Source organism: Phacochoerus africanus, chromosome 15 (genome assembly GCF_016906955.1).
Source record: "Phacochoerus africanus isolate WHEZ1 chromosome 15, ROS_Pafr_v1, whole genome shotgun sequence".
Classification (NCBI taxonomy): domain Eukaryota; kingdom Metazoa; phylum Chordata; class Mammalia; order Artiodactyla; family Suidae; genus Phacochoerus; species Phacochoerus africanus.
In genome coordinates this window covers 21,258,705-21,402,883 of record NC_062558.1, presented here as the reverse complement: position 1 = coordinate 21,402,883, position 144,179 = coordinate 21,258,705, and the positions used below count along the sequence as shown (strand labels likewise).

General features: G+C 40.6%; 1 protein-coding gene across 1 annotated transcript; it reads left to right on the top strand.

Annotated features, from left to right (window-relative positions):
• The first annotated feature begins 29,473 nt into the window (after positions 1-29,473).
• ANXA10 (annexin A10) lies at positions 29,474-95,413 on the top strand. Its single transcript, XM_047762162.1, has 12 exons — positions 29,474-29,653; positions 56,613-56,694; positions 61,076-61,170; positions 78,992-79,105; positions 80,541-80,631; positions 80,747-80,826; positions 87,581-87,634; positions 87,723-87,816; positions 88,487-88,582; positions 90,885-90,943; positions 93,277-93,399; positions 95,343-95,413. The coding sequence occupies exons 1-12, from the start codon at positions 29,636-29,638 to the stop codon at positions 95,409-95,411; spliced, it is 975 nt and encodes a 324-aa protein (XP_047618118.1). The 5' UTR covers positions 29,474-29,635; the 3' UTR covers positions 95,412-95,413.
• Positions 95,414-144,179: the final 48,766 nt, after the last annotated feature.

The window sequence follows — 144,179 nt, the reverse complement described above, 5'->3', positions numbered from 1 at the left end:
CATAGTAACTTTTGCTTAAGTAGCTTAAGCCTTAAGTCGAAACCAACTCATACTTGGGTAAGACATCAGAAAATCCTCTAACTTGCAAAAATTATTACTCATTAGAAGAAACTATACAACATGGGCATATTTTCTTCATGCAGAACAAGGCAATGCTGGGTACAGTGCTATGTAAAAATAAAAATAAGCTATGATTCACTCAATAGTGCTAATTAATTTACCATATTAATATGACAGATTTACCTAAAACCAAAGCATACTCAAAGGCTTGACTTTTTACTGAGGGGAACTCAGAGATATACTACAAAAAATCAAAAATCAGTTGGACAAATTTCACAATCTAGGTGCTTTATTGTTCTATGTGGGTTTCATTTTGCTGGTTCCCGTTCCATATCCCCATTAAAGGGAGACCAGTGATGAAATCCAACACCTGAGATGTATCCTTTCCTGACATCACTCATCTGCTCCTTTGTGAGAGTGGACTGAGTGGAAGGATTTTTGGAATATTTCCTTCACAACAATTCCTCTCCCACTGACCCAAGAAATTCTGTAAAGAGCAGATTATTCATTATGTATTAATCACGGCATTTCCCAGATACTCCATTAAAAATTCAGTGTTTCCTGGATCTTCAGTTATCCCTAGTAAAACAGTAAATAGTACATAACATAGTAAAAGTGCTCTTAACCATTTATCTTTCCTTCTCCGACATAAGAGAAGCAGTACAGGGATGTTGTGTGTGAAAGAGGGAAGACACATCGTTTGCTCCAATGTGGTGGTCCAGGGCTCACCTCTGCAACACCTTCCTGGTTTGCATGGTGTTTGCTACCAGCACCCAACCTATTGGTATAAATCGCTGAAATCAGGCTTTGCCTTCTCAACTCACAGCCGATACTTTCACCGATGTCATCAACTCTCTCCACCTAAAACCAATGACTAGACTTTGTGCCTCTTCATAGATGGATCCATGGCATTTCAGAAAAAGGAACACCTGGTCATTTATTTAAACATTGCTTCACTTGACTTCCAGGATACCCCACTCTCCTAATTCCACCCATGGACTGTTCTTCTCTCAGGCCCGGCCCTTAGAGTTACTTGTTTCAAGTCTCAATCCAGGATGTCTGTGCTGTATGTGTGCTCTGAGCAAACTCGTCAAGTCTTAGGGCTTCACATGAGATCTTTAGGCTGAGGATCCAGAAATTCCTACCTCAGGTCCTGACCTCATACCAGACATGGTCTGGTAAATACGACTACCTGTCCTTCACCTCTCCATCAAGGTCTCCCTTCAACACATCAAAAAACCAATTCCCTTGGCTTTTCTCTATCAGTTTTTTCAAGTCACTTACTTTCAGGCTCCTCAACCCAAACACTGGGAAGCTGTCTTTGACTCATCTTTTTTTTCCCACAGCTACATTTAATTTAGCAGGAAATCAAGCTGGCTCTACCTTAATATCTGAGTCTCTCTCACCAAATTTACTGCTATTTCCTTGGTTTACATCGGGATTGTTTTTATTTTTAGCATCCTGAGTAGCCTACTTGTTTGCTCCCCAAACCCTTGGCCTCATCAACCCAGGAGTCAGCATCATTCAGTTACAACACAAGAAGATCTTGTCACAGGTCTTGTGTATGGCACATAGGAGGTAGTTAGTAAACATTTTTGAATTAATTACTGAATAAAATCACCACTATATTTTTGTCATAGAATCTTCTTCAGGCAATTCGGGATGACCCTGCACAGCTGGACTCATGGGCTTAGACGCCATAGTCCTAACTGTTCTGGCATTGATGAGATGCTCAATTAACACCATCATAATTCCTTACAATGCCAAGTTCATCTGACATCCTATCCAGGCATTCACCTCTCACACAGGAACATCATTTTAGTCTGTTTCCAGTAAGTGTCGGCCAGTGACGAGGTGTCCACTGCTTGCTTGAATGTGCTACATATGATCTACATTCATCACTGTGTCTGCCTGTCTCTCTCTCACCCTCCCTCCCTCTTTTTTTCTCTTTCTCTTCCCTTCTTCCTCTCTTCCTTGCTCACATGCACTTGTGACACTGTGATGGTCTAGACACACAAAGTCATCTTTCTTTTCAATGGTAACAACCTGACTAGGATCCATGAGGATGCAGGTTCAATCCCTGGCCTCACTCAGTGATTAAGGGTCCGGCATTGCCATGAGCTGTGGTGTAGGTTGCAGATGTGGCTCGGATCCCACATTGCTGTGGCTGTGGTGTAGGCCATCATATACAGCTCTGATTCGACCCCTAGCCTGGGAACTTCCCTGGGCTGCAGGTGTGGCCCTAAAAAGACACGAACCCAAAAAAGATACTCAGAATGGACCACAGCCAGCAGATGTCATGATTAAGAGCTTTACGTTGCACTTATTTTTCAATCGAATGTTCATGGACTGGTCTTGGATGCACAGTGAACAGCTTCTTATAGAGTTTGCACAAAGATCCTTACATTATTAGTTTGCTCAACAAAACACCTCTGACAGGGTCACTTAAACAGCAGGAATTAATTTTCTCACAGTCTGGAAACCAGAAGCCAAGACAAAGGCCCAGACAGGTGTCATTCCTTCTGAAGCCTCAGGGGACGGCTTCCTCACCCTGTCCTCACGTGGTCCTTCCTCGTGCATACCCTGTGGTGCCTCTGTGGGACAGAATCTCCTCTCAGAAGGACACCAGTCCTATGCAGTGAGGGCCATCCAGCAGCCCCAGGGTCACTCAGTCATCTCTGTGAGCCCCCATCTCCAAATACAGTCACAGTCACAGAGCTTTGAGGATACTCTTCAGTCCATCACATGCTTAAGGAAGATGTGCCTGTCATTTTCACACATTTTTCCTTAAAATGATAGGCAAGCTTATAGCAGCCCAAGAGACCCTCAGCCTTCATGCGCAAAGTGCACAAGTCACGTGAGGGGCCCTGCAATCCCCTCTTGTTCGCAGGTCACTAAAAGCCCCCAATTAGGACCCTTAGACATCCCCCTGCTCTTCTCAGCATGGAGGCCTTGCACCAGGACCAGAGCTCAGTCTGGGAAATAAGGGTTTTTTTTTTTTAAAGGATCTTCGGATAGTGTGTCCTTGGCCTGAACTGATCTTTCAGCCCAATTCTGCTCAGTTCATGTGCATAAAGAGCCATGAGCTTTGCTCCAAATGAGCACTATGTCAATCCTCCAACATAAGCATATATCATTTGAGGTCACTACTTAGATTTTTGATTTATTGCTCTTGCTCCTTTACCCTAAAATCTGACCACATATGCTGAGAAAACAGGAATCACACACTGAAAACTAACGCACATCATGTTAAAATATTCATTTGAAAATATTTACTCATTAAGAGTTCCTGTTGTGGCTCAGTGGAAACAAACCTTACTAGTAAACATGAAGATGTGGGTTCGATCCCTGGCCCTGCTCAGTGCATTAAGGATCCAGCGTTGCCATGAGCTGTGGTGTAGGCTCAGATCCGGTGTTGCTGTGGCTGTGGTGTAGGCTGGCAGCTTCTGCTCTTATTCCACCCCTAGCTTGGGAACTTTCATATGCTGCAGGTACAGCCCTAAAAAGAAAACAAAAAAAAGAAAATATCTACTCATTAACATGAAATGGAATGCCTATTTTTGTTCAGCCCTGTGCTAGGAATTGTAAAACCTGTGAAAATTTGGGGAGCAAAAATCATAACAAAGAAGTAAACTCACCCACAGGTAGGTCTGGGCCTTGCCCAGCAGCTGGGGGCGTCTCCCTGCCCTGGGACAGTCCATAATGAGGAGAGGGCGGGAAGCACTCTTGTGCACTTGGAGAGGCCACGGAGCAGTTTGTTCAGGTGATTTATGTCCGGAGCTCAGGGTCCCTCAGTATCTGTCCCACCGCACAAAGGCTAGAGGCCATGGATCAGTTATGCAGTCAACGCACTCCAAGTTTCTAGACACCAAGGTCTGGGCGAGCATCTCCGCTGGCAATATCCTATGCGTGTATCTGACAGCCTACACCAGAGGGGAGAGGGGGTGTCCTGACCCCACAGAAGCCACAGGGGGACGCCCCAGGAGTGGGGCACCCTGCCTTCCCCTCGGCTGGTTTTAACATGTGCCCTTTCACTAGAATCAAACTTCACTGGGAGTGAGACAGTTTTCAGCAAATTCTGCTCCCAGTAAACTATCCCATCAGATACTATCCAGTGGAGTCCACAGTAATTTGTTACATCCATAGAAAACTAAAGAGAGCCCAAGAAATGTATCTAGGCTTCCCCACAAGTCCTTATCTGAAGACTAATCTGCACAAACATAGGACGGAAATGCATAAGGGCAGGCAAAGCAGAAATGCCAGCAAGCTGTAAACTTAGAAATTCCTGGAGGTCAGAAAGCGACAGTGGGGGGTCAGTTTCCAACTTGTGGGCAAGTAGAGAGAAGATCTAGACCATTTAGGAGAGATTCCAAAATGACTATGCCTAGGAATGCCAAATTGAGCAAATTAAAATACAGGACAGTCAACTTGAATTTTAGATAAATTTTAGATAAACAATATTTTCATACTAGTATGTCTCAAATATTGCAATTGAAGGTTCAGTTTCATGTCCCAGTTTTCTACTTAGAGTATTGCATGTGACATTCTTATCTGGAAAAAAGAAATGATATGTTGTTTATATGAATTACAAATTTAATTGGATTTTCTAAATTTTAATCTGGCATCTTTTCATATCCATCCTAGGAATGCTTAAGAACAAGCCAGAAACAGGCAGTTTAAATGCCTGCCAAATAAAAGCCCAACATTCTATAGAGAAAAACCAAAAATACAGATAGGCAACAATATAATAAATGAAATACAAGCATCTAATGAAAAATAGTGCTGTAACCCTCCCCCCCAAAAATACAAAGAGAAAGTGTGACTCACAAACTGAATAAAAATTAGTTAATAAAGACAGATCAAGAATGGTAGAAATCTTGAAATCAGCAGGTAAGCTCCTTAAAACAAGTATTGAAAAAATAATCAGGAAATTGAAAGCAATAATAAAAATAAAGAGGGAAAGGATAGGACAACTATACACGCATATATTCGCTAATATGCAGACAAATGAACTTATGAATGTTATTATAGGAATATGAAAGTAATATTACAATATGAAGATTATAATATGAAATGAAAAATTTACTGGTTGATATTAAAGGCAAATCAAATTAAACCCTGCAGAAAGAAAGATCAGTGAACTTGAGGACAAAGTGACATCAAGTATATAAATTGAAGAACAGGAAGAAAATGCAGCTGCTAACAAATAGTGTCTGAGTAATTTATGGGATTATATCAACCTGTCTAGCAGATATGAGGTTGGATTTCCAGAAAGGAGAAGAGAAAAGTCAAGAACTAGAAAAAATATTGACGAGAAATGGTCAAAAATTTGCAAATAGAAATTATAGACCTACGGGTTCAAAGAGCTCAACAAATCCCAAGCAAAATAAATACAAAGAAAACATCAAGGCATCATAATCAAATTGTTATGCCAGTAATATGTGTATTATGTAAAAACATACTAAAATATGTAATATATATATTTAAACACTTCAGACTTATAGCAGTTTAGAAAAAAAGTGAAAAAAATCTAGCAGTCTACATATCTACAAGAAAAAATTAAATACAAATTACATTTGGGAGTTCCTATCATGGATCAGCAGAAATGAATCTGACTACCATACATGAGGACCCAGGTTCGATTCCTGGCCTTGCTCAGTTGGTTAAGGATCCTGTTTTGCTGTGAGCTGTGATGTAGGTCACAGACGTGGCTCGACTCTGGCATTGCTGTAGCCATGGTGTAGGCCAGCAGCTACAGCTCCAATTCGACCCCTAACCTGGAACCTCCACATGACGCGGGTGCAGCCCTAAAAAACCAAAAAACAGAAAAACCCCAAAAATTACATATGAAGAAAATTTCTCCCTTCGTTATTTGCCTCCTCTCTATTTATGTTAGAATAATCTATGATCAACAGAAGAGCAATAATATCACTTTTAGTTTGCAAAGTATAGCAATTTCATATCATTAACTTGTAATCGCAAATATTTTATTGTGACCAAAGGACAGAGTTACAACCACAAATATAAGTTTGCAGAATATTCAAGATTCAGAGTAATTCAGAAACAACAAAAGAGGTTTTCACACAGTGTATTCCACGTATTGCATTTTATCAAGACTGGTTTCTTCTTTTATTGATATGGCCATTTAAGTTCAGTTAAATCACTAAACAATAAATATTCGGTATGTTTTTCACATTTCCTCTGAGGTTCTGAGTTCAACGTGATTAGAAGGACCATCTCCACATTTTAACTCCGTATTTCAATAGATGTGATGGTGAGGGGGAAGATTAAATGGATACTTTAATGGAAATTCGTGTGCCTGTGGATTTCTTAGAGGGAAGGGTAAACCAAAATGCAAATTAATCAGCAAAAAGGCAGTGAAGGCTGCTTAGAGCTCGGAATGGCAGCCCGATTATTCTCATGCAGAGAAAGACTGTTATTGTATTTCTTCTCTAAATCAAGCAAAACTGAATTCAAATTATGCAAAAAGCCTTTCATTTTCCCCAAAGCAGCTACCCTGTATTTCATAGAAATGGTAATTTTGAAACCTCTGGTGGCCTTCAGCACAACCACCCCAAGTAACCGAGCCTCAGACTTTATTCATCTTGTACCCTTTCAGCAACCTCTCCCTATTTCTTCACAGCCCCCAGTCCTTGGCAACCACTGTCTCCATTGCTATGAGTCTGACTTTATATTATTATTGGTTCCACATATAAGTGATATTGTGCAGTATTTGTCTCTGTCTGGCTAACCTCACTCAGAGTAATGCCCCCAAGGTCCATCCGGGTTGGCCCAAGGAGAGGACCTCCTGCTTTCTCATGGCTGAGTGAGAGTCCACTGTTTATAGATCACCTGTCTTCTCTGTCCATTCACCTACTGACAGGTATTGGGTTGTTTCCATATCTCGGCTATTGTGAATAATGCCGTAGTGAACATGGGGTGCAGGTACCTCTTCAGGATTCTGTTTTCAGGATTTCCTTCAGATAGATGCTCAAGAGCGGGAAGACTGGATCATGCGGTAGCTCTTTTTTTAATGTGTTGCCGTACCTCCATAGCATCCTCCACAGTGGCTGCACATTTCTAGCAGCAGCACAGAGTCTGTGTCTCTGCATCCACACAACACCTGTTACACATCACCTTGAGTTCCTCACACTGCCTCTGCTCCTCTTTACTCACCCCACAGGACCTGTCCTTGGATTGACCCTAGTTCTCAGGGCTTTGGCACCACCCTGCTGTGGCCACAAGAAGAGTTAAGCCTGGAGTCAAGGGGCCATCCCAGATCACACACTCTACTCCTGACAAGTTGTGATTCACACAATATACCCTCACAGTGGGTATTCTCAAAGTGTGTATCAGAATGACTTGAAGATCTGGTTAAAACAAAGAGGGTTAGGCTCTCCCCCAGAACTTTGGGCTCCCCCAGGTCTGGGTTAGGACTAGAAAATCTGCATTTCTAACAGTTTCCCAAGTTGACATTCCCCTGCTGTTCTAATGACCATTTGGGGGGAATCATTGTTTAAGGTGATATTTACCTGTTAGTAATCTGTGTGCCTGTGATACATCTTATTGCAGAATTTAAATGTACCCTGGTCTAGACAGAAATGCATTATTATTATTATTTTTGTTTGGTTGCTATACACTTTCTATATTCTCTTATGAAATTAGTTTCCAATAGAGCAAGAAATTACTGGGAAAATAGACTGGACTACCTATTCAGATAATAAATCTCCTAACATTGTGCCTTCTACCCACTTTAAGTTGCTTAATGTCTTCACATCACGGGCTTTGCTGTAACATAAAAGAAGAGTGTGCTAAGATAAACTTGCATTATAACAGATACGGTCTCAAAAATTAATCAAATTATGGTGCCTAATATTCAGCGCTATGATCATCCATTTGTATCATATCATATTAAAATAAACATATGAGAAAGGGACCATTTTATTGAGGGCTAGAACATAAAATCACACCAAATCTGTTTTAACAATTGACATAAGCTAGAGGTTAGTTACAGGCCTGTACCTCCATACAAGCTAAAGTAGAAAATTAAGAAGTTAATAGGAAAGCTTTGCTTAAATATGTGCCTGAAGTGAAAAATAACTGAGGTCTGGCTTAACAGGAGATCTGAATCGTCTCAGCCACTTTTCTTGCAAATCCCTTTGGAGCACAGAGAGCTTTTTTGCTGCATCTGATGTATGAACCCCCACAGGCAGCTGCAGGTGTGAATTCTGAGTGATGTACTTCAAGGAGCAGGTTGCTTTGCTGTGCTCTGTGCCGGGACTTACCCACAGATCTGCTGCAAGTTCAACAACAGCACAAGTCATCTCCCTGACTCCCCTCTTGTGCAGTGATTGCAAGTTGAAGTTGCCATTCAGTGCTTTAGCATCTGTATAAAATACTAAACCTCATCAGTACACTTGTAATGATTCAATAACCATGAAATTTGATATTTATCAATGTTCAATATAGTGGTTTATAAATTGCCCAGGCATAGTCTAGTACCATCATTAATAAACCTCTTGGCTTTGATCAATTTCTTGGTGTCTTAGTTTCCGCCTCTGTGAAATGGAAGAAACAATAATATTCATCTCATTGGGTTGCATGATGGTTAGCGGGATATTTAAATCTCTGTCTGTACAGAACTTAAAACACAAGCAATCATGATTCTTACCTGTGGATGTCAGTCAACCATACATGACATGTCCACTGTGACTTAAAAAGTAGGAATCAAGAACACATCTGCAAGCTACAATGGGACTTGGCTCCCTCTGTCCCTGGGCTGGTCAGGATAGTTAGTCTTTAACCTCTTCCACTCAGCAACATCATACTTTAATCATGGCTTTGGGAGTTCCCTTCGTGGCTCAGAGGTTAATGAGCCCAATTAGGATTCACGAGAATGTGGGTTCAATCCCTAGCCTCACTCGGTGGGTTAAGGATCCAGCGTTGCCGTGAGCTGTGGTGTAGGTCACAGACCCAGCCTGGATCCCACTTACTGTGGTTGTAGCATAGGCTAGAGGCCATAGCTCCGATTTGACCCCTAGCTGGGAACTTCCATATACTGTGGGTTCAGCCCTAAAAAGAAAAAAAAAAAAATCGTGGCTTAACACACCTTTTCACCAGCTCCAATCCATGTGGATCAATGGAAACCCCTTAGCCCCGAGATGTTGAATTTGTTGTCTAAAGGGCAAGAGAGGATTCCTTGCCACCTGATAGGGTTAAATGTGGTGATTATAAACATTCTAAACATGGCTCCCTGCCCAGGTCACAATCCCAAACCCATATCAGCAGAATGGAAGGGCAAGAAAGCTCGCTGGATGGCCTAATGGCAAAAACGAACATCTTATTCACTAGCAACTCTCTCTTGCAACAGAATTTATTTAGTACCAAGGCATAAATTACAGCATTGGTGTGTGTTGCACAAAGAACCCCTTCAGATTTGCAAGAACAATGTTAAGAAAAATGGGCTAAGCATATGAACTATTCATACAAGGGTAAAAATCAATTAATGTAAAAGTGGAAAATTGCCATGCACAACATAATTTCCAAATGCAATCGAAAAGTGTGATGATATACAGTTCAACACATATTTAATTAGAAAAAAAAAACCTCATCCATACTAGCAAGAGTGTCTGGAAAGAAGATAGATCACTTCATTAATTATAAGGCAGCAAAAACTTCAAAAATAATATAACGACATTATCTTATATGAAAAAAATGTACTCTTTGACTTAGCATCATATTTCTAAGAATTTAACCTAAGGAAGTAATGTGAAAGGAAATAAAGTTTAGTGAAACAGTATCTATAGTGGAAAGCTGTTTGCAGGACTTTATTACTGCAGGGATGAGATGGGGTGTGGGAAACAGGAGAGGGGGAATGTCTTCATCCAGTTACTGCCACTGGGGAGTTAATTATGGAGAAAAGACTGGGATTATTCAAAAGAAAGGAAAACAAAATAAACATATCTCAGAAAAATTAAACTGAATCTTTTTTTTTCTTATCATAGCCATACCTGTGGCATATGGAGGTTCCCAGGCTAGGGGTTGAATTGGAGCTGAAGCCACCGGCCCACGTCACAGCCAGAGCAATGCCAGATCCAAGCTGCATCTGCAACCTACACCACAGTTCACAGCAACGCTGGATCCTTAACCCACTAAGCGAGGCCAGGGATCCAATCCTCATCTTTACAGAGACAACGTCAGTCCTTAACCCACTGAGCCACAACAGGAACTCCAAACTGACTCTTAAGCATTTAGAAGGTAGATTTAAAATGGCATTAAAAGGACACGACAGATGCTGTAAGTCTAAAAGTTCTGGATTCACTACAGGAAGATGAGGCGATCGGGCTTCCGCCTCCCCGGCCCAACTCTTCAGGCTCCGAAAGGACTAGGACAGATTTGCTGGAGTCACCGTGGCCTTAATGAATTTTTAAAAATCTGATTATGATACAAAAAGGGATGTGTATTCCCTGAGCCAAGGCCACTTAGAATTGTGCAGAACAAAGGTGCAGAAAGACTCTGGATGAGGAGAGGGCCAAGGTCACTTGGCGGTGATGTAGGTAGAATAGCCTGAGGATGGGAGAGGATATATTTGGATAGCTGGACACCAGTGCAGGACACAACATCACTCTAGGGCCTAGTGAAGAGTTAGCAGGTTACTGTAATTAAATCAGGGGACACGGTGAGCCTTGGTAGAGGGTGCAGTCAGAGTGTGGCTTGAAACGTGGGGACTTAACTAACAGGCATTTGCTATCACCTCGCCAGTGTGTGTCACTGGGGTAGATATGATGCCCACGTGTAAGGTCGTAGCTCATCCAGACACCTGGGGAAAAGGCCGTCCTACAAATCCTCTTTTAATGGAGCATAGCAGAGGGGAACTTTGAAAATTATCTAAGCCCACTCAAGTGGCTAATTTAAAACAATTAGCATAGACCAAGTTTGCACACCTGAGGTACATAAAGAAAGTTTGATTTTAATTAAAGTTCTTTCAGAGGCAGGTATATCAGTGCCCACAGATTCCTTGCTTAATGGCCTGTGAGAAAAGCTGCACTGCAGATCATGCAAATCTTCATAAATAACGGCCCCTGGGCTGCAAGGCATGCACAACGTGTTCAAACCCTGCCATAGGCTAAAGCAGACTACAATTCTGTGATCAATTTAACTAATACTTTATCTCCATTTCTACTCAAGAAGAAATACAAAGCCAGTTTGCATTTATGAGAGGTGGATGGAAAAATACACTCTTACTGTGCTCAAAGATATTTAAATTCTTCTGTTATTGTTAGAACTTCCTCATCTTACAGCTGGAAGCTTTATTCTTTGACCAACCTCTCCCCATTTCCCAGCCCGCAGCCTGGTCACCAACATTCCACTCTCTGTTTCAGTGAGTTCGGCTCTTTTGGATTCCATGTATGAGATCATGCAGTATTTCTCTTTCTCTGACTTCTTCCACTTTGTGTCATGCCCTCAAGGTCCTTCGGTGTTGCCACAAATGGCAGGATTGCCTGATTTCTCATGAATGATTAATACTGCATTACAACATCCCATGTCACATCTTCTTTGTTCATTCATCCACTGACACTTAGCTATTTCCGTATTTTGACTGTTGTGAATGTTGCTGCCGTGAACATAACAAGGCAGGTATCTCTTCAACATCCATTTTCATTCCCTTTGTTATACACCCAGAAGAGAAACTGCTCTCCTGTCTTGGTTCTATGGTGGTCCTAGTTTTAGTTTTTTGAGGAACCTCTATACCCTACTGTTCCCCATAGTGGCTTCACAAATTTACATCCTGCCAACCCTGTACGAGGATTCCCTTTTCTCCACGCCAACACTGACATTTGCTATTTGTGGTCTTTTTGATGATGACCATTCTGACAGGTGAGGTGATAGCTCTCTGTGGTTTTAGTCTGCATTTCCCTGATGGTTAGTAATGTCGAACACCTTTTCATGTACCTTTGTCCGTTTGCACAATAAAGTCTTTGGGAAAATGTCTATGCAGTTCCTCTTTCCATTTTTCAATCCAATTGTTTGCTCTTTTCCTACTGACTTGCGTGAGTTCTTCACATATTTTTGGATATTAGAGATAAACTTATTCAACTGACAAGTACAGTTACTTATTATATCACTGATATGTGTATTTCTCGATCTGAAGCCCAAGCTAAAACTGAACTACAAATACCTGTTAGCTGTAGGATACGAGAGGATGCTGATTTTTTTTCTTTTGTCTTTTGTCTTTTTAGGGCCACATCTGTGGCATATGGAGATTCCTGGGTGAGGAGTCCAATAAGAGCTGTATCCAGCGGCCTATCCCACAGCCACAGCAATGTGGGATCCAAGCCACGTCTTTGACCTACACCACAGCTCATAGCAACCCTGGATCCTTAACCCACTGAGTGAGGCCAGGGATTGAACCTGAGTCCTCATTGCCAGGTTTGTTAACCACTGAGCCACAATGGGAACTCCAGGATGCTGATTAAATAAACTGAAGTACAGGTCTCAGCAAAAGCTATGCAATGCCCAGACAGCTCTTGTGACTATGACGTTGCTCATAAAACCAAAAATGAGTTACTGTTCCTGCAGTCTCCAAAATCAAAGAAAGTGCTCCTAAATGTGATTAGGTTGTTTGTTTGGTTTCTAGGGAAACCATATACAACAGCTGAGAAATTTATTATCTCCTATTCATAAAATTATCAAGGGAAAACCCCCTAAATTTGAGTTGGGCTTTGAGAAACACTAATTTCATTCTATTTTAGGACTTCAAAGAACCAGAGCACAATCAAATCAAGCCCTTTATAACCATCCTATCCCAGTTACAAAGTAGGAACTCCATTGACCTGTTGATGGTGTGATGTTAACTATTGGAGCTCAAAGAAAAACCTGCTCGGTGGGCAGAATTGAGCAGTGTTCCTCGAAACATCAGAGGAAACAGAAAATGGAAAAGTGACTTTTGCCAATTCTTGGGGAGTAGTCAAAGGGGCAGCAATGTTTACTATAAAATGGGCCTGAGGTCACTGCAAGGTAAAGGACTCCCACCTGGAGAGCGTGTATTATGAAACTCCTCACAGAATCAGAGGTAGGTCTCAAAATGCAGCATTTCCATAAACACATCCCCCCAAATCTCCCACAATAACACCACTAGCTGCTGGTACTGGTTGGTCAGCCTGGCTTGGGTGTATTACCAGAGAGACAAAAAGATTCCACCAGAAACATTTAGTAAAATCTCCCAAAGCAAGAACATTGCACAAATGATGGTTCCATCTGGAGGTGTCACTTCCTTACAAATGGAGGACCTCGATGAGCGGACTCTGCTGTTTGCCCAATTCCTTATCCTGCCCCTCTGTGTCTTCTCTTCATTAAAGGCTTGAATGAGGATGCTCTGTGCCTTCTCTTCATTAAAGGCTTAAACAAGGATGCTCTGTGCATTCTCTTCATTAAAGTCTTGAATGAGGATGCTCTGTGCCTTCTCTTCATTAAAGGCTTAAACAAGGATGCTCTGTGCCTTCTCTTCATTAAAAGCTTGAATGAGGATGCTCTGTGTACCCTTGTGAGTATTTTTGATGATCTGAATCTATTTTTCCATCTATTCATTCCCAACTATATCATGGAGTAATAATAATGCCTACTTCATAAATTGTTTTAAGGAATAAATTAAATCACTTAAAACATTTAGAACAAAGCTGGCACATCAGGTACTCAAATTTATTCTCTTTTATCTCTGAAACAATGCCCTCACTGCCATAACATGTAATTTCCCAAGATAAAGGACCATGAATACCTGGATTGATCAATTCTAATATGTTTGTTTTTTAATTATCTTATAATCACACATCAAAATGAAATCTCTTATTTTACCAAAAATATATTTCTTATTTCAACAGGTAAGATTAGCATAGATGTATATGTTGAAAATAGAATATTTTTATATTATGATATGAGCTTTATTTATTGATTTCAAGAAAAGTTAAATTAAGTTCCTGGCTCTACTTTGGCTACACCAGCTCAGTGAAAACACACACTCCTCCTTACAACCAGGTTACACATGTCAAACATGAATAAGACACACCATGTGTTTTAATTCAAAACCAAAGGAAAGGTATTTATAAACCAAAGGTTTATATGGTCCAGAAACATATGATACTGCTTTACAATATGCTTTGCTTTTAATATTAATTTCAGAGGAGATCAAGTTAGCATCACAAATATTTCTTCCTCTGTAATTATAATGATTCTCTGACTTCTAATCTCTGTGAAATACATGAAAATTGTTACTGGAGGAATGTGAACCTTGTTTCAAATTAATATACATAACTAATGTACTAGAATCTAATTTTCAAAGTGATGAAAATAATTTTATAGTATGTTACTTTTTTCTTTGACTTTTAATTAAATTTCTTCTTACAAGGATTTAGAGATCTGATTTGAAAAATAATTTAAAATGGGGTTTTTTTCATGAATTCCATTGCTGCAAAATGGAAAGGGTCATTGTAAATTTGTAGTTAGAATGAGCCTCAAAATGGATTGCAAAATATCAGTCTATGTCAAAGTGCAGAGGTAACTATACATATATGTATATATGTATATACATGGTAATTATATACACATATAAACAAGGTAATGATATATATATATAATTTTTCTTTTTTTTTGCTTTTTAGGACCATGCCTATGGCATATGGAAGTCCCTGGGCTAGGGGTCAACTCAGAGCTACAGCTGTCAGCCTACACCACAGCAACCTCAGATCAAAGCTGTATCTGTGACCCACACCACAACTCACAGCAATGTTGGATCCTTAAGCCACTGAGAGGGGCCAGGGATCGAACCTGCATTCCCATGGATCCTAGTTGGGTTCGTCACCACTGAGCCAAAGTGGGAACTCCTGATAATTTTAAAAATTACATTTTGTTCATTTATACATGACATGGATATCTACTGCACATTTTATGTGAATTTATTTGAAAAAATGCTTTAGATTTCAATACCCATTCTCCTTGTCGATCTATAAAACTGACAGTGGCATTTTGAGTGAGACATGTGATATATGCAATAAAAATCTATTGTTATAATTGATAAGCAACACATCCAGGAAAGGTAGTCTTTCCTCTTTTGCTTCAGAAAGAATCTCGAGGTTTACAAAGAGTGAGGTTATAAGGATTTCTAGCTAGGATGACCAATAATAAAATTTCCAAAATTCTGGAAAAGAGTATCTTAAAAAGTTCATGAATTCAGTTGACACATAACTTTGGCCTTTAAGCTAATAGATAAACTGTGTTATGTTGCAGGGTCAGAAGAAAGGCAGAGAGGAGAGGTGTAATGACTACACAAACATGATCGACAGCCTTGCCCTCAGCTCCACCTGATTCTTAGAAAATCAAATGCATCATTTGAAAAACACTTTGGATGCTGTATCTATTTTATATACTATTTTATGTACTGTGGGTATGGCACTGAATGATAGGTCTTACAGAGCTTATTTTAGTGGTAGAGATACATGTTTTAAAAATGAATAAAAGGAAGGATCAAGATGGTGGAGGAGTAAGATGTTGCACTCACCTTCTCCCACAAACACATCAAAAAAACACATCTACATGTAGAACATTTCACACAGAACATCTACTGAATGCTGGCAGAAGAATTTAAAACTCCAAAAAGGGCAAGAAACCCTTGACATAACTATGTAGAAGAAAAAAGAAAAAAAGAAAGAGAGAGAAAAGGAATCAGGATGGGACTAGAATTCCTGAGGGAGCTGTGAAAAAGAAAAGGAACCCACATCCTGGGAAGCCACCTAACTGACCAGGAGATCAGCCAAGATGGAGGAACCTCAAAGTCACTGAAAAAAAGCACAGCAGCTGGATTGAGGAGGGCAAAGCAGAGTGAGAGCCACACAGATCATCTGCACCACAGATCCAGACAACATGGCCTGAGATGCTCGGGCAGGGGCAGGGTGCTGAGACTCAAGCTCCAGAGGTCAGTTCCTGGGAGAGGACTAGGATTGGCTGTGTGGAGACAGCCTGAGAGGCTATGGAGCGGTATGCCTCAAGCTGGGGAGTGGAATGCCACAGCAGAGGGAACCCAGGAGGAGGTCTGGGCCTGCAGGAGAAACAAGGTGCCATTGTTGGGGAGGGCAAGAGGAGGAGGGGTGGACAGCCAGAGGAATCTCCCTGAGCATGCTCAGGTTTTCAGAGGGCAGGGCACCTCTGGGGCAGGCTATGGGTGGCAAGAGGCCAGTTGTTCGGGCTACAGGAGACCAGGTGCTTCTTGTGTGGACTATGCATGGCCTGGCACCTCTTGTGTGGGCTAAGGGCAGAGGGGGATAAGCACAACACAGTGCCTCTTGTGTGATCTATAGGAGCTGGGGTCAAGCCACAGCAGTCATCTCAGAAACCAGAGGGAGGTGTGGCCAGCCACCACTAGGGGTCTGTGAACAGGCTCCACCTGCGGGCCCAGTCAACTCGCAGGTTGGCAAAAAAGAGGGCACTGCAACCAATCACCACCCACTGCTGCTCTCACTCCCCTGGGAACACACATGCCCTGCTGCTCCCACTGCCAAGTGCTCTGGGCAGCACCAACATGCTTGATCACTGCCACTTCCTGGGACCCTACAACTAGGAGCAGCCTGTGCAGAACCTCCTGCATGGCCTAAACAGGATGGGGTGCTTCTTGCATGGTCTACACGTGGTGGGGGCAAACCACCATAATTATCTTTGACTTCAGAGGTAGGTGTGGCTTCTAGGGGGTCCATGAACAGGTACCACCTGTGGACCCAATAATCACAGAGGGCACCACAGAGGAGGATATTGCAACTGAACACCACCTGTTGTTGCTCTCACCCCCCTGGGAACTCACATACCCTGCCACTGCCACTGCCAAATGCTCTGGGCACTTCCTAAATCTACCTAAGGCTCATTACCACTTCCCAAGGCCCTGCAACTAGGAGTAGCCTGCACCACCTTCTGTCAGGCCCTTACTACTGTCAAGAACCCAGCAACCAGGAACTGACAACTAGCCCTGCCCATTGCCTCCTTCTCCCTGGAAACACATTCATTAGCCTGGGGATAGCAGCCTGCTCACACCGAAGAAAGAGACAGCAAAGATTCAAACTCCCATGCCAAAAATAAATAGTAACCCCCTCCAAAATACAAAGGGGTGCTCTTGCATAGATGTAGCCCTCCAAGACTACAGTTTGGCTTCCCTAAACTCACAGAAAAAGAAATATATAAGCAAGATGAAGAAGCTCAGGAACCATTCTCAGTTAAAAGAACAGGAGAATTAACCTGAAGCAGCAAACAATGAAACAGACCTCTGTAGTCTAAGAGACACTGAGTTCAAAATTAACCCTGAAGGAATTAAGGGTGAATATGAAGGAATTAAGAGTGGATAAGACAGTAATGCAGATTACTTTAGAAAGGAACTAGAAAGTATAAAGAGGAACATAGAAAATTAGAAAATTCATTTGCAGAGATGTAAACTGAACTAAAGACCCCAAAGAGCAGAATGAATAATGCAGAGGAACAAATTAGTGACTTGAAAGATAGAATAATGCAAATCACCCAATCAGGACAGCAGAGAGAAAATCAAATGAAAAAACATGTAAACAATAATAAGAGATCTATGGGACAATATAAAGCAGGCCAATATACACATAATAGGAATTCCAGAAGGAGAAGAAAAAGAAAAGGGGATTGAAAATATATTTGAAGAAATTATGTCTGAAAACTTTCCAAATCTAAAGAAAAGATATCAAGATACAGGAAGCACAGAAGGCCCCAAACAAGTTGAATCCAAACACGCCCCCACCAAGACATATTATAATAAAAATGGCAAAAGTTAAAGATAAAGAGAGGATTCTAAAGGCAACAAGAGAAACACAAAGCATTAATTATAAGGGAACCCCCATAAGGCTATCAACTGATTTCTCTACAGAAACAATAGAGGCCATAAGAGAGTGGCAAGATATATTCAAAGTTCTAATTGCAGCCTCGCATACTCTACCCAGCAAGAATATCATTTAAAATAGGAGAAGTAAAGAATTTCTCTGACAAACAAAAGCTAAAAGAGTATAGCAATACTAAACCCATTCTAAAAGAAATACTGAAAGGGCTTCTCTATATTAAAATAAAAGGAAGTAAGAAGAAATGGGATGGAGGAAATCACAATTGGAAAGCAATCACTTAAATAACCCAGTATACAGATCTAAAAGAAAAAAAAAAACTACTGTAAAACTGATGATAAACATACAGAACAGCAAAAGGATAAACATGAAGATGTTAAAAAAGGACTTCAAAATCATAGAATGGGGGGAAGGAAATAAGAAAATCTAGACTTTTTTTTTAATAATGTGTTTGAGCCTATACAACTATCAGGCTAAAGCAAGCAGATATAGGAAGGGGTTAACATACTTAAAAAACAGGGCAACCACAAATCAAAACCAAATATTACTTTCACAAAAACTAAAAAGAAAAGTAAATGAGTATAAAATAAGTGGAAATCATCCAACCAAAAAAAGAAAGGAACAAAGCAGAAGCATAGAATCAACTGGAAAACAAGGTTTAAAATGGCAATAAATACATATTTATCAATAATACCTTAAATGTCAATGGACTGAATGCTCCAATCAAAAGACATAGAGTGGCTAGTTGGATAAAAAAGCCAATGCCTACAATATGCTGTCTACAAGAGACTCACCTTAGGGCTAAGGACACATATAAATTGAAAGTGAGGGGATGGGAAAAGATATTTCATGCCAATGGACAAGACAGGTAAGCAGGAGTTACAATAGTCATATCAGACAAAATAGACTTTAAAGTGAAGGCCATAAAGAAAGACAAAGAAGAACACTATTTAATAGTAAACGGATCCAGAGGATATTACAATCTTCAATATATATGCCCCTAATATAGGAGCACCCAGATACCTACAACAAATACTAACAGACATAGAAGGAGAAATTGATGGGAATATAATAATAGTAGGAGACTTTAGCACACCACTCACATCAAAGGACAGATCCTTTAGATAGAAAATCAATAAGGCAACAGAGATCCTAAATGACACAATAGAAAAGTTAGACTTAATTGACATTTTCAGGACATTACATCCAAAAAAATCAGAATATGCATTCTTCTCAAGTGCACAAGGAATATTCTCAAGGATCATGTGGGGCACAAAACTGACCTCAACAAATTTAAGAGTAGAGAAATTATTTCAAGTATATTCTCTTACCACAATGGCATGAAACTAGAAATCGACCACAGGAAAGAGATTAGGAAAAAACTAACTACATGGAGACTAAACAACATGTTCCTAAAAAACCAATGTGTCAATGAGGAAATCAAAAAAGGAAATTAAAAAATACCTCAAGACAAATGATAATGAAGATACAACCATTCAAAATCTATGGTATGTCACAAAAAGCAGTGCTTAGAGGGAAATTCATAGTGATACAGACTTTCCTCAAAAAAGAAGAAAAATCTCAAATTGATAATTTAACCCACCACCTAAATGAATTAGAAAAAGAAGAACAAACAAAACCTAAAGTCAGCAGAAGGAAGGAAATAATAAAGATCAGAGAGGAAATCAATAAAATAGATATTAAAAAAATAGAAAAAAATCAATAAAACCAAGAGCTGGTTCTTTGATAAGGTAAACAAAATTGAAAAACCTCTGGCCAGACTCACCAAAAAGAAGACAGGAAAAAACCCAAATAAACAAAATAACAAATGAAAAGGGAGAAATCTCAATGGACACTGTAGAAATACAAAAACCATGAGAATACTATGAACAATAATATGCCAACAAATTTGACAATCTAGAAGAAATTCACAACTTTCTAGAGACTTAGAGCTCGCCAAAATTGAATCAAGAAGAAACAGATCAACTGAACAGATCGATCACTAGAAATGAAATTGAACATGTAATAAAAACACTTCCTATAAACAAGTCCAGGACCAGATGGCTTCACAGGTGAATTCTTCCAAACATAAAAAGAGGAACTTATACCCATGCTTCCTAAACTTTTCCAAAAAGCTGAAAATCCAGACAAAGATACTACCAAAAAAGAAAATTATGTCTTTGATGAATATATACACAAAAATTCTCAAAAAAATTTTAGCCAACCAAATCCAACAAGATATAAAAAAGATCATACACCATGACCAAGTGGGATTCATCCCAGGTTCACAAGGATGGTTCAAACATACACACATCAATCAATACCATATAGCATGTTAACAAATGAAAAGTCAAAACCCACATGATCCCCTCAATAGATGCGGAAAAAGCATTTGACGAAATCCAATATCCATCCATGATAAAAACTCCTTCCAAGGTGGGCATAGAGGGCACATACCTTAACATAATGAAAGCCATTTATGACAAACCCAACAGCAAATATAATACTCAATGGAGAAAAGCTGAAAGCCTTCCCATGAAAATCTGGATCAAGACAAGGACGCTCATTCTTACCATTTTATTCAACATGGTATTGGAAGTCCTAGCCACAGTAATCAAACAATCCAAAGAAAGAAAAGGTATCCAAACTTGGAAGAGAAGAAGTAAAATTGTCACTCTATGCAGATGACATGAAACTATATATGGAACACCCTAAGAACTCCACAAAAACTACATGAACTTATCAACAAATTCAGCAAAGTAGCAGGATACAAGATTAACATTCAGAAATCGGTTGCATTTCTGTATATTAGCAATGAAACTTTAGACAAGAAATACAAAAATACAATACCTTTTAAAATTGCACCCCCAAGAATCAAATACTTGGGAATGAACCTGACCAAGGAGGTGAAAGATTTATATGCTGAGAAGTATAAAACATTAATCAAGGAAATTAAAGAGGATGCAAAGAAATGGAAAGATATGCCATGCTCCTGGGTTGGAAGAATTAACATCATTAAAATGGCCATACTACTCAAAGCAATCTACAGATTCAATGCAATCCCTATCAAATTACCCATGACATTTTTCACAGAGCTAAAACAAACAATCCAAAAATTTATATGGAACCACAAAAGACTCACGATTGCCAAAGCAATCCTGAGGAACAAAAACCAAGCGGGAGGCATAACTCTCCCAGACTTCAGGCAATATTACAAAGCCACAGTCATCAAGACAGTGTGGTACTGGTACAAAAACAGACATACAGACCAATGGATCAGAATAGAGAACCCAGAAATAAACCCAGACACCTATGGCTGATTAATCTTTGACAAAGGGGCAAGAACATAAAATGGGGAAAAGACAGTCTTTTCAGTAGGTATTGCTGGGAAACCTGGACAGCTGCATGTAAATTATTGAAACTGGAACACACCCTCACACCGTGCACAGCAATAAACTCAAAATGGCTTAAAGACTTAAATTTAAGACAAAATACCATCAAACTCCTAGATGAGAACTTGGGCAAAACATTCTCTGATATCAACTTTACAAATGTTTTCTCAGGTCAGTCTCTCAAGGCAACAGAAATAAAAGCAAAAATAAACCAATGGGACCTAATCAAACTGACAAACTTTTGCACAGCAAAGGAAACCATTACAAACAAAACCAAAAAGACAACCTATGGAATAGGAAAAAAAAAAAAAAAGCTTATACAACTCAAAAGCAAAAAACCCAACAACCCAACTGAAAAATGGGCAAAAGACCTGAATAGACATTTCTCCAAAGATATACCAATGGCCAACAAGTACATGAAAAAATGCTCAACATCACCAATTATTAGAGGAATGCAAATCAAAACTACTATGAACTACCACCTCACACCAGTCAGAATGGCCATCAATAATAAGTCTACAAATTACAAATGCTGGAGAGGTATGGAGAAAAGGGAAACCTCCTACACTGTTGATGGGAATGTAAATTGGTATAGCCACTCTGGAAAACAGTATGGATGTGCCTCAGAAAATTAAATATAGAACTACCATATGACCCAGCAATCCCACTCCTGGGAATAAATCCAAACAAAACTTTCCTTGAAAAAGACACATGCACCTATATGTTCACTGCAGCCCTATTCACAAAAGCCAAGACATGGAAACAACCTACGTGTCCATTGACAGACGAATGGATTAAGAAGATGTGGTTTAAGAAGATATACACAATGGAATACTATTCAGTCATAAAAGGACAAAATAATGCCATTTGCAGCAACACGGATTGAACTAGAGACTCTCATACTAAGTAAAGCAAATCAGAAAGAGACAGACAAATACCATATGATAAAACCTATATCTGGAATCTAATATAAGGCACAGATAAACCTTTCCAAAGAAAAGAAACTCATGGACTTGGAGAACAGACTTGTGGCTGACAAGAGGGAGGGGGAGTGAGTAGGGGTGGGCTGGGAATCTGGAGTTAATAGATGCAAACTATTGCATTTGGAGTGTATAAGCAATGAGATCCTGTTGTATAGTGCTAGGAACCATATCTAGTCACTTGTGATGGAGCAGGATGGAGGAAAATGTGAACAAAAAAGAATGTATATATATATGTGTGACTGGGACACTTTTGCTGTACAGTGGAAAATTGACACAACACTGTAAACCAACTATAATGAAAAAAATCATTTTAAAAATGAAGGAAAAATTATCATTTCCATTATGAGGAGTTGAAGGAGAAGATAGAATAAAGGAAGAAGTGATGATGCAGGTTGGCCAGGTAAGCTATCTCTAGGAAAGCAGTATTTTTTTGTTTGTTTGTCTTTTTGCTTTTTCTAGGGCCACTCCTGTGACATATGGAGGTTCCCAGGCTAGGGGTCTAATCAGAGCTACAGCTGCCAGCCTACACCACAGTCACAGCAACACGGGATCCGAGCCACATCTGCAAGCTACACCACAGCTCATGGCAATGCCGGATCCTTAATCCACTGAGCAAGGCCAAGGTACGAACCCGCAACATCATGGTTCTAGTCAGATTCGTTAACCACTGAGGCACGACAGAAACTCTGGAAAGCAGTGTTTAAGCGGAGGTCCAGATGAGAAGAAAGAGTCACCCTTGCCCAACAGAGGTAGAGCAGTCTGCAAAAATGAAGCACAAGTTTATTATTTATTTATTTATTTGTCTTTTTAGGGCCACACCCATGGCATATGGAGGTTCCCAGGCTAGGAATCTAAGGGGAGCTTCAGCTGCCAGCCTATACCACAGCGACAGCAATGCCAGATCCGAGCTGTGTCTGCAGCCTACATCACAGCTCATGGCAACGTCAATCCTTAACTGAGTGAGGCCAGGGATCAAACCCGCATCCTCATGGTTACTAGTCAGATTCATTTCCACTGAGCCATGACAGGAACTCCAAAGGGCAAGTTTAAATATCACATGCTGAAGTTCTGAGTAAGAGATAAGCTTGGTGTCTGCAAGCCCTCAGGAAGATGGCATTTATTCTGGGAAGAATGAGCCAGGGGAGACCGAAAGGCTGTCAGGGCGAGGTCACATATGGCCTGGCAGGACGTGGGAAGAGGTCCAAGCTTATCTGAAATGTTAGAAGTCGGTGATGGATTTTAAGGGGATGAGTGACAGTGATGTGTCTGACTTACCCTGGGACATGTGGAGAGAAGACCCTGCACAGTAAAGCACGATATCAAAACAGGTCTGCAAGGAAGACTATGTAGAAATCTCAGGTGGACAGGGAGAAGGTGAGCCTCTTCAGCACATATCACAAAGACAGTGTCACCAGGTCCTGCTGGTGTCTCGGGGTGGACAAAGAAGTGAGGGGGAGACCCCACTGTTTGGCTTGAGCAGCTCAGTGGATTGTGGGTGGCTCTGACTCACGTGGAAGAACAGGTGTGAAGTGATGTGAAGAAAATGTGCAGTTCTTCCGGACACAGATTTAGGCTTTCAAATGAGGGTGTTGAATAAATATTCTGGAGCTCAGCAACCAGATATAAAATGGGGACTCATAAGTATACAGATGGTTTTAAAGCTCAGGGATTAAATTTGGTAATTTAGGGCAGTGTTCACCTAGAAACAGAAAATGACCAAAGACTATCCCCTGGAACATGTGCAAAGATGGAAGCTGAGAAGAGGAGGAATTTACAAAACAGGAGACTGAGAAAGTGCAACCAGTGCTATTGGAGAGAAGACAAGAAAGGTGGTCTTCCAAGAGCCAAGTGAAGAAAACACATCCAAAGGAGTGAAGACAACCATTCCCAGCAGATGAGCACGGAGAGCAGACCAGGAAATCTGCAAAGACACCACTGTTCAGGACAAGAACAGCTTGGCAGCGGGTAGGGTGCAGTGTGGCGCTTGACTGAAATGATAGGAAACAAGAGCGCTTGGGGGTGGAGGGCTTCAAAGGAGCTTCCCAGCTTCAGGAAGGCAAAGGGGTTGGAGCTGGGAGCGAGCGTGGTGTCAACGCAACCTGTTTTATGGTTTGATCTCTAAAATGAAAGCTGCTATAACATGCTTGGGGGCTGGCAGAAATATTAAGAGAAAAAAAATGGGGGCGTTGAGCAGAAATGGGATAACTTCCAGATTAAAGACTTTGTGTTAGAGGCCACAAGCAGGTGCTTGGACTCAGGTGTGGAGAGGACCTAAGTTTGGAGCAGTGGCCACCACCACAGGGGCTGAGGAAAAACATGGCATACAGGTGAACAAGTTCTTACCCACCTGTACTAATGGGAGCTTCCTCAAGGAAACACTAAGAGCAGTGTCAGCTTATAAGGGTGGAGGGTGTGGGGGTTGGGGTCTGATGAAAGGAAGATGTGATACAGGCCTTAAAGAATGGATTTTCAGAGCTGGTCATCACTCCCCTATGTTCACAGTTGCTTGCTTTATTTATTTATTTATTTCACAGTCACATATTTAACTCGTCCCTCACCAATCTAGTGTTTCTATTCTGTGTGTGTTTCCCTCATCCATTGTCCTTCCTCACGTGTGAGGCTGAACCACATACTGGGTTCAGATCAACGTAACAGAAACATGAATCTTACAGCAAACAATTCACTTAACAAGAATCATGAGTGGGATGTGTAAGCCCTGCACCTTTTAATGACTCACTTCCTTATTATCAATGTCTATAAATTATCCAAGCATGCATCTTAAGAACACAAACTTACGTCCAGATAGAGGGCAAAATATCTCTCGCTCTAATCTGGAATCAAAGCCTAGGACTTTAAGAAGCCACTTTCTTTGGATTGAGATTAATTCCTTGCTCTCAGATGTTCATTGCTGTTCTGATTCTGTGAGAGTAAAAATTATAAGTTAAATTATTTTCGGGAGTTCCGGTCATGGTGCAGTGGTTAACGAATCCAACTAGGAACCATGAGGTTGCAGGTTTGATCCCTGGCCTTGCTCAGTGGGTTAAGGATCTGGTGTTGCCATGAGCTGTGGTGTAGGTTGCAGATGCGGCTTGGATCCTGCATTAGACCTCTAGCCTGGGAACCTCCATATGCTGCAGAAAGCGGCCCTAGAAAAGGCAAAAAGACAAAAAGTAAATAAATAAATAAATAAATAAATAAATAATTTTCGAACATGATATTTAATTACTAACATAGCTATATAATGGTTCTACATTGTCCGACTCCTTTCCATTTTGCAAGTCTTGTCAAAGGATAACCAAGATAACCAAGAAAGTTAAACATTGGTATAAATATATAGGTCTTGCTAACTAGGTGACAGAAACAGTTTGACTGAAAATGTTCCTATTTATTCAGTTCCTTTTCCCTAGTAGTGTTTAATTTTAAGTCTGAAAACAAGACATAACAAGAAAATAATAAGAGCAAAGTTAACAGCCATTAGAGAGGTCCTGCTTCCTGGTGTATTTACTAGAAATTGAGATGAATGATTATAACAATTGAACAGTAAATCCCTGTGAACCAAATTCATTTGTCAACTAATAAACTGATAAATATTTTGACAATGCATTACAATGTTCATATTACTCAGAATTTTACAGAATTGAGTTACATTCTCGTAAAAAAAAATTCTCCTGTTCTTACCAACATATCTAACTGAATATGCTTCTCAAAGCTTGCACCTATTAAAAAGGAAAAACCAGAATGTATGCTACTACTTACTCCCTCATTCCAGCCACAATAACATTCATCCACGGTGAGTGGAAAAGAAAATTTATCTATCTCATATTAAAATATACTTGAAAGATATTTCTGTTTTTGGCAGATTGTGTACTGTTACTCTAAGGAAACAGAAAAAGCATCTAGAAAAAACAATTTTAATTCTTAGAGGATGATGTTCATAGGATTTTTAATAAAGAAATTTCAATGCATAAAGGGAGAACTTCCAGTACAGATGTCCAAGTAGAATGTTGGTATAGACTCAACTACTTTAGAAAGATGGAAATTATAATAATTTTATCTTATTATATAAGATAAAAAAAATCAATCATTCGAAGGCAGTGGAAGGTATCCAAAATCAGACAGAGGGTGTAGGAAATTTTACTCTTAAAAAAAAAACAAAAAAACAAAAAAACAAAAAACAAAAAAAACCCAGTCCTTAAAAGCATAAGAAATGTGAGTTTGAGACTTTCAGGACTGAATTTGTGGCTTTTGGATTACAGGTCTTCTCAATCCCCACAGCTACAAAGACACAAATCAGCAAAAGAAAACCATAGCCTTACGAGGGCAAATGACCAGAAGTGAGAATTTAGGATTAGAGCAGCAGCTGGAAATTTAAAACCAAAATTAATAACCATTCCAAGAAATAGCAAAGCAAAGTGTGACATGTATACAGGAAGAAAGTTAATAGAAACTAACTCTAAGTGAGTTCACACATGATGTTAGGAAGAAAAGACTTGAAATCCCCTAAGAGAAATAGTTAACATAAGAAGAAATATAAATTTGAATAGCTATTAATATTAGATCCATTAAAAATAAAACTTACAAGAAGAATTCCAGACAAGTTTGGCTTCATTGGTGAAATCAATCAAATATTGAAGAAATAAATAATATATTACACAAATGATATTAACATTACACAAATTCCGTTGCAAATAGATGAAAAAGAAATCCCTCCCAACACATTCTCTGAGACCAGTTCTTACTCTGAGAACAAAGTGAATCAAAGCCATCATAAAAAATACCAATATCATATCCTTTATTAGATGCATTTTTTTAAAGAAACTATTAGGAAATGAAATTCAACAACATATTAAAAATATTACATACAATAGCCAAGCAAAGCTTTTCCAGAAATAAATTGATATCTCACCATATTAATAAAATGAAAACATCCATTGCATTATCTTAATAGTTTCAGAAAAAAAATTTCAAAAATCCACTAATTACTCAGGACAAGAGAGAGAACCTGTTAGTAAACCATGAGTGAAAGGCGACTTCCTCAAGTTAACAAGGTATCTATTGAAGACCAGCAGCTAACACACTTAGTGGGGAAAACCAGGGTGCTCCCTCCAGGGGTCATGAAAGGCCAGGATGCCAGACCGCCCGTTTATTCCACATGATGCAAAATTCCTAGCCAATAAGATAAGAAAAACAAACTTGTTTAAAAACATACAGACTGGGAAGGAAGGGTGAGCCTATTTTTTCAACTGAATGTATTTGAAAAATACCCTTAGAAATTTACAGAAGAGCTGCAAAACTGACAAGTCAGCTTAGCAAGGTCACAGAATTAAGGGTATATATATACTAAATAATTGTAAAATGAAATAACAAATACAATATGATTTCCATGGAAATAGAAAATGAGTTATTTCAGATAAAATGAAACAAATGTACAGAAAACAAAAAATATTCATGAAAGTAACCTTTAGCAAATTCCAGACATCTGTTTCAAACTCAGAACTTTTAAAAAAGCTAAATAATAAAATATTTATTATTACTTGGAATTCCCGTCGTGGCGCAGTGGTTAACGAATCCAACTAGGAACCATGAGGTTGCGGGTTCGGTCCCTGCCCTTGCTCAGTGTGTTAACGATCTGGCGTTGCTGTGAGCTGTGGTGTAGGTCACAGACATGGCTCGGATCCCGCATTGCTGTGGCTGTGGTGTAGGCCGGTGGCTACCGCTCCAATTCGACCCCCAGCCCGGGAACCTCCATATGCCGCAGGAGCGGCCCAAGAAATAAATAGCAAAAAGACAAATATATATATATATATATTTATTATTATTTGTTAATAAAATAAAATAATAAAATATTTAATGAATAAAAATAAGCAATCTGTAATAATTATCTGGTGGGAAATTAGGGAATATTTATCAAATTTCTTTTCTCTCATTTATCTGATACTTAAGGAAAATATGTTTCAATTTTTTGAACAATTTTTAATTCATTCTGTCACATTTAGTCTGTAATTAAAGCTATAACTCACACAACACTGGAAAATAAAAAATCATAAAAAAGGAAATAAAGAATTTTAATTGACAAACTCATTTTCCTTTGTTTTTAAATTTTGAATCCTATACATATAACTATTACTTAGTAATTACTATATGCTCTCTAAATCTACAGAGAAAACACAGGACTCAAAGTCAGACACTTACATGTACATTGTGTAATTTATAACTTCCTCAAAAGCAGGCGTGCTTCTTTATAGCTTTCATGGTACCAAGTATATTATTAAGTTAATCAGACTCATAAATTGAACTCTGCAGAAATCAGACATTTTCTGCTTATAACATATATGAAAACACCCTGCTTAATGACTTTTATTCCCATTCTGATGTCAGGTTTATTGGGGCGGAGAAATAGTCACAGGTAACAGATGCTGATTAGTTAATATTTATTATTTTCTATTCTTTCAACCAAGATTTATCCCTAATTTGTCTTCAAAATCTTTTAAGCATTTTATAGACTGAATGAACACTGTATTGTTCACTAAAGGGCAGGCGGCAGTAAAATGATATAATACACGTTGGTTTTGTGATTTTGGAATAATGTATGAAATTTGTGAGTACAGATATTTCCTAACCATATATTGGACACTGAAGGTATTTTTAAAATTTGTTTCCTTAAAATGTAAGAAAGTTAAATATTAAAATAAAATATATATGAAAGTGTGAAAATACTGGTGAATACATTTCTCCAAAGAATATTTTCCTGCTGGGTAATCAATTCTGTCCTAAATATACTATTTTTTAATGTAAGATGAGATATATGTAATAGTTTAAAATATTTAGAGAATGGTAAAGATACACATAAAACCTAGCAACTGGAAGTATGAAGCTAGGGGCTTGAATACATGAGTCTGGTGTTAAAAGGTCCATTAGCAGAAAATAAATCATTAACTTCGTGGTTAATCAACTTACTTTCCATAAGTCACCAGCTTTCTCAAAAGATTACCCTTCTTTCATTGGTTCGCTAATTTGTTGCCTAAATCAACATGGGCGCAGGGATTAGGCTACTGGCTTTGTTTGTCTTGTGCAGTAATTCTGCCTACTCACTAGGACTGATAGCTCAGGATAAATACTGGACCTTGAGACTTGCTGGGTCCAGAACCAACTCTGGTTTTCTTACCTGAGCAACTGAGGTGAACAGTAGACAGCCTTCAATTTGATTGAACAGTCAACTTCAATTCTTTCTAGCTACACAGCAAAAGAAGTCTATTCAACTGATCACATACTAAAAACCTGCTCTGCCCTGAAGTTAATCACTATCATCAAAATGTTTTGTGGAGACTATGTAAGTATAATGGCTATTTCAGTAAAACTTTCCAGTCTTTGAAGATTTGAATCTTGCGTATAAAATTTCACTTGCAGTACTTGACATTTTCAACAGGAAACACTGGTGTTTTCCTTAATCTGAAGTTTTATTTATAATTGAAGTTTTAATTAGTAGGTGTTCAATGTAACTATTAAAGTTAATACTATTAAATGTCAAATGCATGCTAATTTTAAAACAATGTGTTATTCTATAGAGGCAATTTAATGACCCCTTCCTTTTATAAGTAAGCTGACTCAGAATTCTAACTGAAGTTATAACAAGATTTGTTTGCCTCCATGTTTATTTCTCTTTATAAGAAACTACAAATAAACTTGATTAAGTTTTATTTTAAGTCTATAATATCTTCAGAAAATACAGTTTATTTTTGAATAATTACCTGTTGAATTTAGGCAAATATAAAACTCAGTTTAGTCATGTTAGTTTTTCCCCTTGTCTGCATCTCTTTGATCCAGTGGTTCCAATGGTCCATGAACTTTGGAAGAGCCTACAGAGGCGAGCTATATAAATATATATTATATTATTTTATTTTATTTATTGCCTTTTTCTAGGGCCGCTCCCGCAGCATATGGAGGTTCCCAGGCTAGGGGTCAAATCGGAGCTGTAGCCGCTGGCCTACACCACAGCCACAGCAACAGCAACGCGGGATCCGAGTCGCGTCTGCGACCCACACCACAGCTCACAGCAACGCCAGATCCTTAACCCACTGAGCAAGGCCAGGGACCAAACCTGCAACCTCATGGTTCTTAGTCGGATTCGTTAACCACTGCGCCACGACGGGAACTCCTAAACATGTATTATTTTAAAAGATATCCATTTCACCTGGCCTTGGGAATTATACACGTGTTATGTGTTGATGAATTTTTAAAATCCGCATTATAAAAATGCTTTCAGGAAGTCTTTTATTTTTAATGCAAAGTTGTTATGCAGAAAACCACTATTTGGTTAAACTCTGCCACAATAACAATGTTATTTACTCATTTAAAAAGTATGTATTTCTAGAAAATTTTATTTACTTTATATTGTTTTTCAAATACTGAGTGACAACCTAAAATGTGATAACTTTCCATCACTGTTGGCTCAAGAATCTTAATTGTATCTTAAGATCTCAGAATCTCATTTGCAATTGGAACTTTATTGTCTTATTAACTGTGAGGCAGTTCTATTTTCACTATAGAAATAAAAGTTGTTAGGTGATTTTAGGCCAGTACAGTAAACAATTTAATTTGTAAAAAGTTGTTGCTTTCTCCCAATATAGTATTAATTGCTTCAAAAAACTGTACTTGAATGAATAGGAATTTTCTCCCTTTCTCTTCACTCAAGTACAATTATTTGAAAGTAACTGATACTATATTCTGTGTGGTATGTATGGTTTCATATTAACATTTATAGGTCAATTTATCAAAATAAACATTTATAGAATATTTAAATTATATTTGAGAGATTATTAAAAGTTACCAATGATAAGCTTTTAAAGAAATGTAATGGTTTACTATGCCTCTGGAGCAGATAGCGAATATCAGAGATTAAAGAGTTGGATTTGAGCAAACTAAACAATCATTTAAAGTATTTTGATCATCTTTTTCAGAAATAAACATTAATTTTTCTGTATTATCAGCAAATTTTGATGATGAAATGGTTTTATTAATGTTATTATATTTTAGAGCAATTATTTATATTGTTAAATCATATGGCCCAATTGGTAAGAACTTGGTATTCAAGAGACCAGTATTTGAGGTCAAGTTCATCTGTTTATTCTCCATTTTGGGTTTGGTGTCCTTAAGCTAAAGATAAATTCTTCCACTGGCAAGAAAGCAGAAGTTCTCATCTCATAGTGTAGATAATTATTGACTGGATTGCTTGTTAAAAATAGACTCTCAGGACCTCTGCTCAGCAGTTCTGATTCAGTATATATGACGTCTGAATTCACCCACTGGGTATCAATGCATGACGATTTTTGAAAGCCACTAAAGTAAGTCATTACTGTCGGTTACAAAATATAGAAAAGTTAAATATAAATCAAGCAAGAGGCAAGAACCAGAGAGAGGTAGTTACATTTCTATAAGAAATAAGCATATACAAACAGTTAAAACTACTTCCTAGAAATATGGCACTAAATGACCCTCAGTGATTAGGGTGATTTAAGTGGGACAGTTACATTAAGAAGGTAAATTCACCTTTGATGCACATCAACAATTTACTTATGTGCTTAACTGTAAAATTGTCTGTTGAGAGTGAGATTTAATTAAATCTGATTTTGGCAAGCTTGGAATTATGTTGATTTATTAATTAGCAGATAGAAATCCCCTTTCAGGAAGATGTTATTATATGCCTCTTAGAATGGAGGGAATTTCACTTGTAGAGTATTTAAAAAACTTGCTCAAGCCAAGATCCAAATCAGGTTATCTCTGTCATTACAACTCCAGCTCTTATCCACTAAAATATGCCACCTCATTTGAATACATTGCCCTGATTCTTCTAGTGAAACTGTTGGCTGTTTTTGTCCCATTTTGTTATCAACTGATTCCTCCCTTTGTTGTACAGCAGCATTTTATTCACTACAGCTTCCTTTACTTGGTTATATCCTTCCTTTTTGCCTTAAGGAAAATTTAGTCCTTTTCCTTTTAACTTTCCCATTTCTCTCATACCTACTGACTAACAGAGAAAAGTTAATCATAGGAATATTACAAGAATATAATATATTGAATGCATATTCCATACTTGAATTGACATTTTTGCATTACATAGAGGGAAATTATTACTGTTAAAATTTCCTGAGTCTCTACTAAATATCCAGAGGTTTTGCATGCCTTGTCTAATTTAATAGTCCGAGCAAATCTTTTTATAAGACTGCCATTTAACATGCAAGGGTTGTGCTATTCTTGGAGGCGGCAGACGTTCTGCACAGTGGTTTTACGTGTATTATTTTTAGTCTTCATAGCCTTCAAGGAAAATACAATCATCCCCATTTTCCACATGAAGGTACTGAGGCTTAGAGAAGTTAATGCTTGTTCCAGGAGTGAAAAGCCAAGGAGTTGGTGATATAGGATCCTAAGTCCATTTCTACCCCAACAGAGAGCTTTAAACATGCCAAAGTAGGGTTGTGCTACCTCATTAGCAAAGAGGTTAAACGTCTGCATTAGGAGAGAATGAGCAGCAACATCCCCACAAAGCTGCCCTTACTCACAAACATGCCCCCAGAAAAGCAGCAAAGCCCAACCACAGTGATGGAGGCATGCCTGGCGTGGGCGACGAGACTTTCTGCCTTTCAGCCCAGCTGCCAGAAGTAAGTGCCAGCTGCAAGGCAGTGGATTGCAGGTAATGAAGGAGATGCTGGCTTTCAGTCTGGAGTGGCTGCAGGCTGGCCTGGCTGCCCTTGGTAGCAGAAGCTGTGGCGAGGCAAGATCATTCTGAAAACAGGCCTTTCCTACTGAAAAGGATTCCGGAGAGAAAAATCCTAACCCAGAAATCTGATTTTGACTGTTTATCTACAATATGACTTACTGAACAAATATTAATAAATGTTGTTCATACTTTAGATTGTGTTTCACTATCACAAGACTGCATTGTCTGAACTTCACACAAAGTTATCAATCATGCTGGTACGGCCTCCACTTTTACTGGAGCCTCTATTGAACTAATACGGATTGGACTAGAAAATTAAATGCAGTAACTCTTTCCTTGCAGTGATATGTAAGCATGTTGTTAATTTTTTAAAACTCCTTTTAACAGCGATAGATTGCTTTTGGTGTAGAGCAGGCAAGCCTGCCTGTAGAATAATAGCTGAACCAACAGGGGCCAGGTTTGCCCCAGAGGATCCATGACTGAGAATCATGACTTAATCCTTCTGCACCTTTATTTTCCTACCTGTAAACTGGGTGTTATAACAGCACCTGTGCTATAACAATCCCTTGAGAAGTAAGAGGCAGGGAATGCACTGAAAAGACCTGGAGCATAAAGACCACCTGAAAAGGTGAGCCAGCCGTACCAGTTTCATGACACAACAGTGCCAAAGTTTGACCCCAAGTAACACAGAGTCCCCAGCTTTCCCCAGCTGGGTGCCCTGTTGCTGGAGAGGAGGTGAAGTTTATACCCATTACTACAGCTGCTCTTACACAAATACACACACACTCCTATATGTGTGTATAATTATTCATCACATTTACAAATAAATTTGAGCAACATCCAAAGTTTCATGGTTGGAAATATCATCGCTTAAACTCAGCTTAGCTTTATCTGTAAAAAGCTTCTACTATGCTAAGAAACTTCACAATCCCACTTCCTTCACCAGTTATTGTCAAATCTCAATTTTTCCTGCAAAAGTTCTCCCAAGTGTATTGAACTCATTATGTCCAATCCCCATCTGAAAATCCCTCTGGATCTATCCTAGCTTGTCTTTCACCCAAACCCACCCCACACCAGGCTCATCCTCACACCTCATCTTATCTTCCTCCATGCAGGAATGTGGTTCCACATGGTCTCCTGGGCCAGGAACAATGCCCCAGGGCTAAAGTTTGGCAAGTTTCCTCTTTTTAATGCCACGCCTTTGGTCCTTGCATCCAAGATGATTGTTTTAATTACAATGTGTACACAGAGTCTTCTCTGAATGTACATCTCAACCCAGCGCCTATGCCTGAACCCCAGATTCATACAAGCAAGTGTCTACTCAGGCAGTGAAGACTCTGTCCTCTTTTTAGGTCAGAGGGAAAAAAAGCAAAAACTGAAGTATCAGAGTTACCCCTCATCTTCCCTTTGTCACACCTGACAAATGATGACCCATTTATATAACTTTGGGCCGGACATTCACCACATACTCATTTGATGCCCAGCCCTCATCATCATTTTCCAGCTTCATGCAATAGCCTCTTACTGGTCCCCCACTTCTGTCTTTGCTCTAACTTCTGGGTAACGGGGGCACAGCAGTGGTTACCATTGTCAAAGTCGTGCATCCCACTGAAACTGATGTAGAGACCACCATCATTCTGGACTTAGTTTCAGAGCAGGAGGTTAAAACAGCAAATAGTTTGCAAGCAAGCTTTTGGTCCTGGTTGGCAAGTTCATGTATTTACAATGACAGCAAGAACAATAATACAAAGCTTAAAGTTGTTGGATGGTTTCCATTTTCCAAAGTGCTTGCAGGATACAGATCACAGCCTGGGGATGACAGGACAGCTTTCTGAGAGGCCTGTCTGGATATATTGACTTCTTTTAAATCTAGAGGTTTCTGGATGATTATAAAATTACCCTGGAAAGGTGTTTTGACACTATACTTCTACTAATGTTAATACGCTGCGCTCATTTAAATAAGCAAGGGTAAAGCCAGAACCCACTGCAAATTTAAACAGCACTGAGAGTTGTAAAACCCAAGTTGACAGAAAAAGTATGGTTAACGAGATTTTAATTTTATTTTTTGTTATTAATCAACCCACTTAACAAACAGTACAAGAAGAACCTCATCAGTTTATCACAAATCACTTTCAAAAACTATATTTCTTTTGTTAAATCACAGGATTAAAGACTGAAGAAATCAGCAGTGAGCCTGAGTTATTTTAGTGAGTCATGAGCTTGTGGGATCAGGGGAAAGGGACAAAGCAGATAGAGAGACTTGTTAAAGGGCTTTGCCTCCAGACCCACACCCAGCCGTTTATCTACCACAGATTCCCGCTATCAGCAGCAATTCCTTTTTATCAGAAGTACTCAACCTGATTCACCAGAAAGAACTGATTACTGGAACTTTAAGTATTTCAGAGTTCATTCCGTCAATATCCCTACCTCAGCCTCTTTCAAATTGTCTCCAAGAATTCACAAAGCTGCTTAGAGTTGTGGACATGACTTTCTCATTCAAGGAGGAGAAAAGACTGCTTTTTAAGACTCATCCTCTTGGCCAGCATCGCATCTTATCACAGTACTTTGTGAATATATTCCTTCTCAATTACACATGTACACATATCCTTCAGACATCCTGGTAATTATGCTAGAAGGAATCAGGAAAATACATGTATCATGAACAAAACACAGATGTACTTTAGGCTACCTGTAATAAGACAATGTGTTACATACAGTCCTAATATGGATCAAGTGGAAATCATGGCTACTTTGGATTTCTTTTCCACTTTATTTTGTGGCACTTTGTAATAAGGCAACAGGATATCAATGTATTTTCCCATCCTCTCGCTCAATTGCAACACCTGTGCTATTTTTTTTTTAAAGTGAAAACTAAAAGCATTGCAGAAATATTTCAAGTTATTTAAAAAAAAAACAAAACAAAACTTTAACCCCAGAAGACACATTGCTTTAAAAAAATGTCTATTAGTAGTGGTTTAGAAAATATATGATTCATATTATATTTTATAGTTGAGTGACTCATGTTTTTGTTATCACAACTGTCATCTTCTTGAGTATTGCTCAATTCTTTAGCGATACTAAATGTATGTACACATTCTTCTAAGCTTTCGTTTACCTGCCAGTTTCAAATGGCATTGTTTTAAAGGGTAAATGAAAAGGCAGACAAGGTGCAGAAAGACAGAGGCATTAGTACCTTGGCCACATATCGTCTGTGTACCTTTCATCACCTGTTGTGCCAACTGCTGTGTGTTTAATCAAGCATGTAGCTCGTATATAAAAAAGCAAATATTCATAGTGAGTACAGTAGTCCTTTCAAAGCAAAAAAGGGTCACAAGTGTGAACCCTCAGTGACACATGAATTACTGGTTTTGAAATGGGAATTTTTGATGCAACCAAGGTCACAAGTGAATCTATTGCAAATTACCAGCCAATAGAAGCTCTTGGAGAGCTCGGCCCCCTGTGGTCCTTATTTCCTATCATTCCAGACACTTCATGTAGTGGGACTGCTCCAGACACTACACATAGTGGGATTGCTCCTTACACTGTGCACAGGGGGATTATTCCAGACTGTGTATGTGGATTGGCCAAGTCTTCCTTCCAGACATTCAGTGACTTCTCATTTCCTGACTTAGTGGACCCAGTCGTTTTCTTATGTATAATACTGATTTGGAGTAATCTGAACACTTCAGAGATGGGAATAGTTTTAGAAAATGTTACTTTATTTAGCAGAGGGAAATAAGTGTTAAATAAAGGCCCTGTCAGGAGGGAATTCTCCTCTACCCTACCAGGTTCTTCTGGCTGATCAAAGAGTTAGATTGTTGTGAGACAGATGAACAGGAGAAAATCATGCAAAACTTTAATACCATGTATATAGGGGAGAGACCCAGGAAAACCAGGTCACTCACTCCCCAAATGGCTGAAATGCTCATCGTCTTCAGCTAAGGACAAAAGAGGATGTCGGGGGGTAGTGGTTTGGGACCTCAAAGGAGAGGAAGCAAATTCCCACAGGCATGGAAAAGCGAGTGTTTGGTAGTCAAAAGTTTGCTGGGCTGTGCAGAGACAGTGGGACACAAAGAGGGGTTGTTCCGAACAGACGTGGCAGGTGCCGCCCTTCTACACACCTGGTTCCTATTATAGTGCCTGTGGGATGGCTCTCTGCCTTTAGCTGTCACCTATTGTCATATTGATACCTGCAATCTATTCCAGCCCCCACACTTCAGCCTTTTCCATCATTTACTTCTGTCTCACACAGTACAAACCATGACTATTTATATCTAAAATATACACACTCACGTGTTTAGCATACATGTAGTTTAAAGTGTGCTAAGCCACAGCCCTGTGAGAACCTGCTCTGCTAAGAAGAGGACATTGTTTGGCTTCTTCTCATCCTTAGCTTTACAGTTTCCTGTCAAACAGTCCAGTCCCTTCTCCCAGTCCCAGTCCCCTTTACTGTGGTTACAAGATTCATGTGCAATTTAGACGGATCGGTTGGCTAAAATCTGTGCTTCCTATTGGAGTCCCCCACCTACATTATAGCTGATTTTGTGAAGTTTAAATTCAAACGTGGTAAAACACGCCCTTGTTGGTATAGAGTTGTATGAGTTTGCAATCACAGTCTCCTTATAGAGACTCTCGTTACCCAAAAGCCTCCACCCTCCCTATTTACAGTCCACCAAGACCCTAGTCCGCAAACCCTGGCAAACACTGATCTATTTTTTCTTCTTATAGTTCTATCTTTTCTAGACCATTACGTACATGGAATCACAGACTGTAAAACACCATGGGTATGAATTCTTTCACTTCATGGAATGCATTTAACATTTATCCAAGTTGTTACATGAATCAACCATTTTGCCTTTTTATTTCTGAATACAAGCAGTCTTGAATGGATGTACCATAGTATGTTTATCCATTTAGTTTGAAAGATTACTAGCTTGTTTCCAACTTTTAGCAATTGCAAATAAAGTTTCTGTGAACACTCAGGTTAAAGCTTTTAAGTAAAGATAAGTTTCCATTGCTTTTAGATAAATAACTAGGTGTGGGATTGCCAGGTTATATGGCAAGACTATTTTTAACTTTTTGAGACACTGCTCAACTGTTTTTCCAAAGTGGCCCTCAATTTTGCATTCCAACCAGTAATAGCTCACTGTAGTTTTACTTTGCATTTTTCATGGAAATATTGATAGTTTTTCATATGCTTATTTACTACACTTTCATTGCAAATGCATCCATTCATAATGCTTACCTAATTAAAAAAAATAGTGTTTTTTTGTTTATTTTTATTGTCCCTTATATTTTTTGGAACAAAAAAGGCCTTCATGAAAAAAGTGATTTACAAATATTTTCTATTCTGTGACCTGTCTTTTCATTTTTGACAGCATTTTTCAGAGAGCAGATATTTTTAGTTTTGACAAAGTTCAATTTATCTTCTTTTTCTTTATAGATTGCATTTTTGTCATCCTGTCTAAAAATTTTTGACTTATCGAACGTCAGGCAGATCTTCTAGATATTTCACAGACTAACATTTCTATTTAGGACATGATCAAGTTGGGTGTGATTTTTGTACAAAGTGTGAGGTGTAGGTCACCTTTATTTTTCATATGAATGTTCACCTTTTATAACACCATTTCTTGGGAAAACTATTCTTTCTCCATTGAACTGCCTTAAAAACTTTGCCAGAAATTATTAGCCTGTATTTATGTGGCTCTACTACTAGCATCTCTATTCTATCCCATTGATCTTAGTTTCTGGAATGTTAGCCAACACCACAAGCTCATTATTACTCTGATTTCATAATAATTCTTAAAATCGGTTAGCATTATTCGTCTAATTTTGTTTTTCTTTTTCAAATCTGTTTTGGCTGTTCTAGTTTCTTTGTGTTTCCAGTATGATGAAATAAATTGATTGGATTTTGAATGTCAAATCAGCCTTGCATTCTTAGAATAAACCTCACTTGCTCATGCTACCTTATTCCTTTTCTATATTGCTATACTGGATATACTTATATTAGGTTGGACTTTTTTGCATCTGTATTAATAAGGATCACTGCTTTGTAATTCTCTTTCCTTGCAATTATTATTATTATTTTTTTGGTAGTAGTACAATTCTGGCTCCATAAAATGAGCTAGAAAATGTTCTTTTCAATTTTTATAAGATATTTTGTAAAACTGGTTATTATTTATTCCTTGAATAGTTGGTAAAAATCTCCAGTGAAACTATATACCTGAAGTTCTTCTTGTTGATGTAATTACTATACACTCAATTTCCTCCATAAATATCAGGTTCTTCAAGTTAGTTGTGTTTCTTTAGTAAGTCTTGATAGTTTTTGTCTGCCAAGGAATTTAAATTGTCATATTTATGTGAACAGAATTGTTCTCAGCATTTTTGAGTAGTGATGACCTTAGCTATTTTCATGTTTATAGACTGTATCTTCTTTTTCTTTATCTGTCTGGCTGGAGGTTTACCAATTTTATTGTTCAAAAAGCAAGCTTCTGATTTCATTTATTTCTTTGTTTTTCTTTTTTTCATTTTACTGATTTCTACTCTTGCCTTTATCATCTCCTATCTTCTGCTTGCTTTGAGCATAATTTTCTATTTTTTTTTTCTAATTTCTTATGGTGAAAGCTTGAATGTTTGAGAACTTTCTTTTTTTTCTAACATATGCATTTAACGCTATAATTATCCCTTTAGGCACTGAAGGAAATTGAGTATCCTAAACACCAAACTTGCATGATGAATATAGATGATCTTGCTTTTCCTGCCTGGTTTTGATCAGAAAAAATCTATACCATCTTGAACACTGTTATGCTCAGTGATCGACTTGGTAATGTTGCATATTATAAAGAATTTTAGGTCAATAATATTTTCTTATGAATTTCTAAGATATATGAAAAATATAAAACATTATAAATATACCTGGATACCTAAAAGACTAAAAGTCTTCATTTCACAACTTAGTGAAGTTAGCATTTCTCATTTGATATAAAACTGATTCTTGCAAACGGTAGTGTCCCATGGAACTCTCAGAACAATTAAGACCTCAGTGGGGCTACAGGTTGAAGTTAATGGTGGTAATGAGGAAGAGGAAGAATGGGATTCATAACAGCTATTATTGATTGACATGGTATCTCATCATTCTTCATAAGAACTCAAGTAGACATACTGTCTATGTAACTCTAGAAAGTTTGCATCAGGTGTGTTGAAGTGAGTTGCCCCATCATCAAGCAAGGAACAAAGATGAATTGAGACCCCCACTAGGCCTGCTCCAGTGAGAAAGAAATATCCACCAACCTGGGGGGTGGTTTACTGGCTGCACTTTATTTCCCACAATGTCCAGCGAAAACAACTATCAGATGCTTCCTGGTCACGTGCCATGTGACACGTGTCCCAGCTTTTCACCAACTTGATGGATGCTTCTCTTCCCGCCCCTCCTAGTCAGGAACAGGGTAAACCATGGAGAACAAAGAAGTTTAGAAAGAGAAGTAAAAGGGTTTCCATCAGAGGCTCAGAGCACTGACACTTTCATGGAGTTCCTCTGAATTCTTAGCCATCCACGTTAGCTGGAGAACCTCTTAACTTTTCCCCAAAGGGTCCTCAAAACAACCAAATAAATGTACCATAAAATCATCACCCTATCAGATCCCTGTTACACAAACCCCACTGGTGATAGTGTAAGTCAATCAGAGAGAGGAAGTGTGGATTTACTTGATTACGGATCAAAGATGGAATAGTTTTATTTTAACATAAAAAAGACAAAGATTTATAATTTGTAGTCAAAATGGCTATTAATTAGTAGCAGTTTTCATTGTTAGTTCTTTGGGAATGAAAGAAATACAGACTGAGAAAGTTAATAAAGTCTACAAAGTACCTATAAATGAGGGAGAGAATCTACAAAGGGGGGCAAAGGAACAGAGCAAAAGAAAGACTTTCAGTGAAAAGTGACATGCAAGTTAAGTCCTTAGAGATTTTTTAAGTGACTGTCTATCTAGAACATTGTAAATTTAAACTTTTCTGATTGTATAAAATGAATAAATTGTTATTTATACTTTAACAGTCACTTTTAAAAAACACTAAATGTACATTTTCAGGTTATTAAACTTGGATCATTTATCAGACAGAAAACAATACAATGCCTTTATTTCATCCTCACACAGCTCATCTAAAAGCTACAAGGCTCCTTTCCATCAGGAGCTGCCTTAGCTCTGGTTGCCGTGAGAAAATTTCACAGATCGGGTAGAATTTATTTAATTTAATTAATTTAATTTATTTTATTTTTTGTGGTTGCTTTCTAGCGCTGCACCTGCGGCATATGGAAGTTCCCAGGCTAGGGGTCAAATAGAGCTGCAGCTGCCAGCCTACGCCACAGCCACAGCAACACAGGATCTGAGCCCCATCTGCGACCTACACCACAGCTCATGGCAATGCCGGATCCTCAACCCACTGAGTGAGGCCAGGGATCAAACCCGCATCTCCATGGTTCCTAGTCAGATTTGTTTCCTCTGAGCCACGACGATAACTCCAGGGTAGCATTTATTTAACCAGCACTTATTTCTTGAGTGCTAAGGCTGGAAGCGCAAAACCAAGGTGCCTGTGGATTCTGTGACTGGTGAGGACACCCTCCTGGCTCACAGGGCTCCTGCCCACTGTGTCCTCCCTGCACAGTGAGCCTCAGCTCTGATCTTCTTATTGGGGTATTAACCCCATCGTGTGCCTCTGGTCTTGCACAACAGGCATTTTAGTCACCGATGCTCTGTGGCCATAGAGGATATGTTTGGGGACCACGATGAAGTTTTAGGACCCCTCCTTGCCAGGAACCTTCTCCTGAAGGTTACTTCCTTGTCTGTTCTCAGAGTCCCATCACTACCCCTGAAGGAAGATTTGGAGACAGATTCTCCACAATGACTTGTGACAAATTCTTCCTACTTTGTAGTCCAAACACGTACATGTCCACCACTGTAAACCCTGGCGTGGAATAAATCCACGGAGTTTAGGCGCTCCCCCCTTACACAAAGCAGCTGGGTAGCCGTGCAGTTGTGGCTTCAGCCTTTTTTCCTATGAAAGTCACTGTGTCCCTGAACTCCACAAACTCAAGTCCTATAGCTGGTCCCCTTGTTGAAGACATCCTAACCTTTGACCCTTCACCTCAGCTTCCATGGCAGCATAGGGAGGTCTCAGAACACTGTCACCTCAACCTAAAAAATCCCATCCATAACCCCAAATAGAGCTTTTTCACGTTGTCTAGGTTGGTGAGTGGCTAAGAGTTACCAACCTGTTTTCTAGAACTTTCTTTGCACATCCCACCTCAGTGGTCCCTCCATCACCTTGCAGTATGGATTCAGGTGGCAGCCAGTTTGGACAGGGCATCAAAGTGAAAGCCCTGTTCCAGGGTTATATTAACATCTTGACAGTTTACTACTTTTCCCTCCTCCTTGTCTCTCAAAGGAATATCCATACCAATCCTCACTTTCCAGAAAGAAGATCAATATATGTCTTGTGCAGGGCAGCCCATAACTGATTCCTGTCCAACACACCATATTTATTTGGCAGAAAGTTTCCCTTTCACATAAGACACCACACGAATGTTGACGGAGTTTGGTCTCTTCACATGTGTTCTCAAGTTTTGTAAATTATCTTCATACTAGTACTGCTTTAACTCTTACTCTGCCCATTTCTGTAAGTACTACATTTTTTTTTAAAGACGAAAAATGATAGAAAAACATTCCAAATATAACTTAGAGCAGAAAATGGCACTGTACTTGAGGACACAGTACAAAAAGTTTAGGTTCATTACCAAAACTTCAAAGTGTAAAAATAACCAATTGAGTATTATTTTAAAAAATCAAATAGGATCGGATCCTCCCTCTGAGCTGGTGACTATCATTTCCTAAACCTATCCTGGTGTCCTGGTGTGGTTTGACAAATAACTGACAGACCACTTTGAAGATTACAAAAAGGGGGACCTCTGCCACATAATTAGATAACCATCAATATTTTCTAAATTATCTTTTCCTTCCTAGAATGTGATAACTTCTGAGACCTATACTTTACAGTGAGATCACTTACCGATTGCTACTTATCAGAACACAGATCAAATTTTACAAGTAAACACCCAACAAAATTTAAATCCTATGTCCTTATAAACCCAAGTACGCTTGACAAATTAAAAATTACCTTTAGGGAGTTCCTGCTGTGATGCAATGGGTTAAGGATCCAGCATTGCCGCAGCTATGGTGTAGGCCTGCAGCTGCAGCTCAGATTCGATCCCCAGCCCAGGAATTTCCATATGCAGGTGAGGTAAAAACAAACAAACAAACAAAAAACAACCTTTAAAATACTTCAAATAGTTTAAAAGCATTTTGCCTGTTAGTACAGTTAACTAGCCTATTTCTCTGATCTTGGATCCCTTACTATGATACCATCAATGTATTTCATTAAGGAAGTAGAAAGCTGTGAACCAGACGACATAAAACCAATCAAGCTATAATGCAGTCCTTCTGTCTCCTTCATCCCCAGGGCAAATTACACTCAGAGGTACAACTAATTCCTACCTAGAAAACTTCTAGTAAGGAATGCCTTCTACCGTATTGTGATTCCATACTTTGTCTTCAATATAATTTTTGTTTTGTTATTTGTTTTGTTTTGTTTTAGATTTATACATCTTCACTCACTGAATGGAACAGAAATGCCTTGCAAGACATTTATTTAAAACAGTTCAGAGCAAAAATTGTCCTAAACAAAGCGTCCATCACTCCAACTCTATAAAAGTATATTAGTCATATATCTAACAAAATTGATTCCAAAATTCTAAAACTTTTGTTTGGGTTAAATTTCCTTTAATATACAAATAGGAATGTCTTTCTTTTGTAGCTAAGTAACTTCTTTATGGATTATCCAGCTAAGGTTTTATTTGGCTGAAAATTAGCTTTTTTTAAAAAAAAATCATATTCTCTTGCTTTACTAAATATTACCTCAGACAAGGTAAAAAATGTAAAACCATCCAGAAACTAGCATTATTATAAAGGTAAAATCTGTTGGGAAGAGTATATCATGTTTTTGTTTTTGTTTTTGTTTTGTTTTCCACAGTAGGCTTTCAGTGTTAATAAAGTAACATGATAGGCCAAAGAAACCATTCTTTTTCCCTTAACGTCTCAAGAACATGCAGATAACATTATCATTGATTTCTGTTATTGAAAGCTACAGAATTTTTAATTACCAGGAGGCTGTTTCTATTTGTGAAAGAGAGCACTGTGCTTTGAGAGTGCTAATCTCTAAAAATATCAAATCAGAGGAGAGTCACTGAAATTAGCATCCAAGAGCTGCAACATCATGTTATAGAAATTCTTCTAATAAATCCTGAAATACAATTCTTCACACCTGAAATGTTAACTTAATCTCCACCTTAAGAGCAAAATTCAGGAGTGTATGTGTTCCTTGAGTTTGAGCCATAGATCCTATAATGAATTAGCTTCCTATTTAACCTTTAAAATTTGAAGTTGTTGTGTGTTTTATTTCCTCTAGATTATGTTATGTGCGTTAAGATTTTAAACGATTTCATTTTATTTTTTGTCTTTTTAGGGCCTCACCTGCAGCATATGGAAGTTCCAGGCTAAGGGTCGAATCAGAGATGTAGCCGCCTGCCTATGCCACAGCCACAGCAACACCAGATCTGAGCCACATCTGCGACCTACACCACAGCTCATGGCAACGCAGAATCCTTAACCCACTGAGCGAGGCCAGGGATTGATCCCACATTCTCATGGATACTGGTCAGGTTCACTAACCACTAAGCCATGATGGGAACTCCAATTTTAAACCATTTTATGAGAGACATAAACAAATATGAAAATAGCATTAATTTTTGAAATATAAGAATAATAACAAAGAGTAAAAAAGGAGAGGATTGAGAGGTAGGATGGATGGAAAACACTGTGTTTAAAGTCAGAACACTATTATTCTAGTCTGCCAATTATTAAGCCAGTGGTGTTACATAAATATTGAGTCAACATTTTATATGTAATGAAGAAATAAGAACACATACTTTGCCTGTTACAAACTTGTTGATAACTTCAAATTAAACAAAGAAAGTAAAGGACCTATTTAAACTGCAAAGGAGCAACACAGAGAGTAAAGCATACTGCCTCCAACTCAGAACACCATGGTTTGCAAAATACACATTATTGTATTTGGGCATGGATATATTTATCAAATTTAAATGTGATTTCGGGTCTCTTTAATTTTTTTATTTATTCATTTTTTTGGCTGTGCCCAGAGCATGCAGAAGGTCCCGGACCAGGGATTGAACCACAGCACTGACGACACTGAATCCTTAACCTGCTGAGTCACCAGGGAACTCTTCAAGTCTCTTTAAATAATATATTGTGGATGAATATTAAAAGGGTATTAGGACACCTTAATATTAATTAGAATATTCATAAGTAAGCTTGAGTAGTATTTTTAGATCTGCTGTCTGATATTTTATCTTCAAAGACAAGAAAAGAGCAAAAGAGGAGTTTCCCCTGTGGCACAGTGGGCACAAAATCCTCCTGCAGTGGCTCTGGTCCCTGTGAAGGCATGGGTTCGTTTCCCGGCCTGGAACAATTGGTTAAAGGATCCAGCACTGTTGCAGCTACAACTTGGATTAGATCCCTGGCCCAGGAACTTCCACATGCAATGGGTCTGGAAGGAAGGAAGGAGCAAAAGAGACTTTAAAAGATCCCCTGCAAAGTGGCATACTATGAAAAGACAGATTACCAAATTAATAATATATGGTTCCATTTGAAAAAACATGACTATGTGTAAACACAAGAAAAGCACAGTTAGAGGACCTGGCAGATGCCTCTTGTCATAGGCATGAAATATTGAACAATTTGCAGACAATGAGATCATAAATGATATTTTAGCTGTCTTGTCAGAGTTGTTCTTATTGGCCAATTCGATTATACTGAGTGTGAGTTAATTATTTAATGAAAAAGTTCCCACGTGCACCTCTTCCGCGCATGGGAGGGACCGTGGCTGGCAGTTAACACGGGCGCTGCAGTCAGAGCGAGCTGGGTGTGACTGGCACCATCACTCGCCACCTGTGTGACCATGGGCAGAAATTCACATCTCTAAACCTCACTTCACCTATGGCAGTCATACAGCCTGGCTTGGGTGTATCTTTGATTCTTTATCTAATTTCTGGGAGTTAAGTAAGGGGTGACATAAATTACTCTGCTTCTTGGTACACACTGGAAATTCAGCGAGTGCTCCTACTTCTGGATTGAGGCAGTGAGAATATGGAATGACTTCTGTTCTCATTTGACCTCCTTGCACTGACTCCGCTTCACTGGCCTGGAATCATGCCTATTACACTTGGAAGGAATATGCAGGTGTATTTTTCCTTTTGTCCTCTCCTTTACAGTCTGCTGGCTTTAAAACAGCCGGATGGGAGATTGTTTCCTCTGAATTCTGGAAAGTCTGATCAAATGCCTTCTAACATTTAATTTTTCGGAAGAGAATTCTGATCCCAGTTTGATTCTTTCCCTTGTGAGCAATATGCATTAACATTATCTCCTAAGTGTGGATCTTGATTTCTTCATTAATATTCCCCAGTACGAGATGGTCCCTTTTCACTTATGGATGTGATTCTGAATGTTTTCTACTTTTTCTTTATTATTAATTTTCTTCCACTTCTCTGCTCTCTCCCAGATGTATAGACATCAAATATAATGAACTAAATTATGTCTCTATATGTTATTACTTCTTCCATGATTCATAATCTCATCACTATGTCCTTTTTCCATTTATTGTGAAAGTCCCTGGACAGAATTACGAAGTAGTAATAACCTCCTTACAATCCTTATTAGTTGGCATCGGTCACATGAAATTCTTCTATAATCTTTTCCACTATTAAACCTATTCTTTCCGGTAATTTCAATGACATTCTCTACTTACTTATACAACTAAAACAGTCCTAAAGCATTGCCTTTTCTTTATCCAGACAGAATGTTACTTCAAATTTGCTCCTTATATCTTATCAAACACTAGTTTCCCAAAAATGCCGCCCACTCTGATGACAAAGCAAATCTAAGAGGAAACTCGATCTTGACAGTTTGATTGCATCTGAGGGTGAAGAGGGAAAGGCACAGTATTTATGAGGTTGGGGGGGTTAAGTGTGTCTTTTGATGAAGGGGGTGGGGCCTGATGGAGACTGAGCAAGTTTGTGACTTGAGAATTTACGATTGGAGGCAAGAATTTTGAGGCAACTCCATTAATTTTCTGTTGCTACCTACCACAACAAATGACCACAAAGTTAGAGTCTTAAAACAATACAAAATTTATTCTCTTACAATTCAGAGGTCAGGGATCTGGAACCAGTCTCACTAGGCAGGAGTGAAGCTGTCAGCAGGGCTGGATCTGCCTGGGGGCTGCGCGGAAGCATGGTTTCCTCTTCTTTTCCAGCCTCTAGAAGTTGCCTTCCTTAGACCACACATTCCCTGGACCACATTCCTTGGACCATATGCCCTTCCTTCATCTTCACAGCCAGCATCCCAGTATCCTGCTTTCAGCATCACATCAGCTTCCTCTTCTGTGGTCAGATTTCCCTCTACCTCCCTCTTATTAGGATATGGGATCTCCTATATTTATACCTCTCAGATACAGATAGTCTAGGACAATCTCTCCACCTTAAAACCCTTCACTCAATCACATCTGCAAAGCCCACTTTGCCAGGTGAGCTACACCTGCAGGTTTGGGGACTAGCCATTGAGTATCGTGCACCTTCCAGAGCAAGCAGTCACATGATGCCGTCAATTTTTCTCTATGAGGTTTAGTATCTTCGACTCCATATTATAAAGACAAAGTTTACAGCACCTGTTACTAAGATAAAGTTATCTCCAGTTACATCTTCCTTCATGATTGTTTCTTCAAGACATAAAGTCATGTTCACGAAGACAGCCCTGGATCATCATTCATCCTAAGAGGCTGTGAAGGTGAATCCAGGTTTCCTCCACCCCTTTCTTAACCTCCTTGATGGCTGTCTACTAAATGGCAAAGACTTCATGGCAACTCATTTAGTAATTGGTTCTATTCATAAATACTTTTGCATCAACTTGAGAATATAACAAAGCCTAGCTTAATATCAGTAGCTGGGGTCGTCATCAACCATAAACTGATTCTATGCTGTATACACATTTCCTTCGTAAGCATAACCCAGGTGTAAGCTGCAGTCATACTATCCTCTAAGGCTCAAGGTCCCTGCCTGGGACAACCCTGCCCTACTTCAACAAAAAGCCATCCCCACCAGCATTGTGCCTGGCCCTGCAGTCTAGCCCCAGCACTAGTCCCCCACTGGGCTTCAGAACTCTGGGGACACCCCTCTGTGTGCCCAGCCCCCACTTCAGACACTCAGAGGGGCTGATCCACATATACACACTGGGCAGTCAGCCACTGCCTGCTCAAGGACATGGTCTGAGTGGACTGGACCTAGGGCTGGGCTGGAAGTGCCAACCGCCCTGCCAGGTGCTGGGCCAGGGTGTCAGCTATGCCTAGTATTGTTTTTGTCCATTGCTGTCACCAAGAAAGACATGGAAGAGCAAAAATGGGGGTTTATGATAACAGGTGGGGTTACACTGCAGTTCTGCTAAAGTTAAATATCAGACATTCTGTTCCTAAATGCATTTTTGTGCTCCAGCCAATGGCAATGGGAATTTCTTTTTGGCTGTCTTAATCCTTCCTTTCCCTCTTCTCTCTCTCTCTCTCTCTCCCTTTCCATCTTTCTCTCTCTTTCACTCAACACACACACACATCTTCATTTTTCTCTTAGAATTGGCTTAAGAGTAAGAGCATATACTTTTAAAGTTTTGATTTTACCCACAAGATCCTTTGAAAATAGAGATTTTTTTTTTCTTACAAAGATGAAAAAAGGCCCTACTAGTACGTGCTATTTTATTTTACATTAATTTCAGCTGTAATGGAATGGGCACCAGCCATGAAGTTAAATTTGGACTTGAGCGTCAGCTTCACGACACACTACCTACATGGCTTTAAACAACTCACTCAGCCTCCACGTCTCCTCATCTGTGAAATAAGCTTAACATCATCAGTCTCACAAGACTGCGGAGGTGATTATCCAGGAAATGCTGGTGGAAACGCCCAGAGCACAGGCTGCCTGTATGAATAATGAAGTTTTTAAACTGCTGCATGGATGCAGATGTCTCTGGCTCCATGTGTGTTTATACATAGTATTTTACAAACATTCTTGGAGCCTACATTCTATCTTAGGTCCTGCCCTAAATGCTTTCAAAAGCAAGAACTGTACCTGGCCTCCAGAAATTTAAAATCTAGAGGAAAGGGCCAGTGCAAAAAGTGCAAGACTATATTAGAGAAGAAAAGGAAACCACAGGTAATACTTGATCAAGTCTGGAAAGACTCCACGGAAGAGCTGGAGTAAGAGCTAAGGTTGGAATTTGGGAGATGAGGGCACTCAGTTCACTCTCTGTTTCTGTCACTCGTCACATCTCTTCCCAAACTGCTGCTTGGAAACCCAGATGTTCTCCCGTCATTCACGCCAACCATTCAGCCTCCACATCTACACAATCACTCACATTCAGGCTCACTGTCAACAAAACAAAGGCAGTCTAGTTCCTCTTGGAGACCTGGCAGAATCAGGAATGAGTGTTTTCTGCTGCTGCTGAGGTCTCAGTGGGATTCACAGCTTGGGAACCAGGAAGAGGCTGGGCAATTCCAAGGACGTGCCAAAGTGGCCCTGGAGCTTAAAGCTCATGGTCAACCCTGATAGATGCCTCAGGATGGAGGTGGAGTCTGGGATGGCTGTGGGGATGGGAGTGAGATTCACCACACAGATGGAATCGGATGGACCTGCCAAGAAGACCTTGGGGCTGGAGCGTGGGACCCTTGAGAGAAAGACGGTGAGACAAGAGGCTCACGCAGGGGCTGGTCCTGAGGAGCCCTGTTATGCTGGTGAAGCATCTGGGTTGAACCCTAGTCACCCACACTCAGTCATAGGACTAAGCTGCCACCAGCAATGAAAACATTCCTGTCAAGGCCAATGCGCCAAAGTGTGACTGTCCTGTCCTGTACCTTCATGCGCTGTCCTGTATATGACAGTCTCACTTAGACGGGTTATTACACGCTGTCAAGGGGACAACAACAGGCTGTCCTCAGTCTAGCACCCGGGTGTGTTCACCAACCGGGGGGGTCCCCAGGACATCTCTTCCCTCTTGAAGCACCATGCTGGGTGTTGAGGGAGGACACGTGAGGAGTCTGGTCTTCTGAAGGACCTTCTGGTCTGAGAAGAGTTGGCTGCTGTGACCCAGGAAGTGGAAGAGGAGGCAGCGGAGGTTAAGATGGGGGCTGTGGAGAGCACTGTGAGGAGGGGAGGACAGGGCTGAGCCGAGGGACCCGCTCATGGATGGTCAGAGAAGGGATGGGCCAATCCCTGCTGACCCCAGCCCTCAGTGCTGGCTGTGTTCAAGCCTCCGAGGTCCACCTGGGACACTGCTGGTCAGACAGGACTCAGTGGGCTGGGATTCAGGGTATCTGCACCTGGGCCAGTATAGCCCGGGATGAGCCCCAAAAGGGAGGCTCCAACTTCGTAGGGTTTCCTCAAGCCTCCAAAATCCTAGGTTCAGTAGGGATTGAATCATCTCAACACACTGACACAAAGCTGAATTACTCAATGAAACCCTCATGTTGGCAGGCACCCCGCCAGACCAGCTGCCTACTCACATAGTGAGAGTCAGAGTCTGAAGTTAGAAGCTGTCAAGTTGTCCATGTGAGGTGACTCAAAGCCAGACAAGAAGAAGAGCTAAAACGAGGGTGTTGAATAAGAAAGATATGGGCTTATAGGCCCCTGGGTTACTATGGACAAGTGAGACAGGCATTGATCAAGGTACCCAGTCACATGAGGTGATGAAGATAATGCTGTCACCTTCATGAGCAACCTATACATGAGTTTTCCAGTCTGTATTCAGAACCAGATAATGATTTTGAAATTTTTCTGTCAGTTAAAGAAATCTATTCATCATTTACTCAGGGGGTAGATTCTGGAACCAATTTTAAATCTACAAACCACTCATGATCTTCTGCACTGTGAGTTTATGCGGGAGTTTATTCTGTCTTTTTAAAATGGAGTTATTTTTTATTCCTCTGTCAAAACCTTAATTCACAAATGACTAGAAGCAAAGATTATGTTTTGATTACCTTGTGGTGAGAATTCAAATTGAAATGACAGGCATTTTTGCCTGAGACAAGTCATACTATACCTAAATGTGTTACTTTTCAAGGCAAAAATAATTTTACCCTATACACAGTACTTTTTATGTCACACTGGAAAGTGTCCACTTGTTCAAAATTTCCCAATTTGCTCTAAGATGTGAAAAAATTGGGAATGTGTATATTAAAAAGGGCTTTTCTTTGAAAGGTACACACGCTGAGACACAGCTGACACAACAGTCTCTTACTCTTTCAAAAAGTTAAACTACCATGGCTGGGTTAATTCAAAATACACCTCAAAAATTAGTAAGTTAAATTGCTTTCAGTTAAAAACAATGTGTGTTCATTGAGAACATGCTGTTGGCTTCAGCTCAGGTGTGCATTATACCTGAGGGGGGTTCTGAATCTGGCACCCCACAACCTCCATCACCCCTTTTTGTTTCTTCTTTACCTGGCTGTGGAGTGGAACTCACATCAGAGTATTTCACGCTCTTGCTTAAGAAACACTAGATGCCCCTTGGTAATGACATAACTCCTGAGCTCTGCCTTTGCTTCTCACCTGAGTGGCTGTCCAGCCGGACCCTCACCTGCTCACACACCTGATGGGAAACTGTGCCCCATCAACAAGGACGATCTCCCGTCCCAGACCCTCTCCTCCAGGCCAATTCCCATTGTGTGATTTATCTGTCTCTCTCCAGTTTTCTGAACAGAAACAATAAATATGGTCAACATAATGATTTCAAGAATCGGCTTAATTTACATATGTTCTGTATTTGCTAAATGTTTTATCAAATGATTATGTATAAAGCCAGATCATTGGCCAAAAATCTCATTTATGAAGTTTTTAAAGAAATCACTTAAGTGACATCACTAGTAAATGAGAACATTTTATTATTTTTTTGTTGTTGTTACGGCCACACCCGTGGCATATGGACATTCCCAGGCTAGGGGTTGAATTGGAGCTGTAGCTGCCAGCCTATACCACAGCCACAGTAATGCCAGATCCAAGCCTCGTCAGCAACCACAGCTCACAGCAACATCAGATCTTTAACCCACTGAATGAGGCCAGGTATCGAAACCATGTCCTCATGGATACTAGCCGGGTTCATTACCACTGAGCCACGACGGGAACTCCAAAACATTTTCAAAAGAAGACTTATTGCCTAGAAAATTGTGTACAGTTTTGATGTACCCTTTGCAGACAAGGGACATAACATTAGAAGTATAAGAAATGAAGTCACAGAACAACTACAGTGTCCAGCACGACATTGTAAAACAACAATGTACTTGACATGGCCAAATCCCCAATTTTAAGAGCAGGTTGCAAATCGGAAAACATAAAACACGAATGATGAATGATAGATAAAAACGCATGAGTGCTAGGGAGCTGGAGAAAGAAGCTCTCAGACCAGATCAGAGACCCGTGTTGTCAGTGAGTCTCGTGTTGGGTGTAAGGAGCACAGAATGGGGTGAGTACAAAGAAGGGGAAAAATTCCAAAAGGTCAGATTATCTTAACATAGACGGACATATACTACAGGTGTGTCATAATCACTTGAAAAATGTTTTATGGCCCACAGCAATTAATTAATCAATGAAGTTTCTCAAATAATTGTTTAACTGGGGGGACAGAGCTAAAACTGAAGTGTTTGATAACTGAACTGGTCAGTTCGGGCAAAATGACCATTGACAGATTGCTGGTCATCAAGGGCTGGGGCAGCTGGGGCGTAGAATGAAACCAGGAAGTGATGGTACAAGCCCCCAGGTTCCAGGTGAACAAATCCTGGTCTGTGCCAGCCACCTGGAGACTCCACCAGCACTGGACTCATAGAAGCTGCTGTGAGCAGGTCTCCAGGTCCCCATCAAGAAAAGGGCTGTGTGAGGGGTGGTGTGAACTATCCCCACCATGGGGACCACTTCACAGCTTAGACGTACCAAATCCTCACGTCGTACTCCCTACACTTGCACAATGGCGTATGTCCGTCATTTCTCAATTACCTGGAAAAATATAAACTATGATCATTAAAGACAAAGCCAGGGAGTTCCCTTCATGGCTCAGTGGTTAACCAACCTGACTAGGATCCCATGAGGATGCAGGTTCAACCCCTGGTCTTGTTCAGTGGGTAAAGGATCTGGCATTGCAGTGAGCTACGATGTAGGTTGCAGATGCAGCTCAGATCTGGCATTGTGGTGGCTGTGGCAGAGGCCAGCGTCTATAGCTCTGATTCAACCCCTAGCCTGGGAACTTCCACATGCCACATTACCGCCCTTAAAAAAAAAAAAAAGGCGAAGTCAGCACTCCAATGAGGAAATAAGTGAAAGGAACATGAAATATGTGCCTTACATGGAATAATGTTGCTGACATGGGCATCATTAAAGCATAATTGAAATAAAACAAATATAAAGATTTAGGGGAGTTCCCGTCGCGGCCCAGTGGTTAATGAATCCGACTGGAAACCATGAGGCTTCGGGTTTGATCCCTGGCCTCACTCAGTGGGTTAAGGATCCAGTGTTGCCGTGAGCTGTGGTGTGGGTCAAAGAGGTGGCTCAGATCCTGCGTTGCTGTGGCTGTGGAGTAGGCCGGCGGCTACAGCTCCAACTGGACCCCTAGCCTGGGAACCTCCATATGCCACAGGTGCCCTAGAAAAGACAAACATAAATACATAAATAAAGATGTAATATGCTATATAAATGGGCATGAATGACAAATGCTCACTAGAAAATTACGGTTTTTGAATGACTGAACAGTCACAATTTTTCTTACTTTTCATGTTCAATTTATTTCCAAAACATTTTTAGTGTATTACTTTAAGGCTGATTGATAAGGAGATCATTTTAAGTGGCAAAGGAGACGAGAACTATAAAAGACAAAATGAATTTCTGCATTATACTATAAAAGTATATTGTTCTAGTAGTCTGCAGGAGGATTTTAAAAAACTTTGAAGAAAAACCTGTGGACACTATTTCACCTACAAATTGTGTCTGATAAATCATTACTTTCTCACTTTCCTTATGCATAACTTTCAGAGCATCCTTTTCTGTCTTTGTTTTGTTTTGCAAAAGACATATAGTTTCATTTTACAGTGTAGCCAGTGATGAAATATTCTTTTTTTTTTTTTTTTTTTTTTGCTCTTTAGGGCCACACTTGGGGCATACAGAGGTTCCCTGGCTAGGGGGTTAATCAGAGCTGTAGCTGCTGGCCTACGCCACAGCCACAGCCACATCAGATCTGACCAGTGTCTACAACCTACACCACAGCCCATGGCAACACCGGATCCTTAACCCACTGGGCGAGACCTGGGATCGAACCCGCAACCTCATGGCTCCTAGTCAGATTCATTTCTGCTGAGCCATGATGGGAACTCTTTTTTTTTTTTTCCCCCAGTGATGAAATATTCTGTTTCCTGGTGACATTTGCACACTGAGTGCTGAAAACTGCCTACTTCACTTACATGGATTTAATAATCTGTCCCATTGTTTTCAAATATATTCTCTCTTTTATATTGTAAAACAGCCCTTTGGCTGAGAGCACACAGCAAGATTAAGGTTACCAGGTGATGAAGGGTACTGCCCCAAGGCTTGTCCAAATGAGCCTTCTAACTCCTGAAATTCTGTTCCACGCCTCAAACACCTTTGATTTTCTCAGTGAGAAAAAACAGAGAAAAGGCTACAGAGAAAAACAGGACTTAGTGAAAGGCAGCGACAAACAGCAGGAAAGAAATTTTACATTGAGAGGCATGGCTCTTCCTTCAAAGGTTTAAATCTTAAATTCCTCTAGGATTGTAAGATTCAAAAGAAAATGACTGAGGTGAGGAGAACTCTGTCTGGGAAATGACTTTAGAATCTGCTCTTTGAACTTAATTTAGTAAATATTGTGTGTAGACTCTCACCCAGCAGGACTGGGAAGTGAATAAGGGAGATAAAACTCACGTTGTCCCCTAATAACTGTCTTCTGGAATTGAGGCTGGCTCAAGAGAACTTAGTTTCAGGATCATGGCCAACAAGCTCGAGATATTAGAAGCCAATTGGAAACTTGTTTATAAGCACACACACTGGCATCATAAGACGCAGAACATGCTCGTATTTGAATTGTGGATGTCTGTCTACATAAGATTAAAGAAGAATGTTTCACCAACATGGTCATATCTCCCAGTATGAAAGTATGGCCACAGCACAACTATCAGAATGGTTACTTCAAATAGACAGCTTTAAGTTTATTAGTATTTCAAGGGGAAGCCAAACTGAATTTAATTCCTGGTTAACTAAGACCAAGTGAACAGTGTTCTTAATCCCCTACAAAATCCTTTCATAAATATTTTGGCATCAATACATACAAATTTATTGATCTGGAAACTAAGCATAGTCTTTTGCGCATTAATTAATTGATTTTCAGCTGTTAGACAATGTGCTTCAGAAACCCATCACCTTCGGCTAAGACTGGTCATTGCTGCAGGAGAGCTTGGGGACACCTGCCTCCTCAAGGCAGGGGACCAGGTGCCCTGGGTGACGTTTTTCTTGGCCCAGGGAGGGCCCTCGGGGACAGCTGCCCTTCTCAACCCACTTAGGCTGTTCTCCCGTCCAAGATCCAAACATGAGCCTAGAGAGCCCAGACTCAAACAGGAGACGCAGCCTCACTTACTGTCCTGCTCTTTCATTATCCACAGGAGGGATGGGTCAGGGTTTTACCTTTTCCTCTGCAGCTGCCAGCTTCCGCCAAAAAAATCTCGGCCCCCAACTATATCATCTAGATTTTTATGAATCCCATAACCCAAATTCAAATATTTCAATCTTCTCTGATACGATTTTAGGGCTGTAAAAATAGCTGGGGTGGCAACTGCCACTTCTAATTCATTTGAATGGCATGAGTCCTACAACATAGGTCTCTTCAGCTTCTATAAAATAGTCTCCAATTCTTAAGACTCTAAGAAACTCCTTATTGTTTATAAAGAAGACATATATTTATTTGATTCTTACACTTTTCTACTATTACTTCTAGTTTCTCAGTCTCCTAGATGAATAATAGATGCCAGTATAGGAGAGGCCAGTGGATTAAAAAGAACATGGTTAATTCTCTGTGATTACAAGGGACTCACTTTGCTGCACACCTGAAACTGACACAACCTTGTTAAGTCAACTGTATTCTAATAAAATTATAAAAATTATGTACGAGAAGAAAAGAAACAAACCAAAAAAAAAAAAAAACCACCCATACAGTTAATGCATTTGTTCATTAGACCCATGTGGATGTCTTAGAGTAATTTAAACATATAGAATATACTTTTGTTTTCATTTATCACTTCATTTATTGTTGACCTCTTTGGTGTGAATTACTGAAATCCCATTGTCATTGACTCTCCCCCCCAGGTGCAGGGAACCATTGTCCCAGCTACCAATTTCAACCCCATGATGGATGCCCAAATGCTGGGGGGAGCGCTCCAGGGATTTGGTAAGCCTGGTGACTTCTAGCGCCTTTTTCACTTTTTTCCTATGCTTTACCTTACTTTAAGACTGTAACATGGATGTTATGTTCTGGTGACTAGCAGAAGACACACACAGATGAAGACAAAAAGCTGGGCAAAGAAGTAGAACAAGGAGTTCCCGCTGTGGTGCAATGGGATTGGAGGTGTATCTGCAGCACCAGGACACAGGTTTGATCTGGCCAGGCATGGTGGGTTAGATGGCAACTGTGGCTCAGATCTACCTGATCCCTGGCCTGGGAACTCCCTGTGCTGCAGGGTGGTGAAAAAAAAAAAAAGCAGAACAAGAAATATAAAAGGACAATAGTGGTGAACAGAACTGCCTCTCACATTTGCTGACATGATGCTTGACATGTTTTTGCCTTCAATACTTAAATGTTTTGGCACTAGACGAAAGTCCAAACCAAAAAAAACTGAACCTGGGATAGACATCCTTTTTGGCCTGTTTCTTTTCAAACCGGCTGCCTTTGCTACTTCCACGTCCAGCCATAGCACACTTCCTGCTGCTCTGCAGGATCTGCTTTTCCACACCCCTGCAAACAGGCCCAGTCACCCCCGCCTTCTCTCCTTTCTGTGGCATCCACATTCTCTTCCTTCAAGATCCCCTCAAGGGAGCCCTTCCCCCTGAACCCTTCTCTGTCCTCACACTCATCAGCCATGCCATCCACATCTGCACTCTTCTGTCCCCAACCCCACCTTTACTGGGCTTGTCCTTCTGGGTCACTTGCTGAGTGGCCTGTGAGCACCTGGAACGTGGAATCTGGGAGCAGGTGCTTATAAGCGGTGTACAATGAGGCATCCAGAGTTTGGGAGAGGAATGTAGAGAGAAAGAGGGAAACCGTTGGTTCTTTTAAAAAAGACTGAATCATTAAGGTATGATATGGAGCTGTTAAACATCCATATATTTTCCTCAAGTAAAAACTGCCTTAAGGAGACTTTTGGTGAGTATAAAGATAAACACTGACAGTATAAAGGGAATGTTTGCATGAAACATACAAAGCCTTTCATGAGAAAGCAAGCTCTTAGCTTTGCAGACAAGGTCGCCTTTACACAAGCTGTGTGTGTGTGTGTGTGTGTGCGCCCACTGGAGGAATCCCACGGGAAAACAATAAAGGACTTTGAATACACTCCAAAGTCGACTTGAAGAGTTTGCAATGCTTCTAAACCTTTTAAATTATCTATCATCACTGGAAAAATACAGAGGTAGGGTAGCTAAAAGTTAGGAGTTAACTTTTTCTTCAAGAGTATAATTTTTGCTTTAAAACTGGAGATCAGAGCAATCTATACACTGAAAGTTTTTCTTTGCTCCAGCTCCAATCTTCTTGCCATTACAATTTTAGGGTCAGAATATGGATTCATTTCGACCTTTGGAATTTTTTCTTGTCAATATTTTAGCTGCAATATTTCAGGAGGTTTTGGTTTTGATGGCAGTGTCTAGTCTGGCATGCCAGAGCAAGAATGCAGCTCAAAATGCTTTCAAAGGCCATCCATCCTGATGCTCCTGGCAAAGTGCAATTGAAAAAGACAAACTGCTTATGTTTTCCTTCGCTACTGTAGGTTTTTCCAGCTTTAAGACAGAGTTGACATATAACATTTTTTAAGTTTAAGGTGTACAATATGACGATCTGACACATGAATATTTTGTTAAATGATTAATAAGGTCAGTTTGTGCATCCTTCTCACAAATTTTCATTTTCGTTGTTACTTTATGGGAAGAACCACTACGTCCTCTCTTAGCAACTTTCAGGTGTGCAATGCAGAGTTGTTAACTGCAGTCACCATGACTTACACTGGGGTCCAGACCTTACTCCTCCAATACCTGGGAGCTGTACCTTTGAACCAACACTTCCCCATTCCCTCCACTCCCCAGCCCCTGGCTGCTTCTATGAATTCAGCGTTTTGGACTCCATGAATAGATGAGATGATACAGTATTTGTCCTCCACTGTCTGGCTTATCTCAGTATAATGTCTTCAAGACTCATCAGGTTGCTGCAAATGGCAGGATTTCCTTCTTCTTATGACTGGACACTATTCCATTGTGTGTGTGTTGCGTTTTCTTTATTAATGCCACTGTCGATGGACACCTCAGTGGTTTCCATATCTTGGCTGTGGTGAATAATGCTGTCATGGGCATGGGGGTGGACATAACTCATCAAGACATTGATTTCATTTCTTGCGGATAATTATCCAGAAGTGGGGGGATTGCTGGGTCATATTTTGAGGAACCTCCCTACTGTTTCCCATTGTCAGTCCACCAATTTACTCTCCCACCAACAGTGCATGAAAGTTTCCTTTTCTCCCCATTTTTGTCAATACTTATAATTTCCTGTCTTTTGGAGTTGTAAGATTATATACCTCACTGTGGCTTTGATTTGCATTTCTCTGATGATTAAGGATGTTGAATATCATTCTGTATATTTCTTGTCCATCTGTATGTCTTCTTGAGAAAGAAAATATCTATTTGGGTCCTTTGCCCATTTTTCAATGAGATTATTTGGTATTTGCTCTTGAATTGTATGATTTCCTGATCTATTTTAGATATCAACTCCTTATCGGATATATGATTTGCAAATACTTTCTCCCATTCTGTAGGCTTCTTTTTCATTTTGTTGATTGTTTCTTTTGGTGTGCAGAAGCTTTTGAGTTTGATATTGTTCCACTTACTGATTTTTGACTTGGCTACTGTTTTTTACTTTAAAAAAATAAGAAAGCGAAAATTTATTTGGGAGCAAAGGAAAATGAGTCGTTTTTACAAAAACTATCTTATGAAACCATTCACCAATCAGACTAAGAATAGCACCTCTCGGTAACACTCTAACACAGGAAAGGCATCAGCCTGAGCTTCAGAGAAGCTTCTAGTTGGAGAGGGGAGGGCTGGTGGAAGGGAGATCATGTCTTCTACCCCTGAATTGTCACGGGATCATTTTAAAGGAAAATCTGTAGATGCAGCACCGAGAGGAGAGACAGGAAGCACACAGGCATCAGGAGCCATTCTGGGATTTCCATCCTAGTTAGAACTGCTCCCTGCTGGAGGCGCCATGGGGGCCAAGCTTGTGTACCAGTCTGGATCACAGCACAATGGGTTCTTCCCTCTACAGAGCAGTGTCAATGAAAAAAGTGTCACTTGCCACATCAGTGAACAAAGGATGTTGTGGCCATCAAGCCACCACATTACAGCCACCCCAAGAGTGCCCCCTGAGGGGACTCAGGGTGGGAAAGCACAGGATGCTGGCCCTCCACAGCCGCAGTGTATGTCAAAGGAATCATGTCAGTGAGCCCAGACCCTGCAGCTTCCTACATACAAAGCCTAAATTCACTCACTCGAGGTGTCTGCTTTTAATTAAGAGTAATATTTTGATGTTCTCACTACCCGTTTTTTGTTGCAAAATCTCCCGTACATCCCCCCTAGCTCTCGCCTCTTCAGAGCTGTCCTGCGGAGCTACTGAGAGGCTGCCTCCCTGGCTTGAGGCCTCAGAGAGTTACCAAATAAAACATAATTCGCAACTTGTAGGTTGTGCATTTTATTTCAGCCAACAATAGTGTCAATTTAAAAATATATACAACCTAGGGAGTTCCCGTCGTGGTGCAGTGGTTAACGAATCCGACTAGGAACCATGAGGTTGCGGGTTCGGTCCCTGCCCTTGCTCAGTGGGTTAACGATCCGGCGTTGCCGTGAGCTGTGGTGTAGGTTGCAGACGCGGCTCGGATCCCGCGTTGCTGTGGCTCCGGTGTGGGCCGGTGGCTGCAGCTCCGATTTGACCCCTAGCCTGGAACCTCCATATGCCGCGGGAGCGGCCCAAGAAATAGCAACAAAACAACAACAACAACAACAGCAACAACAAAAAAGACCAAAAAAAAAAATATATATATATATAAACCTAGAAGTAGAGAGTTAAGTTTTACTGGGGGCAAAATGAGGACTAGAGCCTTGGAGGCAGCATTTCGGAGAGCTCTAAGATACTGCTCCAAACAGGTGGGGGGAGGGGGGAGGGCAGCATGTGAGTGATTTTGATGAAGGGGGAGATGCACACATTTTGCAGAAGGTCGCTGCTAGTCACAAGGAGCAGATGTCACCATAAGTATTTCAGTGCTTTTCTAGATACAAGGAGATGCAAGAATTGGGCTCATAATATCTTCTGAAAATATCTAAGTATCTGAAGACCTGTTCTGCCTGTTTTCCAAGGCACGGAGCACCCCCCTCCTGATCTCCACACTGAGCTCCACTCAGGAGGTGTTGGGGGTAGGCAGGTGCAGTGGCTCAGCATTCAGTCTATGTAGAGGCAGACGGCAAGTGCCCATCTCCAGTTCACAGCAACGACCTCACTGCTCTCCAAATACCATTCTTTCCAGGCTGTGACAAGGACCTGCTGATCGACATCCTGACCCAGCGCTGCAACGCCCAGAGGCTAGTGATCGCTGAGACCTACCAGGGTGCCTTCTGCCGGGTGAGCTCCCCTCCCCTGACTGTCTGCAGTACAAGCCCCTAGGAAACAGGTACCGCTCCCCTTTGCAGTCTCTGATTACAAAGGCTCCCGACTTCAATGTGCATCAGAGACGGTCCCTTTGTCTCAAACGTGTTCACAGAACGTGGGAGAGAGACATCAAGGTGTCTCATGTGTACAATGTGCTCATGCACCAGTGACCCACCAGCCCTTCCTCAGATATTGCTCAGCTTCATACACTGAAAGTCCTGATAAAGGACAACACAGGCTGCTGCAGGGAGGCTAAAAGCGGTGTCTGTGAATGCCCCTGGGTCAAACTCTAGGGAGGGCTCAAGAGGGCCCACTGATCCAAGGCCAAAATACAGGACTTTTCCCTGCAATTCTCCAAGGTTCTCCCAGCAGGTTCCGGGGAGCTGTTGCTCTCGCTGCCTTTCAAGAGACCATTAGAAAAGGAGGTGCTTAAAAATAGCTTCAGGCAATAAAACAGCCCAGAGTGCTTTAAAGTAATCACACCCTAATTTCAAAGCAAGTGCCATTCTTTCTTTTGTGATGCATTTAAACCTTTAAACCGCAGACTCTGAACAAAACTCTTCTGGCCAAAAGGACCTGAAACAGCAATCAGTCTGTGGAGCCCTATCTAGGAGACACTATTAGAAACCTTACTCTAGGAGTTCCCGTTGTGGCTCAGTGGTTAAGGAATCCGACTAGGAACCATGAGATTGCAGGTTCAATCCCTGGCCTTGCTCAGTGGGTTAAGGATCCAGCGTTGCTGGGAGCTGTGGTGTAGGTCACAGAGGCAGCTCGGATCCCGTGTTGCTGTGGCTCTGGCATAGGCTTGGCAGCTACAACTCCGATTCGACCCCTAGCCTGGGAACCTCCATATGCTACGGGTGTAGCCCTAGAAAAAGGCAAAAAAGACAAATAAATAAATAAATAAATAAATACAAGTTAAAAAAAAAAAAAGAAAAGAAACCTTTCTCCAGCTTTAGCCCAGGAGACTGACTCCATCTCCCCTCCTCCAGGCAGTCCTCTGCTTCAGAATGAATGACTAACCCCCAAAGCCACCACTACCGGTGAAATTAAATTAAGACATAGAAGGAAATGTTATGCTTTTTCTCTCCAGGTAAAACTGCGAGCTTTTCTTATGTTCCTAAGACACCAGTGCTAGTTTTCTTTTGATAGAGAATGTAAAAGCTGTAAAAGTTGCTGTGTTAGTAATCTAATATTGTTTTAATGTGCACCCTGCCATGAGAGACTCATTTTTCTGTGACCAAAGGTTTACATTCATCTGTGCTTTTTGAAGATCTGGTTAACTTAACGTTAAACCATTGCTGTATCACTCCCTACAAATTACCGCTAAACAGATGAAAGCAATTCAGAAACAAGGCTCTTTCACTGGGGATGTGAAATCCATGAAACGGTGGAGGAAAGAGCAATTTTGCAGGCCTGGAGTCTTAGAGCGGGTCAGACGCCCTGTGCAGGTGGCCGGGACCCTGGAAGTTTGGGGACCCGCACAGATATGGAGTAGGCCCCTCGGCTCCGAAACTCCCGTCAGTGTCAGCTAGCCTGTCTTGTAGCCACTCTTCCTCCCGCACGTCCCTTTCACGCTGTCCTCATCCGGCCTTGACCACCCAGTGCCCAGACAGACGCAGAAACTCCTCCCGCTGGGCACACCCAAACTGAAGCCAGAATGAATCCAGATCTAAAGCTCTGTGCTTCTGCTTTAATCCCTGAGCCTGAATCTCGATTCTCCTCACACGCCCCACATTTCCGAGAAGCAAGAGCAAGCCACGCGCCCCAGGCCCACCGAGCTCCGCCGGGCCCTGCTTCTCACCTCTAGCCTGTTGGCCTCTCCGCCTCCACCACATCACTGGGAGCCCCTGACAGTGCTGGGCGGACTCCAGGATCAGACCTGTGCACCGAGGCCGCCCGGGCCCCGCCCCCACGCGGGCCCCGCCCCCACGCGGGCCCCGCCCCCACGCGGGCCCCGCCCCCACGCGGGCCCCGCCCCCACGCGGGCCCCGCCCCCACGCGGGCCCCGCCCCCACGCGGGCCCCGCCCCCACGCGGGCCCCGCCCCCACGCGGGCCCCGCCCCCACGCGGGCCCCGCCCCCCACCATGCAGCCCCAACCTCTCGGGACTCCTCTCCCGCACCTGGCCCACCGGCGCCCTCTGCAGGTGCACGTGCAAACACTCCGCGCCCTGACCACGCCGCCCTCCTTCCCTGCCAGGTGTGCGGGTTTACCTTACCTCCCGCGCCCTGCACCAGCACTTCCTGGAAATCCAGGACTGGCTTACCTGCAGCCATCACTCCCGCCAGAGCCCAGCCCTGAAGAGGCACTGCATTTATAGAATTCCACTCGGCCTTTAAACAACAAAGGAGGAAAAGGAAAACATCCCCTCAGAATCCACTGCATAGTTAACGTGAATATTCACAAATTGCCTAAATTCCCCTTTTCCCTCACTCCCTGCTCTGGCTGCCCTCAGGTTACACTGCTGACCCTCTTGAGGGGTGAAGTCTCCCCTCCCCTCATATTCAAAGCTACTTCTTCCACCTGAGCAAGGTGTAGCTTTCCCTTTCTGTGGGAGAGATTAGGGGTTTCCTGTACTTGAATCATTGATATTTTTAGTTTTTATTAACATGGATAATCAACGTTAGAGGGCATTATTTTCCTAGCTGCTGAGTAAGGTACTTTCTAGGCTTGCTCCATAAATAATTGTTATTGCTTGATATTTTACTTTAGTGAAGAGCTGCAGAATTCTATCAACAACTTCCTTGACCTAAAGCAAACTAGTCCCTGGGCTCAGGTGAAAAGCCCTTGGAACCTATGATTGGCATACTGGTCAGCATAAGGAAGGAGGTCCCTCCAGGCTTCCTCCCAATATGGGAGCCATGCCCCCAGTTTAGCGGAGCCCAAATGTGAGGTGCCCTGGCAGGGTGGGGACCGTCCACACTGACTCTCTGGGCAATCAGAGGTCGACTCCTGAGGGGCAAATTCACATGGTCGCAACTGGGTCTCCCAGGGTTCATCTAAAACTGGCATGATCAGCTATGAAATATCCCCGCATCTGGAATTTTTTAAATGCTCGGCGCCAGTTGTGTAATTTAGTGCAGTGGCTCAAGGGCCCCCAACCCCATAGTTAGAACTTGGGCCATAGTACCTGACTCTGCATCACGCCTTCCAAGCGTCCCTCTCACACCCAGCCCACCCTCACTCATCCTTCCAGGCTTTGTTCAGGGTGGGTAGGTGCTCAAGGGGGCCATAGCCCTCCCCACTCCAGACCCCACCACTGCCCCCTAACTTATCACATGGTTCACTGATGCCTTGTACGGGATTTCCTGCCTGGCACCTCCCCTAGGACATACACCCCACCCCGGAGGGGCCTCTGCTTGTTCACCAAGGTCCCCAGCACTTAGGAGAGTGGCAGGCAGAGCTGATGTTGCAGATTGAATGGTGTCCCATCCAAGCCACAAGCCACAAGCCACACTGATGCTCTAACCTCATGGGACTGTTTGGAGGTGGACCTTCAAGGAGATGGTTAAAGGTCAATGAGATCAGGCAGGTGTGCCCTGAGCCCAGAGGACTGTGGGCTCAGAGGGAGAGGAAGAGAGACAGGGGTGTTTGGGGGAGAGGCTGCTTCCGCATGGGGCTACCTGGACCTCTGCCCACTCCCTGAGCTCAGATCCCAGGCTCCCAGTTGAAAAGACACATTTCTGCAGTTCAAACCCCAAGCCTCTGATGGTCTGCTCAGGGGGCAGAGCAAAAAGATGGAAACAGTTCACTCTTCAAACCTTTTTCTTTCCTCTCACTTCTCAGCTTCATGGTTAAAAATACTGACCTTGAAGTGCCAACAAACCTAAGCAGTGGCTGATCTGCTCAGATGCAGGATTATCATGTCACTGGGACCAGTAACCAATTCTGTATCTTCTCCTCAATCCTCACTTTTGCTTTAGAAGCTGAAATTCATTTTACTATTGATCACAGATCAATTTTATGAGCATAGATCATGTAATTTAAGATGGTACAACTATCTTATCTCTAAAATATAGAGTAACTTCAATAGACCGCTTTTGGTGAAAATGGGACCTTAACTACTGGGAAAAACAATTTATAATTCTGAAAAAAATTTTTTAAAGAATCAATCAAAGCATTATATCTTTTGAAATTCCCCAGTATATGTTTATTACAGCCTGAACAATGATTTTTCTTTGAAATAACATATAATCTCTGCCAAAGAGGGAGAGAGGAGAAAGAAAATTAATTATCTCTAAAGCCAGGCCACATCAGGCTTTAAAACACTAAGACATTCCCACCTGCAATATATAATAATTCCATTTCCTTTAAATCCTTCCAACACTTCTCAGGTTTTGACCAATATGATGAAAGTGAGTGAAATCCCATTGTGGTATTTTTTAGGTGTACTGATCTTGAAGTACAGCTAGGCAGGGGATGGCTAGAAAAGTACCGTCTTTATTTAACCGTAAAAATATGTCACTAGTACAAGTAACAGGTGATAGTAATAATGTAATGTTGAGCATCTTCTCATGTGTTGTTTTGTTTTCTGTTACATTTTGGCTGCTGCTTCTTTGAAGCTAACTCCTTATATTTGTGTATTTTTCTTTCAGTACCTTGTCATTTATTGATTTGTAGTTTTTTATATATTTTCAATTTTTTATTTTTTTGCTTTTTAGGGCCGCACCCTTGGTATATAGAGGTTCTCAGGCTAGGGGTCCAATTGGAGCTACAGCTACTGGCCTGTGCCACAGCTGCAGCAACACCAGATCTGAGCCACATCTGCGACCTACACCACGGCTCACGGCAATGCCAGATCCTTAACCCACTGAGCGAAGTTAGGGATCGAACCCACAACCTCATGGTTCCTAGTCATATTTTTTTCTGCTACACCACGACAGGAACTCTAGTAGTTTTTTTATATATATAATTTAGATACATAAGGAGTTATTTCCTTATGTAATAAGAGTGAAAATGCTTTCTCCAAACATGGGGATTAACCTCACACTGTGTTGTACTATCAGTGTCAGGAACTGGGAAGGGTGTGAGCCTGTGGTACACTCACAAGACAATGTTACCCAGCCATGATGTCCTGGGTACCAGTGAAACAGGAAACTCCTGGTCAAAGAGAGAAGATGCTCATGGCAAAAGTGGCAGCCAGAGTGGCAGCATTTGTGCACATTTCCTGAGCCTCAGGCCCACAGGTTAGTGCAGAGGTAAGCAGGTAACCTACAGGTGCAGCAGGAGGGCTGGCAGGAGGGAAACCATGAGGTTGGAGCATAAGTCACTTCCAACGAGCAGGGTGTGTGGCTATCCAGCGCTGGTGGGGTGAGGCACCACCTCTACAACCAAGATTCACTGTACGAATGTCCTGGGGAAGGACCCTCAGTGCCTCAGCTGCATAGCATCCAGAGCCCAGAGAGCCTACCTCCACACAATGTCAGCCCTCAATTCTGTGCCTCCTGAGCACAGCAATCCCCAGGCCAGTTCTGTCATTCTGGCCAGCAAATGCCAAGGCCAAGTCCATCAACTCAAATCACACTGTCTTCAATAACCCAAGGGCTCCAGGCGCAATGGGGAGGCCAGTACCCAGGGCTGACACCTCAGGGAGCTGAACAAACACCACCAACAAGGGCCAGTCCTGGAGACTGAATGGCTTTTTCTATAAGTCCATGGTCTATCCACTTGGTTGAAAGTTCTCACCAAGATACAACAGGTGTGTCTGCAGGGCACAGACTTTGCCATGGCGCCTGGGATGAGGTCCCCAGGGCCACCCCAGGGGCATCTCTCTGGAAATGTGGCTTCACTGTTTTCCCATTACTCCCAACTCACACCCAGAATGTTGCCTTGGAAAACTTGGGTACGGGAGGGGCAATCATGGAGAAGGGCATGCGCCCACCCACAGAGGGACCCCACCCGTGGCCACTGTCCTTTGACCACAGAGTCCAGAGAGGATCTGAGTGGCTGAGCCAAGCCTAAGTGAAGTTCCTCCAGCCTTTCAGGTTCCCATCCACGGGCCAGACCAGGCAGCACATCCTGAGGTTGACAACATTACAGGAAGGAAAGAATTGCTGTGGCGGGGGAGGTGAGGCTAGAACAACCACATCTCCAAAACACGGCTCCATAACCTAAAGAAAAGCCCCGCCTCTCCTACACTTACGCTGCTCAGCACTTCACTTCTGACACCTCTTCTGTGTGGGGCTCCTTCCCCCAAATTAAACAGTCTGACACCAAGTACCCAGGGTCACCACAGACTCCATAGGTCAGGGCTCAGCCTCCCCTCCAACAACAGCCAGGGTGTCCCTGATGAACCAGGTCAAAACATTACGGCCCCTAGAGCCATGACCACGTCTGCACTGATCAGCAGTCTGCCTTGTGCATTTCTTTATGCTAAAAATTAAATGTCAGAAAGAGAAAATAAAAAATCAGTCCCATTTAAAGATGCTTCAAAAAACAAAATACCTACAAATAAACCTAATGGTGGAGGTGAAAGACCTATAGGGTTAGAACAATAAAACATTGATAAAGGAAACTGAAGACACTTCAAAGAAATGGAAAGATGTCCCATACTCCTGGTTTGGAAGAATTAACATCATTAAAATGGCCATACTACCCAAAGCAATCTGCATATTCAATGCGATCCCTATCAAGTTACCCATGACATTTTTCACAGAAGTAGAACAAATAATCTTAAATGTATATAGAACCACAAAAGAACAAAGCAGGAAGCATAACCCTACCAGACTTCAGACAATGTTACAAAGCCACAGTAATCAAGACAGCGTGGTACTAGTACAAAAACAGACATACAGACCAATGGCACCGAATAGAGAACCCATAAGTAAACCCAGACACCTATGGTCAATTAATCTTCAACAAAGGAGGCAAGAATTTAAAATGGGAAAAACAGTCTCTTTAACAAGTGGTGCTGGGAAAACAGGACAGCTGCATGTAAGTCAATGAAACTAGAACACATCCTTACACTGCAAACAAAGTAAATTCAAAATGGCTTGAAGACTTATAAAAAAGACAAGACATCATAAAACTCCTAGAAGAGAACATTGGCCAAACATTCTCTGACTAAAACCTAGCAATATTTTCTTAGGTCAGTCTCCCAAGGCAAAGAAATATAAACAAAAATAAACAGATGGGACCTAATCAAACTGACAAATTTTGCACAGCAAAGGAAACCATCAACAAAATGAAAAGACAATGCACAGAATGAGAGAAAATATTTGCAAACCATGTGACCAACCAGGGCTTAAACTCTAAAAGATACAAACAGCTAAATATATATATATATATATAAATTCCAATCAAAAAAATGAGCAGAATATTTTAAGAGATATTTCTCAAAAAAAGACATACAGATGGCCAATATCTACATGAAAAGATGCTCAACATCACTAATTATTAGGGAAATGCAAATCAAAACTACAATGAGGTACCACCTCACACTAGTCAGAATGGCCATCATTAAAAAGTCCACAAACAATTTAAATGCTAGAGAAGGTGTGGAGAAAAGGGAGCCCTCTTATACTGCTGAGAATGTAAACTGGTGCAGCCACTATGGAGAACAGTATGGAGGGTCCTTTAAATTATCATATGATCCAGCAATACCACTCCTGGATATATATCCAGAAAAGGGGAAAATTCTAATTCAAAAAGATACATGCACCCCAATGTTCACAGCAGTACTACTAACAATAGCCAAGACATGGAAACAACCTAAATGTCCATCAACCGAAGAATGGATAAAGAAGATGTGGTACATATACACAATGGAATATTACTTAGCCATAAAAAGAATGAGCTATACCATTTGCAGCAACATGGATGGACCTAGAGATGATCATACTAAGTGGAGTAAGACAAAGACAAATATCATACCACTTAAATGTGAAATCTAAAAAATAATACAAATGAATTAATACAGAAAAGAGAAATAGACTCACAGAAAACAAACCAATGGGGAAGAGAAATGGGGAGGGGATAAATTAGGAGTATGGGATTAACAGATACTACTATACATAAAATAGAAAAAAACACGGATGGCACAGAGAACTATATTATCTTGTAGGAACCTATAACTGAATCACCTTGCTGTATAGTTGAAACTAACATAATATTATAAATCAACTATATTTCAATAAAAATAATCAATCATAAATTTACTTACGACTGCACAGTGACAAAGCAGCTAGCACAAGTGTTTTTATTTATTTATTTATTTATTTGTCTTTTTTGTCTCTTTAGGGCTGCTCCTGCGGCATATGGAGGTTCCCAGTCTAGGGGTCTAATCCGAGCTGTTGCTACTGGCCTACACCAGAGCTACAACAATGTGGGATCTGAACCACATCTGCAACCTACACCACAGCTCACGGCATCGCCAGATCCTTAACCCACTGAGCGAGGGCAGGGATTGAACCCACAACCTCATGGTTCCTAGTCAGATTCGCCTCTACTGCACAAAGACGGGAACTCCCAAGTGTTTTTATTATACAATATAAAATTCCCCAAGTATTTACAGAATGAATATTGGGGCAGGTAGAAGTAAGACAAATTCTAAGTTACACTTTTTAAGGGTCTACATCACTGAGTGTTTAAAAGACAAAGTATCATTTTTATGATAATAAGAAAAGGTATATAAGTTAAAAGCATATAAAGCTGTTCCCCGAGCGTTTCCAGAGGAGCACAGTGTTCATCAGCCTTCTGCGTCTCGGGCCCCTGAAGGTCACACAATTAGATGAAGGATGAGAGGAAGAAAGAAGAAGGAACCGAAGTGTGACTTTTAAAGTGCCACTGTGAGGACTGCTGCAGCCTGGCCCCCTGCACTCCCAGCAGCTGGAGCAGCTCAGCTGTAAGTGCAAGGACTCATTACCCTAATGCAAGGCCAAGCTGTGAGGCCCCCCAGCCTCCCTTCAGGTCGAATCCTTGGTAAATAAGCAAGCAGAGGCAGTCAGGCTGGGGTGGGGGTGGGGGTGTCACTTTCCAAAGGTGCATCTGCAAAGCTATTCCTATGCCCCTGGAGGGAATTCATGACTCTAATTAGAGAACCTATTTAAAGGCTTCTCTTTGAACTTATAAAGTAGAGCTATTTAAACATATTCCTCAATATTAATCTTCCCCATGAAAGTTGCATCTTCTGAAGTCTTGATAAATGCACTGCGGTCACCACCACAGCTCTCCACACATAAGGTCATTGTAACTCCCATGTTCCTGCGCCTCCTTGAAATAAAGTTGCTTGAGGACAAGGGCCTGTACTATTTGTCTTTGAACAGCCAAGAATGACTCCAAACAAATAACTGATGGATTACAAGCAAACCTCGTTTGTTCTTATTTTATACCAATGTTGTCAGTGCTACTATGAGGCAGGCACAATGCTATCAACTGGCGAAACAGTCATTGGTGAAACAGTCATGAGTAAAGCAGATAAAGCCCTGCCATGGCGGAGCTCATGTTCTACCTGTGAGACAGATACAAACTAGTGAAATGGGTCATATTAGAAGGGAATAGTGCTTCGGGCAAAAAGATGAAGGCTGGTGAGAAATCCAGGAACGCTGAGGCAGCAGGTGTAAAGAGTGTAACAACAGCAGTTTCCCTGAAGAAGGCGGAACGGCAGCCACGTGAACAGCAAGAGAACGAGGAACAGGGAGGGAAGCAAGGGCCCACGGGGGCAGGTCTGCTGTTCTGGATCTGCGGAAGCCCTCGGAGGCTGGTGTGGGGTCGGGAACAGGAGATGAGGGTAGAGACAAGACCAAGAGCACCGCGGGTGCCTTGGAAACCTCGTAAGCCCTTTGACCTCTTCGTGAAATAAAACACCTGCAGGTTTGCTTTATTCTGAGCTCACCTGCACAAAAGCAGCTGTAATTGGTTCCGGAGTTTTGAGTGGGAAAGAGGGCATCTGAAGGATCACCTGTCAGGTGTGGGTCGGGGGACCCACCTGGAGGCTATTGCACTGAATTCAGGAACACGATGGCCTGCAGGCCAGTGCTGCAGCAGGAAAAAGTGGGAGGAAATGATCAGTTTCAGGGGGTATTTGTAAGTTAGAGACCAAAGTATTTACCGACAATTGGATCTTGTAAAAATTGTGAGAAATACGGTAAAGCAGACAAACTTCTGGGGTGGGGAAAGAGAAAGAGAGACAGAAAGAGGTCAGAGAGGAGACAGTGGAGCATCAGCCATTTTAAATCTGAAGCAATGACCTAATATTCGGTTGTGGGGGCGGATAGTAAACGATATTTTGACTGCCTAGCACCTGCCAGAAAATATTTTAAGAATCTGACCTAGGCTAAATATTTTACACGTAGGAAAACCCCACGAGGCGGATGCTGTTACTCTTCTCACTGAGCAGACAGGGAAGCAGAAGCGGAGGGGAGAGCACCTACCTCGGCCAGGACCTGAGCGCTCGGCCACCTCCAGGTCTGGGTGCTGATGGCTGAGGTCGCCCCGTACCTTCTCTCCCCCAAATTCTCTAACTTCTTGCAGATACCTTACACAGTTTGTTAGAGGCGCGCACACGCGCGGGCTCACGTGAAAACACGCACACACCTAAGCTGAGAGCAAAGCTGCCCCGCGCCATCTAGCGGCCGTGCTGGTTTCTGTCCGCCCTGTAGATGCCGCAGGTGTCACAGCTGAATTAAGATGACGGAAGATGCTGTTATAAATATATCTTTGGAGGTATAGGCACCCCAAAGATATGGAAGATTTAAAAGATTTGCAGCGCCCAAACCTTACTTTTATATTTTACGTTTAATTGTTAAGTACAGGGCTTTCTTCTCCAACATTTATTCCTTCATCCTCTTACTTGTTTACACATTTATTTACACATTATATCCACTTTGTTCTCTGCACATGTGGATACTCAGCACAGTCCCGGAGCAAGGTGACATTGAGGATCATTTGTGAGAATGTCCATGTCGGGGGTGCGGGGAATAAATGCATACACATGGTCATTAAATCTAATGTAATAAATGTGAGGGTTGAGCAATGGAGCCAAGAAATAACCAACACTGGAGTTCCCGTCATGCCACAGTGGAAATGAATCTGACTAGGAACCATGAGGTTGCGTGTTCCATCCCTGGCCTCGCTCAGTGGGTTAAGGATCCAGCATTGCCATGAACTGTGGTGTAGGTTGACGAGGTGGCTTGGGTCCTGCATTGCTGTGGCTGTGGTGTAGGCCAGCAGCTACAGCTCCCATTAGACAGCTAGCTTGGGAACCTCCATATACCATGGGTGAGGCCCTAAAAAGACAAAAGACAAAAAAAAATAGATGACACTACGGAAAGTATTAAATAAAAATGTTAGTCTAAAATTAAAAAAAAAAGAAAAAAGAAAAAGAAATAACCAGCACTCTGACGCTCAGAGGAAGACTCTGAAGATGATAATTCTAACCTTTCCATCAGCTACTGAGTACCCGCTCCTCTCCTCTTGAGATGATGTCTATCCCATTAGTCCATTTGCATTTAAACCCTCGTGCCCCTCTCTGAATTTAAATGCTCATAAATGCTGCCCTCACCTTCTGTATGCCCTGACCACTGCCTCGCTGGTGGGTCACCTGAGGCTGCCTGTGGCTGCGTCGCATAAACAGGAAAGCAGAAGCCAGGGCTTGGTTTCCAATCCAGGTGCTGTCCTTGCTGTTGATTGCATGAACATTTTGCCTAAGGACAGGCCACCCTTTTTCCCTCTTTTCTCCTCTGCACTGTAGGCTGGTTACTGTTCCCATTCATGGGGTTGTTGTAAGGACAGACATCGCATTTCGACAGGTCAAAACATTCAACAAATGTTACTGGTCACCACAAGCACCCCCTTCCACCTGACCTGCTTGAATGTCCACTATTGGGACCTTTCTTTGAATGAGAAGGGACCCTGTGGTAACTGAGCATCAAAGCCTCAGCCCATCATGTCTTCAGAGCCAGCTCCTGTCTCTCTCACCTCAGTGACTCTATCCACTGAGTCTCCTGTGTCCTCAGATATATCCCTTGGTCCCCTGCACCTTAGTCCCCCCTTTGGCCTGACCAAAGCCCACCTCCTCTTTCAAGACTTAGCTCCCGCCTACACTTCCCAGGAACCTCATTTGATTGAAATTATCTCTCTTTTATGAATTTTTTTTTTTGTCTTTTTTGGGACAAACCCACAGCATATGGAAGTTCCCAGGCTAGGGGTCGAATCAGAGCTGCAGCTGCTGGCCTACACCACAGACATAGCAATATGAATCCAAGCCAAATCTGCAACCTATACCATAACTCACGGCAACACCAGATCCTTAACCCACTGAGCAAGACCCGGCATCAAACCTGCATTCTCATGGATACTAATTAGGTTCATTATCACTAAGCCACAATGAGAACTCCTCAATAGGATGTTATATTAAACTCCTCCCAGTAACTTGGCAAATGCTTCCTCTCAACCAGCACCCTCAGTGGCCCCACCCTGGGTTGGTGACAGAATCATTGCTTTATGGCACCAGTATCAATGATGAGGTGAATAACTCTCCTTGGGTATGCAAGTGTGGAAAATGCTGGAAACTACTAAATCAAATGATGACCGTAACACATACATAGATGAAAAATCTATTGGAAAGAGTTAGCTAAATTGAAGACTTAGAAAAGATGTATTGTATTGATTCCAAAGTAAGTTTTTTGTTTGTTTGTTTGTTTGTTTGTTTGTTTTGTCTTTTTGCGTTTTCTTAAGCCACTCCTGTGGCATATGGAGGTTCCCAGGCTAGGGGTCGAATCAGAGCTCTAGCCACCAGCCTATGCCAGAACCACAGCAGCATGGGATCTGAACTGCGTCTGCAACCTACACTACAGATCACAGGAACGCCAGATCCTTAACCCACTGAGCAAGGCCAGGGATCGAACCCAAAACCTCATGGTTCCTAGTCGGATTCGTTAACCGCTGCGCCACGGTGGGAACTCCCAAAGTAACTTTTTAATACACAATTTTAAATCCACAACCTTGAGGAACGATTTATATAAAATAAAATGCGCCCACTTTAGTTCAGCCTGACGAGTTTTCGCAAACGTATGGCCATGTAACTACAAGCAGTGTTGAAGACAGAGCGTTCCTGAGACCCCAATGTTGTCCCCACCCCTTGGCAGGCCATCCCCTGCTGTTCTGAGCACAGCAACTGCTGAGCTTCTTTCTTCCCGTCTTTATAGATTAACTTTGTCATTTTCTAGAATTTTGTATAAGTGAGGCCATGTAACATGTGATCCTTTGTGTCTGGATTCATTTTCTCAGCACTATGTTTTTAAGATTCCCATATATTCTCCTACGTATTAGTAGTTCTTTTTCTTATTATTGCTGAGTATTACCCAGCATAAGGATATACCACTATTGGTCTATCCATTCACCTGTTGATGGACATTTGGGTCATTTGAAGTTTAGGACTTTCATGAATTAAGCTCCTATAAACATTCACGCCCTGTGTATTCATAAATTTTCAATTTGTTAGTTAATATTTCAGAGTGGATTTGTTGGGTCTTTTTGAAGTACAAGTTTGTATTTATTAAAAAGTGCAAAAGCATTTTCTAAGGTGGTTGAAATCTGTTACACTCTCGCCAGTAGTAATCACAATTCCAAATGATCCACCTCCTTGCTAACATTTGGTATTATCAGCATTGATACTTTTAGCCACTCAAGAGGATGCATAGTGTTACCTCTTTGTGGTCTTAATTCTCATTACTCTAATGACTAATGTTGACAAGCATCATTCTGTGGGCTTATTGCCCAGATGGATATTTTCTCTGGTTAGATATAAGTTCACATCAACCTTTGCCTATATTTTTAACAGGTTGTTTGTCGACTTTTTTTTTTTGTCTTTTTGCTATTTCTTGGGCCGCTCCTGCGGCATATGGAGGTTCCCAGGGTAGGGGTCTAATCGGAGCTGTGGCCGCCAGCCTATGCCAGAGCCACAGCAATGCAGGATCCAAGCCATGTCTGCAACCTACACCACAGCTCACGGCAACGCCGGATCGTTAACCCACTGAGCAAGGGCAGGGACCGAACCCGCAACCTCATGGTTCCTAGTCGGATTTGTTAACCACTGCGCCATGACGGGAACTCCTGTCGACTTCTTAATTGAGTTTTCTTAAGAGACTGAAACCTCTGGGCATGGTCTCCTGTCAGACATGTGAAGTAACATGTGGTTTCTTCTGAAGGACTGAAGTTTTTACTTTGATAAAGTCAAATTCATCATTTTTTTTAATTTATGGTTTATATTTTGAACACCATCTAATAATTCTTTGTCTACACTAAGACTGAAAGATTTGCTCCTGTACTTTCTTCTAGAAGATTTGGAATTTAGCCTTTCTGTTTAGGTGTGTGCCCCTAGCACAACGTTATGTAAAGGGAAGACACCCTCGCCTTGCTCTCAGTCTTAGGATTGAGCCTCCATCCCAAGTATCACCTGAGCAGCAGACATTTGCTAGGCACCTCCCATCAGTTCGAGGAAAATCCCTCCTGTTTATTCTTTCCTCAGGGTGAATTTTAATTTCATTAATGTGCTAAACTTCCTCAAATACTTTTGCCTCATCATGGAGCTTCTCCCCTGAGGCTAAAATGAGGAATTATGTTGACTAATGTTCATGTGTAAACTGCATGCATTCCTGGGGTAAGTCCTACATGGTCATTAGTGCCATTCTACTTTTTTTTTTTTTTGTCTTTTTAGGGCCACACCTGCAGCATACGAAAGTTCCCAGGCTACGGGTTGAATTAGAGCTACAGCTTCTGGACTACACCACAGCCACAGCAATGCCAGATCCAAGCCGTGTCTATGACCTACACAGCAATGCCAGATCCTCAACCCACTGAACAAGGCCAGAGATCAAAACGGCATCCTCGTGGATACTCGTCAGGTTTGTTACCACTGAGCCACATCAGGAACTCCATTAGTGCCATTCTTTCTAAATATTTTACATCTTGATGGATTTAACTTATAAATATTTGATACCTATTTTTTTGCAGCTGTGTTCACAAGGGACATCAAAGTGCTATATTCTTTGCTCGAGAAGTTTTTTTGATTTTGGTGTTAGGACGCTACTAGTCGCAAAATACAGAAGACTTCTTTCATATCCTATTTTCTACAAGATTTTCTGTAGAGTCGATTTCATTTCTACCTTAAATGTTCCATCAGTTTCATCAAATGATTCCACCTGAGTATAGAGATTAAAGACTGTGGGTTAATTGCAAATTCAATTTTAAAAATTAATAAAAGGAAATTTAGATTTGATTTGAAATTCTGCTTGAGTTTATTTTGGTATTTTGTGTCTCTCGAGGAATTGATCTGTTTCAACTAAACTTCAAAATATAGTGGTTAAATGAATTCATAATATTCTTTTTCTCTTTAATAATTATGTTTGTATTATGTCTCTTACATTTCCAATATTGCTATTTTGTATTTTCTGTATTTTTTTCTTATTAGAGTAGGTATAATTTTATTATATTACTCATCTTTTTTAGAAAATCTGGTTTTGATTTCATTAACAGTTTCTAGTATTTATCAATTTTCTGTTTATTTGATTTCATTGTGTAGAGGGGCACATTGCAAGTCGTGTTGAAGGAAACATCTCAGTCACATGCTATTCCAGCTAAGCATCCTCCTCACTGGAAGGATGTCAGTAGCTCTCTAGAGAAAGATTGTGTGGCACTAGCTCATGTGATCATAGAGACTGACCAGCAAGTCCAAATCCACACCAGAGGCTGGCAGGCTAGAGACTCAGAGAAGCTAGCAGCCTGGTTCCAAAGGCTGTCTGCTGGCAGATTTCCCGAGGGCAAGTCAGTTCTTTCTACTAGAGTCTTCAACTGATGGAACACGGCTCACCCACGTGGCAGAGGGTAAACTGCTCTACTCAAAGTCCGCTGACTTAAATGTTCATCATCAGAGTTCTCATCACGGCTCAGCAGTTAACGAATCCGACTAGTGTCCATGAGGATGCAGCTTCCATCCATGGCCTTGTTCAGTGGGTTAAGGACCTGGCATTTCCATGAGCTGTGGTGTAGGTCACAGACACAGCTTGGATCCCATGTTGCTATGGCTGTGGCATAGGCTGGCGGCCTCAGCTCCAATTCGACTCCTAGCCTGGGAACCTCCATATGCCACAGGTGTAGCCCTAGAAAGACCAAAAAAAAAAAAAAAAAAAAAAACCCTTTACAGCAACATCTAGAAGAATGTCTGCCCAAATATCCAAATATGTGGCCCTAGCCAAGCTGACCTAAAGTTAGGCATCTCAAATGGCTTCTGAACTCCAGTCACGATGCAATGTGTCCTTCTGCCTGTGTCACATGTCTCCTGATCCTGTAAGTCCATTCTAGTCTCTTGTCTGGATTTCCAGCACCTCCTGAACTACTGCTTTAGGATCTTCCAATATGAAAAATGAAGATCAAAGCCTGAAAGCATTAGCGTACACTCTTACTTGGGTGATGTCCGGCCTTATTGGATGTGGAATCGCTTCAAAACAGGGACCCCGTGTTGTTTTCCTCCTGCTCCTGCACCATGCCCAGGAAACAGTGGAGACAAACACCCACTGAATCACCCTTTCTTTCCTTCAGAAAGATGTACTGAGCTTGTGTGAGGGTGAGGCAAAGTCTCACAAACTCATGTGTCCGTGTCTGCTTGTCTAGTGCCACCACCTTCCTCCTAATAGCACTTTAGGACCATTTGGTAAAGTGATTAGAAAGAGTCGCTGGTGAATGACGAGGGAACCAACTAGACCACAAGCTCCATGAAGGGACCTCATGTGTCTGATGTGTACTCCAGCACTGATCACAACTCCGGACACCTATTAGCTGCTCATTAAACAAACTGCATTGACCCTGGCAAAAATTCAATAGATTCTCCATGTTACCAATTATCACCTTGTGGGTGAATGCTTCTATTTGCTAAAAAAGGAAAGCCACAGTATAGGAAAGGCTGTCAGATTATGCTGAATAAAATGAAAATTATGATGATTTTGTTTTTATTGTCATAAAGGCCATTATGCCATCTTGAATATTATTGAACTACCTCAGAACTAAAAGATTGCATGTTTTTAAATTAAACTGAATATACATTATGCACTTTAGAAATAAATGGTCAATTTTAACCATCTTTCAGATATCTTTGTAATGCTACAAATAATAAATTTAGCATATATATTTTTAAACCTCTCCTCAATACAGGTAAAGTGAAAGTCAAATTAAAATGATCAATTTGATGCTTTTATATCTGTATTCAAGGACAAAAATCCAGCCTGCTTGTTTTTCTTTTTAAGCATTTAACTTCCAATATGTTCAGTAAATGTGTTAACGTGACTATTTGAAGAAAGTTCTAAGACTACTTGATTCATTTATAAGAACTTTTTGGCATCAGTGTATCTAGGGACTCTCTGCTAAAAGACATTGCTACAGTGATGACATTTTTTTAAATGCATATTTTCTTTCAAAACTAATGTTTTATTAAGTCTATACAGGAAAACTAGGCATTCCCAGCTGAAATGCTTTCAGGTTTCTACTTGTGTTTATTTCTATAATTCAGTCAGGAGAGGGTCATGCTGGGACTGGGGAAGGGTTATTGGTCTGTGTTCATATGACCACAGTCTATACAGGTGACTTCTCAGGCAGAGATGTGAGCACATGGGTCATTTTCAAACCCTCAAATCTGTCATCTCACGTCATCCATGTATACAAGCGTGGACCCAACCCAGACCAGTCATTATGTGAAATGACGTAGAGAAGGACATCCTACTAGACGTCTTTCTGCGATGACCCCATTTCTCTCACAAAATTGCTAAGCAATGTCATGAAAAGATTTGCTTTTCCCTCCACAGGACCTGGTCAGTGACCTGAAGGAGAAGCTTTCAGATCACTTCAAAGATGTCATGGTTGGCCTCATGTACCCGCCGCCTTCGTACGACGCTCACGAGCTCTGGCACGCCATGAAGGTAGAGGTCAGATATGGAAATGTACCTGAACAGGTGCAACCGGTGTTTCGCTGGAGCAGGCCCTGCTCTGTGATGGGGGAGGGAGGGGGCATCTGAGCAAAGAGGAGACAAAGGAAATGCTGCAGTGTGGGGTTGGGGGTGTCAGGAAAGGGGGGCTCCAGAGCCCAGCCCCAGGATCATCCAGTTCTTGTGTGAACTCAGACCCCCGGACCCAGCTCTGTGCCACCTGACCCAGCTCTGTGCCAAGCTGCCTGAAGGAAGAGTAAATAAATTTCCAGGGCTATTTGAGTTTCCTCTCCCCAGGGCATCTTCACAGATGAGGAGAAATATTACACACGGGTGACTCTCTTTAAATTATTGTATGCATTGGGCTCATCAAGTAAAGAGTATTACTGAGTCTGAGACTAAATACAGATGACATCTTTGTCTATTTTTGTGACCCCAAGCTAGTTCTTTACAAACACTATTGCTCAAATGTAGCAACATTTTACCTCTGAAGGATTAGAACAATTCTTTCTTATAGAAAAGTCATTTCCATGAGAGAAACGGTCTCCAGATTTGTTTGAGGTTTGCTGGCCAGGGATGGGGGACAAATGGCTTTTCACATCTTTCCAAACGCTGATATTAAACACCTGCAGAGCTGCCAAAACCATTCCAGTACGATGCCTGCCAAGGACCAGATTACCACAGTCTGGGAACAATGTGTGAGGAGAAAAAAGGAAAGGGAAAAAAAGTAGGGAAGCTGGATTTGGGCCAGCATATTTGTAGCTTAGAATAGGCACTGTATAAAAGTCATAGGAATTTCAACTAAAAAGTTGCCTATGTCAGCTCCTACCTCTTGCAAAACTATCAGGAGAGAGTCTTAATTTACTGTTTAGATGAAACCATTCTATTTTATCAACGTCTCATAGAATAGTAAGGATTTCTGAAGCGTTCTTAAAAAAGACGTGTTGTCTTTAAAAAATCACCATCAGAGAAGACTACATGCCTATGACTGTTAAGAAAACCAACGAAAGCACCCTGTCCAGATGTTTAGGCAAATGGTACAAAATTCCACATCCGGGCAGAGGCAGGGAGAAGTCTCTGAACGATCTTCGGCAAATTAGAGACCCAAGATCAAATTTCAGTTTGCCCAAGAATGGATATTCTGGCAGAAAAAAAAAAAATAGCATTCTGAGTATGGTTTAAACATCTTTCCCCCATCATTTAGAAATGCCCATGCTGCTTTATTCCATGAAGGAACAGACTTTCAGATAATATTACCTTTGGGGCCAAACAACTAGTAAATAGCAGAGCCAGACTGAATGGGGCTGCCTTTATCCCAAACACACTTCATGCCCTCTGCCACCTCTCAGAACACCGGGAGGCTACACAGATAACATCTGCTGTTATCCCACACAGATGCCCTGATGTTCTTCTTGCTCTGTCTGTCTAGGGAGCAGGCACTGATGAGAACTGCCTCATTGATATATTAGCTTCAAGAACAAACGGAGAAATTTTCCAGATGCGAGAAGCTTACTATTTGCGTAAGGAGATACACTTTCTACTTGTGATGGGGAAGTGGCAGTAACTTAATGGAATGGTTCTCTATACGTAGCTCTGTAATCAACTGTCCCTCAAGGTGGTCATTCTCTTACCCAGAATACAGCCGTGATCTTCAAGAGGACATTTACGCAGAGACCTCAGGGCACTTCAGAGACATGCTTGTGAACTTGGTCCAGGTATGAAATTCCAAAATTCACACCATCTTGCACTATGAAAAAATAGGGATGTTTCATTTTCAAAAAACAGGACAGAAAAGCTCCAGTTTAACAGTAAATTCTGTACAATAACAATGACTGTATTCCAGCTAAATTGTCGAAGCGTGGGTTGGATATACAGACATCTCTGCCCTCAAAACCATCTCCTATAAGTAAAATGATTACATTATAGATAAGTGCATAGATAATTATATAGTATGATGGAGTAAACAGAGTAAAAATATTATAGTTACAATTAATAGTGTGAAAAATATCACCTAAGGCTCCAAGAACCCAGGACCCCACACTGTAGGTGAACAGTCAGAATCACAGACAAAAGTATAAGACTTATGACTTGGGAGAATCTGACTTATTAAAAATAAAACCTAGTTTCTCCTTCTTACCATCTCTTTATTTCTCTACTTCCATTTTCTCCTTGAGTTTGTATGGATCATATCAATCAGACACATGTTCATCATCTGCCAAGTGGTATAGGAAACAAAATTAAAAATTACAGATTTCTATTTGTAAAAAGAAAACCAAGAATTTGCCTTATTTTTGACTTGGGTTTGATGCGGTTCAGTCTGGATTAGCATGCTGTGTCTGCATTGTTCATAAACCTGCCCATAGCTGGAATCAAGCCCTTTTCGGAGGCTTCTAGTCACTGGGTTTTAACATCAGTGGAAAGCAGATAGTTTGGTTTTACACAGTTCAGTTTGAGACCTCTGCGTAAACTGCTGTAGAAATAAGCTTATTTAAATTTGTAACAGAAGTTGAAGTCATTATAGGAAAAAAGATTTTAATAATCATTATTAATATTAAAAATAATCTTACTTGGCAACATGCCAATTGAATATTCTCTAATTTTAATGTCATAAGATAAATTAAAACTTTCAAATTAGGAGGGTAATCACCTTTCAGTTCTCTAGTCATGATGCTGCATAGTGTCAATTAAAACAATTTTCCAGCCAGAAATTCATGTTGGCACTAGTACTGCCTCTGATAGAGTCCCATTTTTAAACCATGAAACACAGCCTAATATCAAATATATTTTTGTCTTTGTACCATCCCAATGGAATTTTGTTACAATTTATTGAAGAAAAATAGAAGATTTTTAGTAAGACAAAAAACGTACTTCATTAGGACTCTTTTGTATCCCATTAGGACTCTGTCACAGTCCAACCGCTCCTTCCAAATTGGGCTTTTCTCCCCCACGGTTGACCCCCAGCACATCCCATAATAACAGGACACCTGCTGGGCTCCACCTGGGGTCAGCCCCCTAGGGAGGCCAATGGCTGCTTCTTCCCCACGAAGCTCAGACAGGCTCTGCTGCTTGTCCGACATCTCACCACTGCTGCATGGGAGGCTAACATGCAAACAGTGCAAAGGCACAGCAGCACACCTCTCTGGTAACCATGACTGCTCCCCCTCCCCCAGTGATCCCACTCTACTTCCACCTCAACTGGGTAAAGTTCCTGTGGTCAGGACTCACCTCTGCAAAAGATGAGCTACAAACCCCCCAAAGTAACTAACACCAAAGAGTCAGTGTTGGGGTATTTTTATGGAGCAAATACTCTTATATTTCAGGGGGAAAAAAAACCACAGTTCTGGAAATTAAACATAAGAGAAAATAAATCACAAGGGGAAAATAATTGATGAACAAACTCTCCCTTCATGTAACAGGGCTATTGATCTTACAATTGTAGTTAATTTTTCCTGAAATTAAACAATAATCCTTTATTTTTAGAATGTAAATATAATGATGTATATTTGTACATATAATAATATTATCTTATAGACACATATTTTAAAATAATATACAATTTCTTTTATCACTGGGTTTCACCTAATTTGGACTATGACTTCACAGGATAAAGTATTACTTTCTTTTTTTTTTTTTTAACGGCTGCATCTGCAGCATATGGAAGTTCCCAGGCTAGGGGTTAAATCAGAGCTGCAGCTGCCAGCCTACACCACAGCCATGGCAACAATGGATCCTTAACCCACCGAGTGAGGCCAGGGATCAAACCTATAAACCTACATCTTCACAGAGACATCATCGGGTCCTTAACCCACTGAGCCCCAATGGGAACTCCAAGTATTACTTCTTAAGTTCAATTTCTAGAGTTGGAACTTAAGTGTGTGTGTGAATTTAACCTTGAAATTTTCAGGGCAGTAAAATTGTACTTTCAAAATAGAATATCAAAAATGATGATGAATAAAGACCTAGATTTTATAACAAGTCAAGGAAAATGAATAATGTTTTACTTAAATGGAAGTAACAAACTTATAGAAGATATATCTTGGTGTAATCTCCTTTAACAATAGTTTTTCAAAATCAGGAGTCCCATGTAACACTGAGTAAAATGTACAACTTCTCATAGATTTTTAAGTATTTTGAAATCTGACTACTACTTTTGACTTCTACATTAACAGCTCTTCATTTTGGAACTCCTAGCTTAGGGTTTGGATCAGTAAGTTTAGAGGATTGAAAAAACAAGTAAAGTGAATTAGGGAAATGACAAAGTCCATCAGCTTTCCTGACTGACCATGATGTGTGGTGTACCATTCAGAGAATCTGTCTAGACAGCTTATAAAAAGGAAGTGGAATTCCCTCCTACAGGGCCTGGAAATTCAGAGTCGATGAGTTCCAACCATACAGCTGGGGGCTCTGCCATGTGACCAAGTCCCTCTGACCTCCAGGTGGGATAATTGTTCTCTCTGCCCCGATTTTTCTCTACAGGTAGAGGAGAGATAGACAATGGATAGATGGATAGAAGGATAAATAGATGGATGGATAGATAGGTGATAAATAGGTAGGTAGATAAATAGATGATGGATAGATAGATGGATAGATGGATAAATGGATGGATAGATGATAGAGAGGTAGATAGATGATGGATAGATAGATAGATAGATGAGACAGATGATACATAGATAGATAGATAGATAGATAGATAGATAGATAGATAGATAGATAAACAGATACATACATACATATGGTGTGTAAAACAACCAAGTGTATATCTATGCATCTTTTCCTCTTGGCTCTGTTATAAGTCCGTTGAATGTCCTTGGGTTTAGCGTTTTGCTTTCTTGAGATTCCAGAGAGTTACTCTGTAAATTAAGGGAAGTGAACCCATTCTTCTCTCACCCCCCAGCACACATTCTAAAATTCTTCTCAGTTATAATCACATCCTCCCCCTCCTTCTTCATTCTCGTGATCAGAATCGAAGGAAAGACTGTCCGTGGCTTTTCAGACGTTGATATCATGAAAATTCAGACACACCTCTTTTTTGGTGAGGTTATTGAAAGGTTTAAGGTATGCCCGACATGCGAACTGTTTTAATTCCTATCATATATTCTGGGAAAGAGGAGCTTTTACTTCATCTATAAAGTACTTTCCGACAGGGCTGTTTCTAATAAGAAAACAACTCAACCAGAACACGCTCTTCTCGGAAACTACTGCCAATCATTAAACTGGCTCGCAGCACTTCCTGTGCTTTTATTAAGCCAGACTTAGAGGAGATCTAATCATCTGTCAAATAATGAAAAATTAGGCGCCTAGAGATTAATTAATCCATCTGTGCATATCACACTGCAGGTGACAAGTGTCTTCACAGGGAGAAGGGATAGGAAGTGTCCTCACCCTGGTGCTCAGAAGTCTCCTCACTCCCCGTGAGTCCCTGGGGCCTCCCTGCCTCTGGCTTCCACTGCCAACTTGTCTGCCCAAATACTTGCAGCTACATCCTAACTCCCTTAATGTCTGCTTTTCACACGTTTATTTTGCCCCCAACCCCAATTCTCACTTATGCCATTTCTCTGGTATTTACATCACATAACAGCTACTATCTCAGGCTTTTTATGACAAAATCACCTCGGTGGAAAAAGCTAAATCACACTTTAACAGATTCACATTTTTTAATCTACCAGTCTGCTTAAAGTGCTTTTGGCAATTAATAGCACAAAGAAGGAAACAGATGGGCACCATTCCGAGTTACATGTCCAAACATCTCATATTTCAAAAAATTTTCAGACACGCAGAACTGCAGACAATTCCAAACCTTGCAGGAATAGGTGTTTACATTAGCTACACAGTTTGATGGGAAATCACTAAAACACTTCAATGATCCAGAAAATCTTCCCATTTCTATTAATGTTTAAGTCCTGCCACCTAAAATGTATTTATTTAATTTCCTTCCTTCACTTAGTATTGATTCAATGAGTATTTATCAAAGGCCTACCACGTGCCAAGGATGATTGTAGATGATTGGGAGTTAACAAGACAAAGACCTCAGTCTTCAGAAGCAAGCATTCTATGGGGGACCACAGACAATTCAGGAGCAATCTAATACCTAAGAGCACTAACAGAGTGTTGGGTGATGGAGGATGCAGGGGGTCTCGGTGGCCAGGAGGCTATGGGCTGGGCGTCCTGGGCAGGTTACACTACACGTAGGTGGACCAGGGAAAATCCCGCTGAGAAGATGAGACTGGAGCACGGCTATGGCAGGGTCTTCCAGGCCAAGAGAAGAGCTAGAGACCTAAGGCCAGGGGGCAGCTGCCGGGTACACAGAACAATGAGGCTGTGTGCTGTCTGAACAAGGTAAAGAAATGAGCTGCGTGGGGTGGATGAGGGCAGAAAGGGAGCAGGAGGGGAAATGATGCCACGTCTGCCGCCAACACAAGGACTTGGCTTTTACTCTGCATGAACTGGGGAGGAGTTCATCACTGGGCTTTGAGCAAAGGAATGATTGATCTTATGCTTTCACATACTCACACTAGATGCCACAGTGAGAAAAGACCATAGAGAGATGAGGTAGAAACAGCAGGCAGCTAGGGGCTGTGTCAGCAGCAGGGCAAGACAGACTTCACTTGGGCTCAGGCCAGCCCTGGTACTGAAAATGACAGGAATGCCTCCAGCTTTGGGCTATCAAGGGGATAACCCTGGTGTTCACTCTAACACGGGGAATTTAATCCATGCAATACTTTAACAGTCAAGGGCAGTACACACTCAATCACATGTACAGTTATACAGCTGAATAGTCCACTGTTCGCTTCCAGCCCTTCCCTCCCCTCTCCAGGGTGCACTTGGTGGAAGGTTGTGTGTGTGGCTGGTAAGCTGTCTTGGACACTTGGTGACAGTGTCCTTGAGCATCCAGATGTGTCCTGTGTCCTTGCTCACAGTGGCCAAGGATGGCATCCTGGGCATGGAGCACATGAGGTGTGGGTGTCTGGGAGGTGAGCATTTCTAGTGTCAGCTGCCAGGTGAGCAGCTGGCTCCTTTGTATTCCTCTGTCTCACTTTCATCTGCGCAAATAACCTTTCATGGTGGTTTGGTCTCACCTTTGCTCTTGCTAGAGGCAAAGCATCTCCCTGACACCTAGCTGGCCCCCCACGTTCCAGCCCACGTGGTCTGTCTGGTGGCCGACAGCTAGCTCCACCTGCTGTGATCACAAACCAGCCCACTGCCAGGCTCCTGGCCGGCTTCTCAGCCTGCAGGCGACTTCCTCCAATAGGAGCACATGAGAGACTCGGGGTTGAGATAGATTCAGGCGTTCCCTCTTCTGAGTCCTGCTGCGCCACTGAGCTCATTTCCAGAGTCTGAAAAGACAATAGGAGCAGAAGCCACTGTACTCTCAGTGCCCTTTCAAGCCAAATTGTTTTTTTTTTTTTTAAAGGCACTTTCCCACCTCATGACCCAAAGGAAAGGTTAAATAAACTCTGATCATATCTCTCCTTTTTCTCTCCTCTTGCAGGGTCCTGCACTGGTAAGCCCTCCTCCCCTCCTGTGAGAGGGGTCACCTCTTAGGCCAATTTGTCCATGCCTGTTCTTTCTTTATATGATAAAGAGGCAGGAATGAAATTTACAAAATATCTTCAGTCCACAAAATCTGGACTTCATGATTGCTTACTTTCCTATTGTATGTATGGAATGTGACAAGTCAGAGATCACATCTGAACTCATACTTTCTCTCTGCATTTTCTCTCCAACAATATTAAAATCCCATCTCTATTACCTGCCAGGCAGTGGATGCTTGTGATGCAGGAGAAGATACTGGACAGGGAGTTAGAAAAGTAAAAAATGTGTCAACCCCTTTGAAAGAGTACCCAGGTGGCAAAGAAAAAATAAAAGTACCTGCATTTTTTGGAGTTGCCATTGTGACTCAGTGGTTAACAAACACGACTAATATCCATGAGGACATGGGTTTGATACCTAGACTTGCTCAATGAGTTAAGGATCTGGCATTGCTGTGAGCTGTGGTATAGGTTGCAGATGCGGCTTGGATCCTGCATTGCTGTAGCTGTGGTATAGGCCAACAGCTACAGGTCCGATTTGACCCCTAGCCTGGGAACTTCCATATGTCGTGGGTGCAGCCCTAAAAAGACAAAAGACAATAATAATAATAATAATAAAAGTACCTATATTTTTAAAAAGACCTGCATGTCAAAAAGTATTCAAAAAATGTAGACTAACTCCAAAAAATGATAGAACTTTCTTAGGAATCACCCATGTATTTGGCGGTTCAAAAATCTGTGTCCCAGTTATCTTTTGTGCACCATCAATTAAAAACATCTACAGGGTTTCCCTGTGGCTCAGTGGGTTAAGGATCCACCACTGTGACTGCTGTGCCATGAGTTCAATCCCTGCCCTGGGAGCTTCCACATGCTGCGGGCACAGCCAAACACAACAAACAAAAAGGAACATTTACAGTCAGAATCTATGCTTCTTCTACAGGGAACCAGAGAGGAAGGATACACAGACCCTGCCATGGCCGCCCAGGATGCGATGGTAAATAGAACCAGCCCTGGGGTGACTGTGGGACTTGATGAGGTGGCCCAGGACTGTGGTGCCACCTGGCAGCTGTGCGGTGTTCCAGGTGCTGTGGGAGGCCTGCCAGCAGAGGACAGGAGAGCATAAAACACTTTTACAAATGATCCTGTGCAACAAGAGCTACCAGCAGCTCTGGCTGGGTAACTGCCTCGCTCCCTTTCCCTATCCCCTGATTATAGAACGAAAACAAGAATCTAAATGGGAAGGGGGTGTCTATGCAAATAGAGGAAAGCCAGTTATTCCAAAGGTACTTATTTTGAATTATGTTTATGCAGACTTGCCTCATCTAACCACATTGCTAAAGAATGAACTTTCCCTATAATTTTATTTTTCCTGTAAATCAATTTATTTAACCTTTCAATAGTAAACCTTTTAAAACCATCTCTATGTTTGATGGAACGTACATATACTAGCTATTTCCTGTTAGGTGCATCATATGTTGTCTTGAAAAGTATGTGCTGAACACGGTTTGGTGAGTCCGTAAGGGGCCAAGGTCATTATTACCGAAATCATGACTTACCTAAAGCCGCCTTATTGGTCTTAAAGGTGTTTTGTGTGACTTTCCCCAAACTGCTTTACCTTCCTGTCTCCCTTATTTTTTTTTAATACTTTTTTTGTTTTTTGTTTTCTACAATATATAACACATCAAAGTCTATAAGAATGTTTGAAAGAGGGCCTACTCCAACTCAACCCCCACACCTATACTTTATTTATCTACAATGTGTACAGGCAAGCAAATCAATATTGCCATTTTAATAATATTTTATAATATTCATAAAATCTCCTTTGAATCATATCAATTTGTTAAAGTTTTCCAGGAATTTCAAAATATTTCTGGGCAAGACATAGTAGATGCCATTAATGAGTGTTATGATGGATACTTTCAAGAGCTGCTGGTGGCAGTTGGTAAGTAAGAATTTATTTGGCACCATAAGTGCTGATTAGCTCTGACTGAATTAAAGATGCATGGGTAAGCTCTTGATTGAGTCACTTCCCCTGATTTTAATTATTTACATAGGATGTTAACTCTGAGGAGGAAAAATACATCAGCTACTGATACAATGAATCAAACTAGCAAGCTGGTACCTTCCATGAACTAATGCCCTTCCTTATGGCTGAGTCAGCATTCACATTAGGAAACCCTGAATTCTCAGGGAACTAGGATCTCACACCTTGATAATCATGTTATGTATACTAACTTTCATTCCTTTGTAAAGAGCAGATAAATGCTAGCAATATGGCTTCCTTTTCTTCAAGGGGAAGAGAGTTTGGGGTCAGCATTTCTAATAAATTTGCCTGTAGGTGTAAGTCCTACCATAAAAATGACTTACAGAGTTGTCACTTAGGAGTGATTTCAGCAGGAGATTGTGAGCAAGGCATACTTCCTCCCCCTCCTAAGTCAGAAAAGCTACCTGCATAGTGGGAAAGACAGTGGCAGTGGTTTTATTGGTTTTATCTGTAAAAACTACTCTTACAATATAGACACACCACTGGCTATAAAACATAACCAACAAGGACCACTATATAGCTCAGGGAACTAGACTCGATATTTTATAACAACCTATAAGGGAAAAGAATCTGAAAAAGAATAGATATTTATGTATGTATAATTGAACCATTCTGCTGTATACCTGAAACTGATACAACATTGTAACTCAATGATATTCCAATAAAAAAAAAAATAGATAAAGGAACAAATCCTTAAAGTGCTTGCTGTTAATAAGTGGATATTATCTTTAGGGGAAAAAATGACTGTTCCACCATCTTGCTCTGCCCTTGTGCTGCCCTGTAACCTTACAGCACACTTTGCATTGCTCCTTGTAAAGAACCCCCAGGCAGCCTCCCTTCATCCACATCAAGGAATCACTTAGATATTTTTGACCAAATGAACACTGCGATATTCCATCCTTGAACAGCACAGACATGGGCACAGGTTGAGTGATGAGAGACTCTTTGGGGTTTAGCTTCTGAAAGGGCTCGAACCTTGGGTTCCATAAAAAGAGTTTGGTGAGTTCTATGAACTCCCTAAAATAACATTCAGAATAGGAATATTTGTCTGTGTATTCTTCTGAGTATAAGATACATATATTTCAGCAAATTCTCAATATAATTCAATGTTGAGACATTAAATTATATATCACATCCAAACTCATTTTACAAACAAGGCCCGAGGTTATGTGACAGCTCTGGGGCCTGTCAAGTAATTAGCAGTGAAGTTAGGATAAGAAACCACATCATTTGACTCAGCACGGTCCCTTCCATGCAGACCACAGCCACAAACACTGGAGCGGCAGCCTAGGCAAAACCAGCAAACACTGGGACCTATTCATTCATTCAGTAGATATTCACCGAGCACCTGCTTTAGGGGTTATTGATTTGGGCTCTGCAAGTGGAACAGAGAAAACAACCCAAACAAGGCAAATCCCTGTCCTGAAGGCATTGACACCTGGGCATCACAGTGCCTGTGGGGCTGGCTTTACAGGTAACCTCAGCCCCACAACCTGCAGTAACCACTTGAGCTGCAGGGAATCACTGCCCTGAGGACTGAAGTCTGGGAGCTACAGCCTCGAGTACCTTCCTTATTAACTTATTGATTTATGTACCGACTCATAAACATGAATGAACTTCCACAAGTACCCCTGACCCATCATCAGCTGTGGTCTGGGCTCATGCTGTCCTGGGGCCCTGGGTTTGGTCAGATGACTTCTGACCCTGCCAGACTGGCCTCAGTCTTGACAGTTTCCTTCAGAGGCCTTGGACCTACTTACGTGTCTATAGGAACTGAAAATTTTGTCTGGGAAGATGAACATCACACAGAACTGAGTCAGGCTGAGCCCCACCATCGTCCACATTAGTGGTGGTCCCGGGTCTCTTGGAGGCTGTGTCTGATCTTCAGATGACAAGGACACATCACTTCACGAGGCTCCTGTAAGAAGGATCTAAGAGGCTTCCAAGAGGCAGAGACAGACTCTGAAAATCTGAATGAAGCCTTGTAACACGGTTGCTTTATAGTTTTGGTTTTGCCACTATCCTCAATGCTGACATTTTAATACAATGCATACTGAGGAAGCTCACACAGAACTGACAAAATATCACCCTTCCTGAGCTGTAACGGAAAAAAAAAAAAGTGTTCTCATTGTTTTTCAAATTTTTGAAGAAAATATGTACTTCCACTCTCAAACTTTCTTTTTGTCTGATTTTTTCCTAGTTCTCTGTGTTCGTGACAAACCAGCCTATTTTGCTTATAGATTATATAGTGCAATCCATGTAAGTACGACCCATGTATTTTTAAAATTTCTCCAGAAATCATGTTTACTTTCTCAAAGGACTAATTATACTTCAATTATTTAAATATTGAGTCCCATTTTTGAATTTGTATGCAAAATATATTAATTTCATAGAAAATATGCTCAAGTGAAAAAATACATAACAAAATGGATCCTTCAAATAAAAATAATGCTTTGTTTTCTGTATCAAACTGAAGTTCCTTAGAAGTATTCCTTTGGGTCTGTCTGCCCTTGTGCTTTAGCATTTCCTAGTATCTTAAGAAACTGATGGATCCAAACGCTTTTAGAGCTTCTGAAGCCCCCCCCCACCCCCGCATACCTAGGCAATAATAAAATATAGGACATCAAGAGAAAATGTCCAAATATTACAGACTTTCAGTAAGTAATGGCTACATCCCAGAGGTTTAAAAACATAAAATGAGAGGAGTTATTTTTAAACATGAAGTGTCTTAAAAAAAAAACTCTAAAAAGAGACAGCTAGACAACAAACTCTAAAGTTATTTCTGTAATTAAGTGAGTTTTTTTAAGTTTCAGATGATAATCCTTTGATGCATTCATTTTCAAAGAAACAAACACGTGCATGAGGTGAAGCATACCTTAAGTACAGTGTGTGTGAAACATTCAGAAGGTGACGAGGTCTGATACAAATCATTATGCATATCATAGACCTGAAAACTAAAAGAAAATCATTAAAAACAATTCAGTACTACAGCAGTTTTAATACGGTGCTTTGTCCCCAAAGTACTTTTTACAGGCCAACTTCTTAGAGGTAGCCAGCAAGTTTGGATAATATGCTAATTGTCAAGGATAGTTTATTTACTTATTTCTATTTATGCACAAGTATTTTTAAAAATGTATATGTAAGTATTTTTTATGCCTACACTCATGGCACATGGAAGTTTCCAGATCACAGCTGCGACCTATACCACAGCTGCAGCAATGCCAGATCCTTTAACCTACCATGCTGGACCAGGGATCAAACCTGTATCCCACAGCTACCTAAGGCATTGGAGTCAGATTTTTAACCCACTGTGCCACAGCAGGAACTCCTCATGAAAAGTATTTTTATTTATGCACAAGGACCTATGTATCCTCAAAACACAGCAGGAAGATCAATGGCCAGAGTCCTCTGCTTCTTTTTATTTTATTTCCAAGAAGAAAAGTTGATCGGATTAAACATCTATTTAAAAGTGTATTGGGCAAGGCTATTGGATGATTTCAACACTTTGCTTTGTTTGTTTCTCAACAGAGTAAAATGTCCCTCATGAATAACCTTGGGAAAATAATCACATTACTTTGATTCCAATTGTTCCCAAAGTGAGGGCCACTTATCCTAATAACAAATAAAACTTTACCCCTGCTGTGTGCTGATGCCAAAAGGAGGCTTTGTGTGCTAACAAGTGGTGTGCAGGTACTGAGCAGGGTCCTGTACCCCAGGAATCAAGGTGTTCAGATATGAGGACCTTTGTGTGATGTACTGGCAAGGAAAATGTTTTCACCAGCCCTCACCCAAGGAAGCCTCTGTGTTTTTCTCTAGAGCATCCTAAACTAATAATATACAACTTAAATATGGAAACTTGGTTAGATCATTCATTTTAATCACTTCAAATTATGGAACGTTTGTTAGAAAGTTTTCACCCAAAACAGTCATCAAACATTAGCCCATGCTTCCTGGCCACTAGATGTCACTGTCACTCCATTGGTACAGACAACCTGACCTTACTTTGTGAAGCAGTATTCTTTCACCACCTAGTACACAGAAATTGATTTTTGTATTTTTCAGTATTTGAGGTTAAGTCAGCAAATATTTCAAGGGCCTGGGGTTCTTAGTTTTACCATTTTTAATCATAAGCAGACTATTAAATAAAAACGTAGCCACTGCCTTACTCAGACACATCAATGTTCATCTAACAAAGTGGGGACCTGAATCCCAACCCAGGAAGAATTTCTAGCTGGAAAGACCACATGACCAGATCTGCCTCTTATCCTGCAGTTTTGAGGAGATGGGGGTGGGGGTGGGGATGGGAGGAGGAAAAGGCTGTGAAAGGGGATTATTGCAGAAGCGGGTGAAATGCCAAGGGCCAGCATCAAGGCTGGACATAGAGATGATAGGGCATTTAAGAAGGAAAACCGATGGCACACCGCACCATGTATCCAGTGGGGGAGGGGAGGGCAGGTGACTCAGGGGCTCCCAGTTGGAATCCAGGGCTTGGGAAACAGGGCAAGAGGCCCAGGGCCACGGAAACAGGGGAGAGTTGACTTTAGACGTTAACTCAGAGGTGCTGTTTTTCTCCCCTTTGCTGTGTTTTCTAGGACTTTGGTTTCCATAATAGAACCGTGATCAGGATTCTAATAGCCAGAAGTGAAATAGACCTGATGACCATAAGGAAACGGTACAAAGAGCGATATGGGAAGTCCCTCTTTCATGACATCAGAGTAAGTCTTCTACCTGTGACTTGTTTTCACCCCTAGGTGGTCCTTCTTGAAACTGACATAAGAGCTTTAATTAAATAACTTCATGTTGGAATCCACAAAGTTAAATATCCTGGCAGGGTTAGTTCAGCAGATGGCTATTCAAGCACCAACACTTGAGGAAATTCCTTCACCTTGGTAACAAGACTTACTCCTCTTTGACGTGTTTTATTTAAAACCCATGGGTTTGGTCATATAAACTATTCACCCCAACTGTGTAAAGATGCTTTATGAAACCAATGCTTTAGTACGATCAGCACGAGGAAGGATACAGCTTGCAGCAAAAGCACATGAATCCTGAGAAGCCTTGTCACAGGACAAGGCAGCGAGGCAGACCTACTGCATCAGAGATTCTGCAGAATTCTGCATACCCCACCCCATTAGCCCTTGAAGGGCAAATGGGCAATGACTCAGAAGGCAACAGGCCAGGGTCTTCCTTCTGAAACACCCCACCTCTACCCTGGGCTTTAATAAAACCTAGCAAAGAATTATCAGAATATGTAGTACTATCTAGATAATTTTTGGCACCCAATGGAAAATGAAAATGTTTGACTCTTTGTTCAAAGAAGTATAAAGAACTTCAAGATGGTACCCAAAGAGCATTAACCCACATGCACAGGGCTCCAAGAATGTATCTTAACTTATATTTTGCACAAAGCTGAGTCCTATTACTTTGTCCACATTGTTTCCACTGGAATTTTCAATTGCATAATTAAAAGATCCAGAAGAAACTGAACAACCCAAGGACCAAGAGCCTGCATTACCCCAAAGACCCTGTATGTCCTTGAGTAACTGCAGTGATTTCCAAGAGAAGGAGATGATGGTGCAAGTAGGAGAAATCTTCTTTCTCTGTCTTTGATGAGAACTTCCTCACATCCACCTTCAAAGCCCTAAACTTTTAGCGATGATAAACATTTCCCATTGAGAACTGCGTGTCATAATTCATTTTCTAAATGAAGAAACTAGTTCTAATATATCAATACATACATATATATATAGCAATTAATTACAGCCACCTCAAAATCTACTAATATTTATATATAATGAAACTCTACTATGTGCACTTAAAGCAGTGAGTTATAATTATATAACAGTGTAAGAGAACATTAATGTGATAGTTGACTTTTAACAAAGATAGTTTTTGGAATTCTTTTAGTTTTTCACTATCATTTTTCGAAACTTAGAAACTATAGGCCATAAAAATATTTAATTTTCCCTAATTCTCCACCATAGATAACCAACAATTAAGTTTTGCTGTAGGTGTTTTCTCCCTTTTAAAAAATATATGTAAACATTAATATGTTTCACTACTTAAAGAAATGTTTTTATTAAATCATGGTATCCCACTGTATAAGTTGTAAAGTACACAAAGCACCCCACATCATATATATATTTATGTATATTATAAAAAGATTTTCACTCTGATACATAATATCATGGTGTATGTTTTAGAGTATAAATCTCGTGTTCATCAGTAATTAATCATTATTTCCATAGGACAGATTTCTTGAAGTAGAATTACTGCCTTAGTGGGTGATAAACATTTTTAAGCCATTTGAGGCATTGTCCAATCTGCCCTCCAGACGCTACACTGATTTATAACATTACTAGGATAATTCTTTCTAAAGTTGGGAAGATTTAATTCTACTGCAAGTTATTCTTCTTATAAATATGCATTAGAGTTCAATCAACTTTATATAAGCCCGTTCTATTGTCTATAACTATGGTGTTATTTTCAATAACCTCCACTGGGGACAGTTTTCAGGATATATTAAAGCTTTAGATGAAAAAAATATTTTGAAATAATAATGATATAGTCTTTCATACTATAGTTCAGAGGAATTATGCTTCTTTTCAGAAATACTATGACACTGTATTTCAAATGCATTCTATTTTCTTCTTTGCAGAACTTCGCTTCAGGGCATTATGAGAAAGCCCTGCTTGCCATCTGTGCTGGTGATACAGACGAATACTAAATAAAGAGGATTTGGATGCACTCATCTCCACGGATACATCAAAATACAGATTCTGTGATTAGTTTGCATTGTCAGTAGCATTATAACAAAACTGTAGAATCATATTTTCTTTTCCATCTTTAAAGTTATCCTAAACCAAAGAAAACTCCATTGATAAAAATATATAAATTTGCACATATTATCTAAATCAGCAATTCGTTAAACTGTATAAAATGGAATAATGAAAGAAATTACTGCATTGAAATATATTTTGTTTAAATGTGAACCATTAATTCGCTATGCATGGGGTCTGCTTACAGCTGTCCTAGCATGCTTTGGCCATCCCCTCCCCCATTCAAGACTCAATCAAATAAAGAAGTCAACATGTAAACTGCTTTGAAAGAAAATAAAGACACAAAACGGCAAAATGCAGCCAGATAGATGCTTGTCAAGCTTAGAAGTGACAGAGGCTTAGAGGTAAAAATAGTCAGGTGTGTGAACATCTGCGTATACATGTGTGCTGGCTGTGTAGTTGGCCCTGGTAAAGCAACTTATCACTATTTTTTTTTTTTTTAGCATTAGTGCCTAACCAACTTTTTCCCCAAGAAATGTTAGAAACATCCCTGCTCCTTGTTTTCATCTTCACTCCTTCATATCACCATCAGAGTCTCTTGGGAGTAATTATATGATCTGTGCCCTCAGGAGAGGTTGGTCCTTTCTGTGTCTAAAGATTTGGTAAATTTGGAGCAACGAAGAAAAATAATGAGTCAGATTTGAGGGAGAATCTAGTTTGATGCCATGGTATAGCCAAGAGTATAAGCAGGGACAGTGATGGGTGAGCCCAGAACAGAGCAGTTCCCAGGATACAGGGAAATATGCACACAATCACAGAGGGATCCCAGGATATGGGGAAACAGGCACACCATCACAGAGCAGCTCCCAGGATATGGGAAAAAACACATACATGATCACAGAGCAGCTCCCAGGACAGGGGGGAAACATGCCCATGATCACAGGACGCAGCCATCAATAAAGTGAAGAAAGGAAATGAGCCCACAAGCAAGACATCTAGATGTACCCGTGATGGGAGTGGATGTGCTTTATTCCACGAAGAACATCTTCAAGGTCTTGCAGCCCAGAACTGGTGGATCTGTCCCCACTTGTCTTGGGGAAATCAAGATGTGCTGAGAAGCTGGTGTCTGCCTGTGAGAAGGATGCAGGACACTTAGGAACTCTTAAAAAGAATGAGGAAAAAAAAAAACCCACAAAATTTTGGAGTTCCCATCGTGGTTCAGTGGAAGTGAATCTGACTAGCATCCATGAGAATGTAGGTTCAATCCCTGGTCTCGTTTAGTGGGTTAAGGCTGTAGGCTGGAGATTACAGATCCAATTCAACTCCTAACCTGGGAACCTCCGTATGCCATGAGTGTGGCCATAAAAAGCAAAAAAAGAAGAAGAAGAATTAGGCAGAGTTCCTGTCATGGCTCAGTGGAAATGAATCTGACTAGTATCCATGAGGACGAAGGTTCAATCCCTGGCCTCGCTCAGTGGGTTAAAGATCCAGCATTGCCGTGAGCTGTGGCGTAGGTCACAGATGTGGCTTGGGTCTGGTGTTGCTGTGGCTGTGGCGTAGGCTGACGGCTACAGCTCCAATTGGACCCCTAGCTCGGGAACCTCCATATGCTGTGGGTGTGGCCCTAAAAAGACAAAAAAGAAAAAAGGAGAAGAAGAATTAGGCTTCTGAAATTACTATCCAGAGTTCAACTCCCCACTATGGTGTATGATGTTATATAATTTTAACTTGGGTTTCATTTTTGTCCCTAAAAAAAAAAAATCATTAACATTTCAACCCATAGGTAGTCATTGTTGGAGATATTGAGCATAGCTATTATACAAGCTGCAGTTCTTAGAAGAAAAATATTGTTAGAGTTCCTGACAAGAATGTATATATCTATCTAAAACCTTTCTGTCCCAGGACATCTTTATATAAGTTATTCAATAAATTGTAAAGTCTATACTTTAGCTAAGTAATACATTTTAATTATTTGCTGCAGCATGAAAATCAAAAACAAATCCAGACTTAGGTAAGGAGAGATTTTATCCAAAAAGTTTCTTGCAATGAGAGGAGGAGACTATTGCAAGAGGTAAACACTCTGACCATGAGAGCTGCAGGGGTCTCAAAGGTCAGCAGAAAAAGATCTTTGATTTATAGGGATTAGTAAACAAGACCAGAACCAACCAGCTCTGTGTGAAAGGGGGTGAGTGTGACTCACACCCAGTGTGATTGACCTCTAGGCACAGTGACCCGGGATGGAGCAAGGACAGGTGATCTGGGAACACCCCCAGGCAGTGTTCACAAGGAGCCTGAGGTTGGATTAAAGTTCAGGGACCCCTAGGGCAGATGGGAATGCCTGACTAAAGTGTGGTCAAGTTAGCAGGTGTTTTGTCCAGGTGGCCAGCAGAAGAGACCAGGAAGCTAAGCCTTTAGGGACAAAGCGTGGGAACTGGGAGGGTGTGCTGAAGACGGTCATAGGGAACGAGGACCATCTGCAAGTCTCCGTTACACAGGAAGGAGTGGTCCTCTGCTGTGACTCATGTCGTGAACCACAAAGGGTGGCACAGCACTCCTCAGTGCACAGCACTCAGGGAAGCTGGACACCATCAGGGCCACTCCTTTTCCCAAAGTTTTCTAACGCTTCACTTAGTTGTTTAAATGCCAACACAATGTTATTTCCGTCATCACATAATTCACTTAGTGAGATCCTGCACAAGATAGTTTAAATGACTACCACTGCTTTCTGAACTTCCCACAATGTTTAGCCAGTTATATGAACTGCAAATGCCAGGCTGTTTACTCTACCCGATGGTCTTGAGTCGTAAGTGCAAAATTGCTCCTTAGGTGAAATGCATCACCCATATTTAACATACAGAAAAAAAGACAGAATAACATTTAAAGGCACACATCTGTTTTGTGTGTTCTCAATCTACAGCAAAGGAAATGATAAGTTGTCACTGAATTGCCAGCCTTCCCAGAGACTTCAGGATGTGCCCCTGTCCTTTGCTTCTAGCACTTTACCAGGCTCCACTGAGACCTAAATTGATGAAGCTAAGAAAGAGGCTAATTATTTGGCCGGAAAAGTATGACTTTTCATGCTCTTGCCGAGTAGCACATTATTCCACCAACGTTGTTATATATGTTTAACCAGGGTCAAGTATGCGTGATGTCATGGGAAAATGGCAGGAAAGGCTGCTCTGCTCTGAGGGTCCATCCCCTCACAGAAACATCAAAAAAGCAAGTGAAAACTGTCAATTGCTTTGTCAGAGCTGTGGGAAATAGCTCAAGGTTTAACTCTGAGCCTGGAACAAGGTTAGAAGGGCAGAAGCTATTGAGACCTTTGTCTTTGCCTTTTTCTGCCCCCGGTGAGCACAACATGAAGCTAGAACCTTGCTCGCACCATATACCAAAACTGATTCAAAATGGATCAACACTCTAAATATAAGAGCTAAGATTAGGAACACTGTTAGAAGAACCCAAAGGGATAGATCTTCGTGACCTTGGATCTGGGTTTGTATTCTTAGCCAAGGCACCAAAAGAATGAGTAACAAAATAAAAATCAGATTGGATTTTATCAAAATTAAAAATTGTTGTGGGAGTTCCCATCGTGGCCCAGTGGTAATGAACCCAACTGAGGTTTTCTGTTGAACCTCATGAGGTTCAGTCCATGAGGATGTGGGTTTGATCCCTGGCCTTACTCAGTGAGTTAAGGATCTGGCATTGCCATGAGCTATGGTGTAGGTTGCAGACGCCACTTGTATCTGGTGCTGCTGTGGCTGTGGTGCAGGCTGGCAGGTGCAGCTCAAGTTCGACCCCTAGCCTGGGAACTTCTATGTGCTGCAGATGCAGCCCTAAAAAGACACACACACACACACACACACACACACGCACACACACACGCACACAAAAGTTGTGCATCAAAGGACATTATCAAGAAAATGTAAAGGTAACTTACCAAGTAGGGGAAAATATTTGCAAATCATATATATGATGAGCCTAGTGTTGAGAATATATAAAGAATTTCTATAACAGAACAACGACATAAAAACCACAATTTAAAAATGAGCAGGACTTCCAATTATGGTGCAGTGGTTAACGAATCTGACTAGGAACCATGAGGTTGCAGGTTTGATGCCTGGCCTTGCTCAGTGGGTTAAGAATCCAGCGTTGCCTTGAGCTGTGGTGTAGGTCGCACATGCGGCTCAGATCCTACATTGCCATGGCTGTGGTGTAGGCTGGTGGCTACAGCTCGGATTAGACCCCTAGCCTGGGAACCTCCATATGCCACGGGAGCAGCCCTAGAAAAGGCAAAAAAAAAATAATAAATAAATAAATAAAAATAAATAAATTAATTAAAAATGAGCAAAGGATGTGAATAGATGTTTCTCTAAAGAATATATACATCTCTTTTATCATATAAAATTATGCTGAAAATTTTTAGTGTTTAGGAAAATATAAATAAACACCACAATGAGATATGGATCACATCATACCTACTAGAATGGCCATAATTTTTTTTTTTAAAAAAAGGAAAACAACAGTGTGGTGGTGAGGGTCTGGAGAAAGAGAACACTGTGCATTGCTAGGGGTCATCTAAAACTATTTCAGTGGTTCTAAAAAGTTGAACAGAGCGTTTCTATAGGATCCAGCATTTCTATTCCTAGGCATATACACAAAATAATTGAAAGTAAGTATTCCAACAAACACGTGTACCAGCAAGTTCAATGCAGCAATATTCATAGTATCCAATAGTTGAAGCAACATAAATATGCATCAATTGGATAAACAAATAGAATACATACAAACAACGGAATGATTCCAGCTATAAAAGGGGTTAAGTACTGATAACACTATACGAGTGAACTTTGAAATATTTGAGTGAAAGAATTCAGACACATAAAGTCACACATAATTGTATGATTCCATCCATATTAAATACCCAAACTAGTTAAATCCACAAGAGAGAGAACAGACAGAGACAGAACAGTAGCTGCCAGAGGAGGGGAAGGAGGAATTGAAGTTACCTTAAGGGGTCTAGACTCTCTTCCATAGGTTAATGAAAACGCTTAATAACTGGTGAGAGGCAGTAGTTTTTCCATTATGAAGGCATCAAATGTCCTTGAATTGTTCACTTTAAAATGGTCAATCTTATACTATGTGAGCTTTACCTTAACAATTTTAAAAAGCATTTTCTTTCTTCTTTTTACGGCATATGGAAGTTCCTGGGCTAGGGGTTGAATAGGAGCTGCAGTTGCAACATATGCCACAGCCACAGCAATGCAAGGTCTGAGCTACATCTATGACCTATGCCACAGCTTACGACAGCACCAGATCCTTAACCAACTGAGCGAGGCCAGGGACTGAACCTGGATCCTCATGACACTATGTGGGTTTTTATCCATTGTCAGGTTCTTAACTACTGAGCCACAAGGGGAACACCAAAAAAGCATTTTTTAAAAACCTTTTGAAATAAATTCTATCTTAACGACTCTTCTTAAATTATTGTATCCAAAAATTATTATCATAAATTATAAGCAACAGCATTCATTACACGAACACACAGATATCCATTTAAAGAATGGTACAACATCATATGATATCACTTGCAAGTGGAATCTTTAAAAATGATAGAAATAAACTTATTTACAAAATAGAAACAGACTCATGGACTTCAGAAACAATTTTATGGTTACCAAAGGGGAAAAGTGGGGGAGGAATAAATTAGGAATTTGGGATTAGCATATACACACTATTATACATAAAACAGGTAATTAATAAAGACCTATTGTAGAGCGTAGGGAACTCTATTTAAGATTCTGTAATAACCTACATGGGAAAATAATCTGAAATCTGAAAAAGTATGGATATATGTATAACTGAATCACTTTGCTGTATACCTGAAACTAACACAACATTGCAAGTCAACTATACTCCCCTATAAAATTAAATTTAAAAAAAGAATGTTACTACAGAATGGTCCTACCAGTTATCCTGAGTCATTGCTGATAGGGAGCTGTGTTTGCAGAAGTTCAACATGTAAGCAAAGGGCGCTTCCTTCCATTCTTGTCACGTTTATTCAAGCAAAGGAGAGCAATGTTTTTTTTTTGCATCCACATCAAGCGGTTCGCAACATAGCCTGAGGATAGGTTAAGACTTTAGGTCGTTAGAGTCCTTCTTTCGAGATATGCCTTAATCTATTACAAAATTCAATTATCCTGGTTCGTCACATCTAGCTAAATAAAACAGTAAGTCAGTGTATTTTAATGAAGTACTGTCAAATGTTCAAACGGTGTATTACAGTTCTCCGTGCTTTAATACAAATGACCAAATAAAGTCAGTTAAAAAAACGTCAGTTTTTAAAATATTAAAACCAATTTTGAAATCATAGAAAGATCTCTAACGTATTTAAAATTTGAAGTTACAGTCACTTTTGTAACCTCAGAATTATATCACAAATATTTTTTAAATCCACGTTTCCTGAAAAACCATTCATGATGTTACAAACTTACGGAATCAGCTCCACGTAACCAGGGTGGTATTCTTCCCCTTTCCAGATCCATCTATTTTCATTTCAACTGCCTTTGAGTTCAGCTATTCGACTTTGGTCCATGACGTCATCAGTCTTCAGAACGTAATGCCCATCAGCAGGCTGCAGAGAAGGTGTAGGGTAGGCAGTAGGTGCCTTAGGCCCAGTTACGTGCAGCAGCGAACAAAGTGGGCTTGTCTCAAAGTGTTGGTTAGGTGTTGGTTGTATCTACTCTGTATCACACATCACTTCTAGGGGCAAGGGTCACAAAAACGAGGATGAATGAACACCAGCTGCCCACAAATGGCGTATTGTGGGCATTCCCAAGTGCAAATGTCAGCGTCTGAAGCAGGTACACTGATGCTGCTGCTCTCTGGGTACCTACCTGAGCAGCCAGTGTCCCTGGATGAGCAACTCCCCAGTGAAGCATAATTCATATGTGATGATTAACTGAGAACACAACATTCTTTCCCTGCCTAACTTAATTTTCTCACTTAAAATCACTCAAGTATTAAAAAAAAAAAAAAAAGATTTTTCACCCTTGAGCGAAAAGCTGGAATTCTTATTCTGTAATAAGATGCTTTGGTATATTGGACACCTTGCTACTACTATAATCATGTAAAAATGACTCCTCTTAAATGAACAACAGGATAAAAGAAAGTTGCACACCAAAGTTCAGGTACATCTTTTACCACATTGATATCAAACAAATCTCAGTTGGTTAGGTTGGACAGCAGGCAAACGGGGAGACCGCTGTTCTGTCCTCTGCCCCAGGCATCAGGTGACTGACCAGCTCCGAGTCTGCACTTCTTTACCTGAAAAGTCTAATAAGAAACAAAGTAGAAAATCAAAGGAGAGATGTAACTGTCCTCTGATCAAATAAAATTCTTTAAAACGAATCATTGTTTATACCATTATTGCTAGGCAAATGATTGAAGGTTTTTAAAAAGGAAAATACTGAGGATGACAATTTGATGATTATTTTGCCAGATTACTGCTGGAAAAGCTTTCTTCCCAAAATAAACTCGTCCCAGCATATGCTAAGGTTCTATCATTTGCCCTCTTTGATTGGTGCATTTGGGTGACTCCACGTCCGTCATCCACAAACTGGATGGATGCCATTTCAAAGCAGGGAACACACTCCGTCAGACCCCAGGGGACCTGAGGCTCTCAGTTCAAAACCGGCACCACCTTGAAAACACACTATCTATCAGTTAATTGCATTCAAGATGCTGCAGAGCCGCAAAAACTGCAAGATTTTCTTGTAATAGTTAAATACAGCTTCACCACCCATGTGTGCCAACCCTGTGTCCACATTCCCGCAGGAGGAGGAAAGTCCTCCCTCACTCTGCAGCGCCGCTCTTTTCTCTCGCTCTCCTGGTCTATCTGCTATCTTCTCCCTTGCCATCTGTCTGTCTCCTTTTTCTCCCTGTTTGTCTTTCTCTCTGTTTCTATATCTGCATATCTCTCTGTCTTCCGAGTCTGTCTCTATAGCTGTCTCTGCTTCTCTCTTTCTTTACTTATCTGTCTTTCTGCACTTGCCTCTCAGTCTGCTTCTGTCAGTCTGTCTGCCCCTGTCTTTCTGTCTCTGTTTCAGATCCACTTGACTACAAAGACATGGGCTTGGATTTTCTCCAGGATGGACATGTACCCTAGAGGGTGGATTCCGACAGCCAATGGATCTTTGATGGCAAGGACGAGTCCACAGAATGAGTCCTGCTTGTTAATACCGCTCCACCCATGTTGCTCCCGCCCCCCATTGCTTCGTTGATCCCAAGTTTAAGACGGAAACTCAAGGCTTTAGTACCTGACCCATCAGCTCCCGAAACTAAAAGTGTGATACGGATTTACTAATGAGTAACCCTGAAATTTGCAACAGTTATAATTCTCTGATGCTATTTGTTTTCATTAGTGTACCTTGAGAAGTTTGCACCTGGGACAAAGGGGACACTCGATGTTACTAGTCAGAGTCCAGAAGGGAAGACCTGAGTCTGGGAAAGAGTGTCATAGTTTTAAATGTCCGGATGGAAATACACTCCTAGGTATACATTTTATTACTCACAGCAAAGGATAAATATTAAAAGCTAAAGTCACTAGGGATCCTAGCACCCAGGGATACAGGTTGTAAAGATTTGGGTATATAATATTTCCTTCCAGCCTTTTATATACAAATTATTTCACAGGATCTTGAGAGTCAGCATTATTTCTGGAGCACTTTTCCATGTCACATAGCACTACGAGAGAGCCAATTTCAGCGGCTGTATAATAGCGCCCCCTACTAGGTCTGTGGAAATTCCCCTAACCATTCCCTTCTTGCTGATAAATGGGTGGCATTCAATATTCAGTGATAAACAAACATTATGTGTTACAGGTTGAACTGTGTCCCTCAAAAAATTGTATGTTGAGTAGTTCTCGTCGTGGCGCAGTTGTTAACGAATCCGACTAGGAACCATGAGGTTGCAGGTTCGGTCCCTGCGCTTGCTCAGTGGGTTAACGATCCGGCGTTGCCGTGAGCTGTGGTGTACGTTGCAGACGTGGCTCGGATCCCGCGTTGCTGTGGCTCTGGCGTAGGCCGGTGGCTACAGCTCCGATTCAACCCCTAGCCTGGGAACCTCCATATGCTGCGGGAGCGGCCCAAGAAATAGCAACAACAACAATAACAACAACAACAAAGAACAGAAGTTCCTACTGTGACACAGAGGAAACGAATCCGACTAGTATCCATGAGGATATGGGTTCAATCCCTGGTCTTGCTCAGTGGGTTAAGGATCCGGCATTGCCGTGAGCTGTGGTGTAGGTTGCAGACGTGGCTCGGATCCCGCGTTGCTGTGGCTCTGGCGTAGGCCGGAGACTACAGCTCCGATTAGACCCATAGCCTGGGAACCTCCATATGCCGCGGGAGCGGCCCAAGAAATAGCAAAAAGACCAAAAAAAAAAAAAAAATCAAATGTTGAAACTCTATAAACACCAGCATCTCAGAAGGTAACCGTACTAGGAAACAAAGTCACCACAGTCGTAGTTAAGGCATGGTCACACTAGGGTGGGCCCCCATCCCAGTATGACGGGGCCCCCATAAAAGCGGAAATTAGGACACAGAGACAAGCACAAAGGGGGAATGCCCGTGAACATGGAGGCCAAGATGGTGGTGATGCATCTACAAGCCAGGGAAGCAAAATGTTCAGTAACTACTTGGTGGTAGTGGGGGTGGAGGGGGGCACGGAGTGTGCAGATACAGGGGTGGGCCTCCCTTCCAGCCGGCCTCAGAGGGACCAGCCCTGCCTGGAGGTCCTGCCTCCAAACCATGAGACAGCAAGGCCCTGCTGTCCAAGCCACCCCGTTTGTGATGCTCCTATGGCATCCTGAGGAAACCAACGCAATAACACACCCTACGTCATTTCTATTTGTATTTTTGATTATATCATTATTTTAAATTCCAAAAAGTAGAAATATGACAGTAAAGAATCTTTTTTAAAGGGTCTATTTGTGTATAGTTTTATCAGCATATCTGTTAATTGCAATCTTGGCCAGATTAACAAGTGGACGGCAGGGTCTTATCAATTTCCATTTCCTTCTATTGGTGAGATCACTTCACACTTCATTTTCTTCATAACTTTCATGAGAAGCTATACATTTCATTAGATCTACTTTGCATTTGAAGACTTAACTAAACTTTCATGAATTGTAAACATGTTTCTGTTGATTCTTTCGTCTTTTTCAAGGGCCAGTTATTTTGTCTGTAAATAATAATCATTATGAAAATAAGCTCCAACACTTACCGTTTCCTATGTGCCAAGCACTGTTCTAAGAGCATTGCACATATATGTAATTTAATTGCACAGCAATCTTTTGATGTGGGTACCGTTATGGTGCTCAGGTGACAGACAAGCAACAGGCCTGGATGAAGAAATGTGCTTACTGTCACCGAAGTGCTTAGGGCAGGGCTGAGAGGGAACCTGGCTTTACCTCACTCTACCCTGCTCTTATTTTCATTTCTTTGCCGTTTGGCAATGAGCAAAACTCCCCAACTGACATTTTCAAACAAGTGGTAAACGAAGCATTCATATTTTCTCGTTTCAAATATAAATGTTACTGTGGCTGTTATTCCGCCAGTGTGAATGCAATGTTGATTGAGATCATCTTTAGTGTAATTTAAAAATCCCATGTTACTAGATTGCTAAGAATCTCTACCAGGAATGAGGTTTTCCGATTTTAAACAGGACCTCAGTCTTCTTGTCTGAAACATCCTTGCAAATGGCCAGAAGTGACGAGGTAGGACAGAGAATTCTAGTGAACAATGGCCAAACGTTTGTTACTGGGAAAATATGATTGCACAGCTTGTTACAATGGAAAGGATTTTACACACAATCACATGTGAGAAAATCTCTTTTTAAAGTTTTTCACATGGGGAGAAAGATATATTCTTCCAAAAAGATTTGCTAATACCACTACTAAGGTTTCCATTGCATCTTCAGAAAATGTCTCTTGGCCTGTTCCAACTAAAGAGTATAATTTTTCAAAACTTTAGAAAACAAAAGTCATGATTTAGAAATGGGGTGAGCTATTACATAAATGTAAATGTTCGAGGTAAGACACATTTGAAAAAGTCACTTTCCAGATGTTTGGTGAATTATGAATAAAGTACAGTAGTACTTTATAATAACATGGATGAACAGCCACCCCACTGGCCCACACGCTGGATCCCTGCACCCAGTCTGGGCCACGGAGAGTTCTTTAGTTCTGGAATTGCCCTAGGGGTGCCATTGCCGGCTTCAACCTGCGCTCAGCCCTTCCCTTCCCCTTGGTTTTCTCACCTCTGCTGATCACCTCCAGGGGTGTGATCACTTTCTGTGCCTCCCAGACGCCTCAGTGGCCTGGGGATCACCTGCCAGGAGGCACCCAGCCTCAAAGTTCACACCTGCCCACCCCTGCCTTTGGTCCTGAGCTTCTGACTCCCAGGAACTTTCATTCCCCAAATCCTCCTAGTGGTCTAGGCACTCAGCCTCCCAAGGAAACCCCCTGATGCCTCAGGTTTAATCTGACCCAGCATGCAGCACAGCACCCCCTGACACACACCAACATCCCCAGGGGCCTGACGTAATGAGTGAACAAAGGGCAGGCACTCAGGGAGAGGCTGGAGTCAGGTAGCCACCGCCTCGCTCTCAAGAGAGGAGAGGCACAGAGGTGAGGCTCCAGACCACCAGCAGAAATAGTAACATGACCCGTTCACAACAGCAGTGTTCTGGCAAACTGTTTTCGGTTTCTTTATTCCTTTAACACTGTGATGCCATGAGCACAATATTTTTAAAATAAGCAAAAATTCAGTGATGATTAGTTTATGTGATCTTTTCATGAAAAACTAAAGATTATGCTGGACTAAAGGCTTTAAGGTTTGATCTATTAGCAGTTCTGAGGTGCATTATATATTATTTTAATCATTTTTATATTATTGTAATAAAAGTTGGTAATTTACTGAAAATACAATGAACAATGGAATATTAATTTTTTTTTTCTTTTTTGACTGTCCCATGGCATATGGAGTTCCTTGGCCAGGGATCAACCGTAGCTGCAGCAATGGTGTATCCTTAACCCCTTGTGCTGGGCCAGGAATCAAACATGTGTCCTGGTGCTGCAGAGACATTGCCCATCCTATTGTGCCACAGTGGAAACTCTGGATTATTTATTACAGCTCCCTGCGGTCTTCATTTGAGTTTGGGTTATAACACTTTGATTCCCTGTCAGGCTGGTGGCATTATATGACATTTATGAAAAAAGAGAAAATATATGTAACTTTAAAAAAGGAAATCACTGGAGTTCCCGTCATGGCTCAGCAAAAACAAATCTGACTAGCATCCATGAGGACTCAGGTTTGATCCCTAGCCTTGCTCAGTGGGTTAGGGATCCGGAATTGCCATGAACTGTGTTGTAGGTCGCAGACATGGCTGGGATCTGGCGTTGCTGTGGCTGTAGCATAGGTCGATGGCTACAGCTCCGACTTGACCCTTAGCCTGTACCTCCATATGCCGTGGGTGCGTCCCTAAAATTAAAAAATACAAAAAAAAAGGAAATTACTACATATGACAATATTGTGATGCCAACACTGTCCTAGAGTTTATATCTGACTCTCAACAGTCACCTCTGTGTCCTTTTACTGAGACACAGCAAACCAGCAGGGCAGGAATGCGAAGTGCATCACAAAGAAGCCTAATTCCCACATCAGTGACCAGATGTGAAGAGGACAAATTTAGTGATTTTACATATCTCATTGCAGTTTACTTCAAGTGGCTATATATTAAAAATGCCTTGTGATTGCAGAATAATAACATTTATTACTCTAAGGATTAATTTAAAAATTTTTAAAGTCTATTAAAGAGTCATATTTACATTACAAATACTTACCCCATGCATATATTGAGAATATTTTTATAAATGTATGTAATAATATAAAGTGTGGTATAGGGTGTGTGATGTATGTGTGATGTGTATAAATGTGGTATTGTGTGTGTGTGTGTTATAGCATTCAGTGTATGTACAGTACGTGGTGTATGATGTGTGATTGTGTGTGTGATTGTGTGTGATGCATATGCTATGTGCTGTGTGAGTGTGGTGTTGTGGTGTGTGTGAGCATATGTGATGTATCTGGTGTATAATGTGTGTGTGTGTGTATAGGTAGTATGTGTGTGGTATATGCATAGTGTGTGGTGTATATGTGTGTGGTGTACTGTGTATGACGTGAGACTGTGTGTGTGGTATAGTGTGGTGTGTGTGTGTGCGTGGGAGAATGATTCAGTGAGAAGAAGTTTGTGGACGGACTGTCCGCTTACTATTTATGCTGGGGGCTACACACAGCTTGTGAAATAAGCCTTTCACCAGCAAGCTCACTGGGACAAAGCTGGAGGGTTCATGGTAGTGTGAATGGGACACAAGCCCTGAATATCTGATGGGAATGCATTCTTGATTCAGGAATCCCTATAAATCAATATCAACATCTTAGCCGCAGTCTCCAGACCTCAGGAATAGCAAACATGGAAGTCATCAAAACAGGAGATTTCAGTACAGTTGAAGTAAATACATGCACTAACGCCTAAATTTGGTAAAAATCAGTTTAAATCTTACCTCTGTGACCAAGAATTTCAGAGAATAGAGAAAATAAAATTTTAACATGTGCTTGATGTTTGGCTGATTGAAGGACAACAGTGATGCTGGAGAACTGATAACGCCTGTTCAGACATTCCAAAATATGAAGTCAGATATTGAGCAAATTTTGTACTGTCTTCTACCTGTACTATCCAAAAGGACAAGTAAACATTTCTAGTATAAAATGGTACTATATATATTTAGGTACTATATGTGATACATTTTTACATTTTAAATTAGGCATTGCATATTGTTTTATTTCATCATGTACTATAATTATAACATTTATAATTATATATTACATAATGTTTTGTATTACGTGTGTGCATAATAAAAAATGGTAGGAAAAATTAGAGGGCAAGAGGACTCATTCCAAGATTTTGCATAAAAAATGAGAAGTAAACATAAGGTATGAAAAGAATTATAAACATTTCAGTATCTTGTACATTTTTCAACCATGAACTATTTCTTTGAAACTGATTTTTAAAATGTTTTAGACAAGATATATTTACAGAAAAAAACAGTGTTTCTTGTATAATATATGCAGAGCCGAGGGGTAATTATAAAAGGAAGTCAAGGGCTTACTTTTCTATAGGTTTGAAAGCATGAAAGCTAAAAGGTTGCTGTTGCATGGAATTAGGGTTCTGTAGAATAGAATCAAACCTTACGGAGAGTTAACTGAAGGCTGACATGTTTTGTTCCCTGCAGCTTTTGTTAGGTTACATATGTGTCATGTGTAACATATGTATCACCTATGTGACATGATGCAATTGACAGAAATGATTATATTTATTAAAGTAAGCTAAATGCTCTGAGACCCTGTACCTTTGCCTTGGCATCCTCCTTGTCATCTGCTTTGGTGACTAATAGCATGAGTCTGAGAACCAACGACAGGCTTAGAGGAAACTGACCCTTCAGTTGGGGCACATTTGATTTCCAAAGCCGTTCTATTTTGAATAATGGAATATTGTAGAAGAACACACTTCCTATGATGTCTTCCCCACATCTTCCTGCATGACCAGACATCTAGGGAGATGATCACATATCTGTCAAAGAACTTCAAATCTTGTCTCTATAAATGATCAATGCCAAGCTTACCTAGTCCACGTGGAATGTTAGACTTTCAAAAATCTTGGAGTTCTTTATTTCTTGATGTATTTTTAGAAAAATTAAAAATATTTTATTTTATAAATACATCATTAAAATGAGTTTGCTTTTTCAGTAATGCCTATGTTAAAGGGCATGACTTTCAAGTGGGGGCAATTTCTATCTTATTTATTAATGTACTTCCAGAAACAAGTCTGAACTGAGAACACTGTAAATGCTCAATTTATGATCCTTGGTGCTTGACAACAATTGGGTACTCAAAAAATGTGGTTATTTCTCCTTCATATTCTTGTTGTATAGTTCAATAATATTTACCAAAGCAGGAATATTGTTAAGAAAACCAGCCTATTTAGTCAGTCAATGACTGCTTAAAACATCTTTAAAAACAATCATATTCATAAGACGTCATATATCTAGAACCCATTTTCAAATATTTTATTGTCCCCAAATATTTTAGAATACACATGGTTCATCTTGGCTCACTGAACAGATGTTCCAGATCCCCATGTATACAAATGTAACAAAGGCATTTAGAATTGATACCTGTCCAAAGTTCAAGGCATCCAAGAAAACAGAATCTTCTGCAAAAACAACAGATTTACATGGCATATGAATTCCCAAAGCAAGGCTTGACGTAGCTGTTACCACCTATGGGTGGAGAATAAATCAAACAAACAAACAAAAAACAACAGAAAAATCAATTTAACATAGACTATATAGCTATATACATAGGCACTAAATATTGACTGGATTAGATCCCCTGAAATCATTTTTCCCAAGAAAAAGCCCAATGGAAGCCACTATCACCAAAAATACAAACTCTGTGTTTTCATTTGGTATAAATAATTGTTAAGTCCTGTAGAGATTTCCATTCCCTTCACTGTTTTTCCTTAACATTACAATTACCTAGCATTTTCAGATTATAAAAAATATGAACTCAAAGCCATTGATTAAGCATTCAATTTCTTGCATTAATAAAAGCAAGAGATTGGAGTTCCCTCTGTGGCTCAGTGGAAACAAATATGACTAGTAACCATGAGGATGCAGGTTTGGTCCCTGGCCTCACTCAGTAGGTGAAGGATTTGGCATTGCTGTGAGCTGTGCTGTAGGTAGGAGATGGAGCTTGGATCTGGCATAGATGTGGCTGTGGCATAAGCCAGAAGCTATAGCCCTGATTTGACCCCCATGTTCCCAGCATGGGAACCTCCATATGCTGTGGGTGTGGCCCTAAGAGACTAAAAAAAAAAAAAGGCAAGGGAATATAAAAGGAGTATTCCCTTTACATTCAAAGGTTTCTAAGGCAAGAAAACAGTAGGGGATAAAATCAGAGGCAAAACAGGGACCAGGTCACATCAAGCATTTAAAAAGCTACTCCAAGGAACTTATATTTTAATAGAAAGCAGAGTAACATGATATAATTTGTATTGCTGATTGCTTCTGCTCTGTGAATTGCTCTTAGGAGGTGGTGAGCAGAAGCTGACTGACCTGAGAGGAGATTTTAGATTATTCCAGACAAGGTGTGATGGCATGAGTAGAGATGAAATAGGAATAAAGGATATTTCCTGAGATTTTGCTTTCCTACCTCTGTCTTAAAATACAATTTTGACTCACATTTCTTAGAGAGAACTGAAGCCACCTGCTGGAATCTGTCTTATCTCAACCTTACTCCAAACTTCCTTAAGGATGTTCATACCCTTTCTTCTCTCTCTCTCTTCTTTTCAAGATAGACACAATCATGGTTATACATTTTCCTCTAAGTACTAATTTAGCTGCACCTCATAAGTTTGGCTATAAAGTATTTTATTTATTCATCAACTCTATATTTTTCTATTTCCATGATGGTTTCTTCTTTATATATTTTGGCCTTGTGATATTATATAAAAATCCTAAATTAGTATACCTTCCCAATGGTGGGGCCATCTGTACCTCTAGTAATGATTTCACTTTAAAATATATTTTGTTTGACATAAACATAGCCACATCAGCTTTCTTTTGATTATTATTAGACTTTTTCCCCCTTTTCAGTCCTTTTCTGCTTCTTGTTTTAAATGTGGCCCCTATAATCAATATCTATTTGGATATTTTGTTAACCAGGTTAAAAAAACCTTCTTCTTAGACATGCATCCAAGATATTTAATATAATTGTTATATTTGATGATCTAGCTACTATTTTATATTGTGCTATTTGTTACCATGTTTTAAATTGTTTTGTCTGATTTCTTGATTACTTTTTGAATGATTCAGATGTTTCTTTTGCCATTTGTGTTTCTGCTCTAGTTTGGCTCTTACTCTCTCAAATTCTGTTCTCTAAATGGGTTCTGACAAATGTACACAATCTATACTCATTTTGTAAAAGTCCAAAATTGATCAGTAATTTTGTATTCTTTTCAGATGTTACAGCAAACAACCCTCACTTCTGAAACATATACTATTGAACCATGTTTTTTTTTTAATTTGTGTTCTCTTAAAATTTTTATTGTGATAATAATAGTTTTAATTTTACCCACATTTAGCATTCTCTAGGATCTTTTTTTTTTTTTTTGTCTTTTTAGGGCTGCACTTGTGGCATGTGGAGATTCCCAGGCTTGGGGGCCAATCAGAGCTGTAGCTACTAGCCTATACCACAGCTCACAGCAACGCTGCCAGATCCTTAACCCACTGAGCAAGGCCAGGGATCAAGACTGCATCCTCATGGATACTAGTCAGATTCATTTCCACTGAGCCACAGTGGGAACTTCATTTTTTTTCATTATTTTATGTACTTTTGACCACTTTTCATTTCCTGAAATTACTTTAAGTCTACCTTAATTGTTTAGAATTTTATTTTTGTGATGAGATGAGATGGGCACTCTTAGTTTATAATTTGTCTAAAATTCTCCACTTTGCCCCTATCCTGGAAGGATGATTTTGCTGCACAGAAACATATATATTTTAGAACTTTTTAAATTTATAATTTACAAAAATAGTAGAGTTCCTAAATACCACACTCTATTTCCCCTGTCACTAGCATCTGAAATTTGTACTGTACACTTGTTTACACAATTAGTGAACAAACATTGGTACATCATCATTAACCTAAGACCATACTTTTTCCATATTCATTATTTTTTACAAAATGTCTTTTTCTGAACTTGGCCAGGGTCTCACATTACATTTCCTGGACATGTCTCATTATAAACTTTTCTTGGTTGTAACAGTTTCTCAGAGTTGTATAAAAGAAATCAGGGTTCTTTGGAGAAGTGACTGATTATAAAACTGGGGCAATAAATATACAGCTAAGCTTGTGGCATCTGATTTTGCCAAAACATAAGGAAATTCTCAAAGGCAACAACACTCACAGTGAAGGAAGCAAGTGGGGGAGCTCCCAATGGCTAAACTAGAATGATGTGAGCAGCAGAAGAAGTAAAGCAGAACCGAATCATAACCCACAGCATAAAACATCCATGTGTTCATACTGATGTAGTCAACACAGGACATGTGAATATATGGGGGAACAGAGACACATCTCCTCACAGAGAATTCTGAGCAATCAGTGTAGACATTCCAACCACAGGGAGGCATGCACAATTAAACTGCTACCCCTTCAGGACTTCCTTCCCAAGGAGATAGTATGGAACTCGGGACTACAGGGGACTTCACAGTGGAGAAGTTTTCTAGATGCTCATCACGGACATCAACATTGATGTCATGTGAACAGCCTACACCTTGATACCATATGACAGGGTGGCACATGACCTCTGGGTCTGCCTTCGAGAAACACACATTCTTGTCTAGTCACTCGAAAAATTTCAGAGACATCTCAAGAGAGGCATATTTTATAGAATACCTGACCAATAATCCTCAAAACCATCAAGATCATCAAAAACAAGGCAAATCAGAGAAAGGTCATAACCCAGACAGTCCAGGGAGATCTGACAACTAAATGTAATACAGGTCCCGGAACAGAAAAAGGACATGAGGGGTACCTGAGGAAACTGAGATAAAGCAGGTGCCTTCGTTCATAAAATCGATGAATATCAGGTACTTAACTGTAACAAGTGCACCACACTCATGTGAGATGATGATGGGGGAAACCGGGGGAGTGGTGTGCAGGGTAATCTCCGTGCTAGAGTGGCAGCTCCACTTTTTAACCACGATAATCAACATTTGTCAAGGTAAATACAAAATGACAAATGGAGTCATTCTGGGAAAAAAAAAACAACTTAATTTTGATATAATTCCAGAGCCTTAAAATTACTTTTACCCTCTGCAATAGTCATTTCACTTTGTGGATCCACTGGTCCCAAGTCAATGATCAGAAATGATGATACAGGAGTTCTCATCCTGGCTCAGTGGAAATGAATCGGACTAGGAACCATGGGGTTGAAGGTTTGATCCCTGGCCTCACTCAGGAGGTTAAGAATCTGGCGTTTCCAAGAGCTGTGGTGTAGGTCGCAGATGCAGCTCTGATCCTGCATTGCTGTGGCTGTGGTGTAGGCCAGTGGCTGTAGCTCTGATTCAACCCCTAGCCTGGGAACCTCCATATGCTATGGGTACAGCCCTAAAAAGCAAAAAAAAAAAAAAAAAAAAAGGCAAAAAAAATGCTGATATATAAACATTTATAAACAAAAAAGTCAATATTAGCAGAATGTTTTAGTAAATTAAATTTAATAAATTATATGTGCATATTATGATACACATAAAATGTTTATTATGTAATGCTAATTAATAATATATTGAACTACAGAATAGGCAAAATAGACAGGACCCCAGATTATATATATATATATATTATATATGAACTATATAATAATTAACAAAATACAATACACTAAATGTTAGTGGAGCACCCCTAAAGGTGGAGGGGTCTGGGTGTCAGCATATTACCCCCATACACAGTCTAAAGGAAAGAAGGCAGTGCCTTTAGGAAAGTTATCCTCAAAGCTTGCCGACCTTGACATGCTTCAGTCTGAATAGCATTTCCACAACTTGTCTCTGCTTGAATTCCATTGAGCCATGGTGGTACCCAATACCATGCTATAACAGACTGTACAGCTTGTAGCATCGCCTCATCCCCCTCAGTCTGCATAAGATCTTCAATAAAGTCTGAAACACCAAAAAAGGAGTTTGCAATACCACATCAAAGCATCTGTCCTCCAACCAAACAATGATTACAAAACTAAAGGTCTTAAAGATTGGTTAGGAATCAGTGCAGCGTTAGACAGCTTCTACCCAGAGGGCTATGTTTCAGGCAGACCTTGCAGGCAGTACTCCTTGTGCCTTGGACAGCTCTAGGACCCACCCTTGAGCCTGGCATCCAACAGGGTGGATGGGTCCAGCCTCTTGCATGGTGGTCCTGCACCCACTCTCTCCCCGCCCCCTGAGTGGTCCTCGCCTGGCCTCGCTTGCCAGGGCTCCATCTTATGCTGCAGCTCAGCCTGGACAGTGAGCACACACTGATGGGGAAGGGGGAGTGCCCTAGGAAGTGGCCCCCGAGACCAGGACAAAACCCATCTCTGCCCGAGTTCTTTCCTAGTCTGACCATCACCACCAGCATTCTGTTCTGTTTTTTGCTGTTAACTTGAAACTAAAACTAATTGTTTTGTTTTGTTTCCATTATCACCTCCAGTCATATCTATCTCTGATCAGTGCAGACAGACTGGTCTCTCTCTCCTTCTCACTCTCTCTCTGTTATCTTTGTTCTTTCTATTTCCCCTCGCCTTCCCTTCCCCTCATCTCTCTGTCACTGTCTGTCTATCTGTCCCTCTTTCTAGCTCCCTGTGTCTGTTTCTGTTCTTTATTTTTTTGTCTCTCCCTGTTAGTCACTATTACTGTTTCCTGGTCTCTTCTCTCTTTCTCTCTCTTCTTTTCCTCCTTTCTTCTTTTCCTCCTTTCTTCTCTCTCTGATTCTGCCTCTCTGGTCTTCCTTTCTCCCAATTTAAGAAAAGAAAGAAAGCATAAACAAGCAGCTATTTGACCACTACATGAACAATTAAGTCAACCAACAAATGTTTTCTGAGCGCCAATTTGTCGGTATCTGCCCCGTCCTAGATAGAGTTAAGTGTTTGAATGATATACAGGGCAAGGGAGAAGCATAAGAAATAAGGATCCATAGTTTCCAATGTGAAACACTAGCAGCATGATGGACACAGAACAGGCGAGAAGGAGTTTCCAGAAGACAAACTTGATTTGGGTTTCCTGTAGCAAGTTGTTCCTTATTCCTGTAGCTCAGAAAATGGGTTATACTTCCTTTTTTTTTTTTTACTTTTTAGGACTGCACCTGCGGCATATGGACGTTCCTGGCCTACAGGGTTGAACTGGAGCTGCAGCTGCTGGCCTATACCACAGCCACAGCAACCAGATCTGAGCTGAGTCTGTGACCTATACCACAGCTCATGGCAACACTGGATCCTTAATCCATTGAGGAAGGCCAGAGGTCAAACCTGTATCCTCATGGATACTAGTCAGCTGTGTTACCACTGAGCCACTACAGGAACTCTGGATTTTATACTTAATTTGTATATTTCTGCCTACAAAGGGAATAGTTATAATAAACTTCAATTAATAAAGATATTTCTTTTTTAAATTTTATAACGATTTTTATTTTTTCCATTAGAGTTGGTTTATAGTGGTCTGTCAGTTTTCTACTGTACAGCAAGGTGACCTACTTACATAGACATGTACACATTTGTTTTTCTCACATTATCATGCTCCATCATAAGTGACTAGATATAGTTCCCAGTGCTATACAGCAGAATCTCATTGCTTATCCATTCCAAAAACAATAGTTTGCATCTATTAACCCCAAATTCCCAATCCATCCCACTCCCTCCCCTTCCCTCTTGGCAACCACAACTGTGTTCACCACGTCCATGATTTTCCTTTCTGTGGAAAGGTTTATTTGTGCCATATATTAGATTCCAGATAGAAGTAATATCATATGGTATTTGTCTTTCTCTTTCTGACTTAATTCACTTAGTGTGAGATTGTCTAGTTCCATCCATGTTGCTGCAAATGGCATTGTTTTGTTCTTTTTTATGGCTGAGCAGTATTCCATTGTGTATATATACCACATCTAATGAAGGTATTTCAACAAAACGAAAAGGCTGTAGATATTGGAGTCATGTGTTTGGACATATCTTGGAGCTGTTTTAACAGCTGCAGAAGCTTATAGAGATGATCTTAATTTCTCTAGCCTTTAACCTCAGTCTCCCATACATTGTTTCTAGATTGACTTAGATTAAGCATGTTGTTTTATCTATTCAGTGTGTACAGACCCTAAACTCACTTTTAAGAGCTAATTTGCATCCCTCCTAAAATCCACATGTTGAAGACCTATGCCAGTACCTTAAGATGAGATGGTATTTGGAGAAAGAGTCCTTATAAAAGTAATCAAGATGCAGTCATAAGTGTGGACACTAATCCAATATGACTGGCATCTTTATAAGAAGAGGAGAATTGGACCCAGGAACAAAGAGAAGACCATGTGAAGACACAGAAAGAAGACTGCTGTCTACACGCTAAGGAGAGAGGTGGGGACAGACCCTTCCCTTGCAGCCTAGGAAGGAGATACCCGCCCTAACACCTGATCTCCACCTTCTGTGACACCCACCCACCCCCATCCCTGATTGTGAGATGGTAAATTTGTGCTGATTAAGCCACTCTGCCTGTAGTTCCATCATAGCAGCCCCACTGCACAACTGACACACAGGAATCTCCCAAAGGTACCCCCATCTTTCTTCCTACCTGATTGTCCATGGCTGTGTGGTCAATGTAAGCACAGTCCAGGGGAACTTCGTAATGCTTCCTGAGGGTTTTCTTCATTTCCTTTATTTCAGCCTCCCACAAAATCACCCTTTGAATTCAAGTGCCTGAATTTGAATTAAAAAAAAAACAACAACAACTGAATATAAAATATCAGGAAATCAGTAAATATATTGATGGCAGCATGTTCCTTTATTTTTTTAAGTTTGAGGTTATGTCTATAAATGCCAGATAATTAAAACCCAAAATATAATTGCTCCTATTAGGGGACATTTATCAGACTTTAATCACCCAGACTGTTTTTCGGCTTACCATTTAAGTGGATTTGAAAGGTATGTATTAATACATATTTAACAGGAATTGGCAAGACCTTCTGTACTATCCCATCTCTCAGGCCAAAGTTTAGTTTATTTTCTATCTTTAGTGGAATTATGCTTTTGATATTAAAATTGATGGAAAAATTCAATTTCCCTAAAAATTCATACACGGACATTTGCTTCTGAGTTGAAGAAGTACAGAAAAATTTGATTTATCAGACTCTCTTTCTAATATACACTGTAGCGGATTTTCTGTATGTGCCAAAATCAGCCTTGTGCTGGTAATTCGCCAGCAGTATGTCATTGCTGGGTGGAAGGGTACCCAGAGGGATGGTGACAGCCTGTGTTCGCCCCAGGCCTGGGCAGCACCATGTGACTGGGAAATGGGTGAGAACTTTTCAGACCCAAACCTCACCTGCACAACCACCTCATCTGAGAAACACCTGAAACCATTAGAGAAGAGTAGCTTGTTGTGTGACAGTCATTATATTTCTCAGAGTAGATAAAGACAGATGCCAAGAAGGACTCTTGTGGAGGGTGGAAACTGTGTAGCTCTGACCACAAGGAAGTTTGTTTCCCAGGTTACTTTGTCCATCAGAGTGAAATAAAAATAGCAGAGGCATTACTTTACATATTTGTGGGGAGTTACCATCGTGGCTCAGTGATTAATGGATCCGACTAGGAACCATGAGGTTGTGGGTTCAATCCCTGGCCTTGCTCAGTGGGTTAAGGATCAAGCATTGCTGTGATTTGTGGTGTAGGTCACAGATGCGGCTCAGATTCCGCACTGCTGTGGCTCTGGCGTAGGCCGGTGGCTACAGCTCTGATTCAACCTCTAGCCTGGGAACCTCCATGTGCCATGAGTGCAACCCTAGAAAAGACAAAAAAAAAAAGACAAAAAAATACATATTTGCATGCTTTACATTAAGACAATAAAGCCATCCAAAACAAAACTCTCATTTCCTGAATGAGAAATATGTTAGGTAACTTTGTCTGACTAGTTAGATTTTAATATTCTCATGACTATCCTTTATAAATGGGTATAAACATTCATATACTCCATTTTAAGAAAATTTGCGAACTTGCAACTTCTAAAAAAATAATTGTAATTTTGTAAGGAAAAGGAAGGAAGTGAATACAATGAAGAAAACTATTGTAGGACTTCTCTTTGTGGCTCAGCAGTAACGAGCTTGACTAGTATCCATGAGGACCCAGGTTTGATCCCTGGCTTCACTCAATGAGTTAAGGATCCTGCATTGCTGTGAGCTGTGGTGTAGGTCACAGACACAGCTCGGATCCTGTGTTGCTGTAGCTGTGGTGTAGGCTGGCAGCTGAAGTTCTCATTTGACCCCTAGCCTGGGCACTTCCATATGCTGTGGGTGTGGCCCTAAAAAAATTAAAAAAAGAAAGAAAGAAAGAAAAAAGAAGAAAATTACTGTAAAGCATTGCATAATTATTAAAATGTCAATGATCCTTTCCTGCATGTCCCTTAGAAGTGACATGACTGAATTTACTGGATGTGTCATAATAATCATCACATTATAAATGAAATCTGGAATTACTAGAAGAGCCAAAGACCAGTAACATTTTATTAAGCATTTAATTCGGCAATTCAACTGGAAATACTCACACTTCACAGTTTCTCCTTTGAGACTTTATTGCTTTCCATAGTTTCCTGTTCAAGATTTTTCTTCTTTTCTTCAGAATCTGGCATCTGGCTCATTATGAGTATTTTGATTATTTATCAAATTAGTAAGAAGTCATGAAGCTGAACTTTCCACGAAGTAAATATTGTGTCTAAATTGAAAACGTGAGAATTTTTTATAATTGAACATTCATAACACCCCAAACATGTTTGCATCACTCAACAGAGCACCCGGGAGCAAGAACACTGGTCAGGGTCACAGTATACTCTGCTCACACCCTGCCTGGCCCTTCTGACTGTCAAATCAGAGCCTGAGAGTGGAAGAAAGGATTACTCTTTTCTAGACAGCTTAATTGGGAGGGGGGAGCTTGTTGGCCTTCTTTGTTTAGGGTCAAACCTTTGGCACATGGAGGTTTCCAGGCTAGGGGTCGAATTGGAGCTGTAGCTGCCAGCCTATGCCACAGCTACAGCAATGTGGGATCCAAGAACCCTAAACCCTAAACCAAACCAAACCCGAAACTGAACCCTAACTCAAAAAGGAACCCGAACCGGCCACAGACACCTCAAGGAAACCCTAACCCTCAAATGCACCCTAAACCTATCCTGGACCCGAACCCCAACATGAACCCTACCACTAGCACAAACACTGAAACCAAAAGGACCACCAAGCCTACTTCTAAGTCCAACCCTCACACTGAACCAAAACCTACCTGGCAACTTTACCCTCAATGAAACCCTAAGCGTCAAACGAACCCTCACCCAAACCAGGACCCACATGCCTACATGAACCCTCACATGACCTCTAACCCCTAAGCTTATCCGAAATCCAACCATCACCCTAATCCTCACCAGAATCCTAACCCTAACCCTAACCCTAAAGCCTAACCGGAACTCTGACCCTAACTGAGATCCTCCATCCAAAACAAAACTGAACCTGAACTTGACCCTGAGCCCCCAAATCAACCCTAACATATTAATGAATACAAACCCGAAGCCTCAAACTCACAGGATCCCTCAAACCAACCCTCAAGGGAACACGACCCCCTCACTGAAACCCTAAACCTGAAACAAACATGAAATCTAACCAGGACCCAAACACCTACATGAACAAGCACACTCCCCATAATCCCTAAAGAGAACTGAACAGTTTCCATCACCCTAATCCCAACCCGAACCAGAACACTACCACTCAAACTACACGGAAGAGAAACCAGACACCGAACACCCAGGGAAACCATAAACTTCAAGGAACCCGAACCGTAACACCAACCCCAACAGCAACATGAACCCTAACATGAAACCTCCATTTTAAACCGAACCCAACACTAATCCGGACCCAAACTGGAACCCTACCCCTACCCCTAACCCCAACCGGAAACCTACCCTAACAGAAATCCTCCACCCAAAACAACACCTCAACCTACCCAAAGCCTGAAAATCCATAGGAACCCTCACAGGAACAAGAACCACTAATCCCAACTGAACCTACGCTTAACCCTCATTCGAACCCTAACACGAACCCTCACAAGGCACCAAAACCTAACCCAAAAACCTAGCCCTGAAACGAACCCTAACCCTAAAGTGAAACCAAGTCCACACAGGAACCCAAACAATAAGCCTAACCCCTAAATCAAACCCAATCCCCAGCCAGACACTTACTCAAACCCTCACCCTAACCATGAGCCTGACACTCAAGCTAAACTGAACCCTATACCTAAACGAAACACGAACCCTAACACCAACCCTAAACCTCACAGGAACCAGAAGTGAAACATGAACCCTAACACCAACCCTAAGCCCTAAATCAAGCAGAAACCAAGCCCAATCCGAACCCTCATTCAAAGGATTAGTGTTAACTAATCCTAACCCTAAACCTAACACGAACTGGCAACCTCACCCTAAGAGCAACCCTAACCCTGAAGACAACCCTAAACCTAACCCAAACCAGAGACCCAACAGGAACCCTAACAGGACTCCTAACACCTAAATGAAACTGATGCTAAGCCAAAGCTGAAACCCAACCCTAACCCTAAACCCAGACTCAATGCTAAACCAAAAAGTATCCTGAACTGAGTGCCTAACCCTCAAATGAACACAAACCTTAACCAGAAGCAACACACTAACACTAACCTTAACCCTAACCCTACCTCGTAACATCACCCTAAATGAAACCCTAACCCTAAAATGAACCCTAAAACTGACCTGAACCCGAACCCCAACATGAACCCTCAACCTCACCCTAAATCCTAAAGCAAAGAGAAACTGAACCTGAATCCGACCCCAAACACTCACCCTAAACCTAGCTCTATACAGAAAACATACACCGACCAAAACCCTCCACCCCAAACAAAATCGAAATCTAAAAAACCCTGAACATCAGCAAAAACCCTCACACTAACAATCAGCCCTAAACCAAACCCGAACCCTAACATGCACATGAACCACAAAATGCGCCCTCAGCCTAAATCTAACTGGCAAATTAACCCTAACTGAAACCCTACCCTGAAGATGAACCCCAACCGAACATAAATCTGAGCCACAGCATGAACCCTAACATGATCCCAAATCCCTAAACCAAACCCACACTGAAGCTGAAACCTCCCTTAAATGGTCACACTGACCCTACCCCTAACCCCAACACTACTCCAAGTCAAAACTGATCGCTACGACGAACCCCAACCCTAACCAGAACCCAAACACCTATGTGAACCTTCACACTACTTCAAAACCCTACGTGGAACAGAACACTGAACAGAACCCTAGAAACACCTGGAACCCTTCCCCAAAACCGAACCATCACCCTAACAATTACCAGAAATCTTACCCTAAAAACATAACTTTAATCTCATACAAACGCTAACCCAAACCCAAACCCAAAAATCCATGTGAAACCTCACACTAACACGAACCCCTACACCTAAACCAACCCTAACCCTAAGCAGAACCCTAACACTAACACTAACTGGCCAGTGAACCCTTACCATAACCCTAACGCGACAATGAACCCTGAACTTCAGCCAAACCTGAGCCCCAACATGAATGCTAGCACTAACCCTAATGGGTATACCAAAATGAAACAGAAGCCTAAGCCTAACTCAAAGCCTAACACGAACCCTACACAGAACACTGAATGGACCCCTACCCCTAACCAAAACCCACACCCTCAATCGAACCCTAAATTCATACAAAACCTAAACCCAATAAGCACCTTCCAAGTCTGTGACCTGCACCACAGCTCAGAGCAACACCGGATCTTTAACCCGCTGAGCAAGGCCAGGGATTGAACCCGCATCTTCATGGATACTACTCAGGTTCATTTTCCAACAAGCCACAATGGGAACTCCCTAGACAGCTTAATTTTTAAACTGTAAATATAATAAATAGAACAGTTTGGTAAGGTCTCTTTACCAGATTAATACTGCTCCACTCCTCATTTAAAAACACTCCTCTTATTACAATTTCTAATTATTTGTGAAGAATGGACTTTTAAATGGTGTTTTAATTGTTGTTACTGATTAGTTCATTTTCACCTATTAAATATAGTTTGAGTTTAGGAATTTTGTTTTGTAGGGATTTTTAGGAATATTTTTGTTCTTTTTCATATTTGGTTTAATTTTTTAATCTTTGCTCAAAAATACTCTATTTACTACAAGATAAAATGCAAATTCCTCTTACAGGCATTTGAAGGAGTTTACACTTTGGCCTGAAATTACCCTTTTAAATATGAAATTTGTAAATTCACCAGGCCTAAAAGAGAGTGAGTGGATATTACATACACACATAAATATACATAAATTAATCTCAAGCCGTAGCTATCACTCTTTCTTTTGCTCTCTCATACACAAATGATATATATGATATATATGTGTGTGTGTATATCACACATATATGATATATAATATATATGAGGAGTTCCCCTTGTGGCTCAGTGGGTTAAGAACCCAACTTGTCTCTATGAGGATGCAGGATCTATCCCTGGCTCACTCAGTGTGTTAAAGATCCAGTGTTACCACAAGCTGTGGCCTGGACCTGGTATTGCTGTGGCTGTGGCATAGGCCTCAACTGCAGCTGTGGTTCAGCCCCTAGCCTGGGAACTTCCATATGCCGTGGATGCAACCATAAAATATTAAAAATATATATATATATGAAATACATATGATGTATATAAGATTTATATATGAGATACATATTATTATATATGTGATATGCCTATATTAGAGATATATAATAATTTTATATGAGATACATAGACTAGATATATAAGATATTTCTGTATTTGAGATACATATAGGAGATATATATATATATGAGATGAATATATTAGTTATATGATGTACATAATTTGATACATACAATTTATATGAGACATGTATGAGATCAGAAAGATGAGATCATGTAAGTTTTCCTCACAGCCTATCATTCCCTTGCGTTTGTGTCTTGGGGAAGGTCCACTTCCTTGCGGATGGGGTGGAACAAGCCAGGTACAGGCTCAGAGTCCTCCCTCTCCACCTCACCCAGACTATCTACTCTCTGAGACTCCACTTTTGGTCAAAAGTGGGCCAGCCCAGCCCACTGCAGAGCCTCGTTCCACTCAACTCTAAACACCTAATGTTGCTATCACAGGTTTATTTAGAATGTGTACCACATTACAGGTCCCTGAGCAACAGGCTACACTTCACAGCCGAAAACACTGTTTCGCTTCTATGTGCCCAGAGGCAACAGACACCTCCTCTTACCCACTAATGCCCACAGGATACCCTGAGCACTAGCAGTTTCGTAAGTGTTTATTCTACTGGCTACACAACTGAATTTGTTTCAGGGTCACATTGATAATCATTTCCCAATGACCGTCAATTCCCTAAGGGCAGCCACATCATCCATTTTTTTCTGGGTCATCCCCAAGACCCAGGCCCAACACCAAGGAGCAAAGGGAAACAATTTGCCTGTGAGCTCATTTCATCATACAGATCAATTCAATATTTACAAAGGATAAGTGTTATTTTAAGTGTAATGAAAATATGACTGCTAATTATTTGATGCCACTGCTAAGTTCCATCTAAATTTTCTTTCAATGCCCTAAAGGGAAAAATAGAAAACAGGGAACTAGCACACTACATTAAATCATTTCTAAGTTTGTTTCTTTTCAGCAAAGGATTTAGACATAATCCATTTGGCGAACAAGGTAAGGAACAAATATTCAGGGCAAGGCCATGTGTGTGTATGTGTGCGCTTGTGTGTGTGTTAGTGTATGTGCTCTTCTAGGAAATACACAGTATCATTTTATCTTTTTCCCCTTATCTAAATTTGATGATACACAGCATTTTTTCTAATAAATGATTGACCAGAGAATCCCACTGTACTAAGGGACAGTGGATTTTGAGGAATAACTGGATTTTGAGGAAGAATTAATCAAAGAGGTTCTGCTCCTTTTCACACTACACCCAACTTGGTAAAGTATGACTTCAATATAAATAGGGCTAAAATTCCTCAAAATTCTTCTAATATGAATCAGAGATTACATAGTCTTCTTCAAATATCCTTTTCAAACATTTTCAAATTCATATCATATTAAGTATAATGCTATCTAGAGGGGGAAAAAAGACAGTACTTATGAAAAAATGTTGCAGGAAGCCTATCCATTTCTTTCAGTTTTTCCACAAAATAGGGAAACATTCTTTGCTTTTCAATTTCTGTGCTGTCAAAAGTTTGAGGCTTAAGGTACTTCAGGTACTAAGGTACTTTTGTTCACCTGAACAAAATTAAAAGTAAAGGGCAGACCATAAAATACTTGTAATATGAAGAAAAATTAATAAAATCAGCTGACATTTAAGACTGAAAGTCAAATTTGCAAAAGCTTAGTGCATTTTTAGAGAGGAAGTTGGGATTTATATCTGAATCAGGTACTAAATGTTTTAAAATAAAGGTCAGACCTCAGAAAAACTGAATGTTGTGTTTCTACAAAATGGTAAATCAAGTCAATATAATACCCTGGGTGGAGGTGGCGGGGGGAAGAGGTGGTGGGGGATGAAGTTCATGGAAGGGGCAGAGTTGGGCACAGTGAGGCCAGCTATGAACGGGGTATGTATAGGGTATGGGAGGTGTGATGTCAACACAAATAGAGTTCATGTGATCAAAACTCTACAGACACAAATCAGGGACCATGAATTCTTCCAATTTGCCATCAAAATGGACTGTCCAAACCCAGGCTGAGCATGAAGGGTTATCATGGGAAGAGAAGAAATGGGGACAAATGGGGTCTTTTATGTATGTATGTATGTATGTATTTAGCTTGTTAGGGCTGCACCTGCAGCATATGGACATCGCCAGGCTAGGGGCTGAATCCAAGCTACAGCTGTCAGCCTATGCCACAGCCACAGCCAGATCCGAGCCGCGTCTGCAACCTACACCACAGCTCACAGCAACGCCGGATCCTTAACCCACTGGGATCTAACCAGCATTCTCATGGTTCCTAGTCAGGTTCATGACTGCAGAACCAAGCCAGACCCCACTCATCAGGAGCCCAGCCCAAGAGCAGATGAGCTGTCACTGGGGATCTGTAGGTGCTGGGCTCAGAGCAGTGTGCAGTCAGCCCGAGTCCAGGAGGAGTGAGACTCAGGGGGAAGGGCCAGCATCCCAAACTATGTGTGCCCTGCTTCTGATCTTTGCATTTACATTTAAGCAACTCAGTTGATCACAGTACACCAATATGCCACAAACATTCAAGCAAGCTCTGTTCCCTCCTCACACTCCCACACTCACAGGGCCTCTGCAGAACTGAAACTGGGAGGTTCATCCAGTCTGCAAAAGCTGGTGGCCCGACCCTCCCTGGCCTGGGCCTGGGTCTAAAAGAGACCTCCACCAGGCCTCAGGAGAAGAGGCAAAACATTGCAAAAATAAAAATAAAAAAAAAAAAACACTGTGAAGCTTGTCGCTTGTCTGCTCTCAGATGAGGAGGCTGCTTCTTACGTTCCTATTGCCCAGTATTTTGAGGCAAGGGGAAGATAAGCTCTCATTTTGGGCAAGTTATTCTACAGGCAAAATGGAACAGAAAGGATGTCAGTCTATGTGGAAAATGCCAGCATAACTGCCTGAAAATTATGGCAATCGTTTAGAATGTGGCCCTGAAAATTCCTGTTGTGGCTCAGCAGTAAGGAATCCTACAAGTATCCATGAGGATGTGGGTTTGATCCCTGGGTCTACTCAGTGGGTTAAGGAACAAGTGCTGCTGTGAGCTGTGGTGTAAGTTGCAGATGTAGCTTGGATCCTGAGTTGCTGTAGCTGTGGCTATACCTCCAATTTGATCCCTAGCCTGGGAACATACATATGCCATGGGTGAGGCCCTAAAAAGACAAAAGACCAAAGGGAAAAAAAAAAAAAGAAGAAGAAGAATAGAACTTACAATAAGACAAGTGATTTTAAAATTTCTCCTATATACCCAGTTTGTTAGTGATTGAAAAAAACTGGGCATAGACCTACCCAAACAAGTAAGTGGACACACGGTCTTCCATGGAGACACAGGGGAAAGAAAATCAAAGCAGTGACCTAGTGTTTGAGAAACCAGAAAAATTCTACCTTCCATGAAGAGAAGTAGGCCAACCAGAGTTTCACTGCCTAAAATGCAGATTCAAAAAGGGCATGCCCAAGCCAGACCTCAGGTAATGATCCTCTGCATTCTTCCACATCTAGCTAACTAAACTTATTATGTATTATAATAAATAATAATCTTATCATTATAATGCAGTTGTAATGAAGTATCCATCTTTGAATCCTCAAGAGCTTATGTGCAATTCTTCCAACCTAAATGAAGAATCAGATTCATTTTATATTAATCTTGAATTTAAATAAATTCTACCTTGCTTGGGTCCAGCTGAACCCAGTGAATTATTTCCTTTTTTAGTTCCTCTTCATATTTCCTGGCATCTGCCCTCACGATGACTACTTTGTCTTTGAAGCAGCTGAATTCTTCCTGTCCTTGCTCCTTGAAAATGAAGCACCACAAATAGCAAGGAAAGTGACCTTTTTATCCTTTCTAAAGGTTTTCAAGACACACTATGATGTAAATCTCCCCAGAAGTCACCCCCGCCCCACATTCAGTCAGAGTTAACTGCTTAGAGGCTGGTAGCTCTGTTCTCTATGTAATGGTCACACATGATTCTGTTAATTAGAGCCCACCAACACATAACTGTTTATTTAATATTACAGTTATCTTTAGAGAGAAAATAAATAAAAGTTTCTAAAATGTTTACTTTAAAAGTACATATCGGGAGTTCCCGTTGTAGCTCAGTGGTAACAAGCCTGACTAGTATCCATGAGAACTTGGGTCGGATCCCTGATCTTGCTCAGTGGGTTAAGGATCTGGCATTGCCATGAGCTCTGGTGTATGTCACAGATGCAGTTCGGATCCTGTGTTGCTATGGCTATGGCATAGGCTGGCAGCTGCAGTTCCACGTCAACCCCGAGCCTGGGAACTTCCATATGTCTCAGGTGTGGCCCTGAAAAGAAAAAAGGGAAAAATGTACATATGATTCTTAACATGGCAAGGCACTGGTCTAAACACTTGTAAACACTGTATAAATAACAATTCAATTACTCTTCACAGTGATCCTACAGAATAGATGTTATCTTTTTCTGGCAAGAGAAAAATGAATATATAGAAAATATAGCTACTTGAAACACTGCAGCTCTGGAGTTGATACTCTTAGCAATGAAATACACTGCCTTTATCTAAAGCAGAATAAATACTTTCATCAATTTGCTTGTCATTGATGGAATGCAAAAACTAAAGAACTAGAGATGTCCACCACAGAATATAGGTACACACACACACACACACACCTGCTTTTGTGGCCACTCTGGCCAAATGTGAACCACAGCATCAGAAAGCTGTATACTTTCCCAAGGAGAAAATCCTAGGTCTAAAGGGATTCCATATTTCTTTATCTAAAAATCATAAAGCACATAATTATTAATTTTATGTCCCACATGCATATTTTTAATCATCTGTTGTGTGCTTGTTTTCTGGAGTGGTTCATACATGTGAGGTTGACAATAAACATGGCACAAAGGATGATAGCGTTTGATGAGAAAGTTGTTGTCCTTGAGGGAACACACATATTTTTCCAGGTCATTGTAGTGTTCTTTGTGCCAAACCGTAAATACAGAATTGAAAGACTGAAGTGATTATTAAGGTATCTTTGTTTTCAAAGCAAGACTGCCATTCTGATTTTATACATGCAAGCAGGCCCCAGGGAGCAATGCAAGAGCCCATCATCAGCAAAGCTCTAGGGGCCGTGCTGAGATCCGGCAGCACCTGGAACAAGGACAGATGTGCATACACTGCCCGTCTTCACATCACCTGCCCCCAGTCACAATCTTCCCTGACAATCCAGCATTGCTTTCAGTCCTAGCATTTAATTTTAATTTTTAATTTATTTCTCTGTGTGTTCTTTTAACGCATGCCTCTGTGTAATGGGCCATGGGATGAACAGGTACATAGTCACACAGTTATTTAATTAGGAGCACTAGGGTTCACTATTGCTATTATTATGGTATTTTCTCCTTACCTTTGAGAAAAGTATTACCAGGCCACAGAAAATAGACTTGTTCTCTTGGGTCCCTTGTCTATTCTTTTTAAATCCAAGAAGCTGATATAACAAGCATCTCTATTAATATTGCACTTAGTTTTATTTTTTTTTTCCTTAGAACTTAACACACCCTAACATGTTATTTATCTTATTTTTTAAAATTAGGAGTACGGGAGTTCCCATCATGGCACAGTGGAAACGAATCCGACTAGGAACCATGAGGTTGTGGGTTCGATTCTTGGCCTTGCTCAGTAGGTTAAGGATCCAGCATTGCCATGAGCTGTGGTATAGGTTGCAGACACAGCTCGGATCCTGTGTTGCTGTAGCTGTGGTGTAGGCCAGCAGCTACAGCTCCAATTAGACCCCTAGCCTGGGAACTTCCATATACTGTGGGTGCCACCCTAAAAAAGACAAAAAGACAAAAAATAAAATAAAAAATAAAATAAAAATAGGAGTTCCCGTTGTGGCTCAGGGGGTTAAGAATCTAATAAAGTGTCTATGAGGATGCAGGTTGAACCCTGACCATACCTAGTGGGTTAGGGATCCAGAGTTGCCGTGACACTGCAGTGCAGATTGCAGATGTGGCTTAGATCTAGTGTGGCTGTGGCTGTGGCACAGACCTCAGCTATAGCCTGGGAAATTCCATATGCTGTAGGTGCGGCCATAAAAAAATTTAAATGTATTTATTATATGCCTTGTTTAATTTCTCTCTCCACATTAAAATTTAAATTCTATGAAAGCAGAAAGTTTTTTCCTATTGTATCTCTAGGGACTAGAATGGGGCCTGACACATATGAGGGCTTTATTATTTAAGTGAAAGCATTACTGTCATATATGGGATCTGTAGCTTTGGGTTGGAAAGTATCCAGAAAATACAATTTTATACTGATCAGAGAATTCTAATGAAAATAGTCACAACTGTATAAGGTAGAGCATCATTCATTGATTAAGTAGTAAAACTGAGTACATATAAAATATAAGATACAGACAAAAACAAATATATACATAGAATATGTAATATATTGCCTATTTACCTAAATGCATATATAAATTATCTAGTGGTTTCCAAGGAAAATAAGGCACATACAAATAAAGAGACAGTAGGAAATGTTACAATATAGGACAGACTATGGAACTTGAACTAAAAGAATCATTTTCCACAGAGCTCTCAACTTGTTGCCAGTATCTTTTAATTAATACCAACTACCTGGTTATAAAAAAAAAGATATTATAGTTACCCCAAAAAATCTATAATCACTTGCTTTCTGAGAAAAGTAATTAAAACATGATTTTAAAAGAATAAAAATTTCTGTATTTTGAACCTATTAAAACCACATTTACATTTATACTTTATATGATAAAGCTATACATTTAGTTTAGCCCATACACTTATCTGGGGTCCCACCTGAGGAATACTTCTAGGGTGCCTGGCTCTGGGCCAGTGGGGCTTATGCTTGTAGTTCCAAAAGATTGTATAGATTTGCATAATTTTAAAAGCAATTGCCTGAGAGTCTGGCTTCTGGCACCTCCAATTTAGGTGCTGAAATGCTCACCTTGGGGACAGTGACAGGTCTTGGCTGTCACTTGGGGACATATTCAACTCTTGGAAGGTGTTAATAATATGATACGTGCTAGGACAAGCATAGAGGTTTGAGAGACAACCCTACTGGAGCACAGTCGAGTGACAAAGTTTATCTCCTATGAAAGGCTCCTCCTTCAAGACTGAGGGAGTGGTTGTTTCATCTACTTTATAGAAACCAACACTGAGAGTCAAGCAAAATGAAGAAATAGGAATGAGTCCCAAATGAAACAACAAGATAAAACCTCAGGGGGGGGGAAACTTAATGAAATGGAGATAGGTAATTTACCTAATAAAGAGTTCAAAGTAATGGTCAAAAGGATGCTTCAGAACTAGGAAGAATGGATATATGTGAGAATTAGAGCAAGACATGAACAACTTAAGAAAAGTATCAAATAAAATTCACAAAATATAAGAATAAAATAGCTGAGCTGAAAAATATGCTAGGAGGGTTCAAAAGCAGGTTGAATGAAACAGAAGAAGGGAGCAGTCAACCCAGAGAAAGACAGCAGAACTCACTCAATCAGGGCAGCAAAAAGGAGAAAGAATGAGGAGTGAAGGCAGCTTAAGGGGCTTATAATGAAGCAGACCAACATTCAAATCACAATGCTCCAGCAGAAGACAGAGGGAAAGAGGCAAAAACTTACTTGAGGAAATAATGGCTGAAAAATGTCTCTTAGCTAAGGGAAGGAAACAACTCCCAGTCCAGGAATCCAGAAGGTACCAAACAAGATGAACCCAGAGAGACCCATACCAAGACACATTATACTTAAAATGTCAAAAGTTGAAAACGAGGAGAGAATATTTAAATCTGCAAGAGAAAAACAACTTGTTACAAGGGGTCCACCATAAAACTATAGCAAATATTTCAGCAGAAACTCTGCAGGACAGAAAGGAGTGGCATGATATATTCAAAGTGTTGAGAGGAGAAAAATTCCAACCAAGAAAACTACCCAGAAAAATTATCATTCAGAATGAGAGAATGGGAGAATTGGGTGAAGGTTTTTTTCTTTCTTCTTCAGTTTAAATGTTATTAATAAAAAGAAAAAAAACTACCTTTATATTCACAAATTTTAATCAGTTGTTACTTTTATACAATTACCAGGAACTGATACTTTGAGGCTTCTTATGCCATGCATTTGAAACAATGTAGCTATTAGATCCATTTCTTCTCTAAGACTGGACGGACCCATTCTGAAAACTTTCGGTATATGGAAGTATTTTGAAGGCTAGTTCCAGACTGTCTTATGCTATTCTCTGAGAATCTAAAAATCAATCCATAAACAGGAAACTTAAATCATAACACAAACTCTTGAGAGATTAGGTAAGAATGTAAATGACATCAATTCAAAAGTTATGAGTAAATGCTTTCGTGTTAAAAATAATTGAATTCAAAGTAAATAAGTCTGACTTTAAGATTTTTTTGTAATTTTGTTTTAGAGATTATCTTAAATAATGCATGATGAGATAGAGTTACCTATCCATTAACAGCAATAATAATAGTGTAACAAGAGTTCCCATTGTGGCACAGCAGAAACAAACTTGATTAGTATCCATGAGGGTGCGGGTTCGATCTCTGGCCTCAGTTAGTGGGTTGGGGATCCAGTGTTGCCAAGAGCTGTGGTGTAGGCTGCAGGTGCAGCTTGAATCCCATATTGCTGTGGCTGTGGTGCAGGCCAGTGGCTAAAGCTCCAATTACACCCCTAGCCTGAGAACTGCCCTGGGTGCAGCCCTAAGAAAGCAAAAATAAAATAAAATAAAAAAGTGTAATACTCAGCTTACCCAGTGAGGTGTTCCGGATTAGTGATAATAGCAGAAAGTGCCAGAAAGGGACACTGAATCATAACAGGAAGATGTTCCCAAACTTCCACTCCAATTTTTCCCCTGAGACAGTGAACCTGGTAATGTGGTTAAACAGACTCAACATAAAAGCAGATACAACTTCTTCCAAAACATTAATAGATTATGCTACCAAAGCTGATTGTCTTCTCTCAGCCACATTCTGCAATGTTAATTCACCCACTGACAAAGTTGGTTAAAAGAATCAACATGTTTTTGAGAAGAATTAAAGTAAGTTTGACACTTGACCCAAAATCTATTGAGAGAGATGAGTTGCTGTATTTTGCATTATGCTAGCTGAAGTATAATAAAGATTATTACATGCTATAGTAATAACACTCATAGACAAGAACACATTTTATAACTTATTTACAAATAAATATTGGATATATATACCCTTATAAAAAGATAATAAGATGAAGATTTTTAATAAGATGATTTTTTTTGGTAGGAAGCACTCATTTTAACATAACCTAATATTTTAACCTAAGATGCAAAAGATCAGAGCTATAGTAATTTTTACACAAAACATTTTGCAGCTTTTAAATTCAGTGTTATGTTTGACGACAATTAATCTCATCTTTTTAATCTGTAGGTACAGCTCTGTAGGTCTGCACTGCATTAAAATCAAGGAAAACAGAACCAGGTTGCCCAAGTTTAACCATGGCTCTACCACTTGACATTAAATTTGGGAAAATAAATCTCTCTTTGCCTCGATTCAGTATCCATAATAATAGTAACTACTTCCCAGTTTGTTTGTTTGTTTGTTTTTTCTGGAGAGTAAATAGTTTTATAGCTGGAAACTCTTTAAAATAAATATTCATAGTAAACATTATAATGATGGTATATATTGTAATTGTATGTATAGCAAGGTGTGTAATACAATTATTTCAAAGTCAATCTTTGCATTCTTTTTCAAAACTTTGTTTTATCGTGAAATATAACATTCAATAAATTACATAAAATGAAGTTTCATCTTAATAAAGTGTTATTCAGATTAGTAAAGCACCTCCTTCCCATAAAACAAGGCAAATATTTCTAGCACCTCAGAGTTTCATACTAGAAAAGCCCCTTTTTTGTATTGTTAGGATGTTGCTTCTTTAAAATTGTGACTCTTTTCATGAAACTTCTTTATATAGGCATATGTGTGTATGCAGAAACTATTTATTTATTTATTTATTTATTTATTATTATTATTTTTTATTTTTTATTTTTTCCCACTGTACAGCAAGGGGGTCAGGTTATCCTTACATGTATACATTACAATTACATTTTTCCCCCAGCCTTTCTTCTGTTGCAACATGAGTATGTAGACAAAGTTCTCAATGCTATTCAGTAGGATCTCCTTGTAAATCTATTCTAAGTTGTGTATGATAAGCCCAAGCTCCCGATCCCTCCCACTCCCTCCCTCTCCCATCAGGCAGCCACAAGTCTCTTCTCCAAGTCCATGATTTTCTTTTCTAAGGAGATGTTCATTTGTGCTGGATATTAGATTCCAGTTATAAGTGATATCCTATGGTATTTGTCTTTGTCTTTCTGGCTCATTTCACTCAGTATGAGATTCTCTAGCTCCATCCATGTTGCTGCAAATGGCATTATGTCATTCTTTTTTATGGCTGAGTAGTATTCCATTGTGTATATATACCACTTCTTCCGAATCCAATCCTCTGTCGATGGACATTTGGGTTGTTTCCATGTCTTGGCTATTGTGAATAGTGCTGCAATGAACATGCGGGTGCATGTGTCTCTTTTAGTTGCTTTTTACAGTTTTGCAATGTAGTTACACAGCACGTGTCCTTTCACGTCTGGCTTCCTTTGCTCACTGTGATGATGCAGAGATTATCTGCGCTGTATTCCTGTTCACTGCTCTCTATGCTCTACTCTATGAAGGTTCCACATTTGTTCATCATTTCTACTCTGAACATCTGAGTTGGCACCAAGAACACTCTGCACATGTCTCCTCATCCACATGTGAGACTTTTATAACTGCCTTATTGTCGAACATCTTAAATCTTGTTTCCCCAGTCCTAGGGTACATATGTAGGATTGGAATACCCTGTTCATATAAGGTGTTGTCATTGTCACTAGATTTTCCAACACAATTTCCAGCATGGGACTTGCTAGCAGGAATGAGAGTTCCCATCTCTCCACTTCCTCTGCAACCCTTCGCACAGCCAGATTCTGTTGTTTATTGTATACTAGGTATGTCTCAGTGTGATTTTTTTAATTAAAAAATTTTATTGGAATACAGTTGACTTGCAAAGTTGTGCTAATTTCAGACATATGGCAAATTTCATCAGTTATACATATACAAATTCCTTTTCAGATTCTTTTCCCACGTAGGTTATTACACAGTATTGAGTGAATTTCCCTATGCTGTACAGTAGGTCCTTGTTACCCATCTATAATTTATGTTGTAGTTGAATTTCTTCTCAGGGTTGTAGTGAAAATTTGGAAATTTCTTGTAACTAGCTTTTCCTCTTAATATTTTAAAAGAAATATTTATATATTCTGAATGAGAGTTCATTATGAGTCATAAGTTACAAATAGTTGTTCTCAAGTTTCATTCTTTGCCTTTCAAACTTATGATTTTATACTTTTTGGAACTGATTTTGTGCATACTGTGACAAAATGATCTGATTTTATTTATTTTCCATATGGATTCCTAATTTTTCTGAAACTGCACAGCCATACTTTCCTTAAAATGTCTAAGTGTAGCCAAAAACTACTTGATTTGATCAACAAATTTAGCAAAGTAGAAGGATATAAGATTAATATTTAAAAATGGGTTGCGTTGCTGTATATTAACAAGGAAATATTAGAAAAGAAATATAAGAAAAAAATAATACCTTTTAAAATCACACCAAAAAGTAATACTTAGGAATAAACCTGACCAAAATGGTGAAAGACTTATACGTTGAGAACTATAAAATAATAATCAAAGAAATTAAAGAGGATTCAAAGAAGTGGAAAGATATCCCATACTCCTGGTTTGGAAGAATTAACATTATTAAAATGGTCATACTACCCAAAGCAATCTACATATTTAATGTGATCCCTATCAAATTACCCATGATGTTTCTCCAGAACTAGAACAAATAATCCAAAAATTTATATGGACTCCATAAAATTTATATGGTATCCAAAATTTTATATGGAATCCATAAATTTATGGATTTATATGGAATCCAAAAAAGAAAAAAAACAAAGCAGGAAGCACAACTCTCCCAGACTTCAGGCAATATTACAAAGCTACAGTAATCAAGACAGTGTGGTACTGGTATTAAAAACAGATTTACAGATCAATGGAACATACTAGAGAGCCCAGAAATAAACCCAGATACCTGTGGCAAATTAATCTTAGACAAAGGAGGCAAGAATATAAAATGGGGAAAAGAGACTCTCTTCAGCAAGTGGTGCTAGAAAAACGGGAAAGCTGCATGTGAATCAATGAAACTAGAACATACCATCACACCATACACAAAAATAAACTCAAAATGGCTTAAAGACTTAAACATAAAACAAGACACCATAAAACTCCTAGAAGAGAACATAGGCACAACACTAACATCAACTGTACAAATGTTTTCTTATGTCAGCCTCCCAAGACAATAGAAATTTTTAAAAACTAACAGATAGACCTAATGAAATTTACAAGCTTTTGTACAGCAGAGTAAACCATAAAAGAAATGAAAAGATAACCTACCAAATGGGAGAAAATAGTTTCAGATGATACAACCAACAAGGGCTTAATCCCCAAAACAGAAAGATAACTCATACAACTCAACAAAAAAAAAAACCCAACCCAATCAAAAAATGGGCAGAGATCTAAATAGATATTTTTCCAAAGATGACATATGGATGGCCAGTAGACATGTGAAAAAAAAATGCTTAACATCACTAATTATTAGAGAAATGCAAATCAAAACTACAATGAGGTACCACCTCACACCAGTCAGAATAGCCATCATTAATAAGTCCACACATATCAAGTGCTGGAGAGAGTGAGGAGAAAAGGTAACCCTCTTATACTGCTGGTGGGAATGTAAATTGGTACAACTATGGAAAATAGTATGGAGCTTCCACAAAATACTAAATGTAGAACTACCATATGATCAAGCAATCCCACTGTTGGGCATATATCTGGATAAAACTACTATTCAAAAAGATACATGCCCCTGTATGTTCACAGTAGCACTATTCACAATAGCCAAGACATGGAAACAACTTAAATGTCCATGACAGATAAATGGATTAAGAAGATGTGGTATGTATATATACACACACACACATAGTGGAATATTACTCAGCTATAAAAAAAGAATGAAATAATGCCATTTGCAGCAACATGGATGCAACCAGAGGTTTTCATACTAAGCGAAGTCAGGAAGAGAAAGATAGATACTGTATATCAATTTTATGTGGAATCTAAAATATGGCACAAATGAACCTATCCACAGAACAGAAAAAAAAATTAATGTTCAAATTACATGCCATCTTCCTAAATTTGCATCCTGCCTAATTTGTTTAGTTTAGTCTCTTTGTTTGCTTATTTTAATTTTTACTTCCTTCTCAATATCATTTGTTAAATTCATGCTAGGTGAAAGAATGAGGCATTTTTTAAATGAGCAATAGAAAAAATGACTAATTTTCTCCATAAATGCATGTGGTAATAGATGAACAGAAAAGTACCTCTTAAAAGATAGCGATTTCATGGGTTAAAGTTCTTTGGATAAAAGAAAAAAAAAGTTTATTGCTAGCCAGTCACTAGTGTATCCAGTGATTTCCCAGGCGCTTTTTCTCTGCTATGATCACTCCTAATTTTTTTCTGTTTTTCCATTCCCAGCTCCTTCCAGATCTACATTTCACTGCAAGCACATAGCATCTACCCTTCCCATAAAGCAACTATGTATCGTAATGACTTTTCATATAATTGCCATCTTTACTAATACATAAATTATATATTTTAGTATACATAAAAAATTTAGTTTGGATAATAAAAAAGAAGGTGACATTCCTCATCAAATATCACGTCTCACCTTTTTCACCCACTTTCGCATATGAGGTGACAACAAAAGTATTTACAAACATTGAGGCACCATCACCAACATCTGTGAAAAAGTAGGGACTCATTTACTGATTTTTTTTTTAAAAGCTCAGGCTTTAAGTTTCACTGTTAATAAAATATTTTAGATCACACACAGTATGTTCATACGAACATTTCCATTAAAACAACAATTTCAGCTGTGGAAAAATAAAAGTCTGTGAAACAGATATATGCTGTGGTTGATACACTGCAAAGGAGTTAAGCTCATTTCATGAAGTAATAATCTCCCACACAGGACACTGGGAATAGGGTCATCATAGCTGGAAAATACCCCCATTGAAGGAAGCTGCCCCCTTGTGGTGAAATTCCAGAAAAGACAAACACTCTGGTTTGCATAGAAAATATAATTATTGGATAGTTGACCAAATTATTAAACAAGAAAAATCATGAAAAAAATCTTCAAATAGAAATCTATTTGGGGGGAATGTGACTTTAGCTCATCGTCACATTAAAGGCCTCAGCACTTACTGGGTGTAGTAATACGTGTGATTATTCGTGATGCGTGTATGTTCGCGACATACCTGACAATTCAGGGTGTCATGACAGTAATCTCTTGTGAAAACTCCACACACCACTAACCCTTTAGGCAGGGCTTTGGTAAATAAATTGCAGATAGTTCCCACAACTTGATTAACAAGAGCCTGAGGTCGTAACAGAGAGAAGCCGCTATTCAGTAATTATAGAGAGCACTGCAGAAATTGTTTAAAGTAAACCAGTATCTGGAATAATTCTGGGCAAAAAAAAAAAAAAAAAAATCTTGTCTTTTAATAAGTGCTGGACCTACAGAAGTTTAAGCAGTAAGATGAATACAAATTAAGCATGCATGGTACCAGTGATTGATCACTGTTTATACCCGAACAATGTATTAGCTGTTTTACATGCATCATCTCATTTAATGTGAAGAACAGCAGGATGAAGGAAGCATCACATTCTCTCTGAGCAGGGAACAAACAAGGTAAGAAATCAGCTCCTGGCAACACAGCACAGGTGCTCCCACCTGTGACCTGCATCTCCTGGGATAAAGGGCACAGCCACTGGGGAAGCAGTGCTTGGAGGGACCCCCACAAGCCCCTGGACGTGCCTCCGTGGGGGCCACATACACAATAACTCCCCCAGCCCCATAAAGTACATTGGTGGGGATCATGCCCACGACAAGTCCCTGGTGACATTCAGACAACCCCAGTCCCCGGGACATACCTTGGTGGGGGCCACGTACACGACCACCTCGTTGCCCTCCTGCAGCACCCTCTCCATGTGTAGTAGGAGGCGTAGGTCTTCCCAGAGGACGTGGGGGCCACAGTGACCGCAGACTCGTTCTTGGCCATGGTGTCTGGGAGCTCCCTCTTATGAAGAAAAACATCACATTCCCCTTGGAAAATGCATGGTTACTGAATGTTAGCTTAGCTTGGACTCTCTCTAAGGCTGACTAGTGTTACCACTCTGTGACACACACGGATCTGTGAGACACAAGGCAATCACCATTTCCACTGTCTAGAAACAGGTCACACCTCACCTCCTCCTAAAGAAAGTCTGACTTGAACGTGGATAAAAGCAACCTAACAGACTCCATGGCTGGGGACCTGCAGGAAACCATATAGGACAGTCCCCTGAATTCTCCTTCCTGGAGCTTCCTCAGGCTGAACTCAGAATGACCAAAACGCTGCACTCTAACCAAAATGTCTCCATTTTCCTGTTCATAAACTCAGGGTCAATAAATGAATAAGAGGTACAGAAGGACAGTTCCCCCCTCACATGCATAAACCTAAAATAGACGTAAGTTAGAATGACTCGGCTGTTTAATGTGTAGACAATCTGAAAGCACTACTTTTATTTATTTTTTATTCTTAATTTTTTAATTTTTTATTATTTATTATTTTTTATTGTTATCTACCCAATACAATTTTTGAATACCATATGATATCACTTATACCTGGAATCTAATATATGGCACAAATGAGCCCTTCCTCAGAAAAGAAAATTATGGACTTAGAGAAGAGACTTGTGGTTGCCAAGCGGGGTGGGGAGGGAGTGGGATGGATTGGGAGCTTGGGGTTAATAGATGCAAACTATTGCTTTTGGAATGGGTTCGCAATGAGATCCTGCTGTGAAAGCACTACTTTTAAAAAGCAGCTCTTGCCAAATATACACCATTAAATGTCAGGCAGTGTATTTTGGATGTGAAATTAAGTGAATATGTGTGATAATTACATAGTGCAATGTTTAAAAACATTCTGCCTGGAGTGAGAATGTCTAGTCTTCAGCCCAGGCTCTACCACTCAAGAGAACCAATATATATATATATTTTTTTTTTCATTTCAACTGACTCTTTGCTGCATTCCTTTATGTCTTACATCAAGACATGGTTTATCTGGGGGTCTTTTGGTTTGTCTGCTTTGTTTTCTTCTGGCCACACCTGCAGCATATGGAAGTTCCCAGGCTACCAGTCAAATGGGAGCTGCAACTGCAGTCCATACCACAGCCACAGCAACGCAGGATCCCATCTGCATCTGTGATCTATGCCGCAAACCCACTGAGAGAGGCCAGGGAGGAATGCGCATCATCATGGACACTGTGTAGGGTTCTTAACCCACGGAGTCACAACAGGAACTCCCAAGACATGGTTTAGCTTCACTGTCATTATGTCGCAGTCTATAATGATTTATAGTTCCCACTTTGCTGCACATGGTGAGATCCTACTACCTGTTTCCACCAAGATTCTTCCCTCCTCCAGGCTGCAGATCTTTCAATAAATACTTGCTATGTGTCTGAAATAAAATGATGCATTCTGGGGTCCAGGTCACTTCTTTCTTCCTAAAGCAAGTAAGGGCCCACATGTGTTAATTGGAATCGGGCTGCTCCCAGGTGAACTGAATATTTGGGAATATCCTTTCCAGTAGTCAACTCCTTTACCTAAAATAAGCATCATATGTTAGATTTTTGAATTATTTTACAAACTCTTAACCTGGGCAAGAAAATAACCATGCTGAGGTTTGCTTTGCATTGAGATGATTGTTATTTCCTGTCTCTCTGAATATCTTATGTCATAAAATTATATAGTGCACTTTCATCATAAGTGAAGGAGGGTAATATTTCCATTCTATTTATCAATTCTGATACATGGAACACAGATACAATATCTTCATTACAGAATTATTTTTTAAGTGCTATTTTATGTGGTAGTACCTGGTGCCATAAGAATATAAATAAAATGCAACATGAAATTAATCTTTTTTCTCTTTTGTTCTCTTCTTTGGTTGATTCACAAGAATATAATCTTCGGTAATTATTAAAGATGAACTGTGACACACACAATAAAAACGGTTTCAATTAAGGGACTCCTCAATTTGAATGGTCATCTTTGATAGAATATTCTTTTAAAAATTTTTATACTTGGATGCATTGCCTTACAAATTAATTTTCTGAAAGAATCTTCACAATAGGTCAACAACTATTAGCACTAAGAAACCCACCATTAAAATAAATCCACATATTTGTCATAACCTCTATTTTGAAGTTCTAAAAACACTTGGCTTTGTTATTAGCAAAGTATGAGAAATGTAAACGCATATGTTGAAGCATCCTGGTTGAGACTCAACCACAAAGCATTGTGAAACATTGATAGCTTAAAGCAGGAAAAACTTCCATTTAAAAACTACCAAAAAAATACTTTGAATTCTTTTTAAGGCTGCACCTGTAGAATATGGAAGTTTCTGGGCCAGGGATTGAATCTAAGCCACAGCTATGGCAATACCATATCCTTAACCCGCCATTTCAGGCTGGGGATCAAACCTCCACCTCCACAGTGTCTGCAGCAGTCGGATTCTTGACCCACTATGCCACAGTGGGAACTCCTTGAAATTTTTAATTCTCTGTTTTCTATTTGCTTTCTTTTTTTTAGGAAAAAGAAAAAACTGTACTAGTAGTTTTGGTCCTGTAATAATAAAGCAAATATCCTATTTCAGATCTAGAGCAACGGGAAACTATGGGGAGATAGGTTTCTGTTTGTCAACATTATAATGTTTTTGTTTTGGTGGTTTTAGTTTTTTGGAAGTTTTTTGGCCACGCCCAGGGATGAAACTTGAGCCACAGCAGTGACAACGCCAGATCCTTAGCTCACTGAGCCACCAGGGAACTCCTTCATGTGTTTTTTTAAGACACAAAGAGAATTTCTCTCCAAGAGTATCTAAATTTATTTTGGGAAAACAGTTTTCTCTCAATTTCCCAGGTCCCTCGAAGGAGTGGGAGATAAGCTGTATGCTCTTGCTGTAGGGTAGGAAAAGAACACTAAAGAAAGACAGCTAGACAGATTTCTGGATGGAATGGGGCTAGAAGCTGCTCTCAAATTCCACCCAACAGCCTAAGGCTTCCAAGGCCTTGCTACGTATGGCAGCCCAGCTATAGCTCTGGTCGCTGGGTAATCAAGTTGCAGGGCCACTGCCACAGTGATAGGAAGAATGACAGGGGGGAGAGGGGACAAAAGCCACCTGGGAAGTGGAGTCCAGTGCAGCTGGAAGGGGCTTTGGAACCCAGTCAGCTCTTTAGGAACATGACTAGCAAAAGTGAGGGCTCTGCACTGGGTCAGTGTGAACACCCAGGAAGGCCAGCTGTGTCGTCCGTCTGGATGGTTACCCTGAGCTCATGTTTTCCTCCCAACAGAGTGCACCTCCCCTTTTACAAGACCAAGCACAGCTCCAGGACGGCCACCCCATTTCTAAACAGACCATCTCCCTGGTTCTCAAGTTACTCCTTGGAGAGACAGTTTGACTTGAAAAATATTTTCTCTTCAAATAGATACTTTCAAAGTAACCGCCGACAAATGCATTTAACGGAGTCAGTGTATGTAAGAATATTTAATCGACGTAGCTCTAGGTGAAATTTACCTAAGAAAAAACAAAATTAACTTGACTCTTCTCTCTGAGTGGTTCTTTCCAGAAGTCTTCAGAAATGTCCCAGATAAATAACACAATTATTTTATTCTATCACCCTTCCCTCCTTTATTTCTTCTTTCTTTGTGTTTTTAAACAGATGTTTTTAACTTGCTGCATTAGAGGCAGCAAAAAACAGGACTGAAAAGGGACCTGCTTCTATGGAACTTACACTCTAATCTTGAGAAATAAACAATAAACAAATGGGCAAAACACACACACACAATTTCCAACAGTGACAGATGCTGTTAAGAAAACGAAAAGAGGACATTTCTTAGGGCCTTTGTGTATGGGGAAAGAGTGAGGGACACACAAGCAAAAACTGGATGGTCTCAGGCCAGCCTGCCCTAAGTGTTTCTCAGGTAACATTTCATCTAAGGTGTGTCACCTACAACCAAAGGAGGAAGCTGTGCTGAGATCCAGGGAGGAAATGTTCATATAGAGGACACAACTGAGGCAACGCCCTGAGGCGAAAAGGAATCCTGTTCACTCAACAAACAGATGGTCAGAAACAGGAAGAGACGGGTGACCAGGGACTGGACAGGCAGGGCCCCCAAGGCTCCGGGAAAGCGTTGATTCTAAGGAAGGTGGGAGCTCAGGTGTTTCAGTACACGCGAGCTGTTACAGCAAATGACACAGACCAGGTGGCTCATAAACCACAGACACTAAGTCACAGTTTGGGAGACTGGAAGTCCAAGGCCATGGCGTGGACAGAGGACCTGCCACAGAGGCCATCTTTCCACTGTAAACTCACACAGGAGGGGAGGGCCAGTGGAAGTTCCTGGGCCAGGGATCTAGCCACAGCAGTGACAATGCTGGGTCCTTAACCCACTAAGCCACCAGGGAGCACCCCTCTGGGCCACTTCATAGGGGAACTTATTCTATCCTGGGGGCTCCACCCCTATGACCTCATCACCTCCCAAAGGCCCCACCTCCCAACACCATTGCTCTGTAGGTTAGAATTTCAACACATGAATTTGGGCGGAGGGACACAACATTTAGACCAGAGACCCTGGTATGAATAATACATTTATTCTAGGTAAAGACATAAAACATACTAGATCAGTGTCTATTCAGGATGACCCATGGTTTACCATCAACATCATCTGCTATACATTAATTCTGACTACATTCTCTACAATGCTTCATACATACATGTGTACACACACATACCCAACATACAGGCACAAACATTATGCAGTAATTTCTATAGTATTTACCCGAGGGC

Bases quoted from the DNA above. Each gene is read 5' to 3' on its own strand.
- ANXA10 (XM_047762162.1), top strand. The intron at 80,827-87,580 runs GTATGAAATTCC...CTTCTTCTACAG, and splicing joins TGCTTGTGAACTTGGTCCAG to GGAACCAGAGAGGAAGGATA. The intron at 87,635-87,722 runs GTAAATAGAACC...GCGGTGTTCCAG, and splicing joins TGGCCGCCCAGGATGCGATG to GTGCTGTGGGAGGCCTGCCA.